The sequence below is a fragment of the Sander lucioperca genome, chromosome 9 (genome assembly GCF_008315115.2).
Source record: "Sander lucioperca isolate FBNREF2018 chromosome 9, SLUC_FBN_1.2, whole genome shotgun sequence".
NCBI lineage: Eukaryota > Metazoa > Chordata > Actinopteri > Perciformes > Percidae > Sander > Sander lucioperca.
In genome coordinates, this window is record NC_050181.1 from 41,170,571 (window position 1) to 41,314,749 (window position 144,179).

Genomic DNA, 144,179 nt, shown 5'->3' on the forward strand with positions numbered 1-144,179 from the left:
GAGCCATGGATTACAAATATGATGTTCGTCAATTTAAAAGATAATTTTTCAACCGGAGAAAGTCTCAGTTAGCCGTAGGTTTGTCATATGACCACTTAGTTTTGTATGAAACTGCTCAGTGAACTACATCTCTCGTTTGAAACAATTTACGTCACCTAGCTTGATGCTCAACTTGCTCGCTAGCTAGCTAGCTTAGCTCTGTTCCACAACACATGTAACGTTATCTTACCTGATGTGTTTTATCCAGGGAAGTGTTTTCAGCAGATAAGCAAAAGAACAGGCAAAATCCTTTGCTCATTTGAGTAACGTTACATCCCCGGTACGATACACACAGACATCATAGCTTCAGCGAGACGTCATCCATGCAACTTTGAAGTGTGTGGTCTTTCTAATTACGTATTTTCACAGTCTTATACTTCTTAGACTTTCTTCAGTTGAAAAAATATCTTTTAAACTGATGAACATCATATGTGTAATTCATGGCTCAATTCAAACGGGATCAAAAAATGATTTGCCTCTCCCTGTTCACTCCCATTCATATTTTTTCGAAAGATAGGTCCCATGGACCGGAAGTAGAAGGGCGTGACTTCGGCTCTCCAGTCAATGCACCTGCAATTGTAAGGTTGGTTTTCTACTTTCTCATGCTCCCCAGAAGATGATTCCTAATGATTTTGGTGACATTCTAACTTTTCCATTAGTAACACCATTCAACCATCGGCATCTGGTCAAGCTCTCGGATTGACAAACACTTAGGTCCAAAATGAATGGGACATTTTCTATGAAATTTGATAAGAATCTATTAAGTCCAATCTTTCTGGAGCTATTTGACCATTCTCCTAACACAACCAGCAGGTCAATATATTGTTCCATGATAGGGTATATCAAAAAACTAATGGCTAAGAAATGTCATGGTCCCCAGAGGGAGAGCCCTAAAGTCAACAGGTGACATGTTTCTACAACAGTGGCGGCGTCAGAGATTTTCTTTTGCTGGTTCTATGGGGTTGCTCGACGTTTCAGTGAGGGTGTTCTGAAATTTAGAGTTTCCCTTGACACACACAGCCTGAACATACATAGCCTAAACACACGCGTGCAGATACGCACCCACCTCCGTTGCGGTTTACTAATTGAGCAAACGAGAGGGAGAGAGAGAGATTGATTTATGTTTTTTAACTAAAGTTAAAACTAAAGTTGCTGATACAACAGCACCATAAAACTCTGATTAGCCCACCGAACATATTTTCAAATACCAGCCAACAAGCCGGGTTTACACAATCATTACTGCAGCTTTCATACAGTAGCTTATATATTGCAGAAGAGTAATGCAGCAGGCCAAATACACCACACACAGCCAACTACACACATAAACACACATGACTAATGTAGTCATATCTGTATATAATAGATAAAGTCTCCACAGGTTGACATTTAGGAAGTGAAAAAGGATCCATTGCTAACGTTACACTCACTTCGCTAATCCTAACGGCTACCAAATATTGCGTTCTTCTTCTTCTGTGTAAATACGTTACTGCGTAAGTAAGGTCAAAAGTTTAATGTGTGCTGCACCCATTGGCCAAATACAATCACCTTTGTTTGCTTCATTTTTTTTTTGTCTAAAAATAATCGTTTGTTTTTATTAATGTATTTATTCATTTTTCAAATATAAATTATACTATTTACACATTAACAAAAATATTTTTTATAAAGAAACCACAGCACTTTCTTGCGGGTGCTAAGGGGGTGCTATGGGAATCCTAGGGGTAGCTACAGCACCCCCAAGCCCCTCCCTGGCGTCGCCTATGTTCTACAATAGAGAAGAAAAAAACTGTAGATGGTGCAAACATTACTGCAGCTATTACTGACTTACCTGTAAGACTTTCGTATTCACCAAAAGATGATTCCTAGGGATTTTGGTGACCTTCTGATCATTCATCTTTTAACACCATCATGTCAATCAATTATCTTGGGTTACGCGTGTTTCAACACGTCCCCGTATCAACACACGCAGGGTCGCAGTTTTAAAGACGTGGTTAACATTGTGAATTGTAACAAAACTACTTGGTTAAGTCTAGGAAAAGAGAGGCGACCTCTAGCTTACCCAGTAGAGTGTGCGCCCCATGTAGGCTAAATTTTGATCGGCATTGGCTCGAATCCGACCCGTGGCCCTCTGCTGCATGTCGCCTCACCTCTCTCACCCCTTTCTTCTCTTCAAGCTGTCCTGTCAATTAAAGGTCATAAAAGGCCAAAAAATGATCTTAAAAAAAGGGAAAAGATCATGGTTTAGGTTAAAATAAGATTGTTTGTTACGTGATGTAAGTTAAGTTTCTTACACAAGGTAACTTACAGCTTTTGGTTTCACATGGGACTAGTCTCCTAATAGCTTATGTCTTCTACATTCCAGAACATTTATATGCTTGACTTGGCATACATACAGTATATCCACTCTCATTATTAATTAATACGCTACCCTGTCTAATGATAACTAGATTCAAGAAGGGGATTACACACATACAAACTAACACACACACACTCAGTCAAAACAATATGAGATAATTAGTTTATTTTTACATTTTGATATTAGTTCAAAGGATGCAACTAATTATCCGAGATCCTTTCATAAAACATATCTCTTTTTTTGTGGAAACATGCTGAAAGAAGGTACATAATTAATAATCACTGTAAGAGATGAGTCCTTGAGAGAGGAAAAGCTTTGTCTGGTGTTTTCATTGTAAAGACACATTGATTAATGTTTTTTTTCACACCTCCCCTCCTCTCCTCAATTTCAATTTTTGCTCGAACCAAACACTTAAATAAAGGGAAAGGGCATCTGTCACTTGTACCAAGCCTAAGAGAACAATTCCTCCCCTGTTTGTTTTGTTGCCTGCTGGTTATTGAAAAGTCACTTGATTTGGAGGCTGTGATCGATTAGTGGCTTCATGTTCAACCTGTGCTTCTGCTGCAAAGCATCAAAGGGGTACAACTGTTGAAATTAGCTCTGTCACAGCATGTGAAATTGCTGTTCATGCTAGAAATCCTAAAAAAGTGGTAGTGATATATATCATCAACCAGACTACCTAATCCCTTTTCCAACATTTTTTACTTTGATGCTAAAGTAAGTGGCAAAGCTGCGCTGCATATAAATCTTTACCTTCATAAATCATTAATCCCATGTTAAGTCTAAAACACCCCTGAGAAATATGTTGACTTGTTTTAAGCCCTTGTTTCAACTTGAGTGAAGTAATTTTGAATAGGGCCGATGACTATTTTGTTCACGATTGTGCGATGAGATTTTTAAACTCATGAAATGTTTTTTTTGACTGTGAAAAATAATAAAATGACTGAGAAACAGGTGTACCTGCAGCATGACAGCTCTGTTATGCTCTCTGGCCCTTTTTCTTTCAGCTTAACCGGTTTGACTACCATCCTGAAGAAACCCACCATGTATTCAGCTCTTACTGGGAAACAAACTAACCTGAAGGGCAGATCATTGCAGGGGTCTGCAGCAGAAACATCCTCAGAAAAACAACAGCCTAATCTTTGATCATTTTCGTTACATCAAAACTCCTGCAGCTTACATTCCCACCTGGAGATTTCTATCATAACCACTAGAGTCCATTAGATCAAATCATGGTGTATGAGATCAGATCAAAGTCACAATATGCTTGACACACAGCCTGTGGTTGGTGATCAGCTTTTGTGAGCTTGTAAAGCAAAACAACACGACAAAGTCAAGGAGTTTATAGGAGCATTTTAAGGATGTGAAAATACCATTTGTTTACACATGATTTCAACAATGAAGTAACACAAAAGTTCTAAGAGAAAGGGAGCACTTTTGGGAATAGCTGCGAAAGCAGATTAAAAACGGAAAACTGGGAACATTAACACTCAAAAGTTCCAACTCTATGTGTGACATTAAAAGTTGGAGCTGTAAAGACAAAAATTTGTAAAAAAAAAAAAAATAATGACATAAATCATCTTTGTCCAATATTTGTCTGTTTTTACAGCTCAGGCAGACCAGCTAATTAGAGTAGATGGCTACCTACTAATTATCCAATCAGAAAGTGGATTGTATCACCCAAGGGCATAACATTAGTGTGATAGTCTCCATGGTAAAGAGTTGAAGTCTGTCAATCAAGAATAGCAATGTTTTGTGAGTTCAGGTTTACAGTGTGCTAATGGTAAGACTTGTGAGACTTTATGACATTGAATGCTAACAATGGTTAAAGACATCTATCATGTGTGGGTCTTGAAAGATCAGACTCATCAGTCCACCATCAGCAGGATAATCAAAATCTGGGTAACTATGTTGTATACAAAAGCCCTATTCGCACAGGATTAGTATTACCTGGTGACCTCTAGTCATTTGTAATAATTACGGAGGTTGGCTGTGATCTTAATCCCGTGCGAATCGGCTCTCTTCTGGCTCTGTAACTAATAAAGCATTGTTTTATTTTTTGTAGAAATGGGGGGAGAGCGAAAGAGTGGTATGACATGCAACGAAGGTCATAATTGCTGGAATCGAACCCCGGGACATTGCGATCCTGCAAAGATTTCCAGCATAAATATACAGAACATCATCAAATGTATTAAAGAGAGAAAAAGTAGAATAATATAACAGGTATCATCTAGTTCCATTCTACTGACCTTGAAGATGTACTGTACTGTATAACACAAAGCTCTTAGTAAAAATTAATAAAACTGTAGGGCCTTTAAAATAAATAGAGGCCATAAAGGACAAGACTCTGCTTTTATTATTTTAAAGAAATCTCCTCAACTGACCTTGTTTGCTAAATGAAGCAAATGAGATCTAGAACTAAATAGTTGATGATAAAATGCAGTCTGGGTAAATTGAGTCCCTTAAAGCTTCACCAGCCAGTATTTTTCAAATACATGCTCACCTGTTTCTACTTTCCCTCATCTGCTGTATATATGCGGCAGTATATAACCGGCCCATTTCCACTCATTCCCTGTATATATATATATATCTGGGTCCTAACCACTGACTTTCACATCCATAACTCACTACATATAATTTATAACCCATATTAGAGCTGGGCAATATATTGATATTATATCAATATCATGATATGAGACTAGATATCGTCTTAGATTTTGGATATCATAATATCGTAATATGGCATAAGTGTTGTCTTTTCCTGGTTTTAAAGGCTGCATTACAGTAAAGTGATGTCATTTACTGAACTTATCAGACTGTTGTAACTGTTCTATTATTTGCCTTTACCCACTTCGTCATTATATCCACATTACTGATTATTATTTATCAAAAATCTCATTGTGTAAATATTTTGTGAAAGCACCAATAGTCAACACTACAATATCGTTGCGGTATCGATATCGAGGTATTTGGTCAACAATATCGTGATATTTGATTTTCTCCATATCACCCAGCACTAACTCTTATACATACCATACAATCCATCCCCCTTGTTTTAATCTTCTTGTTTTCATTGTTTCACTGTTTCATTTTATTTCTCTGAAATGTACTGCTATATTGTTTCTTTTGTAAAATATTTCATTTTATTTGGATATTTTATATTTGATTTAGTTATTTAATTCTTAGTATTTGATTCTATTTGTTAGTTGCTTTCTGGAGCTAGGCATGACTTCCACTGCAAGTTTTACTCCTTCAGGAGTTGATGAAGACCAAAACAGAGCTGAAAGGAGATTAAGTGTTGGATTTATATTTACCAAGTGGCCAGAAACGTGACTCTAATGAGACAACAATGTTGCTCTGTGTTTTATGGATATGTAAGTAGGCTGTGCAAGTGTTTGCTAACATGTTAGCCATAACAACTTTATTATTAGGAACTCCTACAGTATGTCATCACTCTGTGTCTGTCTGCTGGTTTTGGAGTTTTTCTGCCACCTTGTGGACAAAAATCAATGCAGCCCGAATTCAAAGACACCTCTCTCATTTAAGATGTACCACCCCACAGTGCTGTGACAGGAGTTTTAATTGTCCTTTAAGACAGGTATTTACATAAAAGACAGGGCATAACAGAAACTATGAGTTAAAGTAGGAGACAAATTCATTGTGAGATTGAATATAATAACAAGGCAAATTAGCTTAAAAGGTAGAATTTAAAAACCTTATATTAGACATTTCATATACATTCATAGGTAGTTTTCATATCCATTAAAAAAATAATTTGTCAACTTCAAAAAACAGAATAATGACATTGATTTTATATATAATATTGATTGGCACATGTAAAAAAAATATTATTGTATAATTTATAATTGTTAGAAATTTAGAAATCACTTTTAAGGGATATCATTATAATTAACCACTGAAATAGAGCATTATTATTCAGGTGGGGTGCTTTACACTCCCTGATAATGTTAATGGATTCTCCTGATTTTTAATATCATGATAAAAAAGTTAAAAAAAATAAAAAGCTATATAGTATGTATTGGAGGTGAATCTTCACTGATCTCCCAATTCGATTCGATTACGATTATCATGTCAGCGATTCGATTCGATTTCTCAATGCATCACGATGCGTCAAATACATTTTTCTATTAAAGCCATATAGGATATTTTATTTATAGCTTTTCAAGCTTCAAAAACAAAACATTCTGCAGTGCTCTAATACTAAATAAATTGGATACATAAACCTACAGCACTGAGCACATGGCACTTCCTGAATGTGCAAAACATAACAGAATATGTAAACAGAAAGGTTGTTAGGCCTACATTAAATTGTAAACAGAAATAATCGATTATGGCCCAGCCGATTATCGATGCAGCATCGTCCATGTCCACGATTCGATGCATCGATTATTTGATTAATTTCAACACCTGTAGTATGTATAGACATAAGAAGGATGAAAAAAGGGAAATAATTAAGTACATTCACTCAAGTACTATATTTAAGTGCAATTTCTACTCACAGTTCACAATGCTATAAAATCTTATGCTGTACTGTAAATGCAAATTACAAATGTGAACATTTCTGACAGAGCAGTCTAGTTTTGTGGTGTCAGGAGACACTGATGCTATTCTAGTGAGTGGAATACAGTAAGCTGTTTTGTTTTAGAATTTACACACCAAATTAAGTTTCAGTGCTGTGCTAGTTCATTTCCATGTTCAGAATGCATATCCAGATCCATAGAGAATCAAACTGCATCAATGTGCTTTGCTCTTTTCAACAGAACAGCATTATGTTTAGCTTGATGCAATAAAAATTGTGTTTGTTACCAGGAATGAGATACACAACACAACAGATTATACTGAGTGTTACTGATCTAGTCATGCTTCACATCCAGTGAATGCTGGGATGGGCTCCAGCCCCCCTGCCCCATAAGGAACAGATGGGCAAAGAAAATTAATGAGAAAATGAATGAGGAACTGCAGGTATGCCTGACTAGGCTGCTTACTAGCCATCAACTGATTATTAAGAGCTGAAGGACTACTTTTTAAATAAAAAATTATTTTTTTTAAATGTATCCAACTTTGATCTAATATCAAATGTATTAAAATCTTTCTAATTGTAATTGTGAAAACATGTTTCAGAACAAGGGTTTTCATGGCCAGCGCATAAAATAAAGGTGAAATGTTGATTACTTCTACATGTTTCACCAAATACAAACATTATATTCCTGGCAGGTATCTGCTCTCAATGAACAGTGATGTTTTGCTGTTACCCATACAAAATGTAACACATTTTTATTTAAAGTGTCTGTTTGCTGTAAAGGACAAGAACAAAGACAGATGCATGCATCAATAATGTGCATGTACAGTATTCATCCTTGTTAAACAACCTTATCTGCAACAGCCATAACCTCCAAATGCACATACAGTGTTATTGATGTCATGCAGATGCAATGGCATTTTCTATAACTGCAACCTGTTAAACTGCAAGCTGCTTGTCACAAATATCTGAACACTCATATGTAGTAGTGAATTGACTACATGCACACTAAGAGACTTTTAAATACTGCAGGTGTTGTAATAATAAGGCGTTGTGGTGGTGAATGTGCTAATCATTCCAATGAACTGTACTGCAACAACCACTGAGTTGCGTCCTTAAATGCATACACATTTGCCCACTCTTCCGCTTGAGCTATTTCAAAACCATGCTGTTAAATTAAATGGAGTGTGCTTAACTATGTCACTCTTAAACTTTCTCCCTCAACTAATGCAAGCTGTGCACATATTGTAATTTCATTTCCCTTTTAAAAACTTGGTGCTTGAACACATGTATTGGCTTTTTCATCCATTATAACTCTGCCTCTTGCTTTATTTACCTTTTACCACACATTTGTCAAAAGCCTTCCTCTATTATGCCAAGGACTGGGAAGTAATAATCATTCCTGCTGCTGAATGCCAATTGAAATCATTTAAAAACATTCTAAAAGTGAAAAGGTGTGGGTCAATATGGCTGGTTGTATATGTGACTTTCAACATTGTTGTTGCTGCTAGGTATAATAATATGTAACCTGCTCTATTATGGCGTTATATATGTGCCTCAATCCTGAGCGAGTAATTGTAAGTTTTGAGCACAGAGAACTATATTTTGCAAGAACATTACATTACATTTTGACTAAATGGAGCCATGTGGTAGTTTAGACCATGGTTCCCAAATGTTTTTTAAACTACAGCAATCCCCTCATAGTAATTTTACATTCTGCACTTTATTTATTTCAACAACTAAGAATAACATTGATGTAAAAATGTGTAATATATTTAGACTAACATTCATTTTAGGTGAAATAATATAGGCCTATTCTCCATCACTACAACAAAACAAGGCAGCAGTTTTAGGCTATGTTGCCGTGCAGATTTGCAGATCAATATTGGACTTAAACAATGAATAAAAAAGGTTGTATGCCAAATGTTTCTTTCGTTTTGTTTGAAAACAAAAAATATCTTACATGTGAGGTTTTATAGGACAAAAGACGGAACTGTCCTTGGCATCATGCATTGATTCTGTTTTTAATTTAGCTTTCCCCTCAAAAACCAAAAATAAAGGACAAAATAAAAGCTAACTAATCTATCAGGACAACTGTTTCAAGATCAAGAATGAGAATAAAATTTCTCGTATATAATTATTTTATTTTATAGAGGTTATATACTGTCCAATTATAAATTACCACAACCTACTATATCTTTGGTATCCATTCCTTCTGCATACTCCAATGCTTGGCACTTATCCTTACTGCTGCACCACCTCTTTATACTTCCTCCAGCTCTTCAGCCTCCTCCTGCATAAGCATTTAGATTTGTGTGATCTTAGGATGTTTCTCTCAATGGGTTTATGTTCATTCAAATATTCTCTATCTAAAGCTGCGCCAGAGGCTCTGTGAGCTCAGAGACACTCTCTGTCAAACCTTTTGAAATATGTGTCAGTAGTATTTTAGGGGCAGAGCCACACCACCAAGCTCAAAATGATTGTTGCAATAAATGGTTAAAACCTTGATGTGAGTGTCTTGACTGAAAATTATTCAAGTTAAGGTCTTGTCCTTAGTTCCCATTCTGGCATGATGTCAAATTCTGCCTGTTATGAGACATCTAAGACCTCTAAGATGTCTGGGAAAGGACGGTGAAGCCCTTTAGGCATCTTGTCCAATCAATACACTTTTCAGCTCTTTGGTGTGTGACATTTACAGATCAGTGGAGCCATGAAATAGAAAGCCAGAGAGCTCAGCTCATACTGTTATCCACTCTCTGGTCTCATAAGTGATCCTCCGTATTACTTCCAATAAGTCACTGACACCCTATCTTTATTTTATTTTTTTCTTGAGGCGCCAATGCAGTAAAAAGAGAAATCAGACAAAATAAAGCCTTGTAACAGCAGGAACTCTGAGAAAGGCGGGTGTGCGTAGCCTCTGGTGGAGCACAGCACATGCAGGCAGTCAAGCCGTTTCCATGTAGCCAGCTGTTTCACACTCCCTCTTAATCTGTTTGCAGGCTCATTTGGCAACTGGCTGCTGCGGATTCGGTTTTCGCAAGTAGAGTGCTGTGAAGGTCAACTAAAATGTGTGGCCTTGGGAAGCCCCAAAGATAGATGGGAGTAAAACTCTTGAGTCCATTTGTAAAAAATGCTAGTGAGATAGCAGTGGTAGAACGCAACAAAGGACATTTATTCAACTACTGCACATAAGTACTATTTTGAGCTCATTTTCTTGAGTATTCCCACCACTACATGACTTGTTGTTGACAGAGGGAAATATTTTAGCCTAATTTTTACTCCACTACTTATTTGATAACAGTGCACTCTTTCAAACTGTCTCTCCTGGAAGACATTCACATGGCCAATCAGAGCAGCACATGTGAATGTTGGAATTTCATTTTTGGAAAGCTATAGAAATCATCAGACAGCCCCTGGCATCGGAAAGGTCGGTGTGTGTGTGTGTGTGTGTGTGTGTGTGTGTGTGTATGTGTGTGTGTGTGTGTGTGTGTGTGTGTGCGTGAGATGAGCAGAGGCACGTCTTTGGACTTGTTTTTAGCCACAAAACATATATTTATACATAGGCTATGTATTAATAAAACTGGGCTACTTTGTTTAATTATAGGAGACAGTGCACATTAATCAACATTGGCATTAATAACATCAGTGTAAATGTGCTGGGGTTAGCTCTACAGCTAATTTGCACCTGTAGTCCCAACACAACTAAAGATGACAATTGATAAAAAGCATATTCTACATAATAAAGTTACAATGAAAATAAGAGATAAGAAACTAGAGGAAATGTAACACTTGTCCAAGCAATCTTAAACTGACAATACAATACAATCTGACAACTGTAAAACACTCCAAGTTAATCTATAAACACATCAGTTCATTAACAAGTACATATCTGAGTGGAGGGTTCATCTTTTATGATAATTGGGTGGGTTTGAGGCATGGACAGGACTGCTTGATGTTAGTCAAATCCGGCAGCATGCTATGTTGGGAACCACTAGACTAAACTACAAAAGGTACAAAAATACATTAAGTAGTTCAAACTACCTCAACCAGCTATAAAAATGTGAAGCGATGCATCAGTCAACCATCTAAAAATTGCATATATGATAACAGTCATCAGAACTATTTTTTTCTGCAGAACACATACTTTTGCTTTTGATACTTTAAATACTTTAAATTTTGTTGCATTGTTGTACTGGTTCTTTGACTTAAATAAAAGATAAAAGAAGAGTTGTTCTTCCACCACTGGGGTATGGTGATAGCAATCTATTTTTTTTTTTTTTTTTAAGATTAATTTTTGGGCATTTTAGGCCTTTATTTGACAGGACAGCTGAAGACGCAGGTTGGAATCGAACCCAGGCCCACTGCGTCGAGGAGTAATCCTCCCTCCTCCTCTACACATGGGCGCCTGCTCCACCAACTGAGCTATCTGGGCACCCGTGATAGCAATCTATTTAAGTGTTAAACAGTAACATAGTCACTGCTATCCAGATCAACCTATGCCACCTTGCAGTTCAGAATATATTAGTATAGAACAACAGTCTTACTTGAAATCAAACTGCGTGTCCATGATGGGATCGATGTTAACTGTTTTCAACCAGATGAGGGCAGTGTAGCACAGCTCTGCTGCACAGCCTTAAAGCTGTGTGTTACTCTAGCACATTCTGTAGGCCTACACTGAGGAGAAGCCAGCCTATGGTGAATGTTGGAAATGGATCTAAAAAAAAAGCATCATCTTGAGTTATTACTGACATCAGGAAGAACAGTGATCTGCCAGGTGTTGACACTTTTATATCTGCTGGCTGTTATAGACTGGATGTGGTTGCTAGTGCATTATACACTCCTTTTCTTCTCTCTCTCTCTCTCTCTCTCTCTCTCTCTCTCTCTCTCTCTCTCTCACTCTCTCTCTCCCTCACCAAGTGTTTCTGGGATATGTTAATTGTCTCACTTCTTCTATGCACATATGTTTTGTTGTCTTGTATTGCCTGCCAAATGACTACCAAATGTCTGCAGAAGTACAAGCACAAACAGATTTCCAACAAATGAGTGTTTCCTACACTTTTGCACATGAGGTTTGTCTGTTTTAAACACATTGCTGCCTGAGTAGCATCTCCTTTGTAAAAACCTTTTATTCCAGCATTGTTTTATGTAAGCAGATTTATGCACATATAGCTAACAGACAAGTAATTGAAGGCGTATTGAGCTTCTCGACTCCGCTCTATGTGATGCTGCATTGATGAATAAATAATGGAACGTCCTTTCAAGTGCATCTTTGAACAGTGCTGAAGTTTTTAACCCGATGAAACCTGGAGACAGCTACCGTCTCCCAGACTATAAACCTCTTATTCTTGCTGTCTTGGCCCTCCGCCTTTCTCTTTCAACGCTCCTACCCCCTATTTCTCTGGCATAATGCCCCCCACTGGGTCTTCTTTCATCAGGGTGAAGTATCAGTGAGACGCAGATACAAAGGTCTCTCATACACATGCGCAAATTTACATAGAAGCATGCATGTAGCAGACACTGCACTTTTGTTGCTTCGAGGGCACATTTTTGTAAATGACACACCAAACACAGCTGCACCCTCCAAAACCCATTCATTTGTGTCTTAATGAGCACATTTGTTACATTAGAAAGTGATATATGGGACAAAAAGGGTTAAATATACTGGTCTAATTCTGACTGCATCTATGAAAAACAGCTGAACTGGGTTGCATAAGCGATGACATTGACAAGTGGCAGCCATTCAGATGAGGGGGTGAATCATATATCATTGTTACATACAGCTTGAGCTTCAACCTGGCCTCCCAATTCTCCATCCCAAATCCAATCACAGCCATGAGTAGTGATCTTGCAACTCTGAGGAGAAAGGCACTAAATGAAACTATTTGATATACGGCTCTATTCCCTCACTGTCCTCACATCATTACAGAAATATTGCAATGAAAACACATTTATCAAAAGCATCAACTCAATGTTCTGCTCTGACATAATAAAACCATTACTATTCTGTGAAGAGCTATTAAACATTCTTCAAATAAATATTTACTTATTTTCTGTCAAAAAAGGAAGACACAGGGGAGCACATGTTTTGACACATGAAAGCCTTTCTAGTGATCTAATCATGGATATTTTTGATAATTTTGAAGATCAAGTGTTTAGATTGTTCTCATTCAGACAATACATGTTTACCTTTCTGTTTATCCTGCAGAAGGATTTGGGGCCATCATGAGCAGATTGTCATCAGTAGTCTGGAAGGAAATAAAAAAGCGAGGTAGTCTGATTTGGGGATCAGACTTATAGATTCATTACAGAACTAGGTAAAAGAGCTTTATAAATGCTACTGTCCTCTGCCTGGAGCTTTCTGCAATTTGATCTAAAATTGAAAAATGTGGTATTTTTCAGAAGCTCTTCTGGCTGCTGATGTTTTATGGTATTTTAGAATGTTGATGTGTTAACCTCATTGAGTTTCATTACGTTTGAGATTGTTCTTTTTTAAGATAATTTTTTGTTGGCATTATAGGCCTTCATTATGACAGGACAGCTTAAACATGAAAGGGGAGAGAGAAGGGAATGACATGCAGCAAAGGGCCGACTGAGCCTCTGTATATGGGCGCCCGCTCTACCAGGTGAGCTATCCAGGTGCCCAGATTGTTCTTGTTTTATGGCTTTAGACAGCACTTAGGTTGTTTTAAGGTGAAATTTAGATTGCTTCTAGGATGGAAATCTTTTGTATGATTGTATTGGAAATATTATTCATCCTTTTGTAATTGCTTTTATGTTTATTTCTGATTTTGTTATGTATTATGCTTTTTGACTGAACCTTGTTGTTAATCCTATTTTGGCTAGGACTCTTAAGATTTTGAATCTCAATAGGATTTCCTGGTTAAATAAAGGTTTAATAACATTTTTAAAAAGCCTGACAGTGTTCAATATTAAATAACTAAAAACATTACGAAATAAATAAACATATTAATAGGCCTATATGAAGTAAGTAAAACCAATCATCATAGAATAGTTGAATCAAATTAAAAAAAATAATTATCATGAACTAACTGTAATGTTATTATTTTCATATTAATGTTATTGAAGTTACCTTTTATTCAAAGGTCTGTTTTTTTTCATGTCACCTTTCATGACAGCGGTGTTGTCATCATCAATAACCGCCCCCCTTTCAGCCAATCACATGGGCCCTCAGCCTCCCAGCGGGCTAACCTAAAGTTAGCTAGTTCAATTTAGCTAGCTAGCTACGACAACCAAAGAAAAGTCATTCTCAAAGAGGAAGAAGTGAATTGGGGAACAAGGGAGTGGTTTTGGATAGCCTCCGTGTGTTTTGCTCTTCAAAGAGTTGTGTGTCTTTCTATGAGAACATATTCGGAATCAAAATGCTACAAAGGTAAACCATGAATTGACCAGCTAACGCTAACGTTAAATAGATGTTGCCGGCGTGCCGCTATCACTTGCTCTTCATTTAATGCTGAGTTTAAATACAAGCTCATATGCCAACCAAGCTAACTTTATTAGTTGGCTAGCTCGCTAGGTAACATCAAAGCCGGTCTACGGAAATGCAAAGAGAAATTAGCCCTTATTAGAAATTCTTTGGTAACATGTGTAGCGTTGTTCAGCTAAATAAAAGAAAGAGGGCACTGTATTTAATTATAGCAGCATGTTGTTCCATAGTTGTGGCTAAATTTTGGTAACGGTTGGTGAGGCTGCAAAACTGAATGGCTGAAAAGATGTGACAACTCCACTGTCATGAAAAGTGGCATGGAAAAAAAGCTATTATGATTTTTTTTTTTTGAAAGAGACATTTTTAAATAAATATGAGTAATAATGATATGATAATGATAATAAAATGTATACATTTTACAATAATTCATTTTCATAATGAATTCATTGAGTTTTAGTAATTCATTAGATTATGTCAACTAATTTCTTTGTTTATTTATTGTCCTGTATTTGTAACTTTATTCTTTTTAGAATGTCTTTATGTTTTTCATATTGCACATTTAAGGTTGAACATTGCTGGCTTCATAAAAGAAATAGCAATTACAAACAAGAAAATAATTACTTTGAACCTTTTCCTGTATAATATACAGTCTATGCCATGGATGTATTAAGAGAACGGTCTATGCTCTTAACCCTTGTGTTGTCTTCCCGTTAAGCATGAACTTCTTGTCCTTCCGGGTCAAAATTCAAAATGACCTTTTTTTGGCGCTTTTCCCCACGTTTTTGTTGCTTTAAAAAAAAAATGCTTTAGACACTTTTTTAAACGTTTTTGTCATTTCTTTCAACGCTTTTTTTATTCATGGTCAATAAACCTAATTTAAATGACATACCTATTTTTTTAGTTAAAAAAGCAGAAAATAATTTTTTTGACTACTAGTTAAGATCAGAGGATGTTGAGTGAATCACAGACTGGTTTATGTCAAAGTTTAGTCAGGATACTGTATTAAAAACATTTAAATATTTTTTTCAAATGCTATGAAATTGAATAAAACAACCAAAATTCAATGGAAGTGATCATTAATTTTACCTGCGACGAATGTTGTATTGGTTCTATACAGCGTACATCCATGCATCCAAGTCATTTTTAGTTAAAAAGAAACCCATATTTCTGAAAAAAAAAAAAAAACTTTGAAAATGGGTCAAATTTGACCTGAGGACCACACGAGGGTTAAATTACTCTTAAATTAGCTTACAGCCTAAAGTTGTTGAGTGTTGTCAGTGATAGACTTGGCTCTTGTTAATCATGGATTACAAGACATCTTCAGGGGGTAATAGTTCTTGCAGCTGAAACCCTCTTGTGTCTGATTATTTATTGATTGATTATTGTCATTTCTGTCATTCTGATTTGGGAGTACGCACTGGAAATGTATTTCTGCCAGTTATCAGTATGTGTTGTTCATTGTTTATCAATCTCAGATCCCCTTTAGCCAGTCAACCTGGGGTCTTCAAGAACCAATTCATACACTGACCATCAATGAAACCTGCTGTGTACAGTAAGTACCACATATCTTTTTTTTGTATCAATGCTGAGACAAGTGAGTGGACCTTTCACCTCTTTGCATTAAATTTGAAACTGTACGATGTTAAAAGGGACTCTCTTGGTTTTGGACCATCTGAATGTAATCTGTCATGATAACCCACATTCCAATATAGATTTAACAATAATCTATTGAATTTTGGGAAAAAAAAAAAAACAACCACCAACCAACCAACCAACCAACCAACCAACTCTCTCTCTCTCTCTCTCTCTCTCTCTCTCTCTCTCTCTCTCTCTCTCTCTCTCTCTCTCTCTCTCTCTCTCATATATGTGGTTGAGCGTTGAAGTCGGAGGCGCTCCTAGGGTATTTGCCAGTGCGCACCACAGTATCTCTTCCCGTCACACTGTCCGGACTGTTGCTGCGGCCGGAGCACCTGCATGCGCGGTGGGAGGAGGGAAAACAAGGACGAAGAAGAAGTGCGTAAGGGACATTTGAGAGCGGAGGGAGGAGAAGGGGCTGGGCCGGCGGGAGGAGCGCACCATGGCCTCAAAGGAGACCACAGCGGCGGGCTTCGTCAACGTCAGCAGAGAAATCACAGGTGAGCACGAACACGACTTTTTCGGACAAAGTATGTTTTAACCTCTTATTTAGAAAGGGAAGAGGGGAAGGAGGACGTCTTTGAGGGCGCGTGGGATTAGTTTTTATCTTTACTCAGCTGCTCTTAATCTGCTTTCCAGTGCTTTTGATTTAAAAGGAGTTATCACCGCAGGCAAGCGCAGGAAATTCCTCCCAAGGCAAAACCAGTGTTCATGGCTGTTAAAGCTTGTGAAGATTGTACTCCCATCGATGTCGGAGCGGGAGTGTTCACTTTCCGATTGATTTAGCATTGGCTAAAGATCTGCCCCTGTTTTGATGTCAGTTAGGTTAGTGTAGTAGTAAGTGTTGCTGTGCACGCGTCGTGGCTTTCATGTGCATCCATTGGGAGTTTTCATCTCTTTATCTTTCTGCGTGTGTGCGCGTGGGAGGTGTGCGTCTGGGAGCGCTTTGCGTGCAGCAGGCAGCATGGGTTCAGCCGCACACACACACACACACACACACACACACACACACACACACACACACACACACACACACACACACACACACACAAACCAACAGCATGCTTAGATGATGTTGTTAAAGAAGGTGTGTCTCTCACTGCTAATTATCCATACATGGCGAGTTAAATCCTGCTGTTGACCAGCTCAACCTGGCCAAGCCCTGCCTGTCTGGCCTGGTGATAAGAGCCAGGCGGCTTTAGGCCATTAACACACCTGCAGGGTGGAGGACAAGATGGGGAGGGGGGAGGTCATGGGGTTCATGATAGGTGGGTGAGTGAGCAGATCCATCAAAGTGTCAAAAAGGCAATGGGGATATGAGAAGGAATTAAAGTGGTAGGGGGGGACTGATCCATCCTGGTTTTTCTTTCCCCCCCCCTCTCCCCTCCTGCCCCTCTTATCCCTTTGGGAACAGATGCCGGGGTCACACCAGCAGGCCTTGGGGGTGCCGCGCAGTGTGTTAAAAGGTTTAAGCGATTGGGTCTTACCCAGCTTAATGTCAATAACTCTCTGTTTGTCTTCGGCTGATCCTTCCTTCGATCTGCCGGTGTGATCGTGTGGTCAGTTCCATTGAAATGAGCCAGGCTGCTTCTTTCTTTCTCTGAGGCTAAAAATAGCCCAGTTATAAGTTTTCTTCAGCTAGAGGTTGTGTGTGTGTGTGTGTGTGTCCTCAAGTTTGTGTCTTTGTAGCTGTTTGCTTGTCTCGGTGACTGTTTACCCCTGTGTGGCTGTCTTTAAAGGAATAATCCACCAGTATACCTAAGCTGAAGATCAAAGACAAAACGCGGCGATCGCATCAACAGCTTTAACATGGGGATTTTACTGAGATATGGGCACATTTTCTGATACATAACTGTATTCAAATACTGTATAACTCATTTGGATGGAAGATTTCAAACACAGCCTCTCAGATAACAGAGTCACAGATTCATGTCCAAAATGTGTCAAAATCAAGTCTTAAAGGACAATTCCTGCGCAAAATGAACCTAGTGGTTAATAACATATGTGTACCGAGTCGACCGTTCTCTGGGATATGTTTTCATGCTAATGAATTGAAACAAGCTAGCGCAAACTGGTGATTAGCTTCTAACGCTAGACTTCGGGGAAGAGGGTAAATCGCTATTTCTATACCACTAACAAGGCTCAAAATAGCGCCACGCTTCAATGGTAGCATAATGAGGGTCCCTACATGTAAACCGAAGCATTGAGAACGTTGTAAGTGTACAGACAGTTTATTAAAAAGATAGATTATAAAGACAGTAGCGTTCATGTAGACATGCGGGCGCCATCTTGGAAAACAGTCATGACCAGTCGAACCACGAACGCCGTGTTTGAGCTATGTTACTGGTTGCATGGCGTTCGTGGTTCAACCCCGGAATTGTCCTTTAATACTTTTAAAGCTTTAACAGCTTGCTAACTTGAAGTTTGTGAAGCGAATGGAGTTTGAAAATGGCAACACACAGAGAGCAGAAGGTGATGGATGCTTGAGCTACACAATTATCCTGAAAATGTACTTCTGTTGAGCCACACTACCCCAGAACTAAATTCAGATCCTAATCCCTGCGGTGGAAACGCATAATAATGTCGACAGACATTTTCATGAATACATAGTCATAGAAATTTGCCAAAAAGTCATGAAAAGGTCATGGAAAAGTATTGATTAAAATGCGTATGAACCCTGTGGGTTCTTGGAACAGTGGGAAATGTTGTCCCAAACTGTCACCCAATTAATTACGTTTCCCTCCGGGCTCAGCTCTCGTTTCCATTTCTTTAGTATTGGGAGTTTTCCTACGGATACTTGCATCAGTTTAGCATAAATCCTGGACACTAATCCTCTCACAGGAGAATCAACAAGACATTTAATGATTGGGTGCATCTCAAGACTGTTCCCCCATGGTACTCCATAACATTTTAGGGCTGATCTTAAGCGAAGATAAAGGAAGAAAGATGTCCTAGGGACCTCAAAGCTAGTTCTCAGGTTTTCAAAACTTAACATACCTTCATCATTGAATAGCTGGTCTAGAGTATAAATACCTCTGTCACTCCACTGGTTACAAACAAAAGGTTTGTTACCAGACATTAAGTGTATGTTGTGCCAAATTGGGGTGTTCAAATGCCACTTATTGGTGTAAGATAGTTGCTCTTCCACCTGTTTAAAGTTGGTCAGTGTGTTGGTGACAATAGGGCCATAGGCTAGCATACACTGTTTTGGACACACACCCGTAAAGGCAAGGCCCCGCAGTCTTAGACTTCCAGTGAGGTTCCGCTCTACTTCTCTCCATGGGACTGTAGATGAGGGGCCCATCCACACTCTGAGGGCCCGCAGCTGCAAGGCTCTGCGGTACACTTCAAGGTTGGGGATCTTTTTCATTTTCAAACTTGTAGCCTTCAGCCCTAACCGATGCTGCCTCAAGTGTCATCACGTACGGTGAATTATCAGACTTCATATACCTCCCTCCGGAGCACAAAAGGCTTTATACAACTTTTTTTTCACATATGCAGCCTGACACCTGTAAACAGACTTTGATGTGTCAAATCAGTGGAGTTCCCCTTCAAGTGTCTGGGACTCCACTACAGAGATGGAAGTTTTTCTTGGTTGACTAAACAGTCTCAACTCAAGGACCGATTATTTTCATTAATTCTTAATTATTGCCTAAGGAAATAGTGAAAAACACAATTTTCAAGACCCCAAAAGGATGTCTTCATGTTGCTGTTTTTATCCAAAGATATTCAGTTTACTATCATGTAAGGCTAAGAAAACCAGCTAATATTTATATGTGAGAAGCTGGTGCCAGTGTATTTTGCTTAAAACGTTTCTTAAATGATTAATCAACTATCAAAATAGGTGCAGATAAAAATGTCTATTCTTCTTGTCACTTTTAGGACTCATAGTCCATGTTGGCTTAAATCAGTGGTTCCCAAACTGGGGCTGTCGCCAGCTAAATATAAATAAATAATGTATGGTTCTGCTGCACTGCTAGCAGAGCATGGACAAGTTTGTGAAAGGACTGCCAGGTAAACTTAAACCAGAAAATGAAGTCACACCAAACAACACCACAACTACTCAAGCAAAGGCAAGAAAATACGTAGTGATTACCACAATTCATCTAAGGAGCCGACTGCCAATTTCCCAGTTGAATCCCATTGTGCCTCGTTATCCGTTTGCAGGAAAACCGCTGATTGTTGCGCATTATCTCCTATCACCAAGATTGGTGCATCCCTAATGTTTCTCCACTCATTTATTCAGGTTTTTTCCTTTCATTTGTCACCGCTCTATATTTGAATTTATGGATTATTTCCCCCTTTTACAGTGTTTCTGAGTGCATCTCAGGACAGCGCTTTTCATTCTGTTATGGGTTTACATTATGTAATTGGCTCTCCTGTTTTACCACTTATCCTCTGCTCTTCTCTCCAGAGAGCATCAGGAAGGTGCTGGACAAGCAGGCCATTAAGTTTGTGCGAGCCATCAAGCAGGACACCAGGAGCGGCAAAACAGAGGACAGGATTCTGGTGAGAGACGCCAACACACTCACACACCCATCTCTCTCTCTCTCTCTCTCCCCCCCCCCCCCATCCTGTGCAACACCAGGTCACCTGATAGAGAGGTATTCATTGTTAAAGTGAAAGTGTCTTTACGTGTGTGGTGTTGAATATGGAACAGAATGGCACTGGCTCCTTGCAGACAAAATGGAAATCAATGGAAGTTAATTGCGACAAATTGAAACCGCCATAAGAAGTCACAGATTACACATCCTGAGACGCACACCAGACGCGTTGAAAATCAGGCTTAAGACAGAAGCAGAGCAAAGTGGACATTGCCTACTGAGTCCATCCTCAGAGTTTATTAGATGTGGCAGGATGGCCTTAATGCCCCAGGCTCTGTGTGTGTGTGTGTGTGTGTGTGTGTGTGTGTGTGTGTGAGAGAGAGAGTCATGATTTATTGTTTTTTTTTTTTTTCTGAAGAAGCTTGTGTGAGTGCATGCCAGAGGGTGTGTGGGCAGCCTGTTATGTGTTCAAGGAGCTTGTGCGAGCCAAGGCCACCTCTGTTATTGAGAAATTGTCAATTAGTCAGCCACATTACTGACTGATCAGTTACTCACACCCAGTTGCAATGCGACAGAGCGAGCTTAACTCCTTTCTCTGAAGACAAGAAAAAAGACAAGCTGATAAGTTTATCAAAACTATTAATCAGTACTTCTCTCAGTTTTCCATGTCTGCTATTATTTCTCTTCTCCGTCTCCCCCCACGTCTCCATCTATCTCCATCCTTACCACACCGCCCCTCTATTTTTTGTCATCTCCTCTTTGTTTCCTCTCTCCCTCCCTCCTTATCTGTCCATCTCGATTATCCTCCTCCCCGTCATCACCCCCCTCCTCCCCCTCCCACCACCACGCCAGCCGCCTCTCACTTTCTCTCTCTCTCCCCCCTTTATGCCCTTCCCTCTTCCCTCCATCTTTACTCAAACCTGTAAAAAGGGTATCAAGCTTTTCTTTCCATCAGAAGCAATTCAATTAGGTCTCTGCCTTACAAGAGTTTTTTTACTATCCAAATGGGCCTTGGCTGCTGCTGCTGCCACTGCTCCAAATTCTTTCAAGGGAAGGGAGGCGAGGGAGGGAGGTGGATATAAGCATTCATTCCAGCTTGTTGTCAAGGTCTCCCCCCTCTAAAAAATCTTTTCCCTCTAATGGATACATCTGTTTGGATATTTGAAGGGTGAACAAACAGATGATGGCGTTTGTAAATAGTGTGTTTCAGTCTCTGGGTATTGTGCACAAAATATTCACTTATGTGTCAAAATGTCATACATGATAGTTAGAGAAAGTGGAGTATTTTAGGATTGCTTTCTAATACGGAGATTAAACTTGGTCTTGAAAATTAATTTTCTAAGCCTGAAGGCTCAGGCGAGGCCTTCTTTTACCTTCGTCCTCTCTTTCATGCGCATTCCTTTCTTCGCAGGTGAAGTAGATTTAACAGGATCATCTGCTTTCAGCTTGATTCCTCTGGTTTGTTTTAGGTTTACAATGTTCAAGTTTATATTGACTGTATACAAGTCTTTGTCCTACATCTTGCTCTTTCTTTTTACCTCCTTTTCCCTCGGGAGACTGCTGGTATCCAGCTGTCTGTGTGTGTTGACTGTACCAGCCCTCATACTGCCACAAACGCATACACACAGCCACACACCCTCCACCCATCTCAGACAGACACAGGGAGGGCTCAGCGTGACATCCAAGCAGCACTCAGGGCAATGCATTGGGGAGCATCAACACGACACACACACACACACACACACACACACACACACACACACACACACACACACACACACACACACACACACACACACACACACACACACACACACGTACAATTTGACATGTGCAGGAGGCATCTATGCAGACACACATGGTTCAGTGCATCAAAAGTTGCCTGCTTACACACTCTCACGGCCATTATTAGATCACCCTATTTGAAGATTAGGGGCAACTCCGAAAACAAAGCATCTTCAAAGGCAGAGACACAGGGAGGGAGGTTGGGGGGAGGAGTGGGTGGTTGTGTTGGAAGAGAAGGGGAGGGGCATACCACAAGAGCAAAGGGAATGGAGGGGGAAGGAAATATCTGATGTGTTGTGATGCCCCAGTTGCCTATTTGGCTCTTCCGCCACTTATTTACCCCAGTCGGTCGCTTCGTTTTATCCTCTGTTGACTCTGCGGTTCCATTGCTCCCACCTAATAATAATGGGCCTATTACTGGCTGAGACTGCCACTGTTTGACAGTCCTGAGCACACTCAGGCACTTCAGACGCTTATTTCCACTTAAGTTACGCGGAGGTCCGACTTATGAGACTGTGGTAGGACCGGGGTTTGAGGTCGAGTTAGTGGTGCAGCATTTAACCACTTGCTTGTGGTTGCATGCACGTTGTTGCTGTGTCTGTTTTGGGATGTTCACAGCACGGCTGTTATTTAGAAAGTTGGGTGGAAGTAATTTATAATAATGAGTTATGGTTAGCAGTCACTTTTTAAAGTTGTACATCGCTTTGGACACAAGAAATAAAACATTAAATAATCTAAAATAACATTTGGGATGATGGATGCTAACCACCGCAAACTTGTTTTCTTGTAAGTATTTTCCTTACACCTAAATCTAGAATTCACCTTTAGGACAGAAGTGTCAACGCCCCCCAGTTAGCAGAGTGAGTTTTTTTTTTTTTTTTAAAGTTCTGTTTATTGGTATTTAACAGACAAAAACAAATCCCACCCCAACCCACAACCCACGCCCCCTAACATCCTCTTGTGGTTAGTGAGGTTTGTTAATGTCCACAAGCGTTATTATGATTAACTGCTGTTTTGTTGAATTATTGTTACCAATATTTTCAGTATCCCCTTGCATTTACCTGATTAGTGACTGTATTTTATTGGCCACCTGAAAAGTTCTAAAAACTGCAGCGCACCCTTGGAACATTTTTCAGCAAGACATAGCAGCTCAAAATGTGCTCTACCAAATGGTTGACAGGACTATTAAAGGGTATTGTACTTTGTTCTTTTTTAGAATTCTTTTTATTTTCTTGCTAGTTCTCTCTACTCCGTACATTGCATGGAAAACTGATCCCTCCTGTGTTGCTGTTTTATGTTCTTCCTTATCTGAATTTATAGTCTAAAGAGTTGACAGACCGTGTAAGGCCACCTGGGAAAAACATGTGTTTGTGTGCTAAATACTATAAGTAAAATCAATTAGACTTTAAATTAGTTGCAGTTGGCAGTCATTGCCAAATGTGAATGCATGTACTGGCTATCTGAGCATTTTGGGAGTAAATCAATACAAGTAAATAATAGTAGTAGCCTAGAAATCTAGATGCACCCTAGCGGCAGCAAATGTAATTTGCTTTTTTTTAACCTCAACTGCATTCCCGCTGTGCATCTTTTTAATTATTGAATTCTATCGCTCTTTGGAATTGTTTAATTGCTTCTGTTCCTAAGTGCTCTGTCCACTGTAATCCCCATCACTGACTTGATGGCTTAACTGATTTATCCAGACCCTGAGGTAATTCTGTGGTGGTAAATCCAAGTCTGTGAATTTAGAAGTCTCTTATTAGACCATTGGCATTAAAGTGGCACTCCAATGAGTTCCATTTCTCATCACAAGGTGTACTACTCAGCCGGTAAAAAAAAAACGGTTGTGTAGTGTCTACTGTGACTCTGGAAGGAGCTCCTTAATGTTTTTGAAAAATAACCCAGATGATGTTGTCATGGTTATCTTGGCTTGGGCTTGGAGACTTCAGAGTTAATGGCAAGCTGCTTTACGAACAGAGGCGTACAGTTTTACCAGGCAGAGATGGTCTAATGAAGGGACACTATTGGTTGCCTTATGGGAAATGTAGGATCCAGCATATTTGGAGCTTTAACCCATACTAGGGACTAAAAGTCACACACGGTATGACCTGATTTGTAGGTGTTTTCTGATTTTTTTTATAAATATTTGTAGACAGATGTAATATACTGAAATGTAAAATTCGATAGGGATGTGCAGTTATCAATTTTTCATGGACAAAAATCCCAATCACCAAATAGCCCGGGAGATTTCCAAAGGCCCCTTTTTATTCTTTTCGTTTGACATTTATGACCTAACTCTATATGATGGGAGATTTGACGAGGGAAAATGTTTTTTTGACTCTCAAGGTTCCAGTCCGGATTTAGGATTTGTGTACTCCAACATGATTCATGTTTTAGATAACCTAAGTCTGCAGGACAGTAGATGATAACTGAACAAAAGTTAAACACACTTTTGAACTAACTTCTTTTTTAAGCTACAAAACTGAAGTTCACTGAATTACATGATCAACTTGTACATTTCTAAGGCGAAACTGGTCCTTAATTTTAGCTCCGAGACTCCAGCTGTGCTTTGGACTGTGAAAGAAAGCTGGTTAAAAGCATTACAGCACAGACAGCCCTACTAGCAGTAGGGCTGGGACGGTACGGATTTTTTCTTACCGTGGTTGAGAGTACGAGAGTAGCGTAAGTTAGAGCGAGAATGGCAGGGTGCCTTAAGTGAGTGACGTCAGTGCCCGTGTGGTCGCGCAAGGAGAGCGAGCGGTAACGGAGAGTAGCGTATAAGTGTCACTGTGAGGAAAAGAGAGAGGAAAAAGAGATAGCAAAGTTGATGTAAAGTGAGTTAAAAGTGAACAATAAAACAACAAACTAGAACTTCTCAAGACACGGTGGCTTTCTCTATTGTCAATACTGCCGGTAAAGTGAATGGCGTCACCCCCGAAAAACATCGGCTTAAACCTTACACCATGTTGCAGCCCGAGTGCAGCCCGTCTAGCAGCTGAGCAGACAGAGGGCGACTCGGCAGTTCGCTAACTTGTTGCTCTCTCTACCAATATAAGCCGCTCTGTTTTAGGCTACGAAATGGCATCAGCTGAAATCCCGTGCGTTTTATCGGGTAAAGCTAACAGGAAACTTGTAGCTGCTGGCTAATGTGCAATGGTAAACACTGCAGCTGTAACGTTAATGTGTCTACCTCAGCTGAGAACGGAGAAATGTCTTTGCCTTTCCTACCGTAATACACGGTAGGAAAGGCAAAGACATTTCTCTGATACAAGACATTACACAGGTACTCTCGCATATAGGCCTAATAGTCAACATGAATGGAATGTTATTATGTGTCATGGAACATTGCGCTCCCCAGCTCGTGAAAGGTCGGATTTTCTCCATCTTTTGATAAGTTTTGTTTAGAAAACCTTGAATCCATGTAAGACACAATGTCATCACACACAATCCATGTCGTTAGAATCAATGAATCCATGTCACAACGTGCACACATGTGCAGGCCAATGTTTCTTTGCGGTGATGACGGTGACGAGCTCAGACCCGCGGTAGGCGTCACGTGACCGCGGTATTGCGGTAATGCGGTAACCGTCCCAGCCCTAACTAGCAGCAGAATCTTTTGTCCTTTCAGTCTCTCAACAACACTTCCATTTTGTGTGTAATGGCAAACATTACCACTGCATCATCCATCATCCATCATTTTCTCTGCAAGTGTCTGGGATTGACCATCTGACTGCATGGCGAGTGCTCTGTGCTGTAATTAGGACTGTGCTTTCTTTTGATTATCATAACCCATGTCGGTAGCCTATGGCGGAGAGGCTATGAAGTGTGACTGCTGACCTTCTCTCTTCCCCCATGAGGAGACAGTGTGAATAAAAGTATGTATTGTCAGGGCCGAGAGGCACCTCCAAAGTATCTTTGCCTCTTTTATCTCTCCATCCTATTCATTTTCTTTCTCCTTTGCTACCTCTCTCGCATTGTTCTGATCCTGCCGTATCCACACCTCCTCTTTCTCACTCTCTTCTTTACTCATCCATTTGGCCTCTCCCACACTCTGCTTGTCTCTATTTCATCCCAGTTTTTCACATTTGCTCATTTTTTTTATTTCCCCCCTACCCTTCTTTCCTCTCAGCCCATTGACCCAATCCTGGCCACTCTTCAGCCCCTACTTCTCCTCTTATACACTCTTATAATCTCCCCTCTTACTTCCAACTATAGCACAACCTCACAACCCCTTCCCATTATCTGTCTCCTTTCCCCCATTTTATTTTTTATTTTAAGAGGTCCTTTGGGTTTCAGAGCGCTCTCCTTGCCATCTCTTTGATTTAGACACATTTGACTGGTTGGTTTTTATGAGAGAATCTGGAACAAGATGTTTTTGAGCTTTGCATTTCTTTCTTCTCATTTGGCTTCATCTCTCTCTCGCTCTCTCTCTCTCTCTCTCTCTCTCTCTCTCTCTCTCTCTCTCTCTCTCTCTCTCTCTCTCTCTCTCTCTCTCTCTCTCTCTCTCTCTCTCTCTCTCTCTCTCAAAATCATTCTAAAGTCCACTTATGTTGCAGGACCTGGGGCATCTGTGCTTTCAAACCCCCTGTAAGATGACAGATTGACTGATGGCAGGGTTGTGTTCTTGTGATGCTGAGTTCACTTGAGTGATGGTAGCTGACTGTGTGTGTGTGTGTGAGAGAGAGAGAGAGAGAGAGAGAAGAGAGACAGCCAGCCAAGTGTAGTCCAAAGCCAGCTTAGCAAGCTATTGTGCATCATTATAAGTGCATGAGAGTCCAAGCGGAGTGTGTGTGCGCTGCACTAGCATGCCGGACTTATGCAAATGTCTGTATCGGAATGTTTCAGATTGTGTGTGTTAGGGTTTGTGTTAGGTGTGTGTGTGTGTGTTTGTTTTCAAAATGCCCTTGTGGCCGAGCCAGAAATACCGCAGGCGGCCAAATCTGGCACTGATCCTCAGCTTGTTCCCTAAGAGGCAGCGCTGCATGCAACACACACATGACCCAGAGACACACTTTGATTTGCACCATCTCGTTTGAAGTGCAAGACCCAGAGCCTGACAGCTTATGATTAATATAAGCCCCCGCCCTCTCAGCTGCGTGTGCATGCAAACACACACAACCAGAAAGAAATACTTGTTTTTTTTCATGCACGTACTGTACAACACACTCCCACCCTGCCCTCGCAGTCTGCTTCAGGGGCCGGCCAGCTGGCTCTTTGAACTAGAACTTCTGACACTGTGCCGTCACAGTAAGGGCACTTAGCAAACCCGCCCCCCCCATCCTATCATCTCCTTCTCTCTCGCTACTCATCACTCACCCTCATCACTTTCTGAGATTGTCACCTGACCAGGTCAAAAAAGTCGACCTTCTCATCTTAGAGGATTGCCTGGGTGGGAAATTAATCTTTGAGGGGCTTTTAGGATGTTCGATTGATCTTTGGAGGAGAAGGTTGCCAGAATGCCACATGAGAGGAAAAACAATTTGGTTGTGGCTAGTGGAGCTTGACTTGAGCTCTGGATATATGCACCAATTATGAAAGTTCACTCGCACCTGCTATAGAAAAGCAACGCTATTGGATTGACAGTCGAAGTTCACCAAATTCTAACCAATAAATATCAATAAAGAGACACATGCACATACACGCCCACTCGTTGGTACTGTATCAACTTCAGTAGCTCATATATCAATTTCGTCTGAAGGAATGGCTCTGTGCGTAGCGAGTGTGTGGTCGAGCAAGAGAGAGAGTGACAGTGGATACATTCAAGGCAGACAGGTGAACAGGTGGCAGGTGTTGGCGATCGTAGCAGAGGAGAAATTAACAGTAAAGTTGTGGTAGAAAATGTACAGTGTAGGTTTCAGTTTGACAGAACATAACAACGGTGAATATTATTTCTGTTTCTTTGTTGTCCCAGTCTAAATAATCTCTATGTATAATTGAAATGTATTGATAGTATATTTTTGCATGCAGGCGAAAAATAGGGCTCCTCTGAAAGCCATTGTGTAATTCGAAACACTGGAATTTACCATTGCATATGTTTTTTGTGTAAATATATCGAACATTGAATGACATCATTCTTTATGAAGTCTAAATTACCTAAATGTTATTCCTTCATTTAGTGGATGTTTTTTTTTTATCATGAGGATTGATTTATAGTTATTTGAGACATTGCCAAATTTAGTTTATTACTCTAAAGAAATCGTACTTTTTAAGAAATTCTCAAATCTTATAGATGAGAAATAGGGCGAGAAAGTACTTTCTTTTCATCAGGACTTAACTGTTGACTGGTATTTTACAGTCAACTGCAAAGGTAATGTGTATCTAGAAAAAGTGGAATTTTATTTGGTGACGACTGCTATGTTTGACAATAAAGCTGAAGAAGTCGGACATCTTCTACACTGATCCTCTGATTAATGTGACATACTTAAAGTGGAGCTGTGGCATTCTGTTTACTATTTGCTTACGTTAGCTGTCGGTCAGCGACTACTATTAAGCTATAACGTACGAACTGGAAAATGGTGTGTGTACTAGGGCTGGGCAATATATCGATATTAAATCGATATCGTGATATGAGACTAGATACCATCTTAGATTTTGGATATCGTAATATCGTGATATGACACTAGTGTTGTCTTTTCCTGGTTTTAAAGGCTGCATTACAGTAAAGTGATGTACTTTTCTGAACTTACCAGACTGTTGTAGCTGTTCTATTATTTGCCTTTTCCCCACTTAGACATTATGTCCACATTACTGATGATTATTTATCTAAAATCTTAATTTTGTTAAAGCACCAATTGTCAACCCTAGAATATCTTTGCAATATCGATATCGAGGTATTTGGTCAAGAATATCGTGATATCTGATTTTCTCCCTATCACCCAGCCCTAGTGTGTAGCAAACACTAGTTGATTTATTGACCCAAAGACTCATGTCTCTGTTGGTTTTGAGCACAGCAAAAAGACTCAATCCTTGCTTTTTAAATATCAAAACAATACAGAGTGTCAAATAAATTTTTTGGGGGCGTGAAATATCAGAGTGAACACCGATTGACTTGCAGTGCACGTTTACCAGATAACAGCCAACAGTTTTGTAGTTTGGCTAATATACTAAATACATGTTGATTGAGCTTATAAAATTTACAACTGGTTTACACAGCCCACGCAGCAAAAGCAGCAGCTGTTTCAGTCCTCTGTCTGTGTTTACACAGGATGCGTTCAGGCCCAGTATTGAGTGTAGGTCCACCGCGTTTTGACAGAGCTCAGAACCTAACACCCAACTGTTATGCAGGTAGAATGGAAGAAAATAGACTTTAAGCATTAAAAATACGCTTTGGATTACATTTACGGAAGTAAAAAGCAAGCAGTTATGCATGCTTTGTATACTCGCTGTAAAAATTAGAAGCTTACTAAGAGCATAGATCCTGTCCTTGATATTATGGGGGACAATTGGCCGCAGGTAGATTGTAGTAAAGTGACATTTTAAGTTTGAAGGGAGACATTAGTCACAATGAAGTGATCCGGCTCAAACCCTGTATCTGGTATACCTCATATATTGAATAGATATCCCTTAGATTTCTTCCTTCACTGCTGCACCGTGAAGTAGGCCAAGTAGGCAAAAACCCTGTCTTGATTATTGATTGTCTCTAATGATACTTCAATGGGCTGTAAATGATATATCAAGTTAGGACAAACCCTAAGCAAGAGGCCTTGCTCAGCATCAGAGGATCAAATGGGCATCCGTCAGAGATCCTGCATTATTGATGCCTCTGTTTACATTATGAGATCTTCTGTCAGTTTGCAAGGCTCTTGGAAGGGAAAATATTCTTCTGTCTTTCATTTTCTCACTATATATCACCGCTCTCTTTCCTCTTTGTGTGCACCTCAAGGTCCCATCACATCCCACCCGTTCCTTCCCGTATCTATGTAACAGAGTTTTGAGTTAACAGAGCTGTGATTGGACTAACTATCTTCTGCGAAGGCCCCTCCACCAGCTTAGTGCAGAGATTTAATTCTCGTGGTACGGTTATCATTCTGTCTCCTCCTTTTTCAGTCTCTAGTTTTCATTCCTCTCCCTCTCCTCTGTCTCTTCTCTGTGGGAGTCTGTTACGGATGTCTATATAGTTAAGACACAGGGCTGATCTGTGAGGCCAGCTTTGTTGGGAGTAGGTGTAGTATCTGAGGACTCTATTATCAGGAGGGAAATCTGGTGTCTCTGTCCTCTCTCTCTCTCTCTCTTTGTATGTTTCATTTTCTTTCTTCCTCTCACCACCACACAGCGGGGCGCCATTAGCCATTCAGCACAGAGGGGCCTTGAGGAATTGAAAGCGATGGAGCAGAAAAAGAAAATCTGAAAACAGGAAAAGAGACGAGAGTTGGGAGAAGAGAGGAGGAGGGTGAGGGCAAGAGGGGATGGAGTGAGGTGTTAAGGCGGGAGCAACCCAGACAGGAGATGGAGGGATTAGGGAAGAAGATGGGGGGGGGGGGGGGGGTGAACAGATTTCCACAGAGTTAAAGAGAAATGACAGAATGCAAAGGAGGGAATTTGAAAGCCAGCTAAAAAGGAGCAAAACTAAAGTGTGGCCAAGAATTGTGAGTGATGTAGAATGCATGGCATGGGGGTATGCTTATTATGGATTTTTGAATTATGAATGAGATTAATTAAATAGGCAGATGTGAATATATTCACATTTTCTGTATCTTACTTTACCCCAGACCCTTTTAAATGGTAATGCCCTTCTTTTGGCAAAGGCGCACCTTTTTATTTTGGCTTCTCTTCCAGTCCTCTTTCTCCACCTTATCTTACCATTAGTGCCCTTCCTGATGCAACGAGGCATCTGTTGAATAAGTGCTACTTAGTTCCATCAACACAACTTAGCGCGATAAAATTGGACTGTCATATGACTCTCAATCTCGCCATAATATTTCTGACACACGCACTACCATCATTAGCTTGCTAATGCCTAGAGTGCTTAGCATGACTTACGAGTCATTGGGACGAGCTGCAGAGATGATTTGCTCTCTTTATGGGGTGTTTGTGCTGTGCTATTTTTTGCTGCGATTTGCATTTCCTTCTCTGTGACAGAAAAATGAATGTGTTCTCCCCTCAGGTCCTGGCAACATGGAGACTGTATCTCTTTGCTGTCAAAGTGCCCACCAAGGTAAATGTTCCCCCGCTCTCAGTGGAATTTTATGGCTTTCACTTGCCAGCCTTGATCTTATGGTGATTCGCAAGAGATGTGACAAAAAAGGTAGCAGACTTTTCAGAGCAGGAGAGATGAGATAATGATGATGACTGCTGATGATCATTTTGAATGACACCGATTGCAATAGATGATAAGGTGGCAGGTGGCATAAAGTCAGTGGTTTAAAGCAATAGTTTGACATTTTGGGAAATATACTTATTCTTTTTCTTGCCGAGAGTTGGATGACAAGATCGATGCCACTCTCATAGTTTGTTATGAAGCTACAGCAGTTGGTTAGCTTAGCTTATTGTTGTTTTTTTACACTGAGGTTGTGTATAGTTTAAACAAACAAGATACAATGTGTCAATCAGTGAGCTTGTGAGGTGCTGGTAGCCAGATGTTGTGGCCTTTGGACAGAGCCAGCTGCTTCTTCCTCCTCCTAGTCTTTGTGCTAAGCTAACAAGCTGCTAGCTGTAGATTCACATTTACTGTACAGCCATTAAAGTAGTATCTATCTTCTTATCTATTTTTCTGCAAGAAAGCAAATAAGCGTATTTACCAAAATGTCAAACTACTCAATTCAGGTGTATTTTAACTTTGGTCTTATTTATGTAGTTTTTGCCATCCCTTTTATCAGTCATAACGGTGCACACACCAGAATAATTATGATCTGGGACAGAGGCAACATCACATCAAATCACAACAAAGTCTAACAGGGGCAAGAAACACGAGCGGTAAATCAGACAGGCTGTAAATAAGTCAACAGTTCAAATGCTTCATTTTCTTTTATTTAGAGTGGCATGTTCCAGTTAATCTATCATGACATGGATGCAAATGATTCTCTCTTCCAGACCTTGTCCTCAAGTTTTTGGTCAATTTTCCCTTTTCGCACGAAACCTGTTGCACGGAATTGCAAAAACATGAATGATTGTCTGCCTGCTCGTGTTTCTTGCCCCATCTGGCTTCTTTTAAATGAAGTTGCTGCGTTCACAGATCTCTATTCTGAGTACCATATTATTGAGATTAAAAGAAATGGCCCAAATCAAAAAAATAACACCTAAGTTGTAGAGCCCGACCGATAAAGGATTTTTAAGGCCGATATCGATACAAATATGTGGTGATTTAAAAATCCGATATTCAGATTATATCGGCCTCTATATATATATATATATATATATATATATATATATAATCCAGAAATGTGTAACAAGACATAAACAGATTTCCCTAACATTAGTTATTTGTAGTTATTTATGAGTCCTCACTAAAATAATATAATTCAGTTTAAAAATAAACTTGTTTGTTTTATTGTCACAACAGAACAGAGGAACATCAAAATATATTAAAGTTCTGATAAACAAAATGTATAAAAATACAAACTTAAGATATGAAACTTAAAGGGTTAAACACGAGTGTTGCCAACAGGGACGTTGTAGAGCGCCCTCTGGTGGACGCCAACACTCATAACATGGTTGAAGGGTGTTTTGTCCGTTTATTTTATTTTTTAAATATTCATTTATCGGCCAATATAAACGCCGATACCGATAGTTTGGAAAATGCCTAATATCGGCCGATAATATCGGCCCGCTGATATATCTGTCTGGCTCTACTAAGTTGTAAGAAGATGTAATTATCCTATAAAGATTATAATGTGGACAGTGTGTCATTGTGGACCACAATAATGTTTTTTTTCGGCTGTTTTCAGATGGAGGTCACCTTCAACTTCCTGGAAATCCGAGCAATGAACACTTACCCAGAACACCAGGTGAGGCCCTCACATTCAAATAGTTTTCCTGCTGTTTGGACCTTCATAGCAGAATAAAGTATTACAATAGATAAACTTTCCATCTCCATACACAGGTTGTCATCGATACAGACAAGACCACCTACTCGCTGAGAATACAGACCCAGGACCAGCTGGATCACATGGTCAGCCACATCAACTACGCCCTCTCCCGGGTCTTCAACAACTCCATTTATGCGTAAGCATCTCCGAGCACCTCAGCCTCGAGCAACGGAACAAGTCTTTTTCTGTTTTTGTATTGTATGTGCTGAGGAGCGAAGACAAGTTGGCCGACGTTAACAGCACTCGACTCGTGCGTTGGCAAGTTGGCAACTCCTCTTCGGGCAGCTTTCTTCCTCAGCAGCCAAATGCATTCTTGTATTGCTGTAGTTTGCATCCAACCCATTTCTGTGTCATGGTAGATTTTAACACCCAGCAATCAGTGGGATTAAATCAGCCAGTTGACACTAAACAGGCCATTACCCGAAGGCATTGTGTTGGATGTTTTTTCTTTTTAAAGCAGCTTATTTATTATAAGCGATGAGAAGCGGAACACACAGTCACTGACGGAGCAATAGACCCGGGCCTCCAGTCAAAAAGCCATTATTACACTGTTGAAAATCCTGAAGTGGGCTGTGTATGTCCTCTGCACTTTCTAAAGAGGGGAGTCCAGAGGTAGAAAAGCCTGGGTAGAGTTAAGTTCAAGCCCTAAATATGTTGTCCCATAATCATGCATGTATGGGTGAGCAGGCAAGATAGACAGTGTATCCCCCTTTCTCTTGCGTCTCATCTACAGTTTCTAAGAGCAATGAGATTGACTGCTCCGACTATTGACGTGCACAAGGCTATCTTCGCACTCTATCATCTTTCAGAATGGCTTTTTTCCATTAGGGCCACGGCAGATGATTGCTTCCAGTGAGAACATTTAAAGAGAGAGGACTGGAGAGAGGCAGGGAAGTTGTTGTGGGTTTGATTGTGCAGCCTTGGAACCGATTGGTGCCGTTGTATTGAAGTACACAATGCAGATGGTATCAAGATAACGGGCACGCACATACACACACGTTCCAGGGGAGGATGATGATTGTCGAGATAAGGTGGGGATTAAGGTCATGGATGTGGTTAGGTGTTGTGTGTGATTTGACGACAAATGGGATTAAGGATGGTGTGTGTTGAATGCAACAGTATGGTGGTGTAATCCTATCAAAAAGCCAAAGCAGGTAGAGCACAGTATGATGTACAACAGTATTATGTACGAACAGTATTTACTTTGTGATCCCAGTCCTTACAGTTTTCTGCTTACTGGATGTTTTTTGTCAAAGAAAACAACCAGTAAGCTGAGGAATATGCATTTAATATATACAGTATATATAATTGCAGCGGTGAGCAACAGTATCTTCAAAAAACATCCCAGGGATCCAATTTTATTTGTTATTTATTCACTACCAAAGCAATGTCCTAAGCAATTTTGACATTGCAGATGCTCACTTTCAATCTTAATTCTGAGTAGAGCACCTCAGTCAACAAGTTTGCTGCAAATTAGCATCATCATTTTGAAAATATTATGCAGCTGTGTTTTGTTTGGTACCGGAGTTTGGCTCTGAATCTCAGTAAGTAAGGCTACCAAAAGGGTATTTGACTTACAAAGTGTCTGAAAATGTATATTTTTTTATAACAATGTCTTGCAGAAACGGTGTTAGCAGGGAGAGGGAGAGTTACACTCATTAAATCATTCACACCTTGAAGCAGCCTCAGTGTACTGTCTCTTGGGCACTGAAGTGCTCTTTGCTTAAAAAAGTATTTTACTGCTGAAAAGAGGGTATTTTAATAAAACTGGGCTGTCTATGCAGTAGAATGGCGCCAACATTTTTTAAATTGGTGTTACATGGCCAGAGAAAATGGAGACAAGGGGCTGTGATATTCCCTTTTGCTCAAAAGGTAGAAAACTTACAACTATCAGAATGCACCGCACCGGACCAATCAAGCGAGTTCTATCGTTTTTATTTGAGAATCGCGATGCATCCAAGAATCAACTTTTTTCCCCACCCCTAATATTTACCATCCGTTTTTTTAGCAAACCTGTAATGGGGCCCAAAGGCTTTCTAATCACAACACTGCTTATTCAGAAGTCAATCATAGTGCCCATCCTGAAATTATAGCTAATGAGGACCACTTTGGTTTAGACTGAAGTATCATGAAAGTCATTAGGGTTTATTCTGTGGGCACCATGTCTGTACAAAGTTTCAGGGCAATTCATCTAATAACTATAGAGATATTTCAGACTGGACCAAAGTACTAATGACTTCCTAATGACCCAGTGTGCAGTGCAACTCGTTACGAGACCTTGGTTATCTTCAGGTTGCTAATCTCCTCCACCATTCTCCTCTCTCCTGGAAACGCCAGCAGTCTCCATTTGTGGCGCAGGTTGCATGGTATCATTACAATTAGCTAGCACCTCTTTACAAATCACACGCTTAGGCCCTCATTGTGAGCATATTAGCATGCTGAAATTAGCATTTAGCTCAAAGCACCACTGTGCCTAAGTACGGCTCGTCTTGTTTGACGCTGTTCTCTCGCTCTTTGTCTTTCAGTCCTCCTATTTGTCGAGTAGAGGGAGACCTGAGTGAAGGAAGTCACAAGTTTTCACCAAACTCTGAATCGTCATTGGAGCCCCAGAAAACATGCGGTGAATCTTCTTTGTTTCTGTTTATAGCACACAAAACACACACATGCATATAAACATACACAATCCATCCACTCACTGACTCATGTCATGTTGGAGACTCATCCTTAAGTGGGTCAGAAGACCAAAATTGCTGGATGCGCTCCCTTTCTGCTAGTAATCCCATTAATCTACAAGAAGTGTATGCTGCAATACTTTCATCTCACCTCAATATTACCAGCTAATCTCTCTCTCTCTCTCTCTCTCTCTCTCTCTCTTTCTGACTTCCTCCGTTATCTCTGGCCTGCACTATTACAATCTCCTTTTCATTCCTACATTTGGCCTCTACCCTGCTTTATTCTGTCCTTACCATTTTTGGTCTGTTAAGTTCTAGCTTGAATTGATTTGTGTCATTCTCCACCTTTCAGGAGGTTTTTCTGAAACCTATGCTGCTCTTTGTGACTACAACGGAATTGGCTGCAAAGAAGAAGTGCAGTGGGTGAGGACAGTAAACAGGCTGTACAAAACCACTCCTTTGTTCGTTGTGCTGTTTAAGATACTTCTGTCGTTTATACAATTGAGAAAACTAGGATCTTTTTAAGTTACTGTCCTATATTTTTCTCACTCTAACTCAGTAACATCTTGTTTGTTTCTTTTTCTCTCATCTTTCCTCTCTTTCTCCCCTCCTCTGTTCCAGGATGTTGACACCATCTACCACTCTCAGGACAACAGGGAGTTCAATTTACTGGATTTCAGCCATCTTGACAGCAGGTGACAATTTATTGACTTCTAAACCACAACCAGGCTGATTACAGCATGCCAGCATGCACTGATTGGAAATACACAATTAACTTATGCCAAACCTAGACTGCAGCTGCATACATTGCAGTCAGTGTGTGTATTGACTCTGTACTTCAGCACATTATATTTGAAATGAAGTAGTGAAAATGAGGGTAAAGTGTTGACTTTCAGTATTAATTTGAGGGTGTTTACATCCACATCAGGGAGCATTTAAGGGACAGAAAGTAATTGGAAAAGTTAACACGAACTCATTTGATATTTGTCAGATCTGTTGCAGTCAATGTGTGGCTGTATGTACTCTACATACATCAGCAGACATTTGGCATGCTCCTTTGGGATGCTTTTCAGAACAGTAGCAGCCATCTTAAATTGTTTCCAGTTCAACTTCAGTCTGGTCTTCAGAAAGTGAAATACCTACTTAGCTACATTGATGTTTTTGGTGCTTTACTTTGCCAGTCAAGAACATTCCCTCCAAGTCAGTGTATTTCCCTAACAAGTTTGATTATGAAAAACGTTTAATGCTGGACACAAGATGTCTCCAACTTCACTGAGAAGTTCATTCTCAATGTGCACTGGAGGTTTCAAGTTTAAACATCACACTTGTATAAATTGCATATTAGACCATGATTGCTTGGAACTATTTGTGATGTCACAAAATCCTGCTGGGAATGCACACAGTATTAAGGTAAGCTCTGAGACATTTCCCCCCTTCAGAGAGGATATTGAAAACAGCCTTCTAGTCTCAAACTCTGCACGTTCACCCATCATTCTGCACAGTGAAGGTCAAACTTCTATGTAAAGTAACAGTAAGATAAACACCTTATTAAGTGGAGGGGAACCCATAGTTTGATTCAAAAATCAAACTATGGACCTGTGTACTTTTCTTTGCCCAATCAGAGTTGGCTGAAAGTGTTGTAAAATCATTGAAATTCAGTGCTACAGTTTGCAAACTCTCTGGGAGATAGTGTACGTGACCTCTTGCTGTAAACCTCTCTTGTTTGCAGCATTCCCAAAACTCTTCACCTTCATCTTGCAAGGCTTGTATATTGCATGAGTCATGTCAAGCTTATTCTTCCCTCGGAATTATTCAATTTAGAATGTGCCCAAAGGCTTTGCTGCAGTGTGTATGCTTTGCTGTCTTGGCGCAGATCCGACTTTTCCGATCCGTCTGCATAGCGATGGGAAGCCGTCACGTTGCAGACTATGTCTGTGAATTGATTTAGAATTGAAGAAAATAGGTATGGAAGATATATTTATTTATAATTCAAATTGAAAGTCCAAAGAGAAAACGAAGCAAGATCAAATTAAAAATAGTATTATTTTACTACGCTACTAGGAAAATTTTTCTTTTACATTTCGATTTAACATTAAGCTTTTCATTTAGAAGTGACAGGTGTCAATTTAAATGAGGAGGCGTGGCCCAACGGCTGGTGGGAGGGTCTGAAACCACTTCCAGCTGACAGCAGGGGGCTGTGAGTATTACTGGCAGACCGCTAAGCAAGCGATCCCGGCCACCGCCAGCTGGCTGTCACCTAAGACTGGACCTTCCAAGTCCGACAACATATCGGAGCAAATGTGCAATTGGCCATCAATTTTTGTAAAACTGCCCATATTAAAACTGTACACAGTTAATTTCTCGCATAAAACAGTCTTAGAAATGAATTTAGTGGTGAAAAAAAGCAGTCAATTCTAGAATCTAGATCGGGAGTTTGCCGTAGTAGCAGCAGGCAACAACTGGAAACCTTTTACAATTTTCGTCTGCTATTTCACCACTCATTTCCCCACAACTTTATCTAACTATAAGCGCGGTTCAATCGTGCGAGGCTCAGCTGCGGCTCATCTAGAGATTCGGCATCATCGCCGCTACAGCGCGTAGCGATGTGCCCCAGCCACGGGCAAGGTAAGGAGACAGGCGCTGTAGCGGCTTCTCCAGCAGGCTGAACCGGCTTCCTCCCTTCCCTTGCCCGGGGCCGGGGCACATCGCTACCTGGATGTGTGACGGCTAGACGAAAAAAAGGGGACATGCCGAATCTCTATGAGCCGCAGCCGAGCCGCGAGATTCTAGAATTTTTTTTTCCTGCTATTTCACCACTAAATTCATTTCTAAGACTGTTTTATGCGAGAAATTAACTGTGTACAGTTTAAATATGGGCAGTTTTACAAATATGTATGGCCAATTGCACATTTGCTCCGATATGTTGTCGGACTTGGTAGCTCCAGTCTTAGGTGACAGCCAACTGGCGGTGGCCGGGATCGCTTGCTTAGCGGTCTGCCAGTAATACTCACAGCCCCCTGCTGTCAGCTGGAAGTGGTTTCAGACCCTCCCACCAGCCGTTGGGCCACGCCTCCTCATTTAAATTGACCCCTGTCACTTCTAAATGAAAAGCTTAATGTTAAATTGAAATGTAAAAGGTGAATCTTAAAATGTCAATGTCAAATGTAAAACGTAAAATTCAAAAGATAAAATGTCAAACTGAAAATTATAAATGGGAAAGGCTTTTCTATTTGAGATTTTAATTTAAGTATTTCCATTTAAGCTTTTACATTTCACATTTAATTATGGCATGATTTTTCCTAGTAGCGTAGTAAAATAATACTATTTTTAATTTGATCTTGCTTCGTTTTCTCTTTGGACTTTCAATTTGAATTATGAATAAATATATCCTCCATAAATAGGAGGTGCGATTCTTATGTGAAAAGAATCCCCACCACTACGCAAAAGGCATTGACAGGAAAGGTGCGTGCGTGCACATACTGGACATGTTGTGGAAAACACCACCAATACCAGTACAACTTGATCGTTAATTCATCCTCCCCCCCTTTGTTTGGGTACATTGTAAACAGTCATATGATGCATGCTATTCTACTGCATTTCTGACAGAGTAGCTGCTTAAGGAACGTTTGCTGTCCCCAGTGGTCGATGCACATGCCTTGGGAGCTGTAACTGAACATCCATTTGCCGTTCCCAGGGGTCGCCAATCAACCAGGACTGAAATGTTTGGGATTGTACCTGAAGCTGAAATTCAGCACTTAAACCTAACAGTCGTCATTTAATTTCAAATCCACTGTGCTGGAGTACAGACCCAAAACAATAAAAACATATAAGTGTCATAATACTTTTGACTACTCTGTAGTTTCGAAAGACTTTTCGTCCTCATTCTGCATCACGATGTTTTACAAAAATGTTTCCCCGACAGTACGGTGCATGTCCTCATCTGACAGCCCTTGTCTGATCTGACATTAGAACTGTCTGTCTGTTTAACAAGACCCTCCCTGGGCAACATGTTAAGTGCATTCCGTCGTTCTCTCTCTGGCTCACTTGCTGTTCTATGTCTCTGTTCAGTTTTGTTAGAAGTTTGGGAAGATAATAGAGAAGGGGAATGATAAGCTCGTCAGATGCAGAATCCAGGGCTCAGAAACAGCTGTAAAATGCCATATGTCTTCTCCTCTACCTCCCCGCTGGTAACTTGTTAAGCCCCCCCATTTCCTTTCCCAGACATATTGAGGAAGAGGATACGCGTCGCTCGATCATAAAAAGCTTTGACAGCTGACATGCAAATGGAGCATTCAACCTAGCTTACTTGTCATTTTGTTTGAGGAATGTTTTGTTTTTAGAAAACCCTGCGGCCTATTGAATATTTTCTACTTTCCTGTGTAGAAACAACAGTCCTGACTGGAGAGGATGTATTTACACTTAAAAATGTATTTCTCATCATAGGAGTGAGTTCTTGCTATGCTGGTAAATCAAAAAGACATTCATAAGAGCGTGATTGCAGCAGCAACTCATGCATATATTAATGTATTTCATATTGAGAGCTAAAATCATTGCATCGCTGTTGTTTTTTCCTCCAATATTTTATATAGTGTGTGATAAAGAGAAAGCCTTTGCAGAGGAAGCTGCCTGCCCTTGCTTTTTTTAAAGATCTTCCTTTAACATATTGTTCCCTTGAGCCCACAATCCAATACCAAAGACTCCCTCCCTGCTATTCTAGAGAAGTTGTACAAATCTAAATGGATACAGGAAGCAAAGATTTAACAAAGGACCACTATAAATCACAAAAAAAAATGCAGGGAAACAATCAAGAAAGGGTGCAAATGACTGAAGAAAGAATCTATGGATTGGTATTTCCATGGTCATGTGCCAGAAGCTATTTGTGGTGCATTACTCCCTTCCTCCCCTCCTTGTCCTTCTACATTTCCATCCGTTCGATCTCCCCTGATTGAGCCTGTCTACCGTTACCACAAGCGACAGGGCAATGCTTTTCCTGCTGACTGCTGTCCGTCCAAACATCGTCTCAGCTCATTCCTCCTGACTAAAAGCGGACACTTTTTTTCTCTAGCCCTTGTTTTTTTTCTCCCCTTTCATTTCCCTCTCTTGTTTTAGCTCTCTTTCTCTGAATTACTCCCCTCCTCACAAACAAACACAGACACACACACTCACTTTGCTTGTCTCTGTTGGTTCTGTCTGGCCACTGCAGGTTGTCACCACGTTGCAGAGGGGACTGTGTGTGTGTGTGAGTTTTCTTTTTCATACATTTGTATTGTGTGTATGTGTGTGAGAGAGATTTTTATGCCTTACTGCCCCAAGAACTTGTTGGGGGCTACTCTTGGCTTGACAGTCCCTCCTCAGTGTACACACACACACACACACACACACACACACACACACACACACACACACACACACACATACACGACTTTATGAAGACGGTACATTGAGATTGTCAGAAATATAACTATAAGAAATGTGCACAAAAGAAATTCCATTGATGCATGCATTTAAACATATAATGAATTATTACAGGAATTAGACATGTACTTAGGGTTAGTGAGTGTGTTAATATAGGTTTTAAGTGTAGGATAGTTGAAAAAAGAAAACTTTATCTTGCAATGGTGTTTTAACTTTGTTCTTGCAATGGTGTTTTAAGTTTGTGCTCTAAAACAGAACCTGCATGGGTCAATTATTTTTCATAAATGCTACTTCTGTTCCATACAGTAGTGTAGATTGTGTAAACAATTACATTGAAAAGGTCTAGTCCTTTCTGATCTTAAATCAGCTTGGGTGATTAATTAAAAAAAATATATTTTCATGATGACCATTTCAATTCTAATTTTGTCGTGGTTATTTTTCTATTTTTCTTCCTTTTTTTAGATTCTAAAATACTACTCTCTTGCCTTCTCTGTAGCATTTGATTTTATTAAAATGAGAAACTTGAAACTTCTAAACATCCACTAAAGTTGTGCCTTTATGTTTTGTTACAAAAACATTATGTTTCTAGAAACTAGTTTATTTTTTTAAGTAGCCTGTTTAGAGACCCTCTACAGTCTGACAGGCTGTCTGGGGCTGCAAGCCATTCACACCTTGGAGGAGTGTTGAAAACGGCGTGTGTGAATAAGTGGTAAAAATCCCTGCTCCAACCAGCAGGGGCAGTGCCGAGTATGGCTTTAACACTCACAAACATAAATGTCCCCACTTGGCTAAAATTAAAAAAAAATCACCAGATGGTTTTAGACATCATTTTATCATGATTTAAAGCATTTCCAACAGGGGACTTGAAAAATGTCCCCTGTTGGCGAGACGTCCCCTGTTGGTGGATGTGTAACGATGCCGAAGTCCACAGTTGGATAGGTTGGTAAGAGCACACACACACACACACACACACACACACACACACACACACACACACACACACACACACACACACACACACACACACACACACACACACACACACACACACACACACACGCGCACATGCACATGCACAAATAAGTCTGGATGCTGTGTCCAACTTTTCTCCAACTCTCTGTCCGGTTAGTTTTTTCTGTTGCAGCAGCTCTACAGCTCACTGAGTCACGGTCTGTATGGGGTTTGACTGTTAGCATTGACTAATTTCCATACAATATCTTGGTGAGCTTCAAAATCTGACCATCTTCCTACTGGCGATGATGGTTGTTTGGCCCAACAATTGGCCAGATTGCTGTCAATTTTCTTCTAAATATCTATAGTCCACGGAGGATGACTCGTAATGGTTTTATCGCCTCTGACCTTTCTTCCTTTTAGTGCCACCAGTTCAGGTCATGTTCACCCCATACCTAGGATAATCTAACAGGTGCTATAAATATTCATTGTCCCACAACAATAAAGTTTTTGATGACCCCCGCTGACCTTTTAGCTATCACTACAATACGATTTTTTTTTTCCACTTGTAGGCTACACACGAAATATGAAACTCTGAGCACATAGTCATGTCATTTACGGAGCAGATCCATGTTCCCGAGAGAATGAACCCTGTTTATTGTGCGCACTTAATGTCCTTGCCTCAACTTTACCCACAAGCTATTGAATAATCTAATAGGCTTATTGCCATGAAATGTTCCGAGCACAAGGACCCCACGACCTTTTTCTCCTGTGCATCTCAGGAGAAACACTCTATCTTAGCCTTCCTCCTGTTAAGGTCTATAAATGTCAAAATCACAGTTCTCTGTTGTGCATATTGTGGGCTATAATAAATGGAGCCTTTAGGGTTTGCTAGAAGGTCATATTCAGATCATAATAAAGTTAGGATTTTGTCCATTCATGATTGTTGGCCAGTCAATGCCTGATATACAGTATTCCAAAACGGACATGGATGTGGTGCACCCTCGCTCGGTTCTTTTTATACCCCCGTTTTAGAAGTGTGCTGGAATTTGTGAAAAACATTACCTTGCCTATCGTGGCGAACCGTTTTGGTCACTTGAGGCGATTGTGTGAAGACTTAGGTATGTAACAAACACCACCACTTTCATCTGCTCCATTGTTTTATACAACTAATTTTCAATCTAAAAAATCTGTTTTTTGTGACCAAGAGTTGGCGTTGGGAGGGGGTAATGGCTCTTTACACTGAATATGCAAAGCAGGCTGTTCACAGCTAAGCCCAGGTAAATGCGACTGCTCAAAGCTTACAGCAGGGCTGTTCAACTATACTGTTCAGAGGGACACATTTTCAGAAAGCTCAATGCATGGGGGCTAGACGTTTCCCTAAACTATTGTCAATAAAATAAATCATATTCCTGACATCAAAATACTGAGTGAAGTTTAGAAAGAATGAAGAACGCAGACATTATCGTCAAGGTCCGATGACGTCATTGACGTGCATAATAATTAGCCATGTGGATTTTACTGCTGGGAGAGAGAGGGGCTGGTTTGTTTCCGCCAGCAGCCAAGTTTACAAGAATTTGCCAAATTTCAAGATTTGGGGCAAACGGAAAGGTTAGGCTTCACACACGGCTTTAATTTTAGCTATTTGCAGAGTAGCGCGCTGTGCATGTGTATAACAGCGACTGAAAAATCGACCTTTCACGAAGGTTCCCAGTTTAGCATGTGCTACATTTGGATTCTTTTACCTTTTGGACAGAGCCATGAGCCAGAGCTGTTACATCCGTTCCTACACTGAGCTAATTGGCTGCTGGCTGAAGATTTTTATTTAGCATACATACGAGGGTGGTATCAATCTTCTCTTCTTACTCTTCACAAGAACGCAAATCGGCATGCATCCCGAAATGTCGAATGAATTTACACCAGCTGGCAACCCTATTCAGAGCTTAAAATTCAAATATAGGATTTTTGTGTGCATTGTAATATATAATGCTTTTGGTTCACCTCGCAAACACCAACTAACATGAGTTTGTATACTGTATATAAAAATATTAGAACTCTATCGTAGACCAATTTTAATCTTCCCCTTTGCTCTAACATAATCCCTTTTTGAATTGTAATCTTAACATTAGATTCCAGTCCTAAACCTGAATTGATCTGTGTGAAGAAGTGACAGATTGACCTGCTGTACAACATGTGCAAGTACAAGATACACAAAACACCCACGTGCTGCATGACTGAGTGAAACTTCATAGAGGTCAATTACATGTCCTGCTGTCAAAACATGAATCAGCAGACAGTGTTTGATGAATTCTGACATGTGCATCATCTGCACACACACACACACACACACACACACACACACACACACACACACACACACACGGACTGAGCTGTGTCAGTTAGAATGGACTGGTCTGATGGTTGTCATGAAAAAGGAACACGGCCCGCAGCCATTTTACTCCGAGATATACTGTAATGCTCTGGCTGCTGCAGTTATTGGCAACAGGACCCTCTCTGGCTAGATTACACTTTCCTGTATTTTCCCTCTGTCTTGCTATCCTCCTTTCTCTCTCTCTCTCTCTCTCTCTCTCTCTCTCTCTCTCTCTCTCTCTCTCTCTCTCTCTCTCTCTTACTGCTTGTTTGTCAGATGATGTATAGCAGGTGTAGCAGCAGTGTGGCTTTAGTTGGACCTTGGAGGATTCTAAAACTCTCTTCCCTCTCTTTCACCCTCCCTCGCCAACACACACAGGATGGTCTGTGGGCTCTGTGTCTGTTTGTGTAGCAGTGGATGCAGCAGTGTTTGAGGTCTATAGCTGGGATCAAACTGTGCCTTTATTGAATAATCCACTGACCCAGGCATCAATCTTTACATATTTCTCTCTTTTTACTTTCTTCATCTCTGCTCTCGTCCTCAGCAGGGCTGCAGTATGCGTCATCTTTTAGAAAGCAGCACTGCCCATAGTGTACTCCCTGTCACAATGATGAACTGCTTCTTACCAAACGGGGAGCAAAGAAAAAGTTTGGCCCACCATAATGTGAATTTATGGATCAATGACATCAAATGGTTTTGAACAGATGGAGTTTGCTAATTTAAAGATTTTAATTTAATCTCTAATGCGTGTGCGTTTGTGTGTCTCTCCATTTCAGGGACTTGGCGGTGATCGTGGCATCCATTGCGTACAACACCTGGTTCACCAAGCTGCACTGCAAAGACATGCGCATAGTAACTATCTTTTTTTTGTATCTTCCTCTCTTGTAAACCTTGCCAGATCCATACTACAAATCCAGTGTTTTTCTTCTCTTCCCTCTGCTGTCCCCTGTGTTATCAGATTACATTTCTTTCATCATATTTTATCTGCTCATTTGGCAGACTGATGTCCTAATGTGAATAAAGAAATCACAGTTCCAGGATTAGTTAGCATTTTCTTAGTCAACTTGAATCAATTTTCTATTGGTTTGGACCAATGCCTTGTGAACCCAAATCTTCACTGGACTATCATTAAACTCTTGAGAGTATATACCGAATGAAAGTCAAGTTAAGAAAAGCAAAATAAAATAAAAGACAGCGAGTCGCCATCGACTAAAAGCTATGGTAATATTTACTGTTAGTTTGTCCTCTAGTTGTGTCTGCTGCGATTTTAGTTTCTGCTTTTTCAGCTTCAGTCTTCCCTTTCTTTGTCTTTATAGCAGGGCGGACGGTTGCAAGTAACCGTGACAGTGGCGACTTTTGCAGCGTTTTCTCCTCCATTCTCCAGTAGACTTGCAGTAACTCCAGTGACGACGATGCGCACTGAGCTCAGGCTCATACACAGGAGGGGTAGAGTACGCGCAGCGGTGCAAGGATTTATTTCATTGGTTCTTTCCAAGTGGATCGCGAGGCAGTAATTGGTGGGCGTTTTTACAGGATTACAGCAGCTAAAGATGACAGATTTTTCTCGCTCCTTTTTCAGAGCCCATAAGTTATTTATTGCCATCTGAGTGTGAAGACCATTTCAAACAATAAATAAAAAAGTGTATATTGGAAAAAGTTACCAACCCTGCCTTTAATGTGCTTGTTTTTGACAATTTAGACAACGTCATTGTAGTCTCGCATTGCCAGACCTTCCTCCACAGCATTGTGGAGGGGGGTTTTGCTAGTCCATACAGCATTCTGTGATGGGAGAAAACGTGCTCTGGTTTATTGGCATTTCTTTAAACCAATCGTCACAGGCAGTGCTAAGCACTGCACGGATCCCCGGTGCTGCTTCAAAATAGCCTCGGGAAGGAACTTGTTTTGGTGCAACGTGACATGACTTCGCGTAAACATACACGCCCACTTTCTTAAGCCAAGTGGCGTGTTATATGTACGCATTTTGAGCGCTGTATACAGCGGACGGGTTGGGTTTAGGAAAAAAAGAACCAGTTGTGTTTAGTAAAAGAAGAAAGCTACGGTTGGGTTTAGGAAACGTGACATGCGGGTTGGGTTTAGGAAATGAAGAACGTGGTTGGGTTTAGGAAACGTGACACGCGGGACACAGGAAATGTGACATGCGGGGCACAATCCCCGGTCTCCTGGGTGAAAGTCCTGTGTTTGACCCATCCTCCACCCCGACCAACCTCCCTACGCGGATTTTCGCCCTTTCATACTACTCGCTCACACAATCGCAAGGTAATGTAAGTCAATGGAGGCCAAACGGTGTTGATAAACACGCTACAAAACAAGTATGCGTCTTGATAACATGCCAAAAATGGCATACGAATTGGCGTGTCATACATACGCCACTTCATGAGATCAGTCTGTTTGGTGGAACGTGTACGTTCAAAAGTTGTTCAAGTTGTGTAACAGAAAACTCCATAGATCTAGTCTAGCTAGTTGTCTGGATTTACCCTGCAGAGATCTGAAGAGCAGTTAACCATAGTCCTCATAAATCGACCGGAGTTTAAAATTCCAACACAAAGAAAGCGGAAGGTAACGGACATCCGGCCGAAAAGATGGAGATCCTGCGGAATTTCCGGCGGCACCGGAGCAATCCCGGAAGTGGAACGTCGTGGATATAGACTAACGTCATTGAGTATCACAAAATCTCTGATTTTTCCACGATATTGTTTCCATTGAAATTTAAATTATCATATTGAATTATCGCCCAGCCCTAATGCTTTAACATAAGCAGATGTCTCACCTATATTCTTCATCCATTTGAAGCCTCTGGTCACAAGATCCTATGCTGGTTGTTTTTATCTCCAGGGGTCGGAGGTGGTGGACCAGGTCCTGCACACAGTCAGCAAGTCCAACAGTCTGGAGGAGCTCACTTTGGAGAATGCAGGACTGAAATCGTAGGTTTCCTTTTCCCTGACATTATCAGTCCTGCCCGTCACCTCTGTTAATCTAATTTCCTCTCCTTTTCTTCCTCTCCTCACACCTTCGCCTCTCAAACACTCCTCCACTTCTCCTCTTTTGTCCTTTTTATACACGCTCCAGTCTTTTCTCTCCCCTCTCCTTTTCTGCTTTGCTTGTATTTTATTCTCTCACTTCCATGTCTTTCGTCTCACCTCTTCACCTTGGCTCATCTCAGTTCTCCACTCCTCCTCACCCTTCATCTGCTGTCTTAACCTTTTCCAATTCTGTCTCTCCTCCTTTTTTTCTTTCCCACCTCTCTTAACCTCCACTCTTTCATCCAATAAAGGTCCCTCCTGTCTGCCCGTGGCAGGTGTATTGTTTCCCCAACGAATCATTAGTGAGATTTTGGGCTTCACCTGGCAAGAGTTTTCACCTTCTATGCATGGCTAGTATCATTTAGCAGAGCAGTTTCCATATTTAGTATTAATTGAGATGAATTGGCTGCCTCAAGCTAAGATGATTTGCTGCAGCATAATGATGAGGTTACCAAGTTTGAATACTTTCTCTGTGTTAAATCGCTTCCAATAGAGAGGGCAATTTTTTAAAAGGCTCTCCACAGGCACCACACCAAACGCTCACAGTGAAGTGAAAAAAAATGCCCAAATTAATTTATACTATGTAAGATATTCAAACTGCACGGTATATGAGTGTTAAAGTATTTGACTTAAGGACCCACTGAAATACTCTTTTTGTTCATTTTAAATATGTGATTTACAGACATAAATGTGAAAGAACAGCACAGTAAGAAAAAATGGGAGTCTTGCATTCATAAGCATTTTATTCCAAACACTTGTTGTTTACAAGTACAGAAGAAAGTAAGTATTCACTCTCCTTTTAGCTCTGTTTTTGGTCCCCACCAACTCCTGAGAGAAATATCTGGCTCTCTAGCTGCTAAATTCTCCACTATGTTCAAGAGCTAGTCACTAACTTTGTCCTTCTGCCATTTAGTGCTAGGCAGGTAGTGTACAATGGGGTTATCAGAGCTTTTGTCACTGAAAACGGCTGTCTGCTGCTGCTGGTTGATTTAGGTTGATGAGAGCGGTAATAGTGAACCAAAACAGATTATTTGCAGCCTGCAAAACCAAAACAATGCACGGAAAGATGCTAAAAAGCCCAGCAGAGCTCAAATATCATTTAGAAGGGGTTCCCCTACAACAAATATTTGTCTACTCATCCCATGTCATACATAAGGTGACATTATTGTGCATTTTTAATAACTAACTACATTTTTTATCATATCTGTCCATTTTAAATCATCTTCCTTTACATTCTACCTTTACAGCACAAACCTTTTCCCATTCAATTACCATTTCTGCAAAGTGACAACACTGCTGCTTGAGTAGGACACTTTGCACTCATTACCAAGAGGTGTAAGGGTGAAACTTGATCAAGTGCATTTCATTGAATTAGGGAAATCTCTCCGACAGATTTACTCACTCTGTTGAATTAGCTTTCTTTTCTCTTTTTTTTTAATACAGAAAATGTAATATTTTCTTTTTAATGTTTTTTTTTTTCTCCAGGGATTTTCCGCAGAAGATGGCGTCAGCGCTGTCAGAGAACCCAGCCTCTGTGATTCACTCTCTCAACCTGGCTCACAACACGCTAGACAACCAAGGTACCGGCCTGGAGACTCTCCCTCCTACTGCTGTCTCTCACAGGGCACCGCTGATTGTTCTTTTGCTTCTTTTACTTCGCTGCTGCTTTTCTTTGCTCTCAAAGAATTCAAAATCAATGTCTCTCCTCGCAGCACCCTCATTTTCTGTTTCTCTTTGTTTCTCTTTCATCTATCTTTCATGCTGTATATCTATGAGTGGTCCTCCTCTTTAGAGAAATGCTTTTATTTATTCGGTCTCGCCTACAACTCGCCTCACAAATTGAACCTCTTATTAGGGTTGCTCCATACACGTATAGAGAAACTTACATTTTAAATAATTTTGTGTGCCTCACTCACAGTAACCACTACACACCTTTCTCTCCCTGTGCCTCTTTCACACTTGTACAACCGAAAAGAGTGCATGTGTTTGTATGCCAGGGTCAGGCTTTGCATGCAGGCCACTATCACTCATTAGCTAATTTCTGTCCTCCCGTCAGACACGTCACTTCCACTCACTTCAATAAATTATTTTGTGCTCACACTTGCCTTCCTCCGTTTGTGTTTGTGTGTATGTTGACAGTGTGCAAACTTACTTTATTGTGACTACAGCCACAAAAGTGCTGCAGCCTTAACCACCATCACAATAATACTCATAATCACAGTAAAGAATGACCTTCAGTGCTGTATCCATTTTACAATGTTCTTTATGCCTCTAATGCCAGTAGAAGTTCTGTACATACACATTCCTGCTGGAACCAGGAAACAATGTTTGGCACATAAATATAAAACATAAAAAAAATTATAATAATAAAACCGTAATATCAAATAGTCATATCTATGGTTTGGTACTACAATTTTTATTTTTAATAAAGCCGAGCCTTTCATGTTATTGTAATTATGGCTGCAGTGTGTTTAATCGAATTTTTGTGCTGAAACTAGGTGTTATGTAAGCTGGCTTGGCATATATTTATATGGGCTTGTTTCTGCACTGGGTATGTGGGGGATTGTCGGTGTGATGTTTTTTTTTTTTAGCTGTAGTAATATACTTGTGGGGTTTACTATAGCTATGTGTGTGTGTTTTGGAGGGGGTGTACTGAGAGAGGTTGCATTTTAGCTTGAAGTTATGTGACAAAGCTCTTTTTGGCATCGTAACTCTAAAAGTGGATGGGTGTAGGGCTGTAAGTAATAGGGCTGTTGGAACAAATACCGAAATTCGAATATAATTAATAGTAAAAATTCAATACTATTCGAATGCTGAAATTACTATTCGAATGTGACTTTTTATAAATATGTTGGCAAACGTTAGTTAATCTCCCTCTTCTCGCCTTGGCCACCCGCATGTGTCACTCATGTCACGTCTTATGAACAATAACTTAGCGGGAGTGAGAAACACAAGGCATTGTGAGGTATAAACTAACGTTACATAGCCTACCGTACGTTAGTACAACATTGCGGAGCTAACGTTACGTACCGAGTTAACTTAGTACAAGGGGACAGGCTGCGGCTGGAAATCGTAACGAAGGACGGGAAATAGTTTTAACATGACTTTAAAATCGACATCCACCGAGCCAACATTAGGTAGCTCGTTGTTGTTTTCTAACTGCGTCGCGAGGTATAGTAACGTTAGTGTAGCTGGGAGCTTTATGGAGACAGCTAAAGTTAATGTTAGCTGCTCTCACAGCTGTCAGAGTTAGCTTCGACTTTATATTACCTTCTTACAGCTGTATTCTCAATAATGTGACAATCTGCAAGAAACAGGTTGCTTATAAATCACTAAAATAGTAGTGACGGCACAGTTTGGCTTGGTTATTAATGCAGTTAGCATAGTTTGTTACTTACCTAGTTTATGACAAATCGTTTCGGCTGTACTTTCTAATATGATGTCATTGTGCTAACCGAGCACCGTTAGCCTTTACAAAAATGCCGCTTCACTACACTTGTTAGATAATGTTACATTACAGAGTTCTCTGTTGATTTGTGTTCGTCGCTGTGTGCTCGTTGTGGAAAATGAATGTAAACAAAGTTGTGTGCAGGTCCCCTCAAGGCCAGGCTGATGTTAGAAGTCCCTCTGGTGGGCAGAACGTGTAACAACAACCACATGCTTATAGTATATAGTGGCATTGACAATGCATAAGCCTGAGTAGTGTAGTACATATTATTAAACAGGCTGCAATTGAGCATTAAATATTAAAATATTATTCGAATATAAAAAAAAAAATCAAATGGAATTCGAATGGTATTCTAGAGGAAGATTGACAGCTCTAGTAAGTAATAGGGCTGCACAATATATCGTTTTTTTGTCGTCATCGCAGTATCAACTAGCGCAATATACTCATCGGGAAAGGCTGCGATAGACACAAAACTGATTTTTTTGTGTTAGTTGAAAGAAGTAGAAAGTAGAAAACTGCACATTAAATTGTAACAATCATTCTTTTTTGAGTGGAGCCTTTTATATTCTATATAATGTTCAATTTGTTCAATAAAATGTTGGAAAACGATTTCCTTTTATTTATTTTAAATGCAACAAGCATTTTGTTGTATTGTAGAAGAATACTGAATGCAGCAGAAATGTAGAACGGAGTACATTTAATATCTGTTTATTTATCGTGTGTAATATCGTTCAGCAGCGTTATCGCATATTTTCCTCATATCGTGCAGCCCTAGTAAGTAACAATTATTTTCATTATGGATTATGTCAGCTGTTTTTTTGATTTAATTGATTCATCGTTTGGTCTCTAAAATAACACAATACAGTCAAAACTGTCAATCACAATTTCCCACAGCACAAAGTGGGGTCTTGAAATTGCTTGTTTCGTTCAACCGACAGTCCATATCCAAAGGTTTTCAGTTCACTATAAAAAAAAAAACAGCAAATCTTCACATTTAATACAGCATTTTCTAAAAAAAAATCTAAATAGTTGACAATTTATTCATTGTTGATCATTAAACATTTTATTGTTTTGTCTCTAGATGGGTGATTATGTGTGTTTTTGTTATTAAATAAGGCCTTCAACTTCCCTATCTCTCTTTGTCTCCTCTCCCTCCTTCTGCTCAAACCAGGAGTCTCCAACCTGATTCAACAAGTGTGTCGCCTCAACAAGGGACTGCGTCTCCTCAATCTCTCCAAGACCTCTCTTTCCTCCAAAGGTAGGAGTGCTCCTCTTAGACACAGTAGCTTCTTTGGGGTAACCCCACACACATCTTTTTACAATTAAATGTAAATAAATGTCCAATTTAAATGTTGGAGCTGGTACAAAAATGATGCGTCCTGCTCAAAGAGCGGAAGCTTTCTGTGAATCTGCGTTTGAAGCCAGGTTCTTCTATTGAACCACAATGTTGCCCCAAATGCAGTTTTATTTGGGCTAGGGCTCACATAGATAAAAAGACCCATGCATGTACAGTATTACCCATCTACCAAATGATAATCAGGTCAGAATCATAAGTAGTTGATCTGTTTTTTTCCCCCCCTAAAATCCAACATAGGCATTAGTGCAGTGTCCCATTTCTATCGCCTTTATCCCAGACAATACAACCATCCACTAGTATTACAGCAGATTCAAAAGGATCATATTGATATGGATGTAAATCCAGACAGTAATAGCTTATTCGTAATAACATTTTTGGTCATTATAGCATATTTTACAGCATTCTTGATCTTTTATCGCATTGTTTATTTGGTTTATCTTAAATTATGGTTTTATATTTTGTACAGAGTTGCAAAAGTAGTAAGCTGCTACACAAATGCAAACACAGTCACTACATATTTGGTCAAAATTGAGTTAAGATCTGACGTTTTAGTGTCTGTTTTACCATATAACATTGATTATGCCAGGGATAATATCATTTTTGTGAAAATACAGGGTTGCCAAGATTCGACAGCAGGTTGGAGGGAGATTCTATTTGTGAGATTTCTGCCTCCAATGCAATGGAGGTAAACCTTTCTGCACACCTCTCTGTGGACAGTTTTCATTGGGAGTATTTCTTCAGTGGAAAACATTCTCGTGAAAATAGTTTTTATAGGTAGAAAAGGTAAAGAAAGAGAGCAAGGCTAGCCTTTGCTAAAGCTAAAACTTATCCGTTCTGGTGAACTGACATCTGGTAATTCTCTTTGTTAACCAACGTTTGGGGGCTAAAATAACCAGCCCTAAGTGGCATAATAACATGGAAGCATTACAGCATTTCTGTCTGTTACACGGTTTGCTGGCCAGCTTGCAAACTAAACCCTTTCTTTCTGCCACTCCTCTGCCTTTGTACTGACTGCTCTCTGCCTATGTAGGGCGGGATGGCTACGGATTGTGTTGGACGTAATTATAAGGCTGAAAGCTGAGTGGTTTGTATATGCCACAGACAACTACCTCGATACCCAAATAGAGTACGTTATGAATGGGAAAACAACTCTAGGTGCGATTTTAAAAGACAGTGGGTTGACACTGTAATTCCGGAGGAATGCAGTGATGGTGCTGACCTTGAATGGTGGGTGTTGGTATGACTTTGCAGGGGATGAGCATTTTTTGTTGAATATTTATGGATCTCTTCCCACCCCCCCTCCTTCCCTCTGTCTCTAAAACACCTACACATGTGCCGAGACAAGCACGTGCACACACACTTACTGTAGGACGGACACACACACACACACACACACACGCATACGCTGTCTCTGAGATGTGATCAGACATGCAAATAGGCAGATATACAACACATGCGCCCACATCCTTGCTCCCACACACTTGACATTGTCACACAGTCCAAATGGCTTCTAAAAGTCTGATAGATAGATGAAGGGGGGATTAGACATTGTCCCCTCTTCCCCTCATTTCACTCCTAATCGCTACAAATTAGGGATGAAGAGCTTAGCGCCTTGCCGGCTTCAGGGCAGCACATGCACTAGCTGGCTTCTTCCACACACACTCCCCAATGCTTGAACAGGAGAAAGTCACCTCCTACAACTGCTGGCTATAATTGATGATACTAAGTCAAGTGAATGGCAGACAGATTAGACTTTTTTTATTTGTTGCTGCTGCTAGATGTTTCTCCCGTGTTGTTATTGTGTCTATATTTAATCCTCAACTTGCCATGGCGTGCTGTGCTTTGCATCAGTCTTGCAGGGTGAGAATTTTAATGAGGGGTTCCATCGGGCCTGTGGGTGTAATTGTGTAGTGATCTGATTTGAGAGAATGATTTCGATTTGGCTTTCAGGGTACACTTGGATACTGGGATGCGGGGGAAACAGTGGCTGGCTTCCTACAAAAGCTCTTTTGATACTAACCTACCTTTTGGCGTTCACTAGTCTCTGCTCAGTTATTTATTTTTTTTGTCAAATAGCTTGCTCACCCGCTTCCATAATGTACATTTGCATTCATTAGTTGCTAATAAGTCACGTCCAGAGCAATAAATTGGCCCGTTGGAGAAAAAGGATGATTATAAGATAATTAAATGACTGAAGGATACATATAACAAACGTTTTTTTTTAATTCCCTTCTCCATTTCTTCCCCTCTTCTCCCCCCATTAGGTGTGGTTACTCTGTCCCAGGCGTTGTGTTCAAGTGACGACTACTCCAATTCTCTGCTGCATCTGGACCTCAGCAAAAACCCTGGGGTTCTGTCTGGAGAGGATGCCACGGTGAGGGACACACATACAAACACACAAATGAAATGGTGGATTTTTTTTATTTTTTACTAAGTGCGTTTCCATCGTCAGTAAAAAATGCCGAAAAGTTGAGAGAAAAAAAGAGTTCACAAAAGTTTTTACAATGTCTGTGGTGGAAAATTTGATGTATCGTAACAACTGAATGCGACAAAGTGCAATGGAAACAGCCTCAGTGAATGAATCATGACATACATTCACTGTAGAAATGAAATAATTCCGGCAGACAAACCATCAGATCTATGGAGCGATGAGGAGACTGTAACCTTCCTTGAATGAATCCATGAACCAAACACAAATACTATATAAAAATACTAATATATATTTCCATGGTTTTCCACTGTTTGAGGTGTGACTGGCGCTCTTCTGCAATAGTTAAATGGCACCTGACTGGAGAATTTGCACCACCAGCTGTTTTTCTTGATGAACTAACTCCTAATTTTTTGCGCAGCGGTAGTGGATAGAAACATTCTGATGTAAAACAGTAGTCAGGTTTTCAACATTTAATCGTGTGAATTTAACATGGCAACAGAAACAGACCCTTTTACTGTCCAAGTGATCTAAATGAATTACAAATAGGAAATGCATGGTTGCCCAAGTACTACTAAAATTTCCCTCGGGATGAATAAAGTATCTATCTATCTATCCATTGACTCCATTCTTCTTTGCAAAACTGCTCAAGCTCTGCCAGGTTGCAAGGGGATTGTGAGTGAACAACATTTTCAAATCCAGCCACAAATTCTGGATTAGATTGAGATGTGGACTGAGCCACTCCAGTACATTACCATTGTTGTTTTTACCTGTGTAGCTTTGGCTTTGTGCTTGTTTTGCTGGAAAACAAAGTAATGAGGTTTTTTAACAGACGGCATCAGTTTTTTATCCTGGATATCGCTGTATTTTTCTGCATTCATTTTCCCCTCACAAGCCTTCCTGGGTCTACTGCAGAGAAGTATCCTCACAGCATGATGCTGCCACCACCATGCTTCACACTGGGGATGCTACAGTATGTTTATGATGAGATGATAGTCTCATCAGACCACAGAGTTTGCCATTCTTCCACAAAGCTGCAACAGGTGAAGCACCTGGCCAACTGTTGATTATATTCGACAATAACAATAAATACAGAACAGACAGAACAAATTTAATTTGGTCCACCCTGTCTTGTACCCTAAGCCTATTAACTCTCTCAAAATGAGAAGAAATCAAATTAGTACCCCCTGGTAGCCTTAGAACAAATTCTGCCGAATTTCTTCTATGACTTCTTTTATTTACAAAGTAGATTTTTGATTGCTTATTGAAAACCATCACACCAAGCTTAACAGGCATATTCAAGGTGACACTAGTCTCGCTTTGCCAGACCTTCCTCCACAGCGCTACGGAAGAGGGTCTGGCTAGTCCACACAGCATTCCCGGATGGGAAAATAATGTGCTGTTTTGCAGAGCCACGGTGCCTCTGCAAAATAGCCTCAGGAAGGAACTTGTTTTGGTGGAACATGTGTACGTTCAAAAGTTGTTTTAGTTGTGCAACAGAAAACACAGATTGAACAGATAGTCTAGCTAGCTGTCTGGATTTACCCTGCAGAGATCTGAGGAGCTGTTAACCATAGTCCTCATAAAACGACCAGAGTTTAAAATTCCAACACAAAGAAAGCGGAAGGTAACGGATATCCGGCAGAAAAGAGTGAAATCCGGCGGAATTTCCGGCAGCAAGGAAGCAATCCCGGAAAGGGAACGTCGTGGATATAGACTAAGGTGACACTGAACTAGAGCACCAGCCAGTATTTTCAAAGCCCCATAGTCCAACAATGTGTTGTCAGAGAGAGAGCTGTTTTCACTTTGACATTAAAGGGTCTTTTTTTTGTTCAACAAAATCTACTTTGATTCAGTGTGGTAATACAATAAAGGCAAATTCCTTGTATGTGAAAACCAACTTGGCAATAAATCTGTTTGATTCAGATTTTTCATATTAATTCACTAAAAGACACTGTTGTTCTTCCTGTGCAGAACCTGTACCTGTTCCTGGCCCAGCCCAACTGCCTGGTCCACTTGGACCTGTCTGGGACAGACTGCACCGTGGACTCGGTTTGTACTTAATCTCTCTGTTACAGCCATTATCCACCCGTCGCTGTTCGATCTCGTCTCTAGGATGGGATTCAGGCCAAGAAACAGAAGGGGGTAGCGTCGTGAATACGAATCGCCCACCACAAAAACAATGTTACCTCAGTAGTCTTTCTTAGAACTCCTCTGTGCATAATGGTGCTTTGAGTGATGGTGAAAGCTCTTACAATGCATTACATTGTACAGTTGTATAGCCTCTTATGAATTATACAAACGATACATTGTATGAATAGCATACAGAAGCCTTTGTTTCATGCGTTTGTTCACATCTTCGTCTCTTCAGAGAGACGACTTTGTCTGTGTTGTTACTGTGTCTAAATTTAGTATGTCTGCCAGTGTGACAAAAACGGTGTCTTGCCGCATTAGCAGATACGCTAACAGCTCAAAGGATGACAGAGCTTTCTCTCTGAAAGAATCCAGTGACCATGCTTGAATGTGTCTGCCCCTGCTGGTTGTTGCCGAGATGGCAGTTCTTCCTGGTTGACTGTGAATATACAAGCCTCAGTGGAAAAAATGTGGTTCCAACTGTACTCAGGATGTTTTTAGGGTCTGTGTCCCTTTTGGAAGATGTAGAGGTTCATGAAAACTACTGGCTGAACGGGAGGTCACATTTATTGTTTATGTCCCGTTGCTGCTGCTTTGTCAGTGCTGTATTGCTGCTGACAGGATAACGTGCAGTAGGGACATGCACGGTTGAATAAAACAGACATAAATATCCTATTTCATTGTGTTCTGTGCTGCTGGGAGGTAAGAAGTCAAAGTCAGCTAGAGATCTACTCTGAGCTCTGCTGTTGCTCAGTGTCACCTCAGCAGGGCGGATGGTGTCTGAACTCCACGCTCACTATATATTGCCATGATGCCTCGTCATATAACACATTGAGTGTTTTTGCTGGTCTGCAGGTTTTAGACCATAATTTTCACCTAGTGGATTTAATCCCATTGCTGGTGTAATACTTTGTTTCTCTCAGTGGTGCAATGTAACTTAAGAACATTTGCTTAAGTACTCTACGTAAGTACAGTTTTGAGGTACTTGTATTGTACTTGACATACATTTTAAAGGGACATTTTGTGCTTTTTATTCTAGCACATTTATCTAACAGCTGTAGTTACTTTGCATATTTTTTTAGATTCTTTCATACAAAACATATAATCAGCTTTTAAAATATTATGTATTGTTCAGTGAAAAGAAATCTCCCTCTTATCAAGTTATTTTTAAAATATTATGTATTGTTCAGTGAAAAGAAATCTCCCTCTTATCAAGTTATTTTAGTCTGGAATTGAGTCAAAGTTTTAGCTAACTATTGCTATCAGTACTAGCCTCAGTGACAAATGCATTGCGTTTCCTGTTTCTGCTTCACAACAAAAGCCACCCTGTGTTTCGCCAGGTGCTGTGAACTAGCAGCAGTAGGAAATCTTCAGTTTGAGCTCTGATACAACTTTACCACAGTGAACAGTTAAACAGTAAGGCTGATATAAATAAGATAAAATTACAAACAGGAATGTTTGATTACATACATGCATTGTTTCCTATGAATCCCTTGTATGTGTGAAGGAGAAATGGCGGACTCCGCTACTTACAATGTAAACTACCATTAAAAAGGTAATTATAGAAGGTAAATATATTGAATGGCTATTTCTGAAAAAATGCAAATCATAAATAGTTTAACAAACAAGGTTTAATTTCATGACAATTTTAAGGATTAGAACTTCAAACTGCCCAATCCTTTATAAAGTAGATAAAAACATCTCCACCTCGACCAACTACAACAAAAGTGATAATACTACGAATGTGTGTATAACGCTACAAGGAGCCATTCTGTATAATTAGTACTTTTACTTTTGTTACTTCAAGTACATTTGCTGATATTACTACTTTACTTTTATATACTTAAGGTTGAATGCAGAGCTTTTATAATGGATTTTTTTACGTTGTTGTATTACTAGCTTTACTTAAGTAAAGGATCTGAATAGTTCTCATACTTCCACCACTGGTTTTTCTTTACCACAATGCCTTGCACTTTACTGCGGGTGTTTTAAACCCCAGGAGCAGGCAGCTTGTGAGGCAGGAATCTGTTTCAGGAGGGAATAGTCCGCCCTGTGAAACTAATGCTCCTCCCTTCCCGTAAATGTGGGCCATGAATTTTGTATTGAATTATGTGCATGAGTGGAAGTAATAGCAGCTGTTCTGCTTTATTTGCAAGTTCTCAAACTTTGTCTCCCCCTATATCTCTTTAAAACTCCCCTTGAGACTAAAAAATTACTCTCTGCCATCGCTGGTTCATGTCCTGTTTTGCTAATTGTCATTTATCCTTTGGAGAGGAAGTGTCTGAGAGAGAATTTGTCTTTTTTAGTGTTGGCCTGTTGGATTGAATTATTAATAAATTCCTGTTTTAATCTAGGTTGATGTACCGACGACGGTCGATTAGTCAGTTTGCGTGATGGATCACACTGCCAGGGAAAAATGGATTCGCTTTCAATAGTTTAACCTCTCGCAAGCGATGAGATGCTCCTAAAAAGTCTTACAAGAAATTGGATTTTGATGGCGATTATATTTTCCTAGAGCTCTCTCCTGTCAAACAAACACACATATATCATCTATATTTCAAGATTAATTTGGTCATAGATTCCTGTATATTCATTTTGGTACACTTTGGTCATTTTTGGTCCAGAACCCTGTAGTTTGAACGTGAGCCATATCTTCACAAGATGAGAGCTTGATTTGATATGCACTTTGATGGATGGTAGATGAATGGCTATATTGCTGCATGATTTCACATTGATCATATAAGCAGGGGAACTTTAGGTGACACAGCATATTTAATTTCCTACACACGTTTTTAGTAGCTTTTTTTCCATATATAATGTGAAACTTGACATTTGATGGATATTCAGTATAACAAATTAAAGAATGTAAGTAATACATTTTTTCGCTGGTATGGTTTCAGCTTGATTCTGATTTAGTGTAATACAATTACTCTTCTTGTTGCCCATTTGGCCCTGCTATCGGGAATTTGTAGACTTTCCCTGACAGATGAGCACTTTCCGTACACATTTTGAAAGATTGGTGGAAACACAGCGTCTGCTTTATTTCAGCTGCTGGAGCTACGGGGCATTAACCCTGAAATGGACAAGAACATAATAAATTTAAATTTCCAACCATTAGGGCTTAAATAACCCAAGCCTTTTCCTTTTCAAAATATGTTGTATTTTTGACCTTCCTTTCATCATTTCCCATTAAGGGTATAGATTTTTTTTTTTAAATGCAACAACTTTGAAACATTCCAAGTCTATGGCATGGCTCAATAAGGGGCAATATTGGTCTGTTTGTCTGTTCCTGTTGTGTACCATGAGGTCGACATTTGTGAGTTTAAGTGAAATATATTACAGCTATTGGATGTATTGCCATGAGATTGTGGTACACACATTCATGTAAAAATATATATTGGATCATTTTACCTTTTTATACCTTGAACAGTTATTAAAATAAAACTATGTATGAAGTTTGAAAGGGAAATCACACCGATAACTTAATAACGCATGTACATCGGAAACATGACAGTTGGTCGAGTTGAGGACCACAGGTTTAATTTTTAACATAGTTTATCGTATTTTTTATGTTAATATGAATCTGAAAAATAACTAAAGCTGTCAGATAAATGTAGTGGAGTAAAAAGTACAGTATTTTCCCTTTTGAAATGTAGTAGTGGAATAGTACTAAGTAAATTCAATTTAATGTTTCAGACAAAAGAACATTTTAGGGTTAAGTGCCTTGCTCAAGTGCGCACAGTAATAATGTAGCATTCCATGTTCCTTGGCAGTCGCACATTGTTGATGCTGCATACACTGTGTGTGTGTGTGTGTGTGTGTGTGTGTGTGTGTGTGTGTGTGTGTGTGTGTGTGTGTGTGTGTGTGTGTGTGTGTGTGTGTGTGTGTGTGTGTGTGTGTGCGTGCGTGCGTGCGTGCGCGTTCATAGAAACTTAATGACCAAAGTTGTATTATCTTGTGTAAACCATACCATATGGCACAAAAAGGATCAAATGAATCCTAAAACAAATTGCAAAGACTGCTTCGTCCTGATTTGACCAGCAGTAACATCTCATTTGTTCTGGTACATTCTCTCTCTCTCCCCGCACCAATCTGTAGAGTCAGACTTCTATGAAATTCTATTATTTAATGCCATCTAAAACACTAGCATGATACATTTAGGGATATTTCTACTGAATAGGCTTCTGCCAAGAAAGAGTTACAGCATCATTTTTTTTAGTGTATCAAATTGCATTTGTGTCAGCTTTAATCTGTGCTATAATAATTTGTGCAGTGTTCAAGAGCCAAAATAACAGTTATACAACACATTCCCATTCCCTGTAGTGAACATAACAACCCATTTATCTTACTGTGTCTCTGTTTCTTTGCCAGTTGTTTGGGGCCTTGCTGCGAGGCTGCTGTGCTGACCTCTCCTACCTGAACCTCTCCAAGAACTCCTTCTCTCACAGGTGGGCATTCACCTTGAGTGTAAATCCCTGTTAAGACTTCTTGTTTTGTGTTTTTTTTGAAGAAAAAAGCGCATTTGTTTTCTTATTCTGACTCAGCCAAACCGCTCTGGAGGAATTCCAGTCAGGAGGCGCGGAGCAGAGCGGCGTCATCATTTATTTTCTGCTGTAGATGTGTGTTTAGCCCTGGACCTCCATGATGGAATTAACGCGCAGGCTCGGCTCGCCCCCTTAATTTGTTCTGGCTCACTGCATGTGTATGTGTATATGTGCGTGTGTGTGCAGAATGTGTTCCTGTCTGTCTTTAATTTATATATGTCTCTGTTTGCTAACAAGTTTTCCATCTGTCAGGCACTTGTTTGCTTGCCCCAATATTTTTCTTTTTTGCGTGCTACGAAATGTATGTGTGTGGGTGTATGTGCGTGTTTGTGTTTACCTAGCTAGGAGGCAGAAGCGGCTCCGGCTCCCAACATGTCGTGTCCCCCGGGAGCCTTCCCTGCTCAGCATATTACATTACAGAATTACTGTGGAAGATGTTGGTGAAAAATGAGACTAACTGTAGTCGAGAATTATTGTTCCAATCCCCAGGCACTTCTTTTTTTCTCTCTCTCTCGCTCTCTCTCTCTCTCTCTCTCTCTCTCTCTCTCTCTCTCTCTCTCTCTCTCTCTCTCTCTCTCTCTCTCTCTCCTCTCTCTCTTGCTCTCTCTGTCTCTCTCTCTCTCTCTCTGTCAGGCTGCACCTCTTGTTCTCTTTTTCACCTTTCTTCCTTCATTCTTTATTTTTATGAATTCTTGCTCATTCTGGAGCTCTTTGACCACAGAATTCTTTCATTTCTAATAGGAAGATTGAATATCCCAGAATTCCACCCTTTCTTTTACTGGAGACATCCGCGCTCCATCCATCTTCTCTGTTTAGTTTTTATCTTTCCCTTTCCATGGCTGTTTTCACCTCTCTTATCCATCTCTTCTTGCTTACTGCGTCCTTCACTCTGTCATCCTTTTTACTTCCTTCTCTCCCCTATTTCCTTCCTGCTCATTCTCCCTTCTCCTCTTTGTCTCTCCTTATCACTCCTCCTCCCTCTCCACATCCTCCAACTTTCTTTCATCCCCCTTTACCACTGCTCTTTCTTCTCACATCTTCCCACTCATCCCCTCCCTCCTCCGCTCCCCTCTGCCTCCCTCTCTTCATATTTTATCCCACCTCTTGCCGGTCCTGGGTCTTCTGGTATTAAATGCTCGCTGGCTCTAGTGCTGCCAGTCAGACGGCTGCGGTGTTGCAGTCACAACACGGAGCCACAAAGCTGACCCAGCTGATAACAACCGCCTGGCTGCCGCTCGTGAATATGGAACAGACTGCCTCAGACCCCTCCTTCACACTTCACCCATCACACACACACACACACACACACACACACACACACACACACACACACACACACACACACGTGGCGTTTTCCAAAGAAACATTTAGCAGTCCATGTTAGATACAGTTACACACATCTACACATGTGGTAACAAGTTGCTGATACAGCTCCCTGGAGAGTGTTTTGTGAGAGAGACAGTGACACTGTATCATTCTGTATCAGCGGAGTCCTGACAGGCTGTATGCTAATCATTACAAATGGGTCAAGGTAGAGCTTAATGTGGCTTCCTGGTTTGCTCTCCCTACTGTTATACTGTCTTCATCCTGGTCTTTTTCTTTTTGCCTCCTGCCATTGCTCTCTCCCATATGAGCATTTCTTTTCTTTTTTTTTACCCTAACTTAATTTTCTCTTGCTTTTTTCTCTCTTTATCTCACATTTTCTTTTATTCATTTCCTCTCCCTACATACAGTTTTATCTTTTAACCAAGTGACATGGTTTCATCTGTGTGTGGTAAATGTCAGAGCATTATGAAAGACATGTGACTCGGTCAACCATACATTTGCATACATTACTAGGAAAATCTATATATACTGTAGCTCAAAGAATAGAATGGTTGTTGTGCCTGTGTGTGCGTGCGTGCGTGTGTGTCTGCTTGTGAATTAACACCCGCCAAAAGTAATTGCAGCTGTTGTCATTGTCATGTTAACAGCCAACTCGGCAAGTCCTAAATGGAACTCTGATCTTTAACAGTGCAATCACAACAGTCCGTGTTAACCACTCCGTCATGTGCACAAGGAATTATACTCGCAGTGCAATATGCACAAAGGAATTTGGTGAAGCGGAATAGAAATTGGTGGGTTGTAGTAATTATTCATTATATTCTCAGCCAGTCACATTACTGCTCTCATACCAATTAGACAGCTGTGCCAAACACATAGGCACATGACAAAGTTGGCTCAATAATCTGAGAGAGGAGTGCAGAGCAGCTTTTCTGTTATGATGTCCTAGAGGTTCAGACACAATACAAATGTGCTGCCAAAGGCAGGTGATCTGTTGTTTCAGACTGAATTTGCATCAGTGGAGATATTAAGTCAGGTCATGTTGATATATTGCTAATGTTTAAAAATGTGGGGTTTTATTTTGAATGAAAACTTAAGTTAAATATTTCTGTAGCAAATAAATAAAATTAAATAATGACGATTAGTACTACAAAAGGTTACGTTTTCTGAGAAAAAATGGTCAATGCTCAATGTGCAGTTGAAGCATTTGAAATGTAAATATGTTTTGATGAATCATGCCGTGGTTTTATATGGGAGTAGGTTAAAGCAGTTAAAGTGTCCAGTTGAAGAGACAGTTAATTGTTAGAACTTCACGTGTCAGTTGATGTTGTCAGTGAAAGTTGAAATGTAAGCATAAAAAGTGAGTTGATGTAGTTGGGCTGAAATGATTCCAGGTTTCAGTAAAATTTGAAGTGTTTGTGAAATTGTTGAAATGTCAGTTGAACTAAAATTGAAAGGAGTTGAAGCATCAGTTCAAGAGAAAGAACTTAGTGGAACTACGCCCATTTTTTAAATTTATATATGTTATACCTATGTTCTAAGACAGTCCAAAACTATTTGTAAACATTAACAAATCCAAATCCAAAAACTACACTACTTAAACTCAATTTTGTGATTTCATCAAGTATAAAGTGTGGAACTGCTCCATAGACAATGATTTGGGAAAGGTGTTATAAATGACACTGAGAGCACCCAGAGGAATGTTCTGGATATATAGGTGCATTTTCTGTTTCACAGAAAATGCACCTATATAGGGTATAAAAAAAAAGGAAACAATCAGTATCCCATTCATTGTCTATGAAGCAGCTCCAGACTCCATACTTGATGACATCACAAGGTTGAGACTTGCGTCTCTGGTTTCTGGCTTTGAGAGAGAGTAGCTCATGTTCAGAAATATTGATTGAACTTTTCTCGTCCATGGAAATAGCAATTTAATTCTTAATTTAGGTGGTGTTCCCCTTTTAAATGATCTGAAGCATATATTTGAAATGAATAGGCCAGGCAAATATCTTGTTAATATTATACAGTATATAAGCAAAGTATGTAACGCTATAACATTTGATTTCATAAGAAATTGTTTTTTTAGAGTATATAATTCAGCAACAATTTTGTGAATCAGCAATTTTGCAGAAGTCAAAGCATTAAAATACAGCTCTAAGTTTAGAGCGTATTTGGAGTGTCAGCAGGATTTAAATTTGTAGGTCACTATATCCTTGGTATAACATACAAATTAGCCCTGCATGTACACAGAAATAGACTACACAAACAATGAGGTCATTTATCTTGCCCCACTGGTGGCGTTGCTTTAGAGATAATAATCTCCGTCATTCACACGGGTGGTTGGTCCACCACTTTGGTCCCGAATGAAATATAATAATAATAATCATAATAATCATAATACATTTTATTTATAGGCGCCCTTCATAGCACTCAATGACACCTTACAGTTAAAACAAGCAAAAATACAGTTAAAAAGGCAAATATAATTAAAACAAACATTTAAAAATTGACATTGAAAATTAAAAGAAAGTAATCTATCCATGAATTCGATGGAGAGTGGCGTTATGTGGGGTAGGCCTTTTGGATTAAGTGAGTTGATATCTCAACTATTGGATAGATTGTCATGGGATTTTTTACAGACATTCATGGTGCTTAACTATGGTGATCCCATGACTCTTCCTCTTGTGCCACCATGAGGTTAAAGGGCAACTATTATATAGCATTTTCAGGATAATACTTGTATTTTGTGTTTGTACTAGAACATCTTTACATGCTTTAATGTTAAAAAAAACACTTTATTTTTCTCATACTGCCCATGGCTGCTGCACCTGTATTCACCCTCTGTGTGAGACACTCTGTAGGAGCGCCTGTCTCTTTAAGCCCTCCTCCCAAAAAAAGCCCAGTCTGCTCTGATTGGCCAGTGCGCTTCCTGGAATGTGTCCAGAATTTGGGGAGAAAGGACCAGCATTGGCCAAGATTACAGCTATGTTGCGTTAGCATGTAGCAACTTAATAGTTAGCAGTATGCTAACGTTAGATTGTAGTGGAACGAAGCAGCACTTTCTACTGTCAAAAATCACAGATAAAGGCTTCTGAACCAAACACTACCCAATCTGACATGTTTCAGCAGTAATGCGACCCGGAATTGGGAAGAATTTAACATTGGCAGCCAAGATGACATTGTTTACTGCCGTTAGCCATGTAGCTAGTGTTAGTTTAGTTAGCAGTTGACACTTATAGAATATAGCAGCAATTTCTACAGTCAAAAATTGCAAATAAAGGCTTTTAAACGAAATACTACTAACAGAAAATCTTTCAGGAGTAATGTGACCCGAATTGGGGAGAATTTAACGACACTGGCAGCCAAGGTGACATTGTTTAATGCCGTTAACATGTAGTAACATGGGACAATGTTAACACCGCAGTTTTGGCCACGTTTAACATGAAAATCCAACATTTTAACATTGTAGATATGACAGAAAACACGGAAAAGCATGATATGGGACCTTTTAACATTTTACTTCTTAATTTAACTCTGTTACTTTTTGACAAATTACCTGCAAAACTAACAGCATTCCCATCAGCTGCTGCTGTACTTTGTTTTAAGCGCTAAATAACATATGGACATATGATTGATGACAACATTATACCTGCCAGAAATGATTATTTTCCATTGTCATCTTAACATGCTGATGATAGCATATAGTTCACAGCATTGGTGTGCCTGAATAAACATGGCTGTTTATCTTTATTCCTCCGTTACTCTATGATGTGTGGCTTTATTTTGAAGGAGAATGATTCACTCAAACATCTGGTGTTAATTGCATCTGTAGCGAAAGACATTCTGACATGTCATAGCAGGAAACGCAACTGTAGTTAATAAAGTTAGTGACTGCATTCCATTTATGGAACTGAACCCTCATTAACAAAATTAGTCACGCCTGTGCTTTTCCTGCTAAGATGAGTCAAAATGTCTGCCATTAAAAAGGTTTACATGGAATGCCATGACGTAATTATCTGAAAATAGAAGTGGTTCTCTCTCTTTTCACTGTTCTTAAATCTTCTGATGAGAGTGACTTTTGCGTTGTAGTTTATCATTAACTGAAATGAGGAGTCATATTTAATAAACTGTTCAAAGTGCCTTGTCTCTGAAACAATACTCATATGTTTAGAGGTAGCAGGTGATCTTTTACTTCCTCGCCTCTCATCACTTTCCCCCACTGTCTCTAGACCCCCTCCTCATCCTCCCCTGTGGTAAATTATTTGTACAGTGGGGGCTGAAATGGCAGATTGGCTGCTTTGACAAGTTCTAAACACAGATCCGAACCAGTGTACTGCATCTATCCTGTGAATGCAGAGAATCGTCCCCTTGTGTGTTACAGTATGACTCAGAGGGATGTTGAATTTACACACAGACCTGTTCTCTGTCCATCCTCTGATGACAGGCTAATGTACAGTATATGCCAAGCAGATGGTTGGCTAATTGGCCAATTGTTACCTTTTTAACTGGTGGCAGTAATTAATGCCAACTCCATCTATTTAGTGTCTGGTTGACATAATACTGACCTAAATGTCACAGCTAGCATCTGTCTACTTTAGCCTTCTTTTTCTCTCGCTCCTGTTGTTCCATTCCCTCTCTGTCAGTTCTCCGCTTGTCTGCTGCGAAATTTCTGTCACTTTAATCTATCAGCATATCAACTCCGTTTGTCATCCGCTGTCTTGTCTCTCGATCATTCTCTTATCTGCTCTAGTCATGTGGTCACCTCTTTTCATTTTCTGTCTTATGCCTGATTGTGGTCCATCTTTTGTGCTCTCCCTCTGTCCTGCTCTTCCCTCCCACTCCTACACACTCTAAAGTATTTTTGTTTTTCTTTACTGTTCTTTTCCAGGAAAGCGAGAGATTCTCTGCCAACTTTCCGCCAGTTCTTCAGCTCTGCATTCAGCCTGACCCATGTCAGCCTGGCCTCTGTGAAAGTCCCTCCTGATTCACTGAGGTGAGTCACCATAGACACAGGCAAGGATGTAAAGGGATCTTTAGGCATCCTTAAGCACGTGCAAGATGCAAATCTCTTGTATGGTCTGAACTGCAAACAGATGAAAAAGGAAACATCTGTACATCTTACTGTAACCTCATTGATTTTGAAGCCTTTTGCATTTTGAATTATTTATATGTATCTGATAAGATCATAATTCCATACAGCAAAAGAAAAAGATTACAATTCCAATGTAAATGCAAGCCAAACTATATTAAATATATTATCCCTCAATCTACTTGGGAGGTGATAACAGATGCATATGGACATGCTACTTACAAAATCCATCTCTTGGAGATATAAATAAATTGCAAAAAAGTGTAAAATAAACAAATCAATCCAAGAAGCACTTTAAAACTAATTTTCAAAAATGCACTGTCAACATACTTGCAATGTTTTAGATTAGATTCAACTTTATTGTCATTGTGCAGAGTACAAGTACAAAGACAGCGAAATGCAGTTTGCGTACAACCAGAAGTGCAACAAAAAGCAGAACAGTGCAACGCGATATACAAGTATAGACAGGTGGTGCATAAGCAGGACAAGAAATATATTGCAGTGTTATAAGAGCAGAATAAATATAGCTATCTAATATGAACAATGTATGAACAACATGTACAGATATGTGCAATGTAGTAGCAGTGACATTATATTAGTAGTAAGAATATAGATATAGATATATACAGTGTATTAACAGAATATATAATAAGACAAACAGAATAAATATGGATACACTGAATGAACCATATAGACAGATATGTACAGTATGTACAGCTATGTGCAGTGTGGTAACATTATAAAAGTAGTAAGAATAAGTATGTGCATGAAGAGCAGTAGAATATTGCTATGTATAGGTGTAATTACAGTATGTACATCTGTAAATAAATAAATAGAACAGTATGGGTGGGGTAGTGTAGTGCAAATTGTCGGGGGGGGCTTGGAAGGTTAAGTTGTCCTCTGAACCTGCTGGTAAGGGTGCGGAGAGACCTGAGACGCCTCCCGGACGGGACTGGGGTGAACAGGCTGTGGTTGGGGTGAGAACAGTCTTTGATGATGCTGCACGCCTTACGCAAGCATTGCTTGCCCTGGATGGTCTCGATGGAGGGGAGTGAGGAACCGGTGATGCGTTGGGCAGTTTTCACCACCCTCTGCAGTGCTTTCCGGTCATGGGCAGAGCAGTTGCCATACCAAACTGTGACACAGTTGGTGAGGATGCTCTCTGTGGTGCAGCGGTAGAAGTTCACCAGGATCTGAGGAGACAGGTGGACCTTCTTGAGTCTCCTCAGAAAGAAGAGACACTGGTGAGCCTTCTTGATCAGGGTATAGGTGTTGAGGGTCCAAGAGAGATCCTCAGAGATGTGGACACCCAGAAACTTGAAGCTGGTGACGTGCTCCACCTCAGTCCCGTTGATGAGGATGGGGGTGTGTGTGCCAGCTTTAGACTTCCTGAAGTCCACAATGAGCTCTTTGGTCTTCTTGGTGTTGAGAGCCAGGTTGTTGTCAGTGCACCACGAGGATAGGTGCTGGACCTCCTCCCTGTAGGCCGTCTCATCGTTGTTGCTGATGAGACCAATCACTGTAGTATCGTCTGCAAACTTTACAATGGTGTTAGAGCCATGTACAGGTGTGCAGTCGTAGGTGAAGAGGGAGTAAAGGAGAGGGCTCAGCACACATCTCTGTGGTAAGCTGGTGTTCAGGGTGATTTTTGAGGAGGTGTGATTATCTAACCTAACAGACTGAGGTCTGTTGGTTAGGAAGTCCAGAATCCAGTTACAGAGGGAGGTGTTGATGCCGAGTTCACTGAGTTTGGTGATCTGTTTGGAGGGGATGATGGTGTTGAATGCTGGATATTAAGAACTAATAGATAAAGTCAGTACGCAGAGAGACAGATCTTACTAGATACTATCAAATACCTAATTGGCATATTATGGCAATATTATACAGGTCTTGAAATGATTAAACAAATCACTATTTTATTTAACACAGACAATACGTCTCCCAGCATTTGTATAAGGAATTTCACATTCAGAAGAAGTAAATGAAATCCATACAATAATCCAATTAATTAAATACTGTCAATGAGCCAGTAGGGATTATTTTTAATATTGAGCAGTGTTCCTTCTCAGATTACAGTCAAGCAGCTGTATACTCACATAAATATGGAGACTACTGGTGAATTAAAACCGATCTGAAATAATTTTATTATTTTTAATTATGAATTTTATCTTTTTATTTCACATTTATTTTTTCAGGCAAGTCATGAAGAACAGGTTCCTATTTGCAATGACAAGTGCAAAGCCACTTAGGGGAAGGGAAGGAGGGCTAGGAAATAAAATCCATTAGACATACATAATGTTTAGCTATGAAGAAGGGTCATGATATACAGTAAGTGGCATATATGACAACTAATGTAGCCCATTATTTCGGCCCACCTCTTTTAAGTGTGTTACCAGTAGTTTTTACTGATGTGTCAACAGACATTTATGCTGCTGACAATGTTTAGTCAAACTTGACGCCTAAGGGTGGTAAAAGATGGATTCCCACTCAGCCCACTCATGCTAAAAATGTGTCCACTCGTGATGCTGTAAGGTGCTTTAGTTTAAGCACTGTCTAAATTACACACAGCAAGGATCACTGCTGAAGGCCTTTTATGTTTTATATCCAACCTTTAGCAAACTGTTAAAGAGGAGCCTCTTAAACTTTTTCAGTTTTTATTGTGTCAGGCTTGAACACTAAAATAGCTCATACCATATGGAGTGTAGTTTGCATCCAAACCATCAATGAGATTTAATCATCAAGGCTCGCATTAGGTTTCAAATGCCTTTCCAGGACAGTGGAGGCATTTCTATTATTTTGGTAGACTGGCCTTGAATCAGGGGACACAGATTGAAGCCCCCGTATTGGCTGGCGTCCACCGTGCTGACGTGTCTTTGTGCAGGACTCTGTATCCTTACCAGCTTCAGGAGATCTGTAGCTGAACCAGCTCAGAGAGCGGCCAAACAAAAAAGCCAGTTTCCCCAATGAGAATAAATGGACTACTGCTGTATTACAGTTTCTCTGTGAGGTGTGTAGCTTGCTGTTAGCTTCTCATAGCCAAAACACACAATCAATAGCAGAGTAAACAAAGCAAACTGCCAACAATTGAGATGATTGTGTGCTGCATGATGGCTCTCAGCCAAAACAATGGACCGAGGGGACTTCCAACTTGGCACCCCTCCTCATTACCTCTCCATGGTGCATAACTCTTAATGTATATTTGTTGCACAAGAACAACCTCCAGCAGAGCCTTGATGTGCAAATGCAGTTTTCTTTTTTGTATCCAGCTGGGCTTGTGCGTGTGTATGTGTGTGCATGAGCAACAATTGGCCACTTCACCTGAATACAAATTAGGTGGTTTTCGGTGGGGAGTTAGTTAGCTATGAATCTTCCTTTTAAGCTACTTTTCTTTAAATCCTTTAAGATGGCTCAAAAACTTTTAGGTGTGCAGACGAGAATGTGGGGCAGGGTCGGATGATCTGTCCAGGTTGTTAGAGGGAGGAAAAGAAGCAGTTGGATTTATTTATTTTTGTGGGACTGATCCATCTCCTTTTTTTCCATTTTTCTATTTGTCATTTTGGCCTTGCCTTTGTCCATTAATTGCCTTGTTGTTTCTCTCCCATTTCTTCTTATCTTCCTATCATTCGTCTCTGTTGCTCTCTCTCTCTCTCTCTCTCTCTCTCTCTCTCTCTCTCTCTCTCTCTCGCTCTCGGCTTTTGCGTTCCCCTGTTCTGTCTCTCTTTTTCCCATCCTACCCTGCCTGTGTTTTCCTTCAGGGCTCTGTTCTTAGGTCTGTCCAATAACCCTCATATCACTGATTTACACCTGGACATCGGCAGCTGTGAGGTATGTTCTGTTGGTCTAGGCTGTGCTGTAGGTATATTCACTCATCTTCCTCATAGATTGACCCTCGTGGCTATATCCTATCATGTCTCACTCCTCGCTGTCTTCTTCCCACAGTTGAGGTCAGCAGGTGCTGGGGTGATTCAGGAGCTGTTTCCTCGAGTTTCATGTGTGGGGACTTTAGACATCTCTGATAATGGTGAGAGACACGCTTGCACACACCTACGTACAGACTTGCATGGTCTTTTGTATATTTTAAGACAAAGGAATGATCAATCAATCGCAACATAATCTCCACCGTATAGTTTAATCATTCTGTAATAATGTCTTCTACGGCTCTGGAGTGAGCTTTCCAAAGCTTGAAAACATAACCCTGATGATGTCATAGTGATGTCATCAGGTTTATCTCTGCTTTGACTTGAGACGTAACCTTTTTAACAGAAAGCCTGAGTTATTGAAAAAAACTAAAAAGCTTGGCTACATACGTTTAAAAAAAACCTTTTTAATTAATTATTGAGATGTTTTACTAACACAAAAACAATAATTGAGTCAGAGACACTTATGTATGTCAAGGAATTGATAATTTATAGCAAATTTGTATACAGTTAGATTTGTCAGAAATGGCTCTGCTCTTTGAGGAAGCTCGGCAGAATTCGAGCAGTAATAAGGATTCTGCCAGGAGAGCTAATCCCCCGTAATAAACATACATGGACATTTAAGCTGAGTTAAATCAACAGTACCAAAAGCTAATCACATGAGGAGGAGAAGGTTGGGGTGGTGGAGGGAGCTACGGTAGCACACAGTGTTAACATTAGTGTGTCAGCAGAGGAATATTGAAGTGTCAGAGCTGTAAAACTGTATGAATATGATTGCTGGTAGCCAAGCAGCCGATGAACGAGCCAGTGATTGTGAAAGATGAACGAAACAGCTGATTCCAGTCACCCAATGCAGGTGTGACCTCTGTGCTCCGAACTTACACAGTGCTCCATTAAACAACAATGATACACTCACTCAAATGGGAACCATATTTTTATTTTAGATTCAAGGCTATATTACCAACTGTGCAAAGTGAGCAAAGACCCAACTTCAGGGACCCCAATAGTCCCAGCTTCACTGCATGCCAATTGCTTTTGCCAATTGTAATTTGTACCTCTGAAGTACAATACCAACTAAGACAGGTCCTTCATTAGCCCTGTGTTGTTGAGGGGCCTAATTAAATTGTGTTTAATCAAATACGTTTTGGGACCTGGTAGTATTATTCCAGCATAGGTGTGCTGGTTGATCATGTATGCCCTGTAGTTAATGTAGAGGTGACAGGGTACATACACAGGATAGTAGGTGGCGGGTCCAACGGCAAATATTTGCCCTAGGGCTCCCTACATAAACATCTTTATCATCATATAATCTTCCCGTCAATTATTTTTTATAGCAAAAGATGTCCTCAACTTGATCTTTGGGTTTTGGATTTTTTGTTTTTAGAAGATATATTACCAGTTCGCTCTGTGGTGAATCTGAATGTACAGCATGATTTGAAAGTCAGGGATGAATAGATTGAACTAGATTGACTTGAAAGAAAGTCTTAACCTTGAAGCTACTGCTTACTCACACTTAGTTGAGCCTCAACCACTGAAATTGATTTTCTTTAATTCTAACCAAGTACTGTTTTTTATAATTACAATCACTTCCATGAACAAAGCAAATGGGATGGTGACTGCCTTAATTTCTAAACAGCTGCAACCCCCCCCACCCTCCTGCTCTGACTTGTTAGTTTCCCGTCAATGATAAAATAATAAACTCACTTCACACAAGAGGCATGTAAGTTTATTTAACCATAGATATTTTTGCTCTCTGAATGAGGCATTAAAGTCTTTGTTGCTGAAAAATCTCGCCATGGTAACCACTTCCTCTGAGCAGCATCGTCCATCCTTGAGCTTTTGAAAATGTGAGTAGGTGGGGGGGTAATTAGGAGTATTCTGGAATCTCTGTGGGCAGTGAGGTTTTGTTCCAAAACAGACCATGAGATGAAAAAAACTGAGCTTTGAAAGCCACAAATGTTAGCACCTGGCCAATTTAATGATGAGTCACTGGTGTGACAGCCCCGAAACTTAGTGTAGTAAAAATGATTTTTTCTGTTTGGTTACTTGTTTGTTTTAAAGACTACCTGTGTGTGTGCGTGTGTGTGTGTGTGTAGGTTTGGATGCTGACTTGCTGGCCGTCATCCCAGCGTTCTCCAGACACCCCTCCCTCAAACACCTGATGCTGGGGAAGAACTTCAACATCAAGGGCAGGTACGGACCACGCGGGGAACCAGCAGTACAGATGGTTGTGAAGACGATACTGATGAGGAATGTTTTCCTCTTCTCTCTGCCTCCTTAGGGTGCTGGATGAAATTCTGCAGAAACTGGTTCACTTGGTGCAAGAGGAAGAGTGTGTGAGTTGGATTATATAACATATTGTACACAAATCCTCTGCGGCGTTCCGCACAGATGCACGCCTACACATGCCTCACAGTATTGTAGCCACGCACACACGCGCGCACGCACGCACGCACGCACGCACACACACACACACATCCTGTGCACGCAAGAACACACACTTGTCACTGCTTAAATTCTCGTGTCCTCATTCATGTGCGGTTAAGCGCAATCTCCAACCTGCTGCCACACACATACACAAGGTGCAAACATTGCACACGAGTCTGTTGTCTGTGGGCTCGGCAAATTATTCATTTGGTCTCAGTATATTCACAAGGCTCCCGGGGCTCTCTCCGCTCTCCGCTCTGCAGATCCAGCATGACAAGTAGCTTACTCAATTATTTACAACTGTTGATGGTGATAGCTCACAACGATGCTCTCGCACTGAGTATGGTCTGATGCGTGCGTGCAAGCACACTAACAGAGGCACAGCTGGGTGTCAGTGTGTAAGTTAAAAGGAAGTACACCAAGTTCAAGTTCACATCAAGTACAGTGGATGACGTCGTAATGCAAAAAGTACTGCTCAAAAAGAAAGTGGAGAAATTTGTTGGGGAGAAAGTGCAAATGAGCAGTTGATTATTATGCACTTGGTCTCTCTAAGCAAAAACAACAATAAATAATTTAACTGCAGGGGGTTTGAGCTGAAAATGGTGTTTTTAAAATCTTGATTTTCATTCAGGTTCTTGTGTCATAGATTTTGGAAAATCAATAATATGATAACCTGAAACTTGTGAAAATGCAGAGCGAGCGGTCGGAGCGGAGGAGAGTTTAAGTTCATTAGCGAAGATATCGAATGAATGATGAAGTTAACACCGGTTTTCCGTCGCTTTTGTGACGTTGAACGTGGCACCAGAACGAAAAAAACAGAAACGTCTCCTCGTCTACTGACAATGTGAAAGGAGTCATCGGCTATTTATTTTTGTTTTTTACAAAATTCCCGCATACACGCACTTATTTTGGTTGAAAAGGGGTATAGATGACAAAACCCATACTCCTAAGAACCTCAATTCCTTTAACAGACATTTCTACTCACATTTTATTTCAACATTTATTTCAACCAGCCAACGTTCCTATTATATACATCATCTTTTTTCCTCAATGCTGTCTCTTCCTGCCTCCTCCAGTCCAAGGTTATAATCGTTAACGAAAACGAATGAAATAACGAAAACTAGATGGGGAAAAAACATTGTCGTTAACTGAAATAAAAATAAAAACGAGGCATTACAAAAAAACAATAACTAAACTAAAACGGTAATGTCTGTTTGCAAAACTAACTAAAATGAAATCAAATTATCGAGTAAATGTCCTTAGTTTTTGTCTTTTTCGATGTCTTTCATAGAGCAAATAACGTTATATCTTTCCAACCATGACATTTCCCGTAGACATGTATGGTTTCCGACTGGGAACCCAGAAATCCCGACAGTCCACGTCAAATTGAACACAACATAGTCCATGCCCCTCGCCTCGTCGCCTGGCATCATAGCGGTACCGAAAGTCGGATGAAAGCGGCACCTATTTGATTATGAGTGTGTCAGATAAAAGCAATTTCCTGTCAGTGGAATGTGGTAAAATATGTGGACAATTTATTACAGGAAAAAATCATACAAATTTGAAAGTACATTTGAGAAGCGCACACAAGCTAGGAGGCTAACCTAGCTTAACAAGGTAAAGGAGAAAGCAAAGCCCCCTTTCCCTGAAACAGAAGCTAACCCCGGTAATGTTACGGGCATGGATGTATGGATACAGGGCCAGGCAGCATGACAGAGACAACAGCAGGACAGAGAACACTACAGGAGGGCTTTCACCAGCGGCCCGATAGCTGCTGGTTAGTAAATACGCAGGAACACCAAAAGCGGGAGGAAGCGTTGGTTAATATGTGTATTGATACTGGGATGTCTACACAACTGTGTGAGTCGATTGACTTCAAAAAGTTCGCCACTTTACTCGAACCAAACTTCAAAACACCTGTTGATGTATGTCTTCTTTAGTCTGTTGGCTATTTAGGTTTTTTCCTGGAACACATCACTTACACATTTTGCACTTAGTGCAGGGTCTTGTGTAGACTGTTTACATATTTATGACCATATGTAGGCTACATTTTATGTACTGGTGTTATTGTTGAATACATGTGAATACATATTTCTAAAATTGTATGATGTTTTTGTTGAGTTATTATTACACAATACTTTTTCTGATCTTTTTGAATATTGCCCCCGACAAATAACCCATATTACAAAAAAGACTAAAACTAAGACTAAAACTAATAAAAACTAAACTGAAACTAAGCATTTTCAAAAAATAAAAACTAAACTAACAAACCCGCTTTAAAAAGTAATTAAAACTAAACTGAATTTGAAAACAAAAAGTCAAAACGAAATAAAAATAAAAACTAATGAAAAATGCAAAACTATAATAACCTTGCTCCAGGCCCTGCAGTCCCTCTCCCTGGCTGACTCGAGGCTTCGCCAGAGGGGCACGGTGCTGGTCAACGCCCTGGGCTCCAACACCTGCCTTCGGAAGGTAGACTTAAGCGGCAATCTCCTGGAGGACTCCGGGGCCAAGATGCTCAGCAAAGCCCTGCAGATCAACACAACACTCAGGTGTGTGTGTTTATTTTGAAAACAGTACTCTGATGGGCGCGAAAAAAGGATTTCCTTGTAAATCGGAGCACACTGTAACAGAGGAAGATAAGGAAACAAAGAGGTGTTAGAGGACAAAATAGGGTAAATGGGAAATTAATATGTTAGGTATGGTTTGAAGAGAAGATATACTGAGGCTGCTCAGAGGAAGAACAGTGAGTTTAATGCAGTGCGTCAAAGATAAGAGGGGTAAAAGTGAACCTTGTAGGAGATAAGAAGGTAAGACTAAGAAACAGGAGTGATAGAGAGAAGAATCTGTGAAGGGAGGGGAAGTGGCCTTCAGGCATACAATGTATTGCACCTCCCTGAAGTAAGAGAAAAGAATTGAGTGAAGAGGGTGTGTGTGTGTGTGTGTGTGTGTGTTTTGGAGGTGGAGCAGATGGAAACTCTGAAATAAGCAGAAAGAGTGAGGGAAAAGGAGGACAGAAGCGAGACAGTAGGTAGGTTGGAAGCATTTGGATGGGGAAACAGTTGGATATGGACTAGAGAGGAATAAAGTTATGATGGGAGATGGAGACCACCTAAGGAGCGAGATTTGGGTTTAGCTGATTGAATTTCTAGGGCAGAGCGAGTCGAGGGAAGTAGAGATGGAGGAGGAGGAGGATGGGTAAAAGGAAAAGGGGCTGAAAATGACTGATATATTAAAAACAGGAGTTAGACAGTGTAGGTGGAGAATCTGCACTGTGTAATAACAGAAGCTCATTACTTGCATGGCAGTTGTTCACACATTATTAATGTTGTGATATGGACTCATTCGAAGCATGTAGCAACAACAAAAAAAGTCCCAACAAATGTCTCGTTAATCCTGCTGTGATATGTTTGTGCAGGTGCGTGGTCAGATAAGTAAGGTGACTGTGATACTGTTGGCCATGTGCGTGTGATTGTGTGTGTGTTTTAGGAGCATTCAAAAGTGACTTATCATCTTTATCCTCTCTGTGCCTGTCTTGCATTATTTCCTGCTGGCTTGATCCCTCTCAGGAGTGTGATGTGGGATCGCAACAACACCACAGCGACAGGCTTCCAAGATGTGGCGAGAGCACTGGAGCAGTAAGACGAGCACAACACACACCCTTTTGAGGAGGGGAAACACACATACAACGGATCTCACACACACCCATATGAAAGGCAGATAACTGTCTCTGTACAATGTCTACTATTACACAGTGTTTCATCATTCCTCTGACGTGCATGCCAGTCAAGCTGTCATTTTTTTCTGTGTGTAGGTGTGGGTGGGAAGTGTGTGTTTAAGTGTGTACAAGCATGTGTGTTGGTGCATTTGCGTATTAGGGAATTGGAGACAACTGTTTTATAAGCGCCCTGGGTGTTTTCTGTTTGTTCTTGTGAACATAACAATTCTTCCAGTTTGGTATTGCAAGGGTAATATCATCTAGTCTTTCTTGCTTTCTTTCGTCCCTCTTTCTCTTGTTTCCCTCTCCACTTAATAGCAACTTTACTCTTCAGTACATGCCCCTCCCACTCAGTGATGTCACTCAGGCATACCGCAGCGCCCTGGAAAAGACGGACCAAGCCATGACCAAGGTGAGAGCAGCTTTGTGATTTCTAAATATGCTGCGTCATGTTATTTAAAAAAAAAAAAAAAAAAAAAAAAAGCAGATAGTTAAAAACATTACCTGATTAGGTTGATGAGTCATGGCTTTGATGAACGACTTTCATTTGCTTGTGCATTAGAAGTGATGATTAAATGTGGACGTTTTGATAGATTATTATATTGCAGTTGTGGAAACCCTGCATGGGACATGCGCCATAAAAAAAGTTTGTTCGATTACTTGACAGATACTTCCTAATTTCCTTTTTTTATTATTTAGATTGCCATATCCAACCAGTACATTGCAGAAGAGATTACAAATGCCTATATATAAACTGAACCACTAAATACCTGTTATAGTGGTTCAGCTTATGTCATATTCATATCGCAGGCAAGCCTTTCAGATTTTCTATTTAAAGGATGAGGAAGAGATGTGATAGATTAAAATTCAACATAAAAAATAAATAAATAAAAAAAGTATTAATAGTACAAATGTCATAACCTGTAAGTGTAGGTACACGTTAGACAATGACCACCAATTTATGTCTCGCACTTGGAGCTGAAACGATTAGTAGATAAACAAAAAATGAATCGGGGACCATCTTGATGATCGATCAATCACGAGGGTAATTTTTCTGCATTCTGATATCAATGAACGTGCACTCAGAGCATGGGCTGAGAGGGTCATGGAGCTTGCCCACGCGTGCACTGCTACGTCTTGCAAAACCATGGCCATCCAGGTAAAATACCAAGTTTTTAGGGAGTTCCATATTGTTGTGGGCATTTTTCATAATTTTGACATTTTATAGACCAAACAATTAATTGGCAGATTAATCCATAATGAAAATTACTGTTGCAGCCATAAATGCACTGCATGACCAATGTTCAGTACCTGTTTGTGTAAAAGGCTCGACACAAGGATGCTGCAGGTTTTTCTTAAAGTGGAGCTCAGCTTCATGTTGGAAACTTGGATGAATCATAACATTTTGTCAAAGAGGTGTTGATTCAATCCCAGGTAAATTCATGCTGTTATTGTTATAGCAGCTATATGTTGGTCAGTGGACAACAACAGCCAACAAGTGGTCCTCTATTTTAATTTGATGTGTCACTATTTGCCATGCTGCAAATGTATATACACTCACCTAAAGGAATATTAGGAACACCTGTTAAATTTCTCATTAATGCAATTATCTAATCAACCAATCACATGGCAGCTGCTTCAATGCATTTGGGGGTGTGGTCCTGGTCAAGACAATCTGCTGAACTCCAAACTGAATGTCAGAACGGGAAAGAAAGGTGATCTAAGCAACTTTGAGCGTGGCATGGTTGTTGATGCCAGACGGGCTGGTCTGAGTATTTCACATCTGCTCAGTTACTGGGATTTTCACGCACAACCATTTCTAGGGTTTACAAAGAATGGTCTGAAAAAGGAAAAACATCCAGTATGCGGCAGTCCTGTGGGCGAAAATGCCTTGTTGATGCTAGAGGTCAGAAGAGAATGGGCCGATTTCTGTTGAGACATAAAAAAAACAGAATGAGAACATGGATCCGTCATGCCTTGTTACCACTGTGCAGGCTGGTGGTGGTGGTGTAATGGTGTGGGGGATACTATCATATCAATATGGGCCAACATTTCTAAAGAATGCTTCTAGCACCTTGTTGAATCAATGCCACAAAGAATGAAGGCAGTTCTGAAGGCGAAAGGGGGTCAAACACGGTATTAGTATGGTATTCCTAATAATCCTTTAGGTGAGTGTATACATCAAGATTACACAGACTGATCTCCAGGTTACATCTACCTTGGTTGATTTTTTTTTTTTTTTTTTTTTAAACCAATGCATCTGATCAGATGTCGGCTATTCAACCTTTGTTTATTCTGTTACTTTAAAAACTCTCACCGAAAAGTGAAGGCTCTCTTTTTCAGCTAAGAGATATAAGATAATCCTTTATTAGTCCCACAGCAGGGACATTTGCAATGTTAGAGCAGCAAGGGGATAGTGCAATAACAAAAGCATCAATAAAAATCATATAATAAATACCTAAACAGTAAAAAAAGAAGTAAAACAGTAAAAAATGCTACACCACATAGATTATCTCTGAATATCGATGTCCTCCGGTGTCAGTGGCTATTCACATTGTTGTTTTTTTGGTCAGGGTGGCACCCCGTCTTTTTGTTTGTGTCGATGTGCTGTTTTTCTAGCTGTGTCATCAAAGACTTTTCATATAGCCAATAAAAGCATTTAATTTCAAGCCACAGTAATGGCATGGCAGTGACATTTACCGACAGCCATACAGCAAAAGAGAAAGACTGGTTGGAAACGGCAAACGCAAAAAGCTTTTGGGCCGTCTTTATGCCTGGATACATATCATATCCTCCGCCATGGCTTGGCATCATGGCAAGGAAAGTGGGCTTTCGTTGCTCTTAACATTGCTAGACCGGAGAGATAGCTAAATATAAAGATCTGTCATTTTAGATACTGAATGGTGTGGTCATTTTCTGTCAATCCCACTGCTAAGGAAATGCTGTTTGTCACTTGGCTCGTAAGCTGCAGTTAACAGAGCAAGTCTGTTTACGTTGCTTGTCAAACTCCATTTTCCCGGCGGCTCGGCTGTCAGTCAGTCAAACACAACATTTTGCCTCCCCATAGACTTGGAAGCTAAAGGAGCATTTCTGATACATCTCCAGAAACATCAAATAATTTTTTTATCAATATATTTTTATAGCTTGTTTATTATATTTTGACTTTATGTTCATTCTAACATCAGAAATGGATCTGCTATGGTACTTGACTAATAGATAATTTTCTGGTGCTTATCTTAAGTGTGCATAAGTAGCGTGTGAAGCTTTGTATGTGTGTTAGGGTCCTTGTTTGTCTGCACATTGTCTATGAAGCTCCAAAGTCCTTGAGGAACCCTTGATTCCATCTTTCTTTACATAAGATGATTAAGCAGTGAACAGTTCCACCTGCTGAGTCAAGAAAATAAATCAAAGTCATCCCGTTTATTTCTGGGGATCAGAACTCTCTGCAGTCTCCTTATTACCATGCAAATGGCCTCGTCTCCTGTCTCCTGCACACCGTGCTTTGTAAACAACTGTCATCGCCACTCCTCTCTCTTTGTCTGTGTGTGTGTGTGTGTGTGTGTGTGTGTGTGTGTGTGTGTGTGTGTGTGTGTGTGTGTGTGTGTGTGTGTGTGTGTCTCTCAGATCCAGCGTGCCCTGCTTAGGAACAACCAGACTCAGCGTTTCTCTCAGAAACAAGCTCTCAGGCTGCACCAAGGCCTTGTCACCAGCACTGCCGAACAGGTGTGTGTCTGTATTTGTGCACGTGATGGTGAACAAGTCAAGATTTTAATTTTAATGTTTTATTTTACCGACATGTTTGTTTGATTGTGCCTTAATTGTGCGTAGGTGATGGAACGTCTGTGTGTGCGGGTGCAGCAGCAGGTGTGTGTCCTGAAAGGCTGCGAGGAAGGAGAGGAGGTCCAGACGGCCAGACAAATCCTCAAAGAAGCCAGGGATTCAAGAGCTGTGAGGAGGCTACCACTTTATTTTTTGTGTGTGTGTGAGACATCGAAACTGTAATGACTCATATAATACCAAAGGGTATGAGGTATAGACACTAGAAGGACTGTGTGAATTATGTCTAGTCAGTCTGTTTTTTTTGTTTCATTACATATTTTAACCAGTGGTGGAAAATAACTAAATTACCTTAACTACCTAAATGGGCCATAAGAAATAGTTTTATATAAACAATGCATTACATGACTGACTACTTATGACACACTCTCCAACCCTCTATCACCTGACTCGGCAGTTCCTCTTATCTAAACTGTACATGTGCTCTCCAACAGCTGAATCTGTAAAACGTTTCGATGTAACATATATATTGCTGCTATTTCACAATCAACCCCAAATTTAATTGCTTTTAAATAAAAAATAATTTATATGTAGAAATAGATGATTTGTTCCACAAAACTTCAGATCAGCTTCTAGAATATGATGGTTTTGTTATTGATTGAAACCCGTCAACCGTATATAATGTAGTCAAATTTACCTCCACCTGTAACTGCTACTACATCTAAACTGTCCTTGCACATTAATAATAATAATCCAACCATTTCATAAATACAATATAACTTTCAGAAAAGGGACAGTCTGCTCAATGAGAACATTCCTTTTGATCCTTAAATTGTTCCTCCACTGATTTTAACCTCATCTCTCTCCTCCGTCCGCACGTTTGTGTGTGTGTGTGTGTGTGTGTGTGTAATGTGTGTGTGTGTGTCAGCTGTATCCCTCTCTGTGTGAGTTGGCCCATGTGTTGTCAGTGGACGGCCCCGTCAAACAGCGACTGGACACCCTGGCTGGAGAACTGGCTAAGGCTGCGGACAAAGAGCTGCAGGTACGTTGGTGGTGGAACTGTGGCCGTAATCGCCGACAACAGCCATTCCTGATGCATCCGTATTTTAAACTGGTGAAGGTCTGGACTAGTTGCATTTAAATTGATATTAATATTGTGTGACTGTGTGTGCGGCACAGGTGTGCTGACTTCAAAAGAAATGAAGCATTTAAATTCAAAGGGAAGGAACAGTTTAACATTCTTCTAGTTCTGTTTCTATTGGGATTCAGTAGCACAACGCAGTGGAATGATAAAAAAAAGCAGCACACCGCACAGGGGGACTCTGATATACTTTCTATTGAATTTTAACTTACTTGAACATAATTTACATTTCTGTTTGTGCTTTCGTGGTTGTGCACAAGGCTACATTTGTAATTTGCAAAGGTCAAGATCAGTTAAATTCAGTCACGCACAAATGTCCAACTTTGGTTTGAACTGGTAATGTAAGATCTGGAAGAGGTTGAACAGTTCATATGAATTGTTAGTAGTTACAACATGGATGAATGGGTTGCTGGAAAACATAAATTCATTGATGACAACAGCTCAGAGTAAAGGAGCTGAATGAAAGTCTAAGCGAGCAGATAAAGAAACACATTGCATGAATAATAACTGCTTTGAAAACATAAGTGTGTACGAAAATGTCTGTTATGGATGTGTAGTGATGTATGTCTTGGTTCAACTGTGTCCAGGTGGTGGTGGACTCGATGGTGTCCCTGTGCCGCGAGCTGTGTCCAATGTCCTGCTCGGCCGCCGAGAGACTCACCCCGCCTCTCTCGTCCATCTCCGAACAAGTTTCGATCCCTCGCTCCGCCATCCGCAACGCCCTCATGGAGAGAGCGGCTGAGGATATCAACAGAGCCTTGGAGTAAGATAAAGGCTCGATGGGGTTTTAAGCCCCCAACGTCTCCTTCCAGGCAGAGCTGTGACCGTTGACTTCAAGGCACCTAACCATAACCATAACCACTGCCTAATCCTAGTGCCTTGCAGGCAGCGCTGCCTGGAAGGAGACGTTGAGGGCTTAAAACACCAATAAACAAGATAAAGAGCTGGTGAAAACAGTTCAAAGTCAAGCCAAGAACCTTAGCTAAGATACTGATTTAATTGTTGTAATTAATTGTTATTCCCTCCTATGTTTTCCTTCGTTCTCCTCGTTTCAGGGAGGTGAAGTTGTCTGTGGTCTCCTATCTGACCAACTCCATAGTGGATCAGATTCTACAAGAGCTGTACAACACCCATAAAACCCTGGTACTGGTAATACCCCTTTTCTGCATGACTTCTTTGTAGAAATGTAGAACAAAATGTTTCCGTGTTCAAAGCTGAAATCTCTATCTTCACAGCAAAGATGATTTAGGATCTAGTTCATCAGATTAAAATATGTTACAGCAAAATATGTTACAGAATATTTCGTTCTGTATGACAGGTGCTATATTTGAAAATCTTTTCTCTGAAATTTTTTATTGCATTTATATCTACATTGATGTCAAAACCTAGAGACTTTCAAACATCAAGATGTCATTTATTAATATGCATTCGTGTCTAAATGACATATAAACATATTTTCCTATTCTATTTTGCATGGAAACGCTTCCAACACGCTCGCGTCTCGCGTGAAAAATAGGTGTCGGTTCTATTTCTAGCAGGCACGCGTCTCAGGCGCGTCTCACGCAGGCAGTGTGTAAGCTCTAACCTGTGAACATGGGAGCCGAAATATAAACGGACACGTCACGCGGCTGAAACGCTCGCGAGATGCTTCCAGTGTGTAACCGGCCTAACGTTACCTGCTGTCAAGTGTAACGTGTTATTAGTGTTTACTAGCATGACATGCAGCGATAATTCTGTTGCCTCTTGCGTATGTTTCGGAGCATCAGAGAGCAGCGCAGACATTTAGCTAAGTGGCACCGTAATGAGGCACCGGAACTGGATTTTAACATGCGCCGTTAACGTGAACAGAAAAATGCGTTGCCTGTATCTTTTCACGGTAAACGCGTGTGTTGAAAGCGGTCGCACAACAGCTGAAATGTAGTGGTGACATAGTGTTTAAACTTTACGGAGACAACCAAATAGAATATTGGCGTCTTTTGAAATAAGATTTTCCAGTTTTGTAAGTACTGAACAGAGGTCACAAAACCAGAGGCCACAAAACGGTTGCCAATAGACTCAATCTGGTTGCCAAGGGCAACCTGGCAACCATTACTGTCGAGCCCTGTAGATATTTCAGCTTTAAATTCTGATTTTTGAAATTCTGTTTTAAAGGAATAGTTCAACATTTTGGCAAATACAGTTATTGGCTTCTTTGCTGAGAGTTGGATGAGAAGATTGATATTACTCTCATGTCTAATTAGGTATGTAGCTGGAGCTTAGCATACATACTGGAAGCAGAGAGAAACCGCTAGCCTGGCTCTGTCCAAAAGTTTAAAAAATCTGCCTACCAGCATGTGCAAAGCTCACTAATTAACAAAACCAGTTTAAACGTTTAAAAATGATTTGAAGTTGCGATTTTAGGGTGGGGTGGGGAGTGCCAGACTATTTCTTTGTGGGAAGCAACGACTTTCTGGAGACGATGACATTCCATCTAACTCACAGCAAAAAAAGCGAATAAGAGTATTTCACAAAATGTCTACTATTTTACCTTTAAGTTGCGCAACATAAATCTGCAATCTCAAAGTCATTTTTTGGAGGAAAGAGATCAAGTCTGTGGAAACTGAAACCAACTCAAAGAATGACACCTGTACATTGATCCAAGCTCCACCCCCAGGAAGTAGGTTACAAGTGATTGGCAGGATGCAGACACGCTTCCTGCCTCACACTTCTTCTCATTGGTTGGATTGTTTCCACACTAAAAGGGCTATCCCTGGTTCTGTCTAATATATTTCCTTGCTGCTCACCGAAAGCAAGAATTTATTTCCATTGCTTCTATGTGAATAATAATCCATGAGTAACCTTCTGCCGCTTCAACCACAACAAAGATGTGTCATGAAGTCATCTTTTTAAAGCATGAAAAAAAGAGGAAAACATCAATGCCTCCAGATTATACTAAAGGTCAAAGTCAACACTCAACAAAATTATAACATTTACTTAAGGACTTCAATCAATTTAGAAACAGTAGTAGTTCAATGTGTGATGTGAAGTGCAGAAGCTGATTATTGGTCTCTTATGAAAGAGATTCTGCAGCATGGATGACCCATTAAAATCTGTGTCTTAAATGTTTGCAATATAAATCTATAATGCTGTCAAAAAGATTGTGCATCTTTTAATTTTCAGTCTTTTGAAGTGAAGCAGGCATTGTTTTTAACTGCTGCGTGTCATTACCATATCAGGATGAAGGGTTATGAGTATAAAGCAGTTTTCCTCTGAGAATATTGCACTCAGAAAAAAACCCCAACAACTGGATTCAAGTCCATTAAGGACATGATTAGACCCTGCAGGATCTCCTCTCTTCATAAAATTGAATTGTTTAAAATGAAGCTAGTGGAAAAGGAGGCAAAAATAGACTTCTGGCAATAACACTGCTGGCCCTGCTCTGTTTTGCATTCCATTCACTGCCTCTACCCTTACATCTCATTTTCTTTTCTCTGTTTTGCTGCAGTGCGAGTTTGTCCTCTATCATGCCTCACTCCGCTTTGATAATCAAGAAATTGTATTTTTTTCCCTATTCTTTATGGGTTTTGCAAACTATAGCAAAGTACCCTATGCTTTGTTTGCCTGCTTCTTGTGTACAAGGGCGGACACATTTCTCCTCTGAGATTGTGTTGAAGAATATTGTTCCAGGTGTCATCATGGCCTGTTTGTGTATATGTATTTGTGCATGTGTTTCAATGTGTGTGTGTTGCATCAGCTGCGGCAGGTGTCTCAGGCAAAGCGTTGGGATGACGGGACGGGCAGACGCACTATCAGACAGTCCAGATTAGTCGAGTCTCTGGAATTTCCTGATGAGGACTATGGCGTTAACCTGGGAATAGTAAGTGTCTGAGGACATGCTAATATTATGTGTATGCTTGGTAAGTGAATAGTGAGTTCCTTTTTATTCCGGAGGTACAAATGTGTATGATTATTAGTATTAGTTTTAACATCCTGATGGTTTATGTGATGGTCTGTTTTATTTTGCTGTTTTGTGAAGCACTTTGTTACGTGGATTTTGAAAAGTGCTCATAAATAAAGATTATTATTATTATTATTATTATTATTATTATTATTATTATTATTATTATTGTCAATTACTTAATAAATCAATTAGTTGATTTGCACCAAATGAATGACAAACATTTTAATTATCAGCTGATAGTTTATCAAAAAGTGAAAAGCATTCAACAGTTTCAGCTTCTGAAATGTGAGAATTTGCTACTTTTCCTCCATAGCAAATCCTATACAATTACTCCTGATAAAAAGATGCTGATTTCCTCTTTCCCTCTTCACCCTTCACCCACTTCTTTCCTTTACTGAAGAGGATAAACATGTTGAAAGTCATTTTCTCATCAGCTTTGCTCCACTTTTCAGGAAGAACAGTCCTGTGGTCCTGTTTTATGATGTAAAGCAGGGGTCTTCAACAGGGGCTCCTCAGAGTCAATGCAGGGGGGCTTCCAAATTATTGTGAATTTTTTAAGCTTTTTCAAAAATTTAAGTCTTAACATGAATCCAACACATTATTAGCAAATATAAATCCCCACTGATAATAGGCATACTGGCCTATAGGTTAGGTAGTCACTAAGGTAGCCATCCACAGATGCAGTTCATTTTAAGGATTCATTGTGCCACATGTTTAACATTAAAACATGATTTATAAAATCATGCCAACAATTATTAGGCTACTTTAATAGCCTATGCAAAAAAAGGTATGATGGCTCTAGGCCGCCCTACATGTTATTGTAGGCCCAGTTTAATATGCAACTTCATTTTCTACAATATATGTATTAGGGGGTCTCCGTTCCATCTCTCTTTCAGTTAGGGGGTCCTTGGCTTAAAGAAACGTTGAAGACCCCTGCTGTAAAGCAACCAAACTGATTTCCTCTGAAATAAAGGCACACCATTTTATTGTTGGTTGTTGAAGGGATAGTTCAGAATTTTTAAAGTGGGGTTGTATGAGTTACTTATCCATAGTCATGTGTTACCTACAGTAGATGGCGGTCGACACGCCCCCAGTTTGGAGAAGCAGACAGAAGTACCGACACAGAAGCTAAGCAATGTACTGCTGTGGATGGGGGCAGCAGCAAAACAGATTTTTGACACCTAAAAAAAAGTCTCACTTAAAAAAATCAATATCAGTTTAAGTGTACACTATATTTATTTTTGCTTTGGTGAAACTAACCCTTTAAAACACCAAACATACAATAACAATAAAACAAACTGATCGAGGCGGTGGTAGACCAGCAACTCCCGTGTTCTGCGAGGTAAAATTACTGTTTTTGTCAAAGGAGTCGGGTGGCTTTGAAGAGAGCATAGATGGATGCGTCATGTAAAGGGCTGTCTGATGGCAAGATAGAGCAGTGGAAATATTTTAATATAGTGTACACCTAAACCAATATAGATTTTTTTTTTTTTTTTTAGGTGTCTAAAATATGTTTTGCTGCTGCCCCGTCCACAGCAGTACATTGCTTAGCTTCCATGTTGGTACTCCTGCCTGCTTCTCTAAACTATGTGTGTGCCAACCGCCATCTACATGTAGGTAATACACTCACTATGGATAAGTACCTCATACAACTTAACTATACCTTTTAAGGAGAGTCATGGTAATGGTTCAAAATGTACTGGAGGCGATAATAATGTACCGAATAGGAAAATACTGAAATGCAATACATAACCCCCTTATTCTTTTTGCTTGCTTTGTGTGTTGTTGTCACATCTGTGTTAACATGTTTGGATGTAGTGTTTAAAATGAAGCCACCGCTTATTGTACATTCATCTCATTTGACAAAAGGACACAATTGCCATTAAGAAGCGGACCTCGAGAACTAGAAGAATTCGTCCCGTCTCCACCAGACCGAGTGAGTTTTTGTGCCTTGGCTCACAGCTAATTGCCCTCAAGTGCTCATATAGCATGATATATTTACAATAATAGCAGGGTCAGGGTCAGTTGACTCTCTATTTGTAATAAAACAATGAAAGTACTGTATTTCTTCAGCCATACAAGTAGTATGCAACTTACCATAATGAAATGAGTGCTCACTTCTTTCAAAATTTAAATTAGCTTTATTTTTTCTCACCCATACTAATGCCTATGATAATAGTTAATGTGTTGATGCCAGTGTATTCATCTTGCATCTTTAAATTGAAGGATTAACCCTTCTTAGGTAATAACATGGCCTTTTCTCCGATACCCCCCTCAGGCCAAACTTGACATTTTTGCTTCACTAGTGGTTATGGTCTAAGAATAGCGAGGTTGCCTCTCCATTTTCATCCATTATCTGCCTCACCGGGCAGCTACATTAGCATGGCTATGTAAATAAAGACATAGCCTAGACGAAAATTTGTCTTTTCATATTTGACTTTAGAAAAATGTAATGTCATAAGCAATTATTTGATTTCAACTTCAATCTATTTAATTGAAATATATGCAGTGTACTGTAGGCCAAAATGTGACCTGAAAATAATTTTTATTTTGTCTCGTTGTAGGTCTAGGTGATGAGCCCAGTCCCTCTCCTACCCCTTCTGCTCCACCGCACTCTGCCCCTCTTACTCACTCGGCATCATGGGAGTGTCTGTCCACCCTCCCCACCAACGGCTCGCCCTTGCGTCACGTGACCCACGTCAGGCCTCGCCCACCACGGAGACACAGAGCAGGGCACCCTCCCCCAGAATCTGTAAGTCGATGACAAATGGCGTGAAAGTGACTTGTGACCTTATTATGAGCTCCAGTAGGCAGGAATCACCTCTTTCTCGAGCTTCTTGTGACGGAAAACTTTGAACTTGCGATATGATTCACGATATTGGAGGAAGTGTTCATTTTTGTAGCATTATTCTTATTTTCATTGAAAATGATTGAAATTAAAAGAAATTATAATGATTATAGTGTGATTTTTGCAAGGATCTGTACCAAACAAAGATTTTTTCTTTAGTCTGTAGGATTCGTTTTGTAGACCGGGACGTCTGCAGCACCACAATACTTTATTCAGAATGGTTTGACGCACATTTTGCCTTTAAAAAATATTCCCCCCCTGCTGCGATTTGAATATTGCACTAGTCCGTATGATGATTTCGATAACATTGCGATTAATTGTGCAGCCCTACTCTGAACGGCAGTTTCTCAAACAACTGTTTGAGATTTGTATACAGATCGCTAACACAGCTAACACTTTTTAAAACGGCGTCCGGATCTTTTATGGCACCTTGAAGGTAAAGGAGTCTTTATTGTGCTAGTGACATCTACAGTATGTATATTTAACCGCTCCATTATTTTTTTTATCTCATGCTGCAGCATGAAGTTCAGTCTGTGTGTTTCCACTATAGAGCTCAGAAGGGTGTAGAGGTGAGAAAGTAAACCCAGCATGTATAGTTTTCAGGGGTTTCTTTTATCTCTTGACTGCTTTGTGCAAACTTGTGTTATTTATCTTGTTTGCCATGCCAGTGGCACTTTCCAAAAATAAGTCCTTTTAAGTAGGAAGCTGTCGCATATGTCTCTGACTCGATGTTAATCATGCACAGCCATCTCCCAGGGTACATGGGGCAGCTTCTAACTAAAAACGGCTTGTTTGTTTTGAGACTTTGTAAAAAGCTTTTTCTACATCGGTACAAACTCAGTTACGGCAGCATGATGAGGAGTTGTTTCACAAACAGACTTCTGTTGGCAGTGGATTCTGTTCTGCCAGCCAGACATTTGAAATGATAATACCTTTTGTCAGCCTTTCAGCTTTTTGCCGACATGACGGATTGATAATTGTTATCCTGTTATTCTATCCATTTCCGTGTGTGTGTGTGTGTGTGTGTCTGTGTGTGTGTGTCTGTGTCTGTTTGCAGCATTGCTCGGAGAACGGAGGAGTCAATATGCTGGAAGATGGACTACCTGATTTTTACAGCAAGAGAGTTCTACCTGACAGGTAGTTCACAGAATCAGTTTTCGTGCAATCTTTAAGAAATGCAGTAGATTTGTCATTACTACAGTGGCCCCCTGAGGAGAGCACACACTTTAAGGGAACTGTAGTCCATATCCGGTGGATTAGTAAAACCTGATATTTTATTCTTCAGCATCTGATAGGAGCATATCCAACCTAACATGCAAGATCTTAATCTGACAGTTCTCATTAGATAGTTAGCCTCATGTCTTTATCATGAGAAAATTGTATTGTAATTATGACAAAAGAATTATATTATAAGAGTTAAGTTACCATTTAAAAAAAATACTTCTGACTGGGACTTATGGCTGGTAGATTACTAGAGTGACCTTAAAGCAGCTAGAATCAATATTTTTATATTAACAATGGATGAAATGACAATGTGAAAGGGGTCGCTTGTAGTGACAAACCAAAATAATTGTTTCCCGGTTTTCCCAAGTTCTACCGAGCTTTTAATCATCTTTCAGCTCATTGTATTTGTTGTAAGACCCACAACGACTGTTTTGGTTCACTCTCAGCGCTCTCATCAGTATTTTTTCCAACCACAGCAGGCAGCCCTCAGTGGGTACGCTACTTTCTTAGCACTTAAAGGTGCCCTGTGGGGCTTTTGACCACTAGTAGCGCTATGAAGCAATGTTTTTGTGTAAGGGTCGTACACAAGGGGCACAATAACCATTCCAGCCAATGATTTCACACTATTCCACTGACCTGCAGGTGGCAGTAACGCACCAAGAAAGAATGCAGCAGCAAAGGCAAGGAAGAAGACTGCAAGCTAACAAACATGAATTTAAACAATGCAAAGTTCAAGTTTGTAAGAAAAATTGGCTTTGCAAATGTTTTACAAGGAAGGAAATGCTTTCACCATCTGTGTTAGACCTAAAGAATACAATGGGTTTAGAAACAAGAAAACACCACAGGGCACCTTTTAACGGCAGAAACACAAAGTTAGCGACTAGCTGGTGAACATAGTAGAGCATTTAGCAACCAAAGAGCCAGATATTTTGTAAAAAACTAGAGGAAACAAAAAAGAGATAACAATGATTAAATGAATAGTGAATATTAGACTTGTAGTCACCAGGTGGCCACAAACGCAACTCAACAAATGCCGATGTTGCTCAGAATCTGCTAGCTCGCGCGCTTGCAAGCAAGTGTGCCATGTCAAGTTAAAAGGTGATGATATAAAAATCGATACAGCATAGTATTGCAATATTTTCTGTGGCAATACTGTATCGATACACAGACGGCAAGTATCGATCTATTATTATATATGTGTTGGTCAGTTTATCTGCTTGACACTTTTGTAGCAATAAAATTGAAGTGAGATGAACAAACAGACATTTATCTTTTTAGATAAAACAGATATTGACAAAGCTTCCTTTTGGACACATAATTTGAAATTTGGAAATAGGTAATAAATTGCAATATATTGGGTGCCTGGGTAGCTCACCTGGTAGAGCAGGCGCCCATATATAGAGGTTTACTTCTTGACGCAGCGGCCGCCGGTTTGACTCTCACCTGCAGCCCTTTGCTGCATGTCATTCCCCCTTTCTCTCCACTTTCATGTCTTCAGCTGTCCTCTATAAATAAAGGCTTAAAAATGCCCAAAAAAATAATCTTTAAAATAAAAAAAAATAAATTAAAAAAGAAAATGCAATATATCGCAGAATATCACAATATGTTTAAAATTGCAATAATATCGTATCGTGACATAAGTATCGTGATTATATCGTATCGTGAGGCCTCTGGTGATTTCCACCCATACCCACCGCTGCCCTCAAGCAGGAAAAAAAAGTTAATGCAGGTTTATGTAAATCATAAGTGTTAACTTACGATTCCTGGGCAATGTTGACATACAGTATGAAAAATCCCATGAAGTCAGTGACGGAATCAGGTTCTCCCAAAGCCTCAAACCAAGAAGGAAATAATAGCAAAAAAAAACAACTGGCAACTGGTCGTTTTTATCATAACTATGGTCTAGCCTTCTCATAATTATCACATAAAGATGTCCTAATTGCAAGATGCTAATCTCTAATCTTGAGATACTGAGTTAGAATTATAGAATTTATAATTACAAGAGAACGCTTCTGAGTTTCCTTTCTCCTTTGGATGTGCTTCAATACTATATCAGTATAGCCAAAATGGAAATGTTACCAGTGTTCCATCACATTGTATTAACAGAATCATTTCATACATTTCATCCAGATAGGGCTAAAGTGAATGATATAAATCCTGTGGCTGCTTAACGTGTATCTAGATGCATCAAACTAATTGTGTATAAAGAGGTGAATCACATTGCTTTAAGTCTTACCATAGGGTACATCTGCTATGGACACAATAAAACCCATATCAACCTGCTGAACCAAAAATAGCAATATATTGATATATACCTACATAAGAAGTATTCCTCCTCTGTGATACTTAGTTCATACTAAATGCATTAAAAACAGGACTATGTCATGTATGTATGCATGTCATGTCCATGAATAAACAACATGCTCCTAAAGCAACTTGGTTTTTTATTAGATTTTTTATTTATTTATCTGCATTCATATGCAGATTTCTGTTTATAAAGATTGTGAAGCAATCCAGTCGTGGACTTTGTTTCTCAACTTCATTCTCGTGTCTCAAGTTGCTAATCGGACTGTAAACAATGACGTACACAAGGAAGAGAGTCTTATCTGGATATCCGTTGACTACACTAATACCCCGAAATATTGGCCGTTTTAAAAACTGTCACTAACAGACTACATGTGGAAAAACTACTCTACTGAACACTCCATAGAGTATTGTTAAATTTACATTATGAGTAGTACAATTGTGGTTAAGACTTAAAGTTGTTGTAATGATCATTTCGACACACTAAAGGTCAGTTCTTAAGCTAGGCATTTGTTAGCAACTTACTTCATCTGGGTACATCATAGCCTAAAAATATGGATTTAGATTGTAAGATAATCATACATGGCTCAGAAATTTGCATCTCAAACAGCACTACTCAAAACCACATGGAAATAGTAGTTCCCAAACCATTGTAAGGCCATATGACAGTGTGTGCTTAATCTCACCAGCTGTGCATGAAAAAGATTCATTGACGCAGCATAAACTATGCCTTCTGTCAAATACTGTATATTATGCCATCTGTATTTTCATTTTCATAACACATGTCATGTAGTCAGCTGTTAACACTGAGATCCGCAAGCCAATGATGACTTGCAGAGAATGTATACTGGTCAATAATTAATAGTAGAACATCACCAAAATGACTGTATCCATCCGTTCTTTTGCTCTGTCTTTTCCAATAACCTCTCTCGTTTCTCCTCCTCTTTTTTTCCCTTTCAGTCAGTTGTCATCCCTCCATCAGGGCCAGTCGCTGAGGAGAAAGAAGAGACGAAGCGTGTTGTCCATTTTCTCTGGCTTCCGCAAGAACCGCAGCTCCACCATCTCTAATCAGGACTCAGAGTCAGTATGCAGCGCAGGGGCTGAGTGGAAGGAGGGGATGAAAGTTGAAACATTTAAGTACTCAGAGCCAGAGTTTGGGATGGCTGTTAAATTAATCCAGCGCTGGGCATTAACATCACTGCATAGCTTCATGAATATTTTAATGGAAAAAAATATTTAGCTGTTTTAGATTAACTGTTTTCCTTCGCTTTGAATGTATGGCACATAACGGCTCTATAGTTAAAAAGTAGACGGCAGTATTGCGAATAGGAGAAACTATAAGGCGTAAAACATGTTAGAAAAATGATTACACAGCTGAATAACTGTGGGGAGAGTAATGCACTCAGTAGGCTTTGCAAACTTCCCCTTTGAAAGGAGTTACAGTTACACAAAATGGAGGAGAAAAGGCCCTCAGTGAAAGCTATGTATGTTTTTCAGCTGACTGAGGTGCACACAAATTGAACTTTAAAGGTCCTATGACATGCTGCTTTTTCAGTGCTTTTATATAGGCCTTAGTGGTCCCCTAATACTGTATCTGAAGTCTCTTTCCCAAAATTCAGCCTTGGTGCAGAATTACAGCCACTAGAGCCAGTCCCACAATGAACTTTCCTTAGGATGTGCTATTTCTGTGTCTGTAGCTTTAAATGCTATTGAGGGGGGGGGGGGGCAAGGTGGAGGGTGGGGGTGTGGCCTTGACCAACTGCCATGCTTTGCTTGTTTGCAAGCCATGATGTCTCTCTCTTTTTCATGGGCGGGCCAAATTCTCTGGGCGGGCAAAGCAGAGAAAGGGGAGGTAACTTTTCCCCTTGACAACATAAGGGGAAGATTCCAGATCAGCCCATCTGAGCTTTCATTTTCTCAAATGCAGAGCAGGATACCCAGAGCTTGGTTTATACCCGTCGCCATTTCTAGCCACTGGGGGACCATAGGCAGGCTGAGGGAACTCATATTAATGTTAAAAACCTCATAAAGTAACATTTTCATGCCATGGGACCTTTTTAAGGAATTGTGGTGAGGCTAAAAAAACTGGTGCATAATCACCTCTGCTGTTTAACAACCACGCTAAAGCACAGGAGTTACACTCTTAAACAGAGGCCAAGTTTTACAGCGGCCTACAGCAGTCTGAAAGAGGAGAATAAAAGAACAGATGATTCATCTTTAGGGTAGCCATAGATAGAAATGGCTTTTTAAACACAGTTAACCATGTTATGTCACATTTTACCTGCAGATTGTTGCTAAGCAATCAAAGAGATTGTTCATTGTTGCATTCACATGGCTGCCCTCTGCACCCACTTCTTTTGTCTTTTTACAACAGCTCAGAGTGTGTGGGAAGTGCAACAGCATACTGCTGACAATAACAGCGGCCAAAGAAGCGTTCAATAAATTAGTGACATAGGAAGTACGAGCTTGTACTGTACAGTAAATAAATGCAGATTGTTAGTGTACAATATATTAATACTATAGCAAGTAAGTAAATGTAAGGGCAAGTTAGATCACCAAACACTTACTCTCATCTTCCCCTGCCTCTCAGGTCAAACCTCATCCCCATAAATGTGTGTAAATATGATTCACTAATCAAAATGTCTTGGGTTTTTCTGTGCGTCTGTTCCAGCAGCGCCTCAGAGAACGTCTATTCGATGATTCAGCAAACAGGGAGGCCAGAGAGCACTGTTCCTGGAGCAAACGGGACCATGCCTTCAACTCGGCCCATGCAGGGTGTACCTGTGCATGGGATGAGGGCTGCCAGCCCCTCCTGCCTCATCCAGAGACAGGTACAGTGTTGGAGACAGTCACAGTGAGTATGATGTGACCGTTAGAAATTCAAACTCTTATTAGTAGCAAGCAGCTACTGAGAGTTAATCCTGAACCAACTCCAGGGGTGCTGCAGTCTAGCTAACTGTAGTCTATATCCACAACGTTCCACTTCCAGGATTGCTCCGTTGCCGCCGGAAATTCCGCTGGATGTCACTCTTTTTCGCCGGATGTCCTTACCTTCCGCTTTCTTTGTGTTGGAATTTTAAAATCCGGTGGATTTATGAGGACTATTGTTAACTCCTTTTCAAATCTCTGCAGGGTAAATCCAGACAGCTAGCTAGACTATCTGTCCAATCTGAGTTTTCTGTTGCATGACTAAAACAACCTTTTGAACGTACACACGTTGCACCAAAACAAGTTCCTTCCCCGAGGCTATTTTGCAGCGGCACCGTGGCTCCGCTCGGCGCTCAGCACCGCCCAAGATGATTGTGATTGGTTTAAAGACATGCCAATAACCCAGAGCACGTATTTTTCCCATCCCAGAATGCTGTGTGGACTAGCCAGACCCTCCTCCGCAGCGCTGTGGAGGAAGGTGTGGCAAAGCGAGACTAAGCTAACTGTGACCTTGTCTGTGAACTGTGACATTTTTTAAGTGTGTATTTAATTTCCAATTTGCACACATTGCATTATTCTCTGGAATAGTGTACCAGTCTGGCACAACAAACAGTTGAAGTAAATGGAAATGTGCAACTATTTTAATACCATATCTTCTGTCTGCTTTCAATCTACAGTAATAAAATAATTAAATGTAGTTTAACATGGCACGACAAAATGCATAGATGAATGCTGTGCCACCTATCTGCTATTCTTACTCCTGTATTTGTGTTGGATGTGAGTAGCTTGTCAGAGGTGTGGAGGACTATATGGCCTATTTTAAACATTTTAAAGTCTATTCTATTCTCTGTCTCTATCGCTCAATTTACACAATACATTTTTTTCCAACATAGTCTGCCATCACTGTAACCCAGCACGATGAGAAGTGTTCACACATTCAAGCCTCTCTCTCTTTGTAATTGTTCTCTGTGAGCTTCTGTAAAGCCTGCTAGTTCTCATTATAAAGAAATCTCAGTGTTGTAACAGTAATTCACCTTGAGCTGTGTCTCAAACTATGCCATGTTGGGTCTTTGAATTTGAGAGAACTGGGCCTGGAAAGTTATCAAAAAGTCAAACTCCTTGAATTTGACGTTTAAGAAGGTGTGGGAACCCTGTTCTCTGCCCAAAGTTGCGTGCGCGCGCGCACACACACACACACACACACACACACACACACACACACACACACGCATGCACGCACTTGCGCAGAGACAGTTGGAGTCATCCAAATCTCTTTGGTCCTCAAAGTAGAGTCCATGGATCCTCACTGAGCCTTGAGGGGATTTGAGGACATTCCCAGGAAAATGAGGGATAATTTAATTTAGGTATAATTGATTTAACTACAATTAAGAAATGTTAATCGTAGCCTTTACTCTCACCGCTGTTACCACCAGACTACACAGTTAATTCATTCAGTACATCATCGACAACAGGAAATCCTAGACAGCATATTATCAGCTATGTGAAGTCAAATTACTCTGGGTTTGAGGACTCTTTTATTTATCTTTTTTTTTTTTTTTTTTTTTTTGTCCTTGTCCAGTCCACAGACCTGGTCAGCATGGTGTACAGCTGCATCGGGGCAGAAATCGAGGACTCGGATGTGAGCAGCACCTGTGACATCAAAGAGACAGACCAAGATACTGACGGGTCGACCACCATCTCAGATGTCCCTGCAGATCCTCGGAGTAACGGCCACGTGGTGTCCTCCAAACAACAGACGGACAGACAGATGGAGACGGGCACGCAGGAGAGGATCGTACCCCTGACAGACTCACAGGCTGACATGGAGGAGGACAGACAGAGCGGCGGTGGAAGCATGGCCCCCTGTGGGCCGAGGCCAGAGCCACCCCCACAGAGCACCAAGCCAAGTGTGGCTGTCATGAGGCAGAGACACCTGCAGGAGAGTTTAGGTACTGCAACTCAGACAGAAAAGACAAAATTAGATCAACATCATTAAAAGAAGATTTGTTCAAGACGTCTATCAAAGTGAGTTTAATGAGAGAAAGTGGTACAAGTCAGACAGACAGAGATTTGACTGGCTTAGTCCCAAAGGTTCACTGTCCCAAACTATAGGGGCCTTTACATGGATAGGGACATTGTTAAGGGCTATTGTTGGTTTCAAGTCTAGATGTTGTAATGAGCAAAACCTCCACAGTTCCAAAAGTAGCTATTGACTGTACTCTGGCTCAAAGGGAATTAAGAGATCAGTACAATAGCTTGAGGCCAGAACCGGTCATGCCATAAAATCAATGTAGAAATCTGCAAATTGACATTGCAAACAAAGAAATGGTACAGAAAAGTACACTTTTATCCTCTGATTGGAAACCTAGCTGCAGAATGTGCACATCAATAAATAATAATAGCTGCTGCTATTTTGTTCCTCATTAACTGAATACAACATCAGTGACGTGACAACCCTCCAGCAGATAAACGTGCGTATAAACCATTGGCCAGCATAATATGCATATGATATTTTATCTCTCTTGAAGTTGTAGAAAGAATTTAACACAGAAATGTCAAGCAACCCAGTTCTTAATTGGAGGTGTTTCATTGTTCCTTGTTTACTTTATACCTTTTCTTTCTTTGTGCGCTGTATATTTGCCAGTGATTTCAGTCCCAGTCTAGTCAAGCTAACATTTCCAATTACAGAATGCACATGAAATGTGTGCACCTGCTACTCCGCTTCCATGCTTAAAGGTTTTCAAACAAAGCTCTGCTGGATCATTGTAAGGTCTGAGTTGACTGTGTTTCTGTCTCACCAGAAGAGGCAGGAAGGCTGCAAGGAGAAGAAGACCAGAGTGAAAGAAAGCATGAAGAGAAGCAGAGAGCGCGAGTGCCAGAGGGACAGCGTTCTCTTCTACTTAATAAGGTATGTGTACAGCATGTAAAACAAAGAAAAAATAGGACACATTTTGTACAAACTCTCACGCACTAGACTCTGATGTGTAACATACTGTAACACACAAATGCTGTGTTCCTCCCTCAGCCCAGTCTCGATCTCTCAAGAGACAAGACCTCTCCGGAAAAGGCTGTGACCTCTGCCAAAACCTCACCTGTCAATAAGGGTGAAGAACCGACCAGTGACCAGAGGAGCTTGCCTCCTGCTCAGCCAATCATTGAAGAGGAGGGGACCGCCGAGAATAAAAGCTCACCAGCATCTGCCAAGCCGGGGATAGAAGCAGGAGATCCTGTCAGTCAAGGTGCTGTAACAATGTTACTGTACAGCAAAGGATAGAAACAGTGGTGAACTGTGATGTGGTAGATCATTCATGATAAACCAGTGTGGTTGTTACTTTAAAGGTCCTATATTACGGTCGGTTTTAGGTTCATACTTGTATTTTGTAGTAATAGTTTCTACTAGAACATGTTTACGTGCCTAAGGTAAAAACAAAATACACTATTTATCTTATACTGTCGGTCTGAATACCTGTATTCACCCTCTGTCTGAAACAGTGTTTTAGCGCCCGTCTCTTTAAACCCCCCTCCCGAAAAATTCCAGACTGCTCTGATTGGTCAGCGTTTCTGGGTCGTGCGCATCTACGCTCTCTGAGTCTCTGCACCGTCATTGCAGCCGGGGAATGACTGTAACGGCACCGTAGAGGTACTTTCTACACACACTTATAGTAAAGCTGTGACACAACCGTACGGAAGTCCTGGCAGCTCATTTAAAGGCACAGTTTCTGAATAAGGGCTGTGTGCATTTCTCTGGGGATTGAGCGGAGCGTGGACTGAACGTTTTGATACTTTCACATTATTTATATAGCACCTCGACCTGCTTTATAATTAAAAAAAAGACATGGAAATCTCACTTTTTACAATATGGGACCTTTAATGTAATTTTCCTGGTTTTTCAGTTGAAAAGGTTTCAGATTCTGCACATGGCACTCTTGCTGATTAGAATAAAGTGACAACATACGGAATACTGTATGTTGTTGATGATGTCTGTCAGGCCATTTGGACAGAATAAGTGCGGATGACGATCATGATAATGATGATTAAACCTGTTCCACCAATCAGATGGGGAAGAAGGTCGTAATGGATTTACAGCAACATCACGTCACACCAGGAAGTCCAACTCGTTTGACATAGGTACTGTATGCCCTGTACCCCTGCTGTTGTGCACACATTATGATATACGTACATAGCATGAATGCTTTGTTTGGTTCTACACATGGATGTCTGAGACAAATGCACATCTTGTTGCTTTTGTTCATAATTCATAACAATGGCGCAATGCCTTTGTTATTTTGTATCAAATAAAAGCAGCGTGAGTCTCTTATTTGATCTGCTCCCAAGCCTGTAGAGCTTCCTGGCTGTGTACCACATTACTGCTTTACCCTGCAACCTCTTTTCAGTTCCCACACCCCACTCTGTGTGTGTGTGTGTGTGTGTGTGTGTGTGTGTGTGTGTGTGTCTGTGTCTGTGTCTGTGTGTGTCTGTCTGTGTGTGTGTCTGTCTGTCTGTCTCTCATGCCATTTCCCCTCAGGCATGGAACGGAACAGCCCCTACGATCTGGAGAGGCCCTCAGATCGCAGATTCCCTGTGAAAAAGCCCTGTTTCCCCCAGTACAGAAACAGATCCCTGGACTGCCCTGCTGGGACCAGGTGTATGTATCTGTTTCACTTCCTGCAAATATGTCTTGTATGACAGCCATGTGACAGGAAAAGTTTGCACCCTTGAGGTTTTGCAGTTCATTGCAATACAGTGATTTTTCTCAGTTTTAATTTAAAATAGATAATGAAAATAAAATTCAATACTAAAGGCAGGGTTCGATGCTAAGGTTTTTTTTTCAATTGACCGGTCGGGTAAGTAAAAAAAAAAAATTCTACTTGCCCGGAGTGAATTTTTACTGGCCCCTATGAAAACAATCTGAGGAAAAACGTCAAAAAATATTGTAGAAAAAAAAAGGTCAATAAAGCGTTTAAAACCCCCATAAAAACGTCAAAAATGTAGACAAAAATGTAACAAAAATTTTGAAAAAAACGTCAAAAGCATCAAGTGCCAACTCAATTCTTGATTGATCAACGGCACATTCAAGTCAAATGATTATGATATGGTAATGTCATAAGTACTTGTCCGAAGTGGCTTTTAACTTGCCCCAGGGCCATCAGGCAACCCTTATTGTTGAACCCTGCAAGGTATTAAGAACATCTGTTAATCTTTATGAAGTTCATTAAAAGAGATAAAAGGTGTGCACAGCTTATTCATTTTTTGCAAAAACTCCTCTCTGTAGACTTTTTCATAGCACTGTACATGGATGAGTCATACCTAACATATTGAATGCATGCTTGTTCCGGTATTTTATAAATGGCTGACCAAAGAAAGAGATCATAAAACATAATTTAAAGATGTAATTTGCCTGTTTTCCAGAAACGTCTCTTTGCAGCTGGCAGCCAGATCTGACACTGCATGGATGGTGCCAATAAACGACAAACTTAGCATTTCACTCCTGCTTTAATTTTAGCTGATTCCTTATAGATACTATGTTGTATTATTGTATTATTGAGGTAATTGGCAGCTATGTTTAGCTGATTCGTTATCCATTTCTACATTTCAGTCATTTGGCATTGAAGATGAAAAGCCTGTGGCAGTGGAAAGCTAGGGACACTAATGACATGGCAAAAGCCCCTGCCAATTACCTCTGTAATACATAACCTGCTGATGGGTGCAATTATCACTGTGAGAATGATAACAAGGACCATGCCACAAATGATGGTGTAAAAGCCACTTATATAGAAAGTGTGAAACTGCAGTGGTTCTCTGTGCCTGGCTACATTTAACATAGGTTGATACATCAAGCAACATTGTTTCCCACAGATTAGAAAGCAATTTGTAGCCGGGGGGGGGGGGTCGGTCGGTCGCCCTGTGCCAGACCGGGGGCGGGGTGAGAGAGAGATACTTATTTTCATACAATCAAGTATCAAAAACTGAGGAGGACGCTGTCCTCTCCTACTCTTTCTTCAATGCCTAACGAATCTATCTAGGGCTGCCACCTCTTAGTCGATTAGTCGACTAATCGGTCGTTTTGGTCTTAGTCGACTAAGATTTCTTTAGTTGATGAGTCATTTTTTATGCTTATTCATGCTTAATTACTCATTTCCAAGAAACTTATGAGCACATTTCTGGTAAACACAAGATTTAAAGTGGTGCTTTTGCAGGATTAATTGTGGAGAAACTCAGTTTTACAGATGGTTCATTAACTACATTTATATTGTGCTTTTCTAGTCTTAATCACCTCTCAAAGAGCACAGCTCTGTCGATTACATCAACTAATCGACAAAATCATATAAGTGTTAGTCGACTAAGAATTTCTTTAGTCGAGGACAGCCCTAAATCTATCTGTTTCTCTCCCTGACCCTTTCTTTATAATTGAGCAGCACTGGTTGAAGCCTGAAAATATTGTAAACAAATTAATAACATAACTAATTACACTGGTCACTCTGTTGAGAGTAAAAAAAAAATGACATAACATTATTTATAATAAGTTTATTTGATTCACAGCTGCTACATATAGTGTTTTGACCTCGACAACCCAACTGCATTTTACCGCAAACCGCTCCTTTGATCAGTCGGGTCCCAAGGTCCAAAAAATGCCTCAGAACACACTGAGGCGACGCTGACTTGAGCGTACGCTCTGCGCGAAATGTAATATGTCTCCATACCAGCAGGCGGCGCTGCTCTGTATTGTTTCCATTAACAGTCTGATTATTTCCCAGAAAATGAAAACCGGCAGCTGATTGGACGAACGTGTCACGTGGTTCTTTTTTCTCCGGAAATTCACAGCCAGACTGTCATGGCGGCTTGTTCAGAATACGATCTCATATTGGACTAAAATAGTTCACCGAAACGTGTTTCTGAAAACATTTTAAGCGAGAAATAGGCCGTGCAGTTGCTGAATCTGTCTTCATTTCAGATTGACAAAGGTCAGTTTAAAAGATTTTCATCAGATTTTGAGCGGCTCATTCGCTCCCCATCTCTGGGTGAGTCCCGACTGCCCTGTCTCCGACTGAACATGTCGGGTCCGCCCAAATGAATGCCGACGGCTCCTCGGACGGCCGATGGCACGGAACACACCGAACAGACTCAAGTCACCGACCTCGCCAGACGGCCCGACGCCCAGTTATCGGGCTGGTGTGTCTTCTCTCTAAGAGTCGGGTCGGGACTCCAACATTAACACACTGACAACATTGTCTTCAGAATATAAAATATTTGTATAGCACTTTTTAATGTGTGATTGTGTAAAGGTGTTCGCGAGATACATACCAACCTTTCGTGAACTTGTGAATTTCGCCAGCCGTCTTCTCCTGTTTCTCCTGTGTGCACGGGGGGAGGGGCTGTGTGTGTGTATGTGAGCGAGACGCAAGTGACAGAGAGACTGAGGAGAGCAGGGAAAGGAATTGCAGCTGAACGAATAAGCTGTGTTTTAAATAGTGTTTCGTTTTTTTATAACGAAACGCAATGTGCGGCAGCAGGTGTTGATAGTGCGGCGCACCGCCACGAATTAGTCTATGTGTGGGAAACACTGAGCTTTCCTGTACATAATGAAATCTAAATGTTGGAAGTGTAACAATTGATTTTTGTGCCCACTTTTGGGCAGTGGAACAAGCTAAATACATATCTGACATACAGTATTATCACCTTATAAAACTGATATGTCAAACCTGTTAGCACACTGTTTACACATCCAGCAGACACAGAAAAACAGTAGCATTCATTTGGAGTCGGGTTTTCAGCCCTGTTGAATGGAAATCTAATTTTCATTCTCCTTTTAGCATTTAGCAGCTAAATGCTCCACTATTTTCACTAGCTAGTTGCTAACTTTGTCTTTCGGCCATTTGGTACTAAGCAGGTAGAATACAGTTGGTTAATTTATTTAGAGTTTTTTGTTGTTGCTGAAAACAGCTGCCTGCTACGGTTTAAAAGAAGGTCGTCAAGAGCGGAGTTGCGTGCGAGAAATCCATAACAATGATCCAAAATAGAAATAGACCAAAAGGCTATGCAGAGCTAAGGGCAACCGCAAAATTTTGTGATTATTCTCTGTGAGTTTGGCACAATGGGCAACCTGTTTCACATTACACACAGACATTTGATCCATTGTTAATAATATAAGATATTGATTAGTGCAGCTTTAAACACAATAACTGATTTTCTGTTACTTGGGGTCAATAGAAATAACCTTTTAAAGTTGATACGGTGAAATTGTTTCCTATTTACACACATCAAGCAGATACGCAACAACATTAGCATTCAGTTGGAGTCATGTTTGTGTTCGAGTCTCCACCAACTGTTTTTTTTTTTTTTTGCTATAAAATGTTGCTGCTACTGGAAACACAGTTGATATTGTGTTTGTGGACTGTAAAACCAAAACGATGAGCTAAAATGGTGCTAAAATGCTCTGTAAAACTGAAAGGGACTGAAGGTTTGGGTGATAAACTTTCTTTAAGTTTGTCTCTACTCATGAAAACTTACTAATACTCACTTGATCAATTGCTAATGTAAAAAGTTTGATTAGTGCAGCTTTAAAGTCATTTATTGACACAGTATCTGCTTCTTTAGGTTATGAAAGCCCCCAGCTTGGTAACAGAGATGCGTTATGACGTTACCAGTGGATCAGAAGAAGTTTGCTGGGAAGGACAGACTGGAACATGGAGGACTGGACAGAGACAAGCTTTTAAAACTGTGTGGACTTAACTGACAAAGCTCCAACAAGCAGCTTTTCTTCCTTTTTAATTCATGTAAACATTTGTTGCTGAAAATGCATGTACTGGTATGCTTTCTGTTTTTAACTGGTTGCACTTGCTATGGTTTTTCTCAGGCATAAAGGAAGCTCTGACCTGCAGTACATAAAGCACACACAGTAGTTAAATGTTTCTCCAGTATGCTCATCATGAACTGTTTTGTGCATTTGTGCAAAGTCATTTAATATCGAAAACACTGTCTTCTCATCCCCCTCCCTGTCTTTTACTGACAATCTGTGACTACTTAAAGTGAATTTGTACTGTATTTATTCAAATGGAGATGTAAATACCGAATATAAAACTGCACTAACCATTGTGGTAACTACCAGTTAACAATCATGTTTTTATTTGTGATAATACATCATTTGATAACTGTGTTTGTAAGTATGCTTTTTGGTGTATGCTGACATTGATGATGATTGAGAAATGTGTTATCATGCACTTAGCACTCCCATCTCTTCAAGAGTATTTAAGTCAGCAGTGAATCCCTTACAGTTTTAATCTGATTTTGCAGGCCTGAAAATGAGTATATTTTCTAAAAATGCTTCTATGAATCAGAATAAATAAAATTGACTTCACAAGGAATTGGATTATTGACAGTCACGTTTGTGATGGGTTTTTCTACATTTACATTTAAATATAATCTGAATGCCACATGTAGGTCAGTTTATTAATCATGGGGTGTACTACTTAGCCTTTTTTTCTTTCTCAGAAAAAAAACCCAGTTTGTCATTAAGGTTCACTTGGCTTAGACTTACCAATTTTTAAAGGAATAGTTAGACATTTTGGGGATTGTACTCTTGTTTTCTTGCAAAGAGCTGGATGAGAATATTGATATCACTCTCATGAATTAAGTGAAGAGCTGGAGCAATGAGGTGTTTAGCTTATAGCTTAGCGTTTACCATGCAGGGGATTGCTATGGACCAAGTACACTCAGCGATACACTGGTAAGAGCAAATTACGTTTAACCATGTATCCAGCTAATTTAACATTCTAACATTATTGTATTGTGTGAACAGTTAACCTTATATAATATTGTATGTGGTGTTTTCTTTTGCAGAGTGCAAATGTTCAACCAAAATGAAAAGTTCCTTCCTGAGACCATTTTACAGAGCCACCGTTGCTGCGGCCTGAACGCCGCCCAAGGCGATTGTGATTGGTTTCAAGAAATGCAATTTTTTTTCTCCTATCCCAAAATCTGTGGTGCAGCCAGACTTTACTCCACAGTGCTGTGGGGATAGAACTGGGATTGCAAGACTACATTGACGTTTACCATGACATGACATGTAACCAGGAGCTACAAGTCAGGACATCTTAACCCTTTGTTGCATCGATTTAACCAATTCTTTTAAAAGTCTGTCTCTGGAGCATCCCCCAACTTTATGGAAGTGCAAAAATAATTTGGTAAAGCACTCCTTTAACTAAATAAAAAAAAAAAAAAAGACAAGACAATATTCTTGTCTTAGCGGAATAATCATGAAAAGTAAAGAAGAAAGTTTTTGTTAAAAAAAAAAATAAGAGCAGCAGATGGCAGCAGAGACTGAGTTTTCCTCTCTCCTGTAGCTGCCTGTGGCTGCCAAGTTATACTTGGTCACCATAAACATGGATCCTAGCCACTGTCGCTGCAGTAATGAAGGCAAAAAAAGGCATAGGGAAACAGCTGTTGTGATGTTGATTTTTGCAGATCATTGATGATGACATCATTCTGATGTCTAGAAGAGACTTGCTAATAAGCAAGATCAGCACTTCCTGTAACTGACAATATAAACATGCTCATTAATTACTCCTACATATCTGGCGTATAAACAGCAGACTACAGTGGGTTCTCACTCTGTTTGCTCTCTCCTCTGTGTTGCATGCTCTCTGTCTCAGGCACACACGTGAGACGTCAGTTGTTCCAGACAAGCGATTTAATTCCCTTCATCCAGTCAACCTGATCTCCCACACTGCCAGGACAGATTACAGCCAGAGGTGTTGCATTCATGTTCACTGGGTCACCTGATAAGCTCGGTTAATTCTCCCTCTGTCGTTCCATGCACACAGAGTACCACACACCATATGCCCAGCTGAATGTTTCATTACATTATATCGAAACCTATGCGGCTCACACATGCATAAACTGTGTGTGTGTGTGTGTGTGTTTTTTCTTTTTTTTTCAGCACCAGCAGATGGGTCAGCAGCAAGCCACTTGACTCAGTGTGTCAACAGTGAAAGGCTGGCAATGAGCTTCTACATTATGAGCCAGTGTGCTCACTGTGTACCTATGGAGCAACACAAACCTAGGTAACAAAGCCTGGCACACGAGGGTTCCACTACACATATGATGTTAAGAAATTATTTCAGGTCTTGGTGGTCTTATTTGTTAAGTAATATAATAACGCAACTCAAAAAAGGATTTCAGCTTAGTGTTACCAAAATAATAAACAGTACATTGTGTGTCCTATCTCCTTCCAAACACCTATATCTGAACTTTCTGCCCTATGTAAAGGGCCCCTGAATCTTAAGTCTGCCCTTACTTAAATTATCCGATATGCAAAACTTCAAATTGTGGTTGAAGTATTAGGATGCAAAGGCTGACTGATGTGCGGCTAATAATAATGTGGCTGCTCAGGATTGTTTTGATGAAAAAAAAGTTTAATTTTTAGTTTTTGTTTGGGTCGCTCAGGCAGCTTTGCTTTTTAACGTTCTTGTTGCAATTTGTGCTGTGGAAAGATTTTTTTTTTTTTTTTCATGTATTGTAAAGCTGTGTTTGTCAAATAAAAGCTCCCAGCTAATGACTTGATTTGGACATGGCAGTGCCGCCCACGGTTGGATAACAGATGATACCTTTGATTATCCCAGTTGGATGTACTGTAAGGACTATGCTGTGGTCAACAGAAAACGTACCGTACAGTAATACAGCGCCAAGGCACACCTCAACATTTTGCTTTTAAATATTACGAAGTTGCAGATTGTTCTACACCTTGGAAACAGGTCAATACTCAAAAATCAAACTCAAAATACAGTGCAAAGTTTAAAGGGAGAGGACAAGACCTGAGATACTTTGTAACTTGCAACACAATGACTTAGTCCCACCTCTGGATTACTCTACAAGTTTATTTTTCAGATTAGTTTTTTAATCCAAAAAAAACATCAAAAAGAAAGTAAAAAATAAAAATAAAAAATACCCATCACATCATAAGTTCCCAGACCCCATAGCAACATCTTCAAATGACTTGTTTTATGACTTCAAATAATTAATCAGTTAACTAAATTGCTAAACTTTGCAAAATTAATAAATTAATCCTACCTTTGCTTAATGGTAAAACAATCCAATGTGGACAAAATAGTGTGAAGACCTCCTGGAAAATGACTTAAAAGTCTCAAGTACGTAACTCAATCACAGTCACAAACACTTCTTTATAGGTGGGTCAGCGCTTAAAATGGCACTTCTGTCAGCCATCTGGCGATTATTATGTTGATATGTGGACTAAATGCTAGGATACAGTATAGAATAGCAGGTTAAATAGCAATAGAAATGTTAACCAATTTAGTCAGAGAGTGCATCTCAGAAATCAAAACATATGACAAAGACAAACTGCATTAATAAAGACCAACAACACTCTTAAAATGAGTGTGGGTTTGAACCCCACTGTGCTGTTAATCAGTTAAGAGGTAACTGTACGTAGGCTATTGGGGTTTGGCAATATGTTAGTTGTGCAATATTTCATTGTGCAAGGGCTGTGCTACACTTATTGCGGAGAATGCAGCTGACAGGGTTGTTCAATAAAAAAATGCCAATGGTACCTGTCTAATGTATATGAAAGCATGTTTTGAGTTGCATGAGAGTATGTGTTGAGAGATGCTTGTTTTCTGTATTTTGTGTTGTCTTTGTAAAGCTGCGGAACGGACAGAGTCCAAAACAAATTTCACTTCGGTGACAAGAAAGTATATCTGATCTTATCTTATCTTATAACTTCTGGAGCTTCAAGCAAACCCATAAACTTGACCGCCTCCGTTTTCCTGCCATAGCTCAGATTAACACATTTATTCCTCCTTTAAAAGAATGAATGTGACGCAACTGAGGGCCACACTCTATCATTCCTCTGGCTCCATCCTGAACTCTACACGACTCAGACATCTCCCACTGACGCAGCTGTCGCTGTGTTTTTCCTCTTAGGTTCAAAAAGGGCTTCTATTCGGTTTGCATTCATCTTTACGATCTGAGGAGGCGTGTTTGACACTTTCCACGCAGGCCTCAGTGGAAGCAGTCATTTATCCTCCCTCCTTCCGTCCTCATCTCTGTATCTGCTTCGCACTTAATGCTCTCTCACCCCATTCCTCCCCCCGTGCTTTCTCTCTCTCCTATATAACTGTTTGTTTTCCCTGAGAACTAGTGAGTCTCATAATACCTACTGCCAGCAATTAGTGAGAATAAAGCTGTGTGCGTGTTTGGACGGGCTTGCGCCTGCGTAGGTGTTTCAATGTGTTTTGCGTGCTCTTTTGTTTAGGTGTGTGTGTCAGTTTGTGTGAGTGAAAAAGAAAGTGATAGTGAGGTCAGTGTTTAGTGGGAGTGAGATATTTTGTAGACAACAAATACCTGGAGGCAGAGAGGCTTACCGATGTAACCCAGCCACAGAGGGGAGGGGGATTTTCAGACTTAAAGCACTAAAGTTGTATGCTGAAGATAAGCTACATAGCCAAAAAGTATGTGGTCATCCAAACCAAAAACTCCATATGGGATTTGTAGCCACACTAGTGGTGTGACTCATGGGGTGATCTTGATCCACCACTTTGTTCCAAACTGAAATATCTCAACAACTATTGGATGGTTTGCCCTGATGATGACTTTTCCTCTAGGGCCACCAGCAGGTCAAGGTTTTCACTTATCCAGTGAAATATCTTGGCACCTAACCAGATGGATTGGCACATTTTCTACAGACATTCATGGTTCCCAGATGTGGTTAGTGATCCCCAGACTGTTCCTCTAGCGCCACCATGAGATTCACATTTGTGATTTTGAGTGAGATGTCTCAACTATTGGGTAGATTTCCATTCAATTTGGTACAGACAATGCATGTCCCACTCAGGATGCATTGCAAAACGTTTGGTGATCCCCTGTCTTTCATTTAGCGCCATCATCAGGTCCAAATTTCAATTTGTCCTTTGGTTTATGACCAAATACCTGGAATACCTAGCATGCTAAGATGATTAACATGCAAATGTTACCTGCTACCATGCCAAAAGTATAGTACGTGTCCACATACATTTTGGCCATATATAGTGTGTATGGATAATACTAAATTTGTACACAGGTATAATCTTATTGATACAGTCATAGAAACGTGTGTGTGTGTGTGTGTGTGTGTGCAGGTGTGTGCCCTCTCTTTATACAGCACATCAGCTGATAATGAGTGGAGGGCTTCTCCCCCTGAGCAGAGCAGGTCACTTTTAACAGTAAGTGAGGCACATCCATTTAACCTCTTTGTATTTCCCTGTGGCTCTGCCCGCATTTCAGACGTCTGCATTTTGCTTTTACGTTCTATCTTTAGTCCACACCTCGGTCAGAGAGTTGCTTAACAAAATTCTTGACTACCCTGTTATGGTGAAATGAGGTTTTAGATATTATCAGTGGATTCACTCGCGGTCTTAGGTCGCTGCTTATCAACAAATGTCAATATGGGTCATAATAATTCGGTGATTAGTATATGAATTACAGTGCATTTTCTTTTCGTAGGTATATGTATGAACGGTGAATGAGTACAGCGTGCCTCGTTTGGTGTATTGATGTTGAGGTGGAGAGTGCTGTCTAGCACGTCGTTCCAAACTCTCCCGTCGGTGTTTAACTGAGTTTTGATCTGGTACCTGTAAATCATTCATAACATTTGTATACCTATCAAACCATTAAGTGACTGCTACTGCCCTGTATGGAAGCATCTGCCTTCCACACATCTGTTCGGATTTCTTTCTAATATGTGATTTCTTTATGGGATTTCTTTCTAATATGTGACCCATATGGGACTGGAAATAGGCCGGAGCCAGTCACAACTTCTAAATCAGTAAATCAGCACAGCTGGAGGTCAAAGAGTCTAAAATTAAACACAATTAGTTTAGCCTTGTGTTGCTCACTTCATGTCTCTGTACTTCCAATCATTTCTGTGTTCTTGGCTGTCTCTCCTCATCTGTCATGTTACGTCTTTCCCTTTTAGCCCTTTTCCACTACTTCTCCTCTTCCCTCTTCATTCAGCTGCAGCTGTCCTAATAAAACCAGAGTGAAAACAAAAATATCACTTAGAAGCTTCTGTGTTATTATAATGTGTGAAGTCAAATTTAGTAAGGCTGGAAGCAGGCTGGTAATTTGTTATTTCCCCTCCAATAAATTATTTCCCCTCTAATCACGTTCATATAAAGCCTCCATTAAAAATAGAATAGTTAAATGATGACTGTTCAAAACATCAACTGAGCTGCCGCGCTGACCTTGCTTTCTGTGTAAAGCACACATTATCACCCACCCCAATGATGACATTTGGACAGGGATGTTAAACTTGAGTGAGATACTGCACGGAAGGGACAGACGGATGAAGTAATAAACAAACATTTGTTCATTTGTTTGTCCATCTGTCCTTCACACACAGTATCACGGAAACAGTTGATCAGACAAAAGTGCAATAATGATAGCCTGACAAGCCAGACCCACATCAAGATGTTGGGTCTGGGAACTCACCAGGGCACCAGGGCTCAATCCAAGGGGCGGGATAAATGGTTGTCTTTCAAATTCCCTCTGCACTCATAACCAACCAGAGCAACGCTAGTTGATAGATTAAACTTTTGCCGTATCCGGTCGGCAAAACTCCGAACACATCTTCCTTTTTTAAGAATGACTTCAGTGCTTAACTCCAAGTCTTCCAGAGTCGCGGCCAAACCCGATTCAAAAGACCGCTGTTCGCCAGCAGCAGCAGCCATCTTCTTTGTTTTCAAGTAGCAGGGAATTCAAGCAGAACCGTCGCAACTCTGCCGTCCTTATGTTAAGCCCGCCCACCGACTCTATACACAATGTGATTGGCCTGACCAGAATTTGGTTTTTCCAGCTCCAAGTCAACAGAGAGTTACTAGACTGACCCTGGCTGCAAACATTGGCTGCCGCTAGGGTGTGTCTAGATTTCTAGGCTACAATAATGATGCATCCCACCAGCACACTGGCATTTTTAATTTAAATTGTCACAATTAACATTTAAAGAGCATATTTATGGAGCTAAAAGAAAATGGCAGGTAGTTTTCATAAAAATGATTATTGTCAAGTAAAAGTAACTAAGCAAATTTATCCAAGTTCTGTACTTAAGTACAATTTTGAGGTACTTTACTGTTTACCCCTTCTTCACTACATTTCAGAGGGAAATATTACACTTTTTACAGCTATAGTTCATATACATTACCTTTTTTACATTAGTCTGTACGACTTAAACAGATGTGTTCATTAGTGAGCTTTAGATGTGTTAGTAGGTGTTTCTTGTCCCTTAACCCTAGTTGCTACTGTCTGCTTCCTGTCTTTATGCTAAGCTAGGCTAACTCCAACTGCTTACTATTGGAAACACAGGGCCCTGGCGCAGGTGCATTTAGGGCATGTCCAAATCCACTTTTGCTAGTTTGACGGTGGAAAAAAGGGTTCAAAAGGGTTGTACTTAGTGTCTTCATTAATTCATAGGTGTGTTTTGGGCGTAACATGCGATAAACCAATCAGTGTCATCTCCCATTCCCTTTAAAAGCCAGGCGCGTTTGTACCTTGGCGCATTGCTATTATAATGGCAGATTTGCACCGTAATATTTTTATTTGTAATCTTTTGCATGTTTGTGTGCTGCTGCACTTCCCTGTGTGTGTGTAACAAGCATAGTGTGGGCGCGCTGTGCATAAGCCTAGGCACATTTTACTAATTTGCTGTTAAAATAACAATGAAATGCTGCGTTATTGACTTTAGACCAGGTTTTTGTTGGTCAATGGCGTGATCACTTCCCGCTGCCTCAAAATAGCAATACGCCAAGAATGCACCTGAACACACCTCCCTGTAAGACCAGCACACCCATGTGCGCAAAGATGGGCGCCGGTGCATTTGCTATTTAAACGACGTGGGCGCTGGATGGGAAATTGACAACTGCGTCGGTCTTAAACTAGCAAAGACACTTGCATCGATTTCCACATCTCACACTCTGAAAAACAGCACATCAGCGTATTGTTAAACTATTATATTAATCGTTTGCATTTGCTCTTACTTCACCATGACATACTATCATTTAGCTTCAGTCTTGAGGTTTAAGAAAATGTGTCAAAGTAAAAATTGGATGTATGTGAGTCTAGACTTTTGAAATAGCTGCATGTCTCAGTAGATGACTCCCAGGGTGTTTTAAAGACTCTTTAGTTTAATCCATCTTCAAAGTGTTGTGGTTTGTTTTGTTCAGGATGTTCCGCTGGGATGCAGCAGAGAGTAGCTGAATCGATCCATGAAACTGCCTGTGAGGTCTACGGCAAATTGGTGGCAAATTCTGCTCAGACACTGATGTAAAATGAATTACAGTAGCACTCATAAGTTTATGAACCCATGCTAAAGTTGACTAAAAAGAGGAATAAAAAAATCATCTTTTGGAAGTTGATCTTAATGACTTAATTTAAAAAAGAAAATAGGAAAAATCCAACCTTTAAGGACACCACTTTTCTTTGTGAATGAATGTATCGTAAATAAATACATATTCTTCCTTAAAATACAGGGGGCATAAGTCAGTACACCCCTATGTTAAATTCCCATAGAGGCAGGCAGATTTTTATTTTTAAAGGCCAGTTATTTCATGGATCCAGGATACTATGCATCCTGATAAAGTTCCCTTGGCCTTTGGAATTAAAATAGCCCGACATCATCACATCCCCTTCACCATACCTAGAGATTGACATGGGGTACTTTCCATAAAATCATCTCTCAATGCAAATCAAACCAGCTATTAGGCTAACCGACATAAAAACATGCCAATCTCTAGGTATGGTGAAGGGTATGTGATGATGTGGGTCTATTTTAATTCCAAAGGCCAAGGGAACTTTATTAGGATGCATAGTATCCTGGATCCATGAAATAACTGGCCTTTAAAAATAAAAATCTGCCTGCCTCTATGGGAATTTAACATAGGGGTGTACTTACTGATGATGAGGATGAGGATCAGCACCTCTAAATCTGAGGCCATGGTTCTCAGCAGGAAACCGATGGAGTGCCTTCTCCAGGTAGGGAATGAGTCTTTACCCCAAGTGAAGGAGTTCAAGTACCTTGGAGTCTTGTTCGCGAGTGAGGGAACAATGGAGCGGGAGATTGGTCGGAGAATCGGCGCAGCGGGTGCGGTATTACACTCAATTTATCGCACCGTTGTGACGAAAAGAGAGCTGAGCCAGAAGGCAAAGCTCTCAATCTACCGGTCAGTTTTCGTTCCTACCCTCACCTATGGTCATGAAGGTTGGGTCATGACCGAAAGAACGAGATCCAGGGTACAAGCGGCCGAAATGGGTTTCCTCAGGAGGGTGGCTGGCGTCTCCCTTAGAGATAGGGTGAGAAGCTCAGTCATCCGTGAGGAGCTCGGAGTAGAGCCGCTGCTCCTTCGCGTCGAAAGGAGCCAGTTGAGGTGGTTCGGGCATCTGGTAAGGATGCCCCCTGGGCGCCTCCCTAGGGAGGTTTTCAAGGCACGTCCAGCTGGGAGGAGGCCTCGGGGAAGACCCAGGACTAGGTGGAGGGATTATATCTCCAACCTGGCCTGGGAACGCCTCGGGATCCCCCAGTCGGAGCTGGTTAATGTGGCTCAGGGAAAAGGGAAGTTTGGGGTCCCCTGCTGGAGCTGCTACCCCCGCGACCCGTTACCGGATAAGCGGAAGAAGATGGATGGATGGTGTACTTACTTATGCCCCCTGTATTTTAAGGAAGAACATTTATTTATTTACGATACATTATTCATTCACAAAGAAAATTGGTGTCCTTAAAGTTTGGATTTTTCCTGATTTCTTTAATAAAGGCATTAAGATCAATTTCCAAAAGATGATATTTTTTATTACTCTTTTTAGTCAACTTTAGCATGGGTTCATAAACTTTATGAGTGCCACTGTATTAGTAAAACCTTCCCAAATGTCAAAAATGTTTACTTATGGGGATAAGTTGTTTGTTTACTTGCGGGGCTTTGCTCTGGTCAACTGCATGCTCTTTACCAAAGACTTCCTCTCATTCCTCTTCTCAACTAGTCTGTGTGTGTTGTTGATCCCTCTGGGAACAAACAAGCTCCTCTGTCTGAGTGATGAGTCTGCCAGTGCAATGTGCCCCGCTGAGGTGAGTTGGCTTGTTTGTGTCGTGATGCAGTCGACCTGCTGATGTCACAGAGTGTTTGTCGCTGAAGAAAAGAAGAGGTGGGACTATAGGCCGACAATTCTGAATCATCAGGCTCGTCAGTCACAGGGCCTGGTGAGCTCTGGATTACAGGTGATTAGGGACCCATGGAGCTGGAACTATTATAAGCATGAATAATACATGGGAGGTGGTTGATTGACATATGTTTTCAGAATAATTGTCACTCTGCGTGTCTCTCTAAACTCCTGATTCTGTCTACCTTGCTCTCACAGTGATTCTGTTCACCTCTAAAAATCCCCTTTTTTCTATTACTCCTTCCCTTTTTACATAATCTCTCTGCTACTGCTGTCTCATCTCATTTGTAATTTCTCAGATTGTTTCTTGCATTCTCTCTTCTAGACTTCTATATCACCTTCAGCATATTCACTCCCTTTATCAAGCCTTTCCCTCTTCATCCACAATCATAAACTTTGTCCCTTTTTTTCTTACATCCATCTTCTCTATCTTTTCCCTAGTCAGACCTTCCTCCACACAGCATTCTGGGATGGGAGAAAAACGTGCTCTGGTTTATTGGCATTTGTTTAAACCAATCACAATCATCTTGGGCGGTGCTAAGCACCAAGTGGAGCCATGGTGCCTCTGCAAAATAGCCTCGGGAAGGAACTTGTTTTGGTGGAACGTGTACGTTCAAAAGTTGTTTTCGTCGTGCAACAGAAAACTCAGATTGGACAGATAGTCTAGCTAGCTGTCTGGATTTACCCTGCAGAGATCTGAGGAGCAGTTAACCGTAGTCCTCATAAATCGACCGGATTTTAAAATTACAGCACAAAGAAAGCAGAAGGTAACAGACATCTGAAAAGAGTGACATCCGGCGGAATTTCCGGCAGAACAAGAGCAGTCCCGGAAGTGGAAAGTCGTGGATAAAGACTATCTTTACCCCAACTATTATCCATCTCTGAATCTTTTATCCCAGTGATATCTTGTACCTTTAACATTGTATCTCGGTGGTAGGACCTGCGTCCCCCTGGGGTTCATGACTTCAGTGACTGTGGGAGTGGAAATCTTCAGCCTGGCAGCGTTGTCAGGGCTGAGGTATCGTATTGTGGCACCGCGGACGAGACCGCCTGCTAGCCTGACACAAGTGTGAGTATGTATCTCTTATCGTCTTATCGTCAACAAATTCCATAAAACCAATTAAAAGCTACAATGAATTGATCCTTCTAACCATCCTGGTGGTGCCATACTCACTGGTGCACCAAGTTTTGTTTTTTTAAGATTATTTTTGGGCATTTTAAGGCCTTTATTTTCACAGGACAGATGAAGACATGAAAGGGGAGAGAGAAGGGGAATGACATACAGCAAAGGGCCACAGGTCGGAGTCGAACCCGCGGCCGCTGCGTCAAGGAGTAAACCTCTATATATGTGCGCCCGCTCCACCAACTGAGCTAACCCGGCCACCACCAAGTGTGTTTTAATCAACAGCTGATGATGGTCTCCAACAATTGTGCTACTTACTCCATTTTAAGTAACGTGTGCTTAACTACTAACCTAATGCTTAAGATGTTTTGTTAAACAAAACCATCTGATAAGCCATCATTGGAAACAGATTGGAAAAGGACAGGCACTTTAAAAAAATACCAGGTTTTTGGATGAACGATATGTCTATCACGTTCACCATTGTTTTAAACGAATAGTTGTGGCCGTCACACACACCTAAACCACATCCGTACAGCTGCCAGGAGCTCCTCACCAGACGATGATTGGTTCGGTTAGCTGGTAGTTCAGACACAAATGCATTACTTTAAGCCTGACAGGATGGATTTTTTCGTGTGATATGTGATCCCGCAATTCTTGTGCGATCTTATTATATCGCTAGAATCCAGCTGACGTGTAAGGTAATAAAACTACAGTGCCCAGCTGTTTTAGGGAATGATTCAGTCTTTTGAAAATATGTGAGCTTTTCAAATTCTACAAATAATGACTTAAAGATTCTACAATAAAAAAGACAACCATCTCAAACAGTCAGCATGCATGAGAATAATGGCGGAGTCAATTGCTTAACTTCAACCTAGAGGCAGTATAGAGGAGGGACCATGAGCATTCTTATATATACAGGTCAATGCAGACATTAGAGATCAACCTTATAACCAATTGTTGGCTAATCCCATCGCATCAAACAGTCACTATCCTTCCCATCAGACCAAGGTCTATGTGTTCTTGCAGTATATAAATGACCTATTTATACTAGCACAAATGTGATCCTCTGATCTTCCCCTGTCTTCCTCTTCCACAGGTTATGCACTGTTGTAGCCATTTGGCTGGTCTCAGTAACCATGGCATTACCCAAGGTCACCTACATCAATTTTGATGGGGGTTGCACGTGGGCAGTGGGCCGAGACGAGTGGCTGTCCTTCCTGGTTCCTGGTTTATTACGTGGCCCCTCTCCTCTGTATTGCTATCAACTGTGGCCTCATCATCGGTCACCTCCATGGCTGCAGGGGCACTCTGGCCACTGACAGGCGCAACAAGAAAGCTACCGCTCTGCTGGTTGCTTCAACACTGGTTTTTGCAATAAGCTGGTTGCCGTATTATGCACTTATTATGCAATTGCTCCCGCTCCTCCCCCACGCCTGCCACACCCTCAGCCTCCTGCACACTCACACACAACACACAGACCGACTCAGTAAAGTTGGTACACACACAACCTTGCTCACTCACATGCCCCCATTATACTTTTTTAATATTTCCCATCACCCAAAGGAAACACTGTACATCCAAATACATGAGTCACAAAATGCTTTGTATACACATTACCCTCATTCCACCAATAAAAAAGGACCACTGCCAAGAATCTACTACTTCTGTAAGAAACAAACATCATAGCAAAATGTTATGTTATGTTAGGTATTGTAATTAATTATATCTGAAAACACCCGAAACATATCTTGGCAACAGTTATTCTGAATTGGATGAAACTCGGCACAGTTGTTTACCATGCTCCACTGAGGCTGTGTGCAAAATTGAAGTGAATCCCATTCCGCCAGTACCCCGCTGCTTGCAGCTTTAATTATATTAGAAGAAATAAAGTTAATTTGCATATTGTTTAAAATGAAAACATATACTTTTCTTTAATACAAATTGCAGCTTTTATCTTAAGTATAATCCACATTAGTGCTTCAAAGCTGATTTGCCATCATTTGATTCTGGTATCATTTAGTTCATTAATCATGTATTAGTCATTCATTTCGAGTGAACATTATTTGTTATATTTATACGATAAACCAAACCACAATACAAAATCAAACCCCAATATCAAATAATTTAAATAAACCCACAGTCATTTAAACTTCAACACTTTTTAATATTTGTCTTTCAATACAAAAGTAAAATGGCGACCTTGGTGTATGATACACTGTCAAAAGAAAGGTTTAATAAATGTAATTCATATTTAGATTTTTCAAATTATATGTATGTGTCTGATAGTGTGTGTTATGTGTGATGCTTTAAATTAGGACCCATTGCAAACATTAACTCAGTAAATCAAACTACATAGGCGGAATTGGCAACTAATTAAATCACTAAAACAGACAGAAACCAATGAGATGAAGTCATTAGGAACAAATTGATAGACAAGTCATGACAAAGTGAAATGATAGAATAAAGCACCTGTGAGATGTGACAAAAAAATATACCTCTGGGGTGCGCGGGTACCCCAGTCGGTAGGAAGAGGGCTAGGTGGGTATGCAGTCATAGCCGCATCCTCTTTGCTTGTGCAACATTGCAGTAAATGTAAAAAAAGGCTCTAGGCAACAGTGTGTAAGCCTCTCAGATAAATGACAGTGTATCACAAACAAAATACATTATATGCCATAAAAACACAAGGTTGATATTCCTCATCACAATGCCAGAGTCACTAAGCAACTCACTGTCCAGGCAAATCACTGAAGAGAAAATTTGAGGAGTTACTGTTTATATATCACCATTACAAAACCAGGTCACTGAACTTAAAGAGATGTTTTAGAGCCCCCACATGGGATCTGAACCTGCAATCTTTTTCAAGGTCTGAATTACATCTGCTGAGCCCACATTGACTGACATAAACCATCCAAGCAAACATAAATCAAATTCCCTATGGAGCTTTTAATCAACCATTCTGAACTGCAATAAAAAAAAACATCTGATACCGTAAGTATGACATATAGCATTTGCACTGTATGACAAGAGCTTTGGCTGTTTCGAGGAGACTCGATAGGATGTTGTTATATTACATCTCGTAGATAACGACAAGCAATACAATCTTGTAACCCTATTACTAAGCTGTCTCAGAGAAAAAAAACACTGGGGATATTACAGCGGGGCCTTGCTCGCCTCCCTGTAAAGCTCCTGGCTCCAACATTGTCTAAATTCAGTGTCATCTCAATAACCTTGTGAAAAGAGGCCTCTGTGACTTACAGGAAGGAATAATAGAAGCTGCCGGGTTTTTCTCTGAGCTTGAATGCGGAGAGGTGCATATATTTGACACAAAGGATCACATCAGATGGTGACTGCATAGCAAAATGACTTCAAGTGGAGCTCATCTGCCTCCGGAGTGGTTTAATATCACAATGTAAAGGGTATGTCGTGTTCTTGCTTTGTTTGACAAATTGGCTGAGGACGAGTAATTTGATTTTTTTTTTGTCAGGCTATTTGTATCGAGAGATGTGAAGCAGTGATTTAAATTTATTAGGAAGTTGGAATCATTTGAGCTGTCCTGAAATATAATATAATGGGTTTGTTTTGCAACTAAAATGTAAATTGCTCCAATTTAAAATCGAATCACACACAGACATATTTAAAGCAATAGTTCAACATCTTGAATACGTTTTTTCACTTTTCCTCTCATGTCTGTATGCTAAATATGAAGCTACAGCCAGCAGACAGACAATTAGCTTAGCTTAGCATAAAAACTGAAAACGGGGAAACAGCTATAGCCTGGCTCTGTCCGAAGGTAACAAAATCTGCCTACAGCAGCCCTTTTAGTTCACTAATTAACATGTTGTATCTTGTTTTATTTAATTCATGAATAAATAAATACAATTTAAAAAAGATGCGAAAAAACGACCGTTTGTGGTTTTACGGTGGGCTTAGTCTGTGCCAGACTATTTTTTGACGGGGTGCAGTGATTTCCTGGAGCTTTCTGTTGATAAATTTGTCTATAGCCAAAGACAAGTAATAGCTGTCCAAAACAACCATGCATATAATCAATTTCCACATGCTCATTGAAGTCACCCTTAATTTAAACAACAGTTTCATTTCACTGGATGGCAAAAAGTAATTCACTTCCAGTGGTGCCATTATAATGATCTGTGGATGACAGGCATGTGACCAGGATAAATACATAAAGTCATCTCTGACCTTGCGGTCGTCATCTTATTGACAGCCATAAATTGAACCTTAATTACCTCTTGACCTCCTGACATCTCCCAGACTGCACTGCTGCACATTCTAATGACAGACCCCAGTGTTTCCTTTGGGAAGGAGCAGGCAGCTTTTCGGGCATAACGTCTTGGTGGCTAACGAGAGCACTTATCTCTGTCATCTGTCTGCGCTGTGATCCTCTCACACAGTGCAAGGCACTAGCGAGCTCTGATGTCCTGATGAGACTTAATTAAGTCCGCAGATTAGTGAAAGCTTAAGTCATGCTGAGTAGGCCCATTGAGCCAGCCAACTAAGAATGGCGGTGAGAAGAAAAGACTGCAAAGTGAGATAGATTAATATCAAAGGAATTCATATGCTAACTGAGGGACTTCTCATCGTCTACATGGGCATTTTGGAGAGGGATTGATTCTCTGAGTGTGACAGCAAGAACAAACACTTAATAGCCTTAAGAAGATGTCAGGTCATTCAGCTTCATTATACACTATTTATATCCCCACAGTGAAGATCTGTGTCATACAAAGAGCTATAGATGAGTAGTGATCCACAGAAATAATTTTAGCCAGGCCAGCATGTTCACACAGCATGGTTGACGCTCTGTTCCTCTCAGCAATACACCTACTACTGTATGTGTCAAATTGGAAATAGACAGGAGGAACACAGTGTTTATTTTCATATGCTACCTTTCTGAAGTTTTCAGAATGCATGTTTATTATTAATCTTTGTGATGGAATCCATTATCTGACTCCAATTGTTTTTCTTTTTCAAGAAAGCAAATTTGCTGTACTTCAAAGAAAAACAATATTTGGCAATGTATATATATATATTTTTTTTTAAATAGTTTTTGATCATGGTTGAATGTGGCTTTGGTTCAAATTAATTAAAACACCCGCCTTAAGATAATTTCATGTTTCCTTTTTTGAGACAAAATAAACCTTAATTGTGAATTTTGGAACGTTTATGTGCGGTCTTGAAAAAAGCTCATCTTAAAGTGGGTTTGTTGCAAAGTCCTTGCATGTAGATTTAAGGAGTTTAAAAATGTTTAAAAAAAAAAAAAAAAAAAGCTAACAGAGAATTAGCCTAAAACTATAACTTGAGTGCAGTTGATGCTGGAGCTTAAATTTCGCAAAAAAAGATTTCTGAGATATTTTCTTTTTTTTTTTTGTCGCGTCTAAATCCTTAAACATGCTAAGTGGCTAATTACTGCTACAGGCTTTTTGGCCTCTATGATGATTTGTTGGCCACTTGGGGGCAGCACAACAAGCATATGACTTTTATCACCTTATAAAGTTGTTATGGGGAATGTGTTAGCAAGCAGTTGCCTATTTACACTTCCAGAAGATAGGGAGCAACATTAATTTGGAGTTTTGTGTAGAAGACTCTTTGGTCTTCATGTGTTAAACTATGCCAATGTTTTTAAGCATACTGAGAGTTATCTTCATTACTCATGTGACCATATAGGACACCTTTTGTCTCAGCATAGTGGTATTGAAACATTGCCCTACAAATATATTAAATATTCACACTGCAACTTCTTCATCATGATTAAGTCTGAGTTAGAGAAATAGGCTTCCTAACATCACTGGGAAGTAGCATTCCCCTGGCCCTGGCTTGTAAGTTGGGAAATAAGTAGAGCACTCTTATTCAGGCTGGATTCATTTTGTATTAAACATGTGAGCATTCTTCTTACAAACACCAGTCAGGCCAACTTCCAGGTGGTACTGGGGTTGGACACCAATGTCTATGATGTACCTGTATCTTTAACACAGTAAGTTGATGAGTAATAATTGGTTTTGCAACATGCATGGCAAGCCCTCTTAATAGGGATTTGTTTGGAGGAATGACATACAATGAAAAAGGGAGATTGCATGGGTAGTATAATGATTTGCAGAAAGCAACAGTAAGCATTAAAATTGGGATGTTTTATAGTGCAGGCTTGGCTTAGAGATTAAAAATGTGCCACCAACAACAACAAGGGCATCACTAAAAGCAACAAAATTGTGTCATAGGGAAGCTTTTGTTTTTATGCTTCTGTGCCAATCAGTTTACGATATACAACACTGAAAACCTAGAGTGACAGACAATTTCAGAGTCCAGTCACTGCGAGCAGTAAACTGGAGTGAGATGTGACCAAATAAGGTTTAGACTCTGGGCCAGAGTGGGAATTGATGTGTTATGGGAAGCTGATTTATTTCTCACATATTTGACAGATATGATCTGGGGCTGAGATGTTGTCGGTTAAAGAGGGGGTTTTGTTAATAAATTCAACCAATGAATTTTCCACTGAGAGTGCCAGCTAGCTAGTACACACAGCCACAGAGGGGTGTTATGTTGACATTGGGTATGGACTGGATAGCCGAGTGGTACAAAACCTTAGGTCACTCTGAAACATCCTTTCCTGCAAAATTCCTTCATGATACTTTTTTTTTGGGGGGGGAAGAGATGGATGAGGATGAGGCATGGTCATTAAGACTAGTAAAGCGCTATATACTGTAAATGCAGTCCATTTACCATTCCCATAATGCAACTCAATCGTGTTTTTTTTTTTACCTCCACCAAGGAGGTTCAGTTTGGTTTGTTTGTCAGCAGGATTACGGAAAAACTTGTGGCTCAGTTTAATGAAACTTGGTAGGAGGGTGTAGCATGGGACAAGGCAGAACCCATTCAATTTAGAGCGGATCTGAATGAGGATAAACACATTTTCACTTTCTGTAACATTACGAAATATGGCATGGTCTAGGGCGGAGGTCTGCACTCTTTGAGTTTCCGATAATGAGTGCCGATCATCTGCATGTACTATACCCATGCTGCTAAGCCTGTGCATTAAAATGATTAAAACAGCAACAACAGCATATTGGGGAAGTGAATCAACAGATTTATCTGTGATAGTAGAGGCAAAAGCCTAACTGTCGCACTAATTCATTTTGATAGGAAACACAAACACGTTATCCCACTGAATTTGACCAAAAGTGTAACTCAGCATCAGACTTTCACGCTTATAGGTCTGGCCATGCGGTCCAGCCAAAAATCTTAAAAGGGCAGTTCACCCCAAAATCAAAAATACATATTTTTCCTCTTACCTGTAAGTGCTATTTAACAATCTGGATTGTTCGGTGTGAGGTGCCATGTGTTGAAGATATCAGCTCATGCTCGTGACAGCGTGAGATTTAAACATTAATTGGCTTCCTGCCCACCTGAGTTGTAAGGTTAGCTATCTCAGGTGAGCTAGCAGTATCAGGTTGCTATAAACTAATCTCCACAAGCTAGCAATGTCGGACCATGAGCCTCTCGTACATGAGCACGCTTCCTTCTGCAAGGTGATACGGTTGGCGGGTATTGTTCGCTAGAAAGAAAATAGTTCCTACTTGAAACTTCTCACAACCAGGTCTGTGGATTATCTTGAGTAACTGGGTCATAATTTCTGGAAAGAGGCATTGCTGTTGAGTTTTTCAAACGTATTTATTGGTGCTTAATGCACCACGAGCCGAGTGCCGTCTAGTTCAATTACAATGGAGAGAAGGCAGACATCTCTATAGCTGATATCTTCAACACTGGGCAACTATCAACAATCAGAAACTATCTAGATTGATAAATAGCACTACAGGTAAGAGGAAAATATTTATTTTTGATTTTAGGGTAAACTGTCCGTTTAAAACTCAAGGCCAATCCAGTATAACTTGAATTGATGACATCATCAAGGTTATTTTGTTCAGACCATAGACTGACTTAGCTCCTTAAATCCCACAACTGTTTTTACAAGCGATTAGTAGCCCAGTCATGACAACTGAACTGCCTTTCATGTATAAACTCGATGGACTGCCTTTTTAAATCCATAATGAAAACGTATTCTGGTCCTTTGAGGTTAAGTCCTTGAAATAGACTTGACTACTGTAACGGTGTCTTTACAGGTCTCCCTAAAAAAATCAATCAGCTGATTCAGAACGCTGCTGCTCGAGAGTACCAAGAAAGTGGATCACATCACTCCAGTTCTGAAGTCTTTACACCTGCTTCCTGTGCCTCAAAGAACTGATTTCAAAATAATTGTGCTGGTTTATAAATCACTAAACGGTTCAGGGCCAAAATACATTTCTGATCTGCTACTACAGTATGAACCACCCAGACCTCTCAGGTCGTCTGGGACAGGTCTGCTTGTTGTCCCCAGAGTCAGAACTAAACAGGGGGAAGCAGCGTTCAGTTGTTATGCTCCACATATCTGGAACAAACTCCCAGAAAACTGCAGGTCCGCAACTCTCAGTTCTTTTAAATCAAGGCTGAAGACCTTTCTTTTTGATGTTTCCTTTCCTTAAATAATTGTTAATTTCTTGTACTACACTGTACATTTTCATTTACATTTTCATTGTATTTAATTGTTTAATCGTTTTTAACTGATCTTTATGTAAAGCACTTTCAATTGCCCTGTTGCTGAAATGTGCTATACAACTAAAGCTGCCTTGCCTTGCCTTGCCTAGTGGGAGCACAATACAAACCTCGTTCTGTACAAACATTCACGGACACCTTCTCCAAGACCAAGAGGCGTCCCTCTGCCTCCTTCTGGCGGCCGCTTCAGCTCACAGCTACAACAACGGATTATCTACCGTTAAACCTGAAAGAAATACACCGGGAGAAGCACAAACCGGTGTTACACTCGCTCAAGACGCGACCAGTACACACTTTGCGAGCGAGAGAGAGAGAGAGAGAGAGAGAGAGAGAGAGAGAGAGAGAGAGAGAGAGAGAGAGAGGGGGGGGGGGAGAGAGAGAGAGAGAGAGAGAGAGAGAGATATGCAGGTTAACTGTCTCTGCTGGTCGCCATAAGGACAAGCGGGATGTGTTATTGTGCTGATGGCTTTCTTTCTTCTTCCCATAAGAACTCGCTTCTTATTCCAAACGGAAACGCAGGTGTAGCCTCTTTATCCCCCTGTCCAGCCTACTACTACCTATCCCAGGGTTCTATGCGCCGCACCTCCCTTTTCAACTCACCAGAGGAGGATTTTACGCGCCGGTGTGGAAAGAATAACATCATGTCAAATGAGATGTGGCGCGTCTCTTTTGTGCACCGTCTGTTACCGCCGCTGTGAATGTGATGCCGGGTCTTCGCCCAGCACAGATGACCTGAACCGGGCGGCAGAGGCGGTTGCAACTACAGCACTTGTTCCATAAAGACAATACTTATCGATGACCATGGCTGACCAGGTGAGGCGACACATACTTTCCACCTTCTCTAAACCCACCTCGTGCGCTCTGCACAATAGCCTAGACTACTACACGGGCACACACCAGGTAGGGTACGTACGCACGCACGCAAACACACACACACACACACACACACACACACACACACACACACACACACACACACACACACACACACACACTCTAATGTGCACCTTAGAGAATAGCACGAGATCTAATCATTTTTTATGCAGCACACTTCCTCCCTATCACACCATCTCTGTGTGGGAATTCAGTTTGGAATGTTGAGCATTTTTTCATCTTTACTCACTTTTTGAATATTATTACAGAGGCTTCCAGCATGTCTGTGCTAGACAATAGTGACTTAAGGCAGGGGTAAGGGTAACGTGTCTTTTACGCTGTATATTCTGTAGCCTGTTTCTCTCTTGGTGGACCATTTACTTCCGTAGATTCCTTCATAGGTGCTCCAAATTGTATTTTAATGAGCCGTAGATTACAGTTAACATGGTTTGGAAGAATGAATGTACACCAGACATAACTAGGTTGCTGGTAAAGAAGCAGCAAGATTGTGTAATTGCAATTGGGCAGTAACGATGGAAGGATAAAAACATTGACTGTAGTATTAATTTTGTATTGTGCACTGTTGTTTGCCCTAGTTTCTTGACAGCCTGGCGAGAGAAGATTAACCCTTGACACACTGACTCAGCCTGCTGTCAGAGTTTACAGTTTCTGCGTGTACAGCTCCCCTGAGAGCTGCTGACTATAAAGGCCATGCTTAATTGATTAGCTCGTTCAATAAACCTAATTGAGCTACCCGAGTGTGCGCGCGTGTGTGTGTGCGCGCGCGCGCGCGTGTGTGTGTGTGAGAGAGAGCAATCGTCTGTGTTAACAAGCAGCCACACCCCAACTGTATGAATGAAAAATAAGTATAATACTGTGCTATACTATAACTAAACATATACTGTACTATAGTATACAACAATACATTACACAGCACTACACCATACTATATTGCAGTACACCACAGACATAACACTATTGTCTACTATACTACAGTACATACTGTACTATATGTCATTACACTACATTACACTATACAGCCATATACATTATTACAGTACATTACATGACCACACTATACAGTACACTACACTACACTACATTAGACTATACCATACTGTACTGTTCTATACAATACTACATTACACAATGCTTTACTATACATACTAAGTTACACTATTCTACTAGAGCTGCACAATATATTGTTTTTTATTGTCATCGTGATATCAACTGGCGCAATAAACACAGCTGGAAAGGCTGCAACATATGGCGAAAGACACTGAGCTCATAGTAATTTGTGAGATTTTCCTCTGTGGCAGTGCTCAATTGCATTGCATTTTATTCTAATATGTTGTTGTTATTGTGTCAATACCCTTTTATTAAGCGCCAATACTGTACTTAGCTCTGCCACAGGCCGACGCTTGGCCACACAAGCCCAGGGGTGCTGCTGGAGCGAGATTAATTGCTGTATTAATATTGATGAGGTTCGTCTATGGTTGACCCTCTATTATGCACATGCACACACAAACTTATCCCAACACACACTATTCTCAGCAAAACTATTGTTCCGGAGTCCTTTTTTTTAAATAGGTAAAGATGTAGATAAAGACTTTAAGTTTTTGACCCATTTTCTTGTGAATTCATGCGAAAGTCACAAGTACAAGTACACAATGTACAGTATAGAGCCCCCTTATAGAGCACGTATACCCTCATTGCACACAGCTGCAGCCACTTTTCCTCTGTCCCTCCCTTGTGATTCGTTCTCTTGCTCTTCTCCTCTCTGTGTGTCCTCGTCAACCTGCTGTCTTTTAGCATCTTTTTATCTTTACTCTTTCTAGCGGCAGCTCCCCCCGTCTTCTGTCTCCCTTTTCTCACCACCCCCTCCCCCGCCCCCCACCTGCTCCCTCCTCCTCTCATAGGTTTCCCTTTGACAAGCTCTGCATCTTCCTTCAGCATCTCTCTCACACTTCCACTTATCTGACTCACCTCCATTGTTATCACCTCCTCCTCCTTACACACATAGGCACACCCAGTAGAAACTCCCTTTCCCCATTCTTCAGTGATTTACCAGAATAGTTAGTGTTATAGGTAAATCTACAGCCTGTTTGGACCTCTTGGACAATTTTTTAACTGCTGTGCTCCTTTCTATATTTACACGTCTTTTTGTTATCTCTCAATTTCATTCTAGTACAAAATGTTTCTCACCACGGCGCCCCCCCTCCGGCGTGGAAGCACACCCCTGCCTCTCAAACACCAGCTGCGGAGGGAAGAGGCCGTGTCTGAGGACTGTGATTGGATCCCGGACATGGCAGAGCCTGCCACGTTGCCTATCAGTGACACAGCGGTGCCTCAGGATGAGTCCTTCAGCCAATCAACAGCCTCCCAGTTGGCTTACCAGAGCCACGGTGGGGCAGTGAGGATAGTGCTACTGGGACAGAATGGCGTGGGCAAGACGTCGCTTGCTTTATCTCTGACCGGGCAGTCGGACAGATCCCTCTCTATAGACTCTGAGACACAAGCATGTGGTAAAAACTTGGATAGGGATTGGTGGAGTGTGCTTTTATGTGTATGTGCACCTGTGTTTGGACTGACAAACATTTTAAAAAGTCTTAAGGGTTAACTTTAGAAAAGATTAATTTAGACACTTATTGTGGAGTTAAAACATCCACAATTCCTTGCTGAGAGTTAGATGAGAAGATTGATACCACTCTCATGTCTGTACGCTAAACGTGAAGCTGGATCTAGCAGTTGGTGAGCTTAGCTAAGAATAAAGACTGGAAACAGGGAAACGGAAAACACACTCTGCCTACAAGCACCTCTAAAGTTAACTAATGAACATGTTCAACAGAAGACAGATGTTTATGGAGGGCAAAGAGGCATTTCATTGGTTCTTTCCAAGCGGACTGGGAGGCAGTGATTGGTGGGCGTTTTTACAGGATTACAGCAGCTACAGATGACAGATCTTTTTCTCTCCTTTTTTAGAGCCCATACGTTATATATTGCTGTCGGGGTGTAAAGGCCATTTCAAATAATATATAAAAAAAAGTGTATATTGAAAATAGTTACCGACCCTGCCTTTAAAGCTGCTAGAAACAGCTTTGCTTTGGCCCTTTGTCAGTCACTAGGTCTGTCTGTCATACAGCTCACTGCAACACAGAGAATAGTCAGCCCTGGTTCTCCAATCGAGCCAATCGATGAGTCAGTGTCACGAAGGCTACGTTCAGACTGTGGGCAAATTGGCCCATATTGGATTTTTTTTGCTCATATGTGACTCAGATCTGTCAGTGTGAACAGCACAAATCACTTGGAATCGGATCTTTTTAATTCTGATTTGGGACACCTCCACATGTGGTCCTAAATCAGATACAGGTCTGATATTTTGCTACACGACCTCAGTCTGAACAGTCATATCGGAATTCATGCGACTTTTACATGGCCCTAGATCGACATTCGTCACAATTCTGCACTGGCGGGAGTCACTCACGCCATCATTCCCCACATCCACACACATCTCCATACAGAAGTAGTAGCCATTGCTCCACAAAAAGCCATAATTAAAAATGTGGCTCTCTTTCTCGTCATCCTTGTTATCATCTGGTCACGAATTCTGTCTTCCACTGCCAAAGAAATTACTGTATAAATGAACTCCATTTATTTCTGTACGACAGCCTGCTGCGTGTGTCTTTGTTATTGTTCTTTTGCGCATGAGAGTCAGGACTGTGACCAGTTCACACTGGAATCTGATATTGGCCACATTTAAAAAATATTATCGGATCCGAGTAATAAATCCGAGTTGAGCACTAAGGCAGTGTGAACACAGCCTTAGGCTCCCTAATGCATAAAGCTGACTTGCCCCTGACTCACGCCATACAGTATTCATTACTGCCCATGTAGTACATTTAGATTCATGCATCATAAATGGACAGAAAAAGCACTTCCATCCAAGAGCCTGTACACGTTTCTATGTAAAATTATTCTATGAGCTACATGTCAAAATTTCAAATGTAAAAAACTCACGAATCAACACCTATTTAATTGACACATTTTTAATAACTTTTTTTACCAGATGCTCTCGCACCATATGAGCTCTGTGGGTGGGTTACCACCTCACCAATCAATTCCTGTCCTCACCAAGTAATTACTAGTAAAAGACAGCAAGACCTTATTAACACCAGGAACTACGGTGTGCTTGTACCTTAAGAAAGACATGTCATTCATCATAGTGGATTTTCCAATCTATTTCAAGCTTTTTTGGGTTAATGTGTATTTTAAAAGCTGCCATGCAATTATAGGTAGTGTATTTCCTAGGTGTGTATCGATACGGTCAACACCCATTTATACGTTTTACCTTTTTTACTTTGTAATTATAGATTTTCTTTGTAATTAGCCAGTAAAATGCAGCTAATAGAAGCATTTTCTAAGTCTATTTATATTTTTTATTATTGTCAACAAATCCCAAATCGCCACAACAAAGAACAAATTGATCCTATTAACAAGTATTGTCTGTGTAGTAAAAAGCCTGGTACATCATAAAGCATGTCACTGAGCTATACCGTTGCACTGGGCAACATTTCCCTTCATTAAGACGAGCATGGCTACTGAAATCTTTTTTGAGTTGATCCCATGTACGGTTTCCTGCTGCCTGAAAAACGTACACTCTCCTACTGCCTGAATGTATATTAATCCGCCGCTGAAAATAGTCCCCAACAAGTTTACTATTTACTCCTTTTTGAGTAACCTTTGCAACAAACTACAGTGCCCAGCTTTTTTAGAAAATGAATGCGTCTTTTTGAATGATAAAAATAATTGCCCCTCTTTTTAAAGTGCCCATATTATGAAAAAAATCACTTTTTCTGGGATTTGGGGTATTATGTTGTGTCTCTGGTGCTTCCACACACATACAAACTTTGAAAAGAATCCATCCATGCTGTTTAGAGTGAGATACAGTTTCTGAATGTGTCCTGCCTTCAGTCTCTGGGTGAGCTGGTCAAAATCGGCACGGCTTGTGACGTCACAAGCCGAAACGAGCAGGCTAACCGCAACCATTAGCTCGTAGCGTTAGCATGCTAATGCTAATGCTAGCATGCTAACGCTAACATGCTAACGCTAGCATGCTACCTCATTCTCAATAGCAAAGCACTGCTACAACACACACAAGTTCACCATAATCTACAAAAGAACTACTTACATGTGCGCCCTCATTTAGAAGTCTCCCAGCTAATCCTGCCTTGTAACTGACCGAAGTTGTAGAAACAGCCTTTCTTTTACTGTCTATGGAGCTAGCTAGCTGACATGATCTACATCTGAGTTACTGGGCATGTGCAAGTGCAATCAAAGATAGTACAGAAGAAGAAGAAGAAAAGAGGTCTCACTCTGTAGCTAAAACAGAGACCAGCTGAAAAGAGGATCTGCAGCAGTGAGAGAGAGCACTGCAGTACAACACAGATATGGTGTTTTTTGAAAATTAAACCATGTAAACCTATTCTGGTACAACCTTAAAATACAATTATGAACCTGAAAATGAGCATAATATGGCTGCTTTAAAAGATTTATGTGTTCAGTAATAATAATAAATAGAAACAAACAGGCTTTGAGGTGAGTGCCACAGATAAGGTAGGGAAAAGTGTTGGTTTTGGTTTTCTTTTCCATGGAATGTGTTAACAATGAGAAAAATGAACAACATCACCAGTTATATTCTTTAAATTGGACTACAGAAATGACAATATAAGAATGTCATAAAGAGAAGGAGCAGATGTCTGAAATGGGATGCAGTATCACTTTCCAAACATGTCAGGTGGCCACATAACCCAATTTAAACATCTTCATGAAACTGATTTAAGGTGTCTTGAGTAGGTCAAGGACATTTGTTAAGACCTAGATTCGTTTGTCAACTTTTTCAATAGCAGCAATTTAGACCACTGACATTTCACTTTAGTTAATATTAGTATAATTCGTTTAGACTCCACAATGCATCCTGTCATATCTTTTGTATTTCAATATATAGTTCTGCTTTTATTTTATGGCAGTGTGGTGTTTATCATTACACTGTGTGCTGATGTGTGTGAAATTTGTATTTGCTTGCAGGTGAGGGCTACGAGAGCTCAGTGACAGTCGACGACGAGGACAGCAAAGTCATAGTTTTCGACAACTGGAAACAGGTACGTTACTACTGACTGTCAGCTTCCCACCTCAGTCCCTCTGTCTTCTTTATCTCGTACGGTTTAGACCGATTGCCTCCTCCATTCACTTCTTCTGGTTTTACATTTATTGCTTGTTCACATGGAATGGAAAAAAAAACATTTGTTCAATCACTGCAATGGGCTAATTATTTGTGTGTATTCGAGCGTAAAGAGAATGTGTACATACATTAGCTTTTATGTGTACAAGTGTGTGGCGTGCTACACTGTAAAGGGAATCCTGCAGCAGCAGCTGTGCTCACTGTACTGTACTTTTTGAAGTTCTCTCATTCGGAAAAGTGGAAATCACTCTCTTGTTAACCTTACTTGTTTCAATTCAAATCTACAGTTACGTTTTGTTTGGCGAGGGCTAAATTTGCTGCCGCTGTGCATCATCAACCTTTTGAGCGGAACTGTGTGAGTGAGTTAATACGACCCTGTGGCGATGGGTTTTGAGCAGGAGAAACTTGAGCTGCAGCAGGCAGCTGTGGAGAACAATAACAGCTTGTCAAAAAGCTCCTCATCACGCTGAGGACATTGAGGGAAATCAAAAAGCATGCAGTCATTAATGTCTATTAATAATGTGATGGAACGGTCAAGCACACTAATTTGTGTGGAGTGTAGATCATCCCTAATGCATACTAAGCCAGATGTCCACTCGGCGTTCAGGGGCTCTCCCCGTTAGGTTAAATTATTCACACGCAGCTACATTTGGCTCCCGGGAACTTCGCTGGAAGCTAGATCATTTCGTCACTTACTCACCCCCGATTTTGTTGCCCTTCCTTCCTGCAGCTGTCATCATCTCCAAATCTCACTGTCCACTCACTCTTTTTATTGCTTTTGTTGTGGCGCTCGCGCGCCTCTCTGCACTGGCCCTTTTCTGCTGTGGTTAAATCTTGCTGAGAGTTAATTACATTTGTTATTCTGTGCGTGTTAATACGAGACAGGGCATTAAGGCTGAAGCAACAGACCCAGGCCAGCAGGAAACTTGGAATAACTCCAGGGCTGTCAGCAGTGGGGGCAGGCCGAGAGGACTGGACAGCGTCCCAAATCATCCACCAATATATGCTCATGATTTTGTTCTTTTTTGTGGTAATGCCCATAGATAAAATACACACACAGATACAAACCTGCACACAGACACAGAGTCAGGCCTACTGACAGATGTTGTCCAGCTGCCTAACGTGTGCTTTGGCCTCGCACTGGTACAGGATTATCCACCAGTCCCAAGAGGCAGGGCTGCAAGTGTTCTCCATGGTGCACCACAGCCTACCAAGTTACTATAGCAACGTGCAAAGACACACACATAGAGAGCCGAAGTCACGCCCTTCTACTTTCAGTCCATGGGACCTATCTTTTGAAAAAAATATGAACGGGAGTCAATGGAGAGATTATAATTATTTTTTGGTCCGGTTTGAATTGAGCCATGGATTACAAATATGATGTTCGTCAATTTAAAAGAGAATTTTTCAACCGAAGAAAGTCACAGTTAGCAGTAGTTTTGTTATGACCACTTAGTTTTGTGTGAAACTGCTCAGTGAACTACATCTCTCGTCTGACACAATTTACGTCACCTAGCTTGATGATCAACTTGCTCGCTAGCTAGCTAGCTTAGCTCTGTTCCACAACACATGTAACGTTATCTTACCTGATGTGTTTTATCCAGGGAAGTGTTTTCAGCAGATAAGCAAAAGAACAGGCAAGATCCGTTGCCCATTTGAGTAACGTTACAGCGAGACGTCATCCATGCGACTTTGAAGTGTGTAGTATTTCTAATTACGTATTTTCACAGTCTTATACTTCAACAGTTTAACAATAAATTGAGACTTTCTTGACTTACGAAATTATCTTTTAAACTGATGAACATCATATGTGTAATTCATGGCTCAATTCAAACAGGATCAAAAAATTATTTGTCTTTCCCCATTCACTACCGTTCATATTTTTTCCGAGTTAAGGTCCCATGGCGGTCCACCGGAAGGGGAGGGACTTCGCCTCTCCATACACTCTCACGTATGCACATACAGGGCTGACTTAATCACTCACTCACACATAAGATAATGTTTGAACAGTTAGCATCTGACACTTGGCTGTGGGGCTTCTTATGTTCTCCGTCCAGGCCGATCAGCGCCTCATCATTCCCTTGCAATACAAAGATGAAAATGTGTTACACTCACACTCAGTGATTGTTCCTTCAAGTGCTTTCTTTGCTTGGCTCACAGCTGATTGACACATGAAGGTCTAGCTGAAGCTGTAATTTTTCCCAACTGCAGTGCAGGGAGCGGCGCGCAGCAAATGGCAGGTAGAGATTACTGTGTAGAAACACACACACACACACACACACACACACACAGTATGTGTGTATACTCTGCTGACATGCGTGTGTGTGTACGTGCACATGCACATGCTGCAAAGGCATGGTCAAATGTGTAAAACACCAGCATACACATGCACAGAAGACTGAGAGTCTGCTTAGCCAGACGCTGGGATGTTGTGAGTGTTGTTGACGTCACAGGGGTTGGATGGTTTAAATAAGTCATCCATTGGCCCAAAATAGAACACTGGCACACTTGGCCTTGACCTAGCCGGCCCATGCTGCCTTTAGACTGACATTGGTTGTGTAATGTATCTCTTAGACAAGCCTGGGTTCTGTATGTAGAGAACCAAGTGGGAGATTGAGGTCGCTGAGGACCAGAGGGGCCCTGTCACCCTTTCTCTGTAATGTGTGTTTATCTGTCTTATTGTCTGAGATAGATAAGCACTTTATTCTGAGCTCGAGCCAATCTAGGAGTTTCCATTATTATTTGATAGCTTGAAATGAAGTTATTTATCAAAGACAACCAAATTGTGCAGCCTGAGGCCTGTAAAAATGTAGGCCAGTGATGAATGTGTATTTATCAGCGTGCAGTGAGGAGAATTTGCTGCTGCCCCGGGAGGACAGGATCGTTTATTCTGTTAAACCAAATTAGAGAAAAAGTCCAGGATGTAATTTGGAAGAAGATAATTGCTGCTTGACCACATTCTTTTGCTCGATTAGGAGGGAAGAAAAACATTGTTCCACCATCCAGTTCTTGGAACAGGGACATATTTTGACATTGTCTCAGGGGGTCACTTCTCTGGACATTTTCTCTTTCCTGTTTTGCTGTTTTACAGCCTTATGAGAGTCATTCTGGACTACTTACAGTTTCTCATTTTTTTTGCCCAAATACAAATAAGCTATTATACCTTAACAGTTCTGCTTGCATTAGTCTCTGCTGGTAGTCACTGCTCAATTTATTTGTGCAGAATACTCTGTGTGAAATAAAATCAAGAAACGGAAAAGCAGCTACATGCTGCATTGTATTTAAGCGTTAAGGGTTTTCTAGATCAGGTGGATTGCATAGCTGAGAACTCACAGAAATTTTCTTTAGTCTATAGACGATTGGCAGATTATTTAGGATAATTTGGGCGCATACAACAATTCAGCTACATGTTTTAAGTTTCGACAGTAAAGCACACAAGGCTTTCACATGCACGGCAGTACAGAAAATCGACAAACTAGCTAGCTTGCCTAATTGCTAGAAAGCGGAATTTATCTAACATCGCTACACATACTTTTATATTTGCTTTAATTGCGTATAAATTAAATAGTTGTATTGCATGCAAGCCAATTGTGAACATCAGCTTTTCATCAATTTTAAACAAGATAAAAAAATGTCTCAACTTAATTCTCATCTGTAACAGTGTCACTCTGTCAAACATTTAAACAATGCTGCTTGAGGCTGTAGAGATTGTACAATAGTTTTATGTTGGTTTACTGGGGAGTGAGGGAGATATGTGTTACGTGCAATGTGTTTTTACCACGGGACGTGTACAATACTTTATGTGCAATCTATTGTTGTGAATGATACAATTGGTGTTGTATTTTTTCTTTTTTAAATTCTCAATGCATTATTTATTTGTGCAGCTTGGAGTCTAAAACAAATTTCCCTAAAGGGACAATAAAGTATACCCTATCGTACAGTATCGTACTCTGGAAACATGATTGCGCAGCATTTCTTGATTTATACAGCTCCTTTAACCTACGTCACTGAATAAGGATACAAGGACATAAAAATACAGTAAACCTGCACAAAATGTTAATAACTTAATGCGATACTTGTGTCCTGGAGGTAAATCCTTGTTTATCCTCCCTCCATAGGGGGGTCAGAGGTCAACTACAGAACAGCATCCCTGTAACCAGTAGGGATTCAGGGATTTGCTAATGAACACTTCAGCAGGGTGGAGGCTCCACATGCCGTCATATTAAATAAAGCCTGAATCTGGGTCATGCCGGGACACTCACTACACCACCCTCCTGTGTGTGTGTGAGAGAGAGAGAGAGAGAGAGAGAGAGAGAGAGAGAGAGAGAACTGGTTGGTGGTCATGGCATGCAAAAGTTTGCATGTTGCACCATGTCTGTACTGTGATGTCTGCTGCGTTCAGTAATGATGTGGTCATTGGTGCTCGGCTTATGCAGTGCTTATGCATGTGTGTGTGTGTGTGTGTGTGTGTGTGTGTGTGTGTGTGTGTGTGTGACCTAGCCAGTGCAGGCCAGATGGCCTCTGTAATATATTTCCTTAGGGAAGCGTTGTCTCTGTGCACCGGAAAGTAAGTGAGAGAAAAAAACACAAACACACATTCCTTCTGCACTAAGCTTGCTCATCCTATTATCAGATTTTGACTTACCTACCAGAGCAAGGTGTTCTTCCGTCTTCTCATCTTGCTTCTGCTCCTCCCTCCTCTTTCTTAAATTGTCCTGTCTTTCTTTCACTCCCTTCACTCATCACCACCCCTGCATCTTTATTGATCCACCTGATCTTTCATTTTGCCCTAATAGACAGGCAGACAGATGGAACACAAACCAAAGAAGCAGATGTGCACAAATCACGTGTTTGCTTTTAAAAAAGCTAAATGATGGCATTAGCGTCTATGTATTTATCTGTGCGCACTCTGTGGATGTTTGTGCAAGCAGGTGGGGATGTGTTTGAACTTTTGTTTCCATGTAAAAGCAGTAAGCTGCTTTGCTCATGTATCTTGTTTTGCAAAACAAAATTCTTGGGAGCCAAAAGACTGGAATGGTTAAGGTTCTGTGACCCAGGCAGTGGGGAGCATGTTGCATAATGAGGGATGCACGCATACACACACACACACACACACACACACACACACACACACACACACACACACCCCCCACATGCTCATGTACTCTCTCAAAATATGGCCAGATATTGTGTTTTCTGCCTTGTTTTTACCACTGGAAGAAATAATAGATTAGAATAGAGAGCTTGCAGAGCCACAGCTTATGCAGCTTTTATGCAAATGGTGCATGATAAGTGATTCATTGTCCTCACTGTTAATGGTTACTGATGTAGTGCCTGACTCTAGCACATTTTTGTGAGCATGTTTTTGAGTACATGTTAATGTACTTGGGTATAATGTCTTTAGTTTCTGTGCGTATAAATAGCTTGGGAAACATAAAAATGCCAGTTTAGTGGTATTGTAATGGCTGTTTTTCAACTGCAGCTCCATTGATAGCATTGAGAAACTCAGCTGCAGCTTCTCAAAGCACATTAAGCCTGCACAAACCATGATAAATCTCCCTTTCAAAAAGAAGAATCATTTCTGTATGTTCCACTGATAAAAGCAGGGTTGGAAACCATGCTTTCTGTCAGGTGTATTGGATGTGTTTTTTTGTATCTACATATCTGCGCCAGAAACAGGAAGTTGTGGAAAATGAATTCTTAGAAACCCTCATTCATGGGCGCCTGGGTAGCTCACCTGGTACAGTGTGCGCCCATATACAGAGGCTTAGTCTTTGACACAGCGGTAACGGGTTTGATTCCGACCTGCGGCCCTTTGCTCCATGTCGTTCCCCCTCTCTCTCCCCTTTCATGTCTAAAGCTGTCCTAGCTAATAAAGGCATAAAATGCCACAAAAAAAGCTTTAAAAAAAAAAAAAAAGAAATTGTCATTCGTAAAGCCTTTCTATTTATTTATCATGGTGTTTGAAGCCCTGATTGATTGCCCTAGTGGACTGTGTTTAAATAGAGGGAGAAGCTGCAGCAGTGGTAAGAAGTGCTCCACCAGTATATATCTGCATGATATATAATCAGCTGATTATAGCTTATTGCAAATATATCCATATGGCTGTATATTTCAGACAATAAGACAGACAAACAGACATTGCAGTACAGAAGTGATTCATATTATAAATGGTAATTTATGTATACTATATTAATCCCATAAGGGGAAATTCAGTTTTCTTTCATGCTGTTGATATATATATATATATATATATATATATATATATATATATATATATATATATATATATATATATATATTCACACACACAGGCCCAAATACACACATGCACAAATCGGACCTATACACATGACACATGCATTATGTATGGAGAGATGTCAGAGCGAGGGAGATGCCTCACTGGATGGCGCCCTGAGCAGTTGGGGGTTCAGTGCTCAAGGGCACTCTGGCAGTGCCCATAAGACCCCCTCGGTTCTCAAGCCAAGTTCCCACAGACTGAGCTACCGCCGCCCCTTTTAAGGGATCCTTATTAAAAAATCTTGTTTACATTATGGGTTTTGTGTTATGTTATGGCCTCAACATTTTAGCACTAGTTGTAAGTTTCATGGAACTAAAGTTATCAGTGAGATGGATAGTAATACACAGTCATAAATGATGGGCAACGATGCAAGGCATTTGGCAGAGACACTGCAGGATATAGCCCAAAGCAATAGTCGCCCACCATTATTTATTGATAATTTCAATATAGAGCCAGCATATTACGCATAGCTTTGAATACAAAACAGTTGTGCACTTATAGCTGTGTAATTATCTAAGTATGAGGAGGAAATCTAAATCTGAGTTTATACATACTGAAGTATTAGAGCACTAGATATGAAACCGAATGAGGGCACATGAACATTACAACCATATGTGATTGTTGAACATATTCATAACGTTGAGCATTAATCTGCCGCTATAACAGCCTTCACTCTTCTGGGAAGACTTTCCACCAGATTTTGAAACCTGGCTGTTGAGATTTGCTTCCCTTCAGCCATGTTCATGTTGGCTGTTGGATGGCATTCACACTTGGCGTTCCAATGGATCAAAAAGGTGTTTGGATTGAAGTCAGGGTTCTGGGCAGACCAGTCAAGTTCTTCCACAAAACAACTCAGAAAATAATTTCTTTATGTTGAAACAGGAAGGGGCCTTCCCCAAACTGCTGTCACAAATCTGGAAGCACACTGTTGTTTGAAATAGCATTGTATGCTGTTGCAAAAAGCCCCTGAAACATTTTTAACGTTTTAAATCTTCAGTATTTTCCACGACATCGAAAATTCCATGCTTATTGTGTAACAATGAAATTTAAAGTTTGGGGGAAAAAAACTATGTTAAGTATTATGCTATGTATGATTAGTTTAAAGCTATAGTGCGTAGTTTCTGTCTCCCCCATGAGGAATTCTAAGTAATGAAAACAAGACATCCGCATGCATCTACATGATACAAGCCTTCCGTAATCACGCACCACCCCCACCCCTCCTACTCCAAATCACCATTTTCTGAACATAGTCATACTGAGAAATACAGAAAGAGTTGTGTGGAGCTGATAGTCTTAATTACCTTTGTAACAACTAATTTGGCAATGGCTTGAATGTAACGGACGTTCATCAATATTAAAAAGTTACGCACTAAAGCTTTAACACTCAAAAACTCTGCTTCATCAGGACTGTGTGGGTGTGGTTTGATTGATTTGATTGACTGGGCTGGTAACAAACAAGCAAACGAGGCTTTAACTGTCATCACACTTTCATTCAAATATTGCTAAATCCTGATTGGTGTATGGAAGTATGTGACGACACCATTTTCCAATCGAGTCTCGCCCATTTCAAAATGGAAGGGCGGGATTTATGAGCTATACTGCAGCCAGTTACCAGGGGCGATTAAAATGTTTTGGCTTCACTTTTGGGGAGCTGTCAAGCCGTCCATCTTTATATATACAGTCTATGCCACTGACAAAAAGTACACACAAAGTCTGTAGACCGAATGTGTCCACATAAATTTGGCCATATAGTTTAGAAAGGTGAGGAGTGTACAGGATGATGCAAATCAAGTGAAACCTCCCAAAGCATCCATATTACAGGAAAAATGGCCTGATCAGCTGGATGTGGTCTATGTTGTTAAGATAATTTAATTGGTATTTTCCTGAATGCTCACTCATCTGTGTGTATTTGCATATGATTTGAATATTACTCTATGTGGGCTTGGCTTTTATTTCTGTGTGTTAGTCTGTGAATGTTTGTGTGTATGGGGGTAGTAGGTATTCGACAGATGGCCTGCTCTCTGTCAACAGAGGAGCTGCTTAATCGAGAGAAAGAAGGAGAGGGAGGGAGGGAGGGAGTTGGCACTATCCTGAGTTGCTCTGCTTCCGTTTGATAGAGAGGTGTATTGACTTGGTCACAGTTTTTCTTCTGAAGCGCTCCATCACACTCCTAATTGATGTCCAGTCTCTGTTTGTATTCCTTTGCTTACAAAGATTTGCCTCTTTCTGTTTTTTTCTCTCTCTCTTTCCCTCTGTTTTGTAGTTTCCATTCTTCATTCTCATCCCTGAATCAGACAGTGACAGGTGGTGGAGCAGCCTTCCACGCCAATGGCTCCCTGCCCTCCTCCTTTCTCCGCTCCCTGTCTTTTCCTGTGCTCCGTCAAACTGACAGAGTGCCAAGGAGCTCCCTATGAATTTCCTGCTCCAGGGTCTGTTCCGATACTACATGGCTGTTGAGACAATGTGAATTTTTCAGGCGTCTGAAACTCTCTGGAGGGCAGGAATTTACCTTCAAGGCTGTCCATGTAGGGAAAAGGCATCCACATTCTCACACATACACACAGACAATGCAGTCCAAAGCTAGCGCGCAGATTGGGTTATCTGGTGGGAATAATGTGTTTTCATATTGATTTCACCAGAGTTTATAGCTTTAGAGGCCTATTTCCAGTTGAAATGCAGCATGATTGTGTTTACAGTTCTACAGGTCAGAGTTTTGCAGTGTTTAGAAATAACACAATGGAAAGTTATAGATTAAAGCCACAAATAGAATTTGACCAATTCCCTCTGAGCATGTATACAGTTAGGTCAAGTAAAAAGCTTCTGACAGTAATATAAGCTTTATTTTCTGGTATTGCCCCATAAACAGTAAATAGAAATACTTTATTGAAAGAGTTGGATCCACATTGCATTTGAAGACTAAAGTCACAGTCTGTTCCTCACTACAGGAAACCCATATGGTTACAAAATAATTGTTCCTGTATGTCTTCTAATTCTATAATGGGTCTCTACTCAATCGAAGGAGAACGGGACTTTGACTGGCATAATACTGTGGAGTCTGGTCTCAGGTTTCTGTCTTTGGGTGAAAAATAGTTTGATCGATTGTGCTTGTCCAACTTAAGATCAAATGTCTTTTGTTTTAACCTCTTCAACCCCACTGGCCTGGGGTAGTATTGCTAAATCCACAGAACCTAAAAACATAAAGTATAGAGAAGATGCCAAGGCTGTGAAAAAGTCAAAATTGTCATGAATTAGGTCAATTAAAATGTTTGTGCAAAACTTCAAATATTTTCCATTTGATGTGAGGTTCCAGACAAAAAAAAACAAAGTTCTGTACAAATGTGTTAATGTGTTAAATGTGGTAACTTTGGAGTTTATTGAAAGCTGAAGTACAGAACTTTTGTCTCCCCCCTCTGGCGGTGAGAGTAAATACACAAACACTGTCAATGTACGCATATGATGTATGCCTGCAGGTAAGCCTGACTCATCTTCCCCACCCCCAGGAGTGCTTTTTTTTTTTTTACTATGATCCTTCCACCGAGTTTCTTTTTTATCTGGAGCATCCATTCCAGAAACATTTCTTGGACGCTTCTTAGGATTTTTCTTCATAGCTTCTGCCATACTCCTAGCTGCTGCTGCTCTGTCACTATGGTCTCTCCTGCTGGTTGACGTAAAACGCCTTGCTTTGGGTGTGCCAGCGACATAATGTCGCCACAGACACCGGACATAACAACTCCGGTATACTGAGAAATACAGAGAGCTTTCCTTGGCGGCAAAAGGCTTAATCAGCATTGTGTGGACTCGTTTGGCAAGGGCTTTAATGTGACGAACGTTCATTTATATGTAAATGTCCCACACTCTTTAAGGGGATTATAAATCAGTATTAGATAGATTTTAGATGCGTTTTGGCAGTAGAATACGCTGTAAACACAACAGTTACATGTAAGCAAGCAGTTGCCTATTTACCCATCCAGCAGACAATTTTAGCATTTATTTGGAGTCATGTTTTTTGCCAATATTCAAAAAAATGGTAAAAAATAATTTATTTTACCTCCTTTTTGGTCTCCTCTAACTCCAGAGGGACATATCTGCCTCTTTAGCAGCTAAATGCTGGACAAAATTAACCAGCTAGTTCTTTCACAGAAAACAGCTGCATAGTACAGGGTTGATGAGGGCAGTGAGACAAACAGTAAAGTTTCAAGCCATAAAAACAAAACAATGAGCTGATAGGTGGTAAAAGGCTCTGTTGAGCTGAGGGGAACTGTAAAGTTGGGTGGTAATTCTTTATGATTTGTCACTATGAGCGACGCCTTTCATATAACACATAGTCGCTGTTGAGCGGAAACCTTGTATGTCCAATACTGTTACTTTTCAGCACATGAAAAAAGGCTAATTTGAAAACATTTTATTGAGCTATTTATCTCAGACAAAGTCAGACAAAGTCAGACAAAGTTGCCATGTCACTGTTTACCTTCAGCTCTGCTGTGTTCGACAGTTTGAGGATCCAATGGAGTTACAAGATTTAGTCACAAACTCTTTTAGTACTTTTCATTGGTTAAATATTTGTAAAACCCACAGACAGACGTAAAGGGTGAGCATTAGCACTGATTTATGAAAAAACAAAAAACAATGATGAAATATGGAGATACAAGGTTTCTGCCTGAATATGTATTAGTGCAGTTTTAAGGGGAATATGAGGAACCACATAATAAAAGGTTGATGTTTCTTGGCCATATTCTGAACAAAGACAGTGAATCATATAAAAAGCTACAATACTGCGACACAAATGGTGCATACATGATCCTCATGACCACAGACTTAAGACTCAAATCCAAAATTGGATTGCATTTGACTTTGTAGTTCAATACCACAGGGAATTAATTTAACTTCAACCTGAACCATATGGCAATGTCCCTCCCTGCATCTAGTATCACTCACCAAATTAGGTGACTGATAAATAATTATGTCAACAAATGATGAGCTGGGAGGGATTTGGCCATTAATGCTTTCTGGATATGATGACTTTAGTTGAGAACTTTGCCATGACCTATATTACACCTGTGAACCACCTTGAGTCCAATGTGTCAATTTGGCTCACAGAATCAGGGAGAGAAAGCAGGAGAGGACAAAGATGGTCATAGGCAGCTTAAGGCTGCTGTTTCTGCAAGAACCACTTGGGCTAATTGAGCCTCTGTGACAGGAAACCCCGATGGGATGTTTCGTGGTCACTGTTAAAAGGGTCAGGAGATTCAATGTGAAGCATGTCGTGTGTACAGTCAAGTTGAGCAAAGCCTCCTCTGCGTTCTCTCATGGGACAGTGATACAAACTTGAGTGCTGCCTGCCTGGCATTGACATTGATGTCCTTTCAGTAGCTATAAGCTCCAGCACAACAAAACAAGGACTTGGAAGGATGAATCTGACTTTAAATATGTTCAAGGACAAATTGTTAATTTGTTGATGTAGCATGTAAATGAGCTTTCATAATGTGTAGCTACCTGACATC

General features: G+C 40.5%; 2 protein-coding genes across 7 annotated transcripts in view; both read left to right on the plus strand.

Moving 5' to 3' along the window:
• Positions 1-14,097: 14,097 nt before the first annotated feature.
• Positions 14,098-105,719, plus strand: carmil3 (capping protein regulator and myosin 1 linker 3). Of its 6 annotated transcripts, none has more exons than XM_031310562.2 (42): positions 14,098-14,322; positions 15,852-15,928; positions 16,260-16,511; positions 20,426-20,520; positions 31,441-31,491; positions 33,221-33,280; positions 33,376-33,497; positions 35,887-35,981; positions 36,386-36,456; positions 36,655-36,728; positions 45,547-45,622; positions 47,624-47,712; positions 49,297-49,391; positions 52,431-52,517; positions 54,881-54,990; positions 57,019-57,096; positions 61,549-61,625; positions 67,933-68,037; positions 71,889-71,958; positions 72,073-72,154; positions 74,147-74,243; positions 74,332-74,386; positions 76,857-77,029; positions 78,047-78,115; positions 78,514-78,607; positions 81,820-81,918; positions 82,024-82,143; positions 82,901-83,014; positions 83,701-83,876; positions 84,169-84,262; positions 86,847-86,969; positions 88,923-88,989; positions 89,618-89,805; positions 90,959-91,038; positions 94,390-94,509; positions 96,101-96,260; positions 97,937-98,306; positions 99,159-99,265; positions 99,383-99,596; positions 100,414-100,485; positions 100,883-101,000; positions 104,953-105,719. In XM_031310562.2, exons 3-42 carry the CDS (start codon positions 16,454-16,456, stop codon positions 104,957-104,959), a joined length of 4,212 nt encoding a protein of 1,403 aa, XP_031166422.2. In that variant the 5' UTR covers positions 14,098-14,322; positions 15,852-15,928; positions 16,260-16,453; the 3' UTR covers positions 104,960-105,719. The 6 variants fall into 6 exon arrangements, with proteins under 6 accessions (XP_031166422.2, XP_031166420.2, XP_031166421.2 ...); XM_031310560.2 differs by having other exon boundaries at positions 96,104-96,260; positions 100,883-101,002; XM_031310561.2 differs by having other exon boundaries at positions 84,169-84,256; positions 100,883-101,002; positions 104,953-104,993.
• A 19,943-nt stretch (positions 105,720-125,662) lies between these two features.
• Positions 125,663-144,179, plus strand: part of rem2 (RAS (RAD and GEM)-like GTP binding 2) — a 31,296-nt gene continuing 12,779 nt past the window's right edge. The window contains exons 1-3 of the mRNA XM_031310557.2: positions 125,663-126,079; positions 128,328-128,664; positions 132,224-132,297. Coding sequence (XP_031166417.1) covers positions 126,062-126,079; positions 128,328-128,664; positions 132,224-132,297 — 429 coding nt within the window. The 5' untranslated portion in view covers positions 125,663-126,061. The remainder of the gene's footprint in view (positions 126,080-128,327; positions 128,665-132,223; positions 132,298-144,179) is intronic.

Excerpts from the sequence above, each read along its gene's own strand:
- carmil3 (XM_031310559.2), top strand. The coding sequence starts at position 16,454 with ATGGCCTCAAAGGAGACCACAGCGGCGGGCTTCGTCAACGTCAGCAGA. Across the intron at positions 33,498-35,886 it reads TTCAACAACTCCATTTATGC|TCCTCCTATTTGTCGAGTAG; the intron begins GTAAGCATCTCC and ends TTTGTCTTTCAG. Across the intron at positions 52,518-54,880 it reads GACCTCTCTTTCCTCCAAAG|GTGTGGTTACTCTGTCCCAG; the intron begins GTAGGAGTGCTC and ends TCCCCCCATTAG.